The sequence below is a fragment of the Pinus tabuliformis genome, chromosome 9 (assembly GCF_031772625.1).
Source record: "Pinus tabuliformis cultivar Carrire ecotype Pingquan chromosome 9, CPIR1, whole genome shotgun sequence".
Taxonomy (NCBI): Eukaryota; Viridiplantae; Streptophyta; class Pinopsida; order Pinales; family Pinaceae; genus Pinus; species Pinus tabuliformis.
The window spans coordinates 771,537,974-771,682,152 of record NC_142307.1 but is presented as its reverse complement, the minus strand read 5'-3'; the positions used below and the strand labels follow the sequence as shown (position 1 = coordinate 771,682,152).

General features: G+C 37.4%; 1 pseudogene; it reads right to left on the bottom strand.

Annotated features, from left to right (window-relative positions):
• Nucleotides 1–43,324: 43,324 nt before the first annotated feature.
• Nucleotides 43,325–127,583, bottom strand: LOC149151000 (beta-fructofuranosidase, cell wall isozyme-like; annotated as a pseudogene).
• Nucleotides 127,584–144,179: the final 16,596 nt, after the last annotated feature.

The window sequence follows — 144,179 nt, the reverse complement described above, 5'->3', positions numbered from 1 at the left end:
CTCATCAACGAATGAGTTTCTCCCTACCGTCGTCTGTCCAATATATACTGTCATCGTCATCTTCTACTTAATTTCTTCATAAAGCGTCTCCATCAATCATGCAACGAAGTTGGGAAAATGAGAGTTCAAACTAATGGCATGACTGAGATTGAAGAGGGGATTGTAGGTCAAAGCCATGGAGAAAGTGCAGAAGAACAAGAATTTTATTTAAGGGAGAGCTCGTCATCATGTAAATACAAACAGCGCCTCATGTACATTCGCATGGTTCAACATTTGATCGAGAAATGCCTCATATTTCATATGGGTTTTCATGACTGTGTTCGCGCTTTCGCTAAACATGCTAAAATTCATCCTCTCGTGACTCTCATTGTTTGGAAAGGGTTGATTGTTAATTCTCTCAAGGCACTCGACGGTGTAGTTCCCCGCGGTGGTCCAGAACCGAGACAGAAGCCATGTTATCTATTTATTTTGGTTGCTGGACAATTTGTCAGTGGAAATGATATATTCATTATATGATAAGGAAGACAAGCAGGCGCTGAATTAGATGAGGCGGTGGGCACCTGTTGACACTACAGGGGAATTGGAGCTGCTGCATCCTTTATTCAAGAGTTTAGTAATTGAATTATTGAAGGGCGAGCGGTATTGTTTGTCTGTGATTTAAGTCACACTGTGCTACCTAAAAAATCAAGCAACTTCTCTTTCACGGCTTATACGAAATACATGGCAGTTGTTTCTTCAAGGCACACGGGCTTATAAAATGACTGATATAAATGAAAATGTCGTGAACGTTGTTAAGCACGCTGTTTCATTATTAATGTATGTATTAAAGACATGAAAGTGCTCTTATCAAATATGGTGGTTAATGCCAAGTGTCGAGTAGTTTTATATGCTACAAGGCCGCCATTATTAGTGGCACAAGAGCTGGTTTTAGGTTAACTGGTGTCTTTAAAAGGGTGAGTGCGCATTAAATAGAAATAAAAGAAGGATGGCGCAAATGGCTGAGTTCGAAATAGATGAATTTCCTTTGTCAAGGTGGATGCGATGTTGTCTTCTACAAACGCGGTAACGTGCCGGTTACATGCTCCAGCTGGCGACCAAGAAACTTCTCAAGCTCCACAGAAGTTTTGGAGTTTAAAGAATTACCAAAGCACAAGTTAAATTCAGAGGGAGATTGTAAATATTTCAAGAACCATCGCTCTCAGAAGATTTGCGCTACATTAGATTACATTTGTCACACTTTTGATAAGTATGCTATTAGTTCTGCACTCTGTAGCGGAAGTGTTAGGAGGGCAATGTGTATTTTGTGGATCAGGGTGCTCACATTGCATTAGATAATGGAATTGTGCGAGTCACCATATCAAAACCAGCGGGGATAATTACAGACATACGTTATGGAGGGCTTGACAATTTGCTCGAAATTCTCAACAAAGAAACGAACAGAGGATACTGGGATCTCAATTGGAACAGAGGATAAGTTTGATGTGCCAAGTGCGATATTTTTTAAAGTGGTCAAAGCTAACAAGGATAAGGTTGAAGTCTCTTTCCTCAGGCCATACAATCCTTCAAGCAGTTGGAAGATGGTGCCATTAAATATAGACAAAAGGTTTGTTTTGCTTCGAGAGAGCAGTGGGTTTTACACCTATGTGATATATGGGAGATAGGTTTACCAGATCGCACTGCTGCAGAATTTTTCATTCCAGATCCCAAGCCTTGCCACATCAACAAACTATTTCTCAATCATCCTGAAAGGTTCCGGCAATATGGCCTTTGGGAAAGATATTCTGAAATCTTCAAAGACAACGATTTGATATATGCAGTTGGTTCATCTATTGGAGGTTTATGTTATAGGGACTGTGATTCTGAATCTCAGTATAGAATAGGTGAAACTGAAGATTGGCAACATCAGCTATTCAAGTCTGTGAGAAGTTTAAAGGAAGACTGTGGTTTATTTAAATCACACAGCAGTTTCGTAGCGCGCTACGAAACTGCTGTAGGTGATGAGTTTAAAGTGCAGCGCAGCTAGTGTGATACTGTGAGCGGGAGTTAAGGAAGAGAAGCACCTGTCTATTAATATTACTTACAGCACATCTAAAACATGGCAGCATTCCATGCATGGGGTGATTAAAAGATTTGAGAACATGCTGCTATACTTTGGGAAAATGTGGGAGACAAAGACCGTGAAAACAGAGCATTCCTCTTGATCAATTAATAAGCATACACGTAACTAGAATCCAAAGCTAGTTCGTTCTATGTACTTTCCTTCAAAGATACTTCAACCTAAACAGCCAAAGGACATGTGTCAAAAGCCAGAAAAGCATCATGCGACAAGGAGCAAAGATTTAGGATTTTGATTAAATGAAAACCATTTGTGATTTCAGTTTAGCCATTATGTAATTAATAGATTAGTTATGCAATAGATAGGGATAATGAATAGCCACCTTCGAGGCTCCCCTCATGCTGGAGGAGGAAGCTCGAGGTGGGTGAGTTTGCTTGCCTATATAGGGATCAGATTAGAATGTAAAAAGGGTTGGATACTTAATAGAAAAACAGTGTTGTTTTGGGCCATTGTAAGACCTTTTTTGACAGTAATAGTAAAACAGAGTTATTCTCTTCTCAAGATTCTCGAAGGATTGTCATGATCAAATGTAGTGATGATGTGTGGTACTTTATGTTATTTTATGGTTTTGTTGTATGCAATCACTCAGAATTCATAAATATATGCTCTGACTTCCTGTGTATACAGCAAGCTATGTTTTGGTGAAATATGTTTGACATGTAATGCTAAGAGCCTTGATTTCTATGAGGTCACTGTGTTTTCCTTGTTTACTTGATATTATAGACTCCATAGCCCAATGAGAGCTAGTTTGATGTGTTTCCAACCAGTTATGCTTTCATAAGTAAATAAAGAGTTAGCCATCTAGTGTTTGAAGGATTTTGTCAAGAGTTGTGAGAGAGCCCTCTCTGATTAGGAAGGCTAATTCCTAATCTAAAGTATGGTCTGAAACAGTTACATGAGACCTTGCTTGGTTGCAGTCCCTAGTACTGGTTTTGTGATAACACATTATATTCACAACATATAAGGTAATGGAAATCACACACTGTGATAAATTAACTAAGCACATCAAGAATTCATAAATAACCAAGGAAATAGCTCCATAAGTCATGAGGACATTAGTAAACGTAGGGACATACGAGTCCCTCATAACCATGAGAACACATGTGTAAATAATTCATCATTAATAATTAGGAATATAACATTCCTCCATTAGCAGTACTAATGTAGCCATTTTCATAACATATACCAGAAATTAATCATCATTCAATGTGCAAGATATATATACAAGTAAATACACTTAACTGATTAAATTGAATGACTAGCAATTGAGGGAGGGACTTCAACTCTCCACCCAACTATAGGCCAGCTACATTACAATATTTTTTGCAGTTGACCACCCCCAAGCTATATTCAAATTATGAGGAGTTAAGTGCTTAAGGGAATTTCACAATGATAATAAGTCAACCAGACCAAAGAGGGAGTGCATAGTCTAGGTGGTTTATCAACCACCTAAAGCACCACATTGAATATTCTACCTCTCTAAATTAGATCACATGAATTCACCCCAGGTTCAGTGAAAATCTACTTAGTCTAGGAGTATGAACTCACTCTAAAGGTGGTTTAGTATCTAGATTTTCAAGGAAAGCTCTATAATAATATAGGTCTCATTGTACAGGTGGTTTATCAATTTCGTCTAGCAGTAAGCACCATGGTGTCTCCACCTACCAAGTGGTTAATCAACCTTCAAACAAGCACCCCAATGGCTTATCAGCCCATTTAGTAATATCTAAGTGGCTTATTAGCCCCAAGGTAATCACTTAGAGGTTTATTAACTGAGATAACAAGCACTAGTGAGTCACTTTCTCCATTGACTCTTCAATGGCCCATCACAAAACCCACTAACAACACTATCCATGCACCAGAAAAATACAAGGATTTTCATCCTATCTTCTCTTCTCTTCTCACTCCTCTATGAGCTCCCACATTTAGTATTTTCCGTGTTCTCTATTTGTCTACATGTCTCAAACAATCCCGCATCCTTGTGCTCAACATACTTCTTCTTCTTTTTCTCCTCCTCTTCCTCTATCTTATGTGTTGACTTCACCAACATGTTCCATGAAACAAAGGTAGTATGGGGTGCATCCTTTACTTAGGTGAGTGATACTGAACTTCCCTATCTGTTACACAAACCATTTAATTCAGTGAGGGAATAATTAGAATGAATAAATGAATTGAATTGATTTAATCACATCCCAAGAAACTTCTCCTTCTCTGTCTCTAAATCCATGTCCCCTCCTACAAATTAGTCATAATTTACAATTCCACATGATTTACATGAATTACAATTCATAGTGAAATTTACAAGAGGGATAGTAAAAAGGGTTGTTAAAAATTATCTATTCAGGGTTAAAATCTACAATAATAGGGCATGGTATAATAATTATAAATGAGGCCATACAAGCCTACCCTTAGTTCTATAATAAGTCTACAAATTAAAGATTGTTTTCTTAAGCTCAAGGGATGCATCCTAGGATCTAAAGCCTATTGAAAAGTAGCTATAATGTCTGAAATGTATGGATTATTTCATAATGTTGAGGTCCTCTTCATTGCAATTATTTTCAAACTAAGATTTAGGGGAATGTGAGGAATTGCTAACATACCCAAAATCACCATCAAATTTGTAAACTAGGAAGTCCCATGCACATGAATAAAATTTGCATATGAATTTATAGGCCATATTATTTATTGGACCTCCTTATGAGTTAGGCTAGTATGCATTAGTTTCCTTTAGGAGCATTCTGATATTAATGAGTTTTCCCTTTCAAATCCCTCAGCCTTACAACATTCTTAGTAACTCCATAAGTCATTAAAGGTTTTTCAAAAACACAGGTCATTGGATTAAGAAGAAAATTTCACTAATTCTTAAATTCTATCCCTCATCAATTATCACACATTCTAGGAAACTGATTTGCAATGGATATATGCCCATCCACCCTATAGGCTAGATACTTGGTGCCATCATCTTTTATGATAGCAAGGGGAAGCTTTTTTACATGTGCGAGTATACTTACATATGCATACCATCAATGAAAGTGCACTAGTAATAGTAGTGGACATATAAGAACTCTTTCTGATAGCAAATTAACCAATAATACAATGTTGAATACACACAGACACATAGACACATAAAAACATGGATTATCAACTTAGGTTAGATTCTTAGAAATTCACTCTAAGTTGACTCCAAAAGGAGATTCATACATGCCATTTTCTAGAATAACTGGAATCAACTAACCTAAGCTCAAAATGACTAAAAATGCATCATCCAAGAAAGATAATATTTTAATATGTTAACACATAGAGCAATGAAGGGGTTATGACTAGAATTTATAATTATTGACTCATTAAGAAGCCTTGAATCCTACCAAGTATATTTGTAAGAGATCAGAGCTCAAGCTGATCTAGGGATCAAATTCTAAGGGATTCATATGTTCATCATGTTATATTGTAGGCACAATCATAGGATCTAAGTGTCGAAAAATTACGATACTAGACAATTCCAAAACTAGAAAGAGGAGAGAATAAAACTATTGAGAAAGTAACTAATGCAACAATGAGACAATTCAAATTACTCATAACATATGATGATATGTTATTGTTGAATATACACACACACACACTCTCTCTCTCTCTAGTAAGCCAACTAATTCGAATTATGTTGGGGTTCCTTGTGCACGTACTCATTATAACTCAAAAGTACTTTCCCTTGTTCATTGGCAAGTCAAAATTAGACTAGGAGACACAAAATTAGGAAAATATCCTTAAATGGAGTGAAATATGAGTATGTGGAGTTAGAAATTAGTTGGAACTAATTAATAACTCTCGAATGCAAAATACTACCCAATTAAACTAAATTAAACTCCAAAATAGGACTAAAAGTCAACTAACATAAGGCCTATGTATGAGGTAGTATGAATTAATAGAGTGGAATTATCCATGTCATCCTCTCAATTGATTATATTTAGTGCCACGTGTCATCCTAGGTGGAATACCTTGCTAAAAATGGACTTTCCAAAAATAGAAATCCAAAAAAAAAATGTGCCAAATGATAGGGAATATCTAGTGGTGAATGAAAAATAGTGATGTGTTCCCCTAATAATGTTTGGAAGAGGGTATAATGATGGAAAAATTGTAGGTCCTAATGAGGTCCTCATGAGCTACTAAGTGCAATGTAACTCAACACCCTCCCCCCCTAAAGCCTAGCCATGAAGTATGTTAGGGAATGAATCCCATCAATTCTCGACCACGTTAATTACTTATGTATAACAAAAAATAATGAATTGGTCTCACCAATTTGAAAATATGCTAGGTACTCATGAAAATAATTATGCAACACACAATATGAGAAGAGTGAGCTAAAGAGGTAAAACCCAAAGGGAAGAACCCCCCCCTCCCAGAATATAATGCATCCTATGTCAACTATACATTTGATATGAAGAAAAATGGGTTTGTTGATCAATCCCATCATGAATAGGTCCTTAGACCTATCCAATACCATCATATGATAATCCGTTTTCTACTACTTTGGCCTTGTAATTGCTAATAATAGTGATAATAGATTGTAAAGTACCAAAAAATTGAAATATGGCAACAATTTTACCCACTAGTTGACTAATTAACTATAAAGTATGATGTTCCCTCGATAGAATGTTATCTAGATCCATAATGGGTTTTTGATTGAATTCTAAATTAGATCATAAAATATAATTAGAAGTATGATCCAAAGGGTATGCAGTATCATTTTGAAGATGAAAAGTGGTGTTGGAGAAGCTACTATAGTAAGTCTAGTGCAAGGTATCAAAGAAGAATGCTTTGATGCATCCATATGATTAGAGGAAATTGATTCCAAAATAAATTTATTAGATGATGAATAAATATAAATGAAATCATGATAGGGCCTCTATCACTTTCCACCAAGGAGAAACCTGATAAGGGTATAATCATCAACCAAGTTCCATGCTATTTTCAAGGTCAGGGCCCTCATCCCTTCCCTCCAAGCCGAGATAGCATAGCTAAAGGTTTCATAGCTCTACCATCAAGGGTGGCATGATTGCAAGGTATCCATTTTATTATTTCACCATTAAAATTATATTATATCAAATTAGTGTAACCAATCATGCAACTATAATTCATTATCCATAGAACCATGATAGGAAAACACCATAAATTCACTAGAAGTCACCAATCAAATTGCATCGAAAAAATATCATCATATAAGTAAAGACGCTTATCTATATAATTAAATTATTACAACTAAGGAAGGATGAAATTGTTTCATCCAGATGTAGCCTTAAAACCTTAATCTCTCTATAACAAGCCACTCCCTAGCCAGAAAATGGTACCACCATGGGAACTTAATTCTCTCAAGGAAAATTGTGGAAATGAAGGCTACTCTCCTTCTTAAGAAATAGTGTAGTAGGGATCCCTCTACCAAATGAGTGCATGGCTTCCATGAATTCACAATTTCCATCTCATATATATTGCAATATAGTGAGATATTTTCTTCACTATATACATATTCCCTCAATGTCTTCCCCTCTCAGTGAAGGCATGCTTTCCCAATTAACATCCAAATTGATGCCCTCTCTCACCAGGTTGGGATCAAGCTTCTCTACTTGATTCTAGTGTTCAAATTCATGTTCTACATACCCAAACTACTCAGCATTCCAACTCATGATTGGATCACTCTGTGCACACCAATTTATCTTGAAAACATCATGTGCACTCCTACTCTCTACACACGTGAATTCTATTTATTTTTTCTTTTTGTGACCATAGAATTTGGGGCTTAACCGGAAACTTGATGTGGGAGCCTACCCATAACTCTAATTTTCATTCCTAATTGTTTCATTCACCTATCCCTTACTCCATTATTATTAGAGGATTGCTCTTTAACTATTGAACCTTCCTCATTAACCAATTCTTGGAAAATGAAAAATATATGGAATAAAAGCCAAATTCATGCTTAGAAACATGGATTTGTAAGGATTACCATTGAATTAGGTATGACAATTGCATAGAACCCTCACCATTTATCACTTACATTATCATTGTTAGTGTACACACTCCATTCTTTCATTAACTATTCAAAAAAATGTTTTCATTAATAAAAAGATACATTTAAATAATTTAAACTTTTTTGTTTCAACTAAGAATTGAAAAATCCTCCACGTTATGATTCATAATAAGATCTAGGTGGGTATTTGTGGCCACCTTCCCGTTCCACTTGGATCCCCACAATTGTCTCTTTCAATTTTTCAGTTTCCTTAATTGTAGCAGACTTTACTATTTTTGGCAATTTTTCGGGTCTTGAACTTCTGGAGCCATTTTGAGGCCATAAATGACTTTTTTTGGGAAAAAAGGGAAAAATTTTCGATTTTATTTTCATTCCAAAGTTGTATTCCTTGGATAGATCTTTCTAACAAGGTATTGTGCATGTCAAACAAAGATCGTATGCCAAATTTACAACCTTGGGAATTTGATATACCAATTTACCCAAACGGGGCCCATAGTTTTGGTGCTTCATCTTCTAGGGTTAGGTTTTTGGATGTTTATGGTTTTCCATTGTTCCTTAATAATAAATAGGCCTTCGATCCTCATTGTAAAATAGTTCAGAGGCATGTAGTTGCCACATCTCCTCTCAGAGATAAGCTACCATCGCCCGAGCTAGTTTATTTCCATTCTATTTGTAAGCTTATTTCAATATTTGATATTAATGAAATGAATTGTTATTTCTACTACATATATGTATTTATGGTTATATATACAATTTATTGCATTCCTGTTTAAGTTTGGATCAGTGGTATCAGAGCGGTCTGATCTTTCTCGGTTTTTCTTTGCATGTCCCCAACAAAGTCAGGATATAAGAAGTTAGGGCTCAAATTGGTCGAACCTTTGCAAGACCAACCTTGCAAACCCCAATGGCCTCCCATGGTGGAAGAAAATAAAGATGAGGGGTAGGAGATCCTTTCAAAATATTTCTTGAAGAAGTCCTTGAGTGATAGAGGAATGCGATGATGGACAACTTTTCCCAGATCCTTCAGTGGCTACCCAAAGGTGACACATCTCCTTCTAGCAGCCACTCTGAAAGTGCCACACCCTTCAAGGTACAAGTTAACTTTGACATCCCTATATTTGAAGGTCAGATAGATGAAGACACCATAGATAAATGGTTAAATCTTCTATAAGGGTATTTTTCTATTCATGAATTTTCCAGCTGGGAAAATATTACATTTTCACTTCTCAAAGCGGCCCCCTACGTCAAGGACTGGTGGGAAACCTACTATGAGAAGAAGGATGAAAGTACACCCTCACTATTTTAAGCCGCACCCACTTTGAATTTGTTTTTAGGATGCCATCAAGGAGCAATACTACCCTGTCAGGAGCTATGAGGATAAATACATAAAGTGGACCACACTGTGGCAGGGAAGGGACCAAGACATGCCATAGTTTACCAATGTTTTTCATACCCTTCGTATGAAGTTAGGTATTAGTAATTCTAAGCAGAATTTGGTACTCAAGTACCAAAGTTGTCTACACAAGTACATCCAGGACGAGATGGAGTTTCTGGACATCTCCTCGCTCAACATGACATACCGATACGTTGTTAAGATTAAGTAGAAGTTTAAACATAAAAAGCAAGAATTTGGATATGTGAATCCAAAGCAAGGGAAAGGCACCCCCAAACCATAGATAAAAGGAAAAAGCCAAGGTAGGGCAACCCAATATAACTCACTGAAGTCGCAAGTAAAGAACAACGTCACGAAGGTAAATAAGGACACGAGAATGTGGTGTGAGTTCCATAAGATCTCCACTCACAACATTAGTGAGTGTCAGGTGAAGCAGTCACTGGTGGCTGAGATAAAGGATTCTGAATCAAACACGTGTTCTGACTCTGAGTAAGAACCCGACAAAGGGAATGAAAAAGGGAATTAGATCAGTGACGCAGAGCCCAGTGCCACCATGGTGACCACCAATATCCATAAGATTGAGCCTGAAGATCTAGAGGAAGAGGAACACCTCTTCCACTCACAGATGTGGGTGAAGGGTTATCCGTTGCAGTTCATTGTCGACAATGGGAGCCAAAAGAACCTCATCTCAGTAGAGTTCATGAAGCAGATGGGCTTACCAACTACAACACATTCGCAACCATACACCATCGGGTGGATTCACCAAGGACGAGATCTTCATGTCGGCCATCAGTGCCACCTTCCCTATAGCATCAAGCCATTCATAGATGAGGTACTGTGTGATGTTGCTCCTCTCGAAGCTTGTGATGTATTATTAGGAAAACCATATTTATGGATGCGACATGTTGTATATGAGTCGAGACCTCGCTGTATTATTATTTATTTGGGTAATAAGTAATACAAGATACCAGAGGTAGCCCTTCCTACCACCATCTCTTTGATCTCTGCTAAGAAATGCAGTAAGATCATCTCTCAGATTGGGAATTTTTTTTCTTTATGATTCACTCTCAAAGTAAGGGGAAGATTGTAGCCACATCCATGGCCCCTGGGAAGGATTCCTCCACGAAGCAGAAGTAAGTGGATACAATCGTGGAAGAATAAAGGGATATCTTTTCCTCACCCAAAAGGGTACCCTTGCACTGTCAATTCAAGCATTCAGTTGATATGACTCCTGGAGTACCTCTACCCAACGGGTCGATGTATTATTATTCCATTATGGAAAATGAAGAGATCAAGCAAAAAATCCAAGAGTTGCTGCAAAAAGGGCACATCCGACCAAGTTCCTCGCCTTGTGGGATCCCGATTGTACTTGTATAGAAGAAGGATTGGACCTAGAGGCTCTGCATTGATTATTGGGCACTAAACAAAATCACTGTCAAGAATAGCTATCCAATCCCATAGTTTGATGACCTCCTGGACCAACTCAAGGGGGCCAAGTATTTCAGCAAGATCGATATGAAGTCTGGCTATCACCAAGTTCCAATAGAGCCCACAAAAGTGTGGAAGACCACCTTCAAATCCAAGGAAGGCATTTTTGAATGGTTGGTTATGCCCTTTGGGTTGACAAATTCCCCTACTAATTTTAAGAGGCTAATGGATGACATATTGCAGCCCTTCACCAAATAATTTGTGGTTGTTTATCTAGATGACATCCCTATCTTCAGTAACAGTTGGAAAGAACACTTGCCACATATTCGACAGGTCCTTCAAATCCTTCGGCAGGACAAAATGTGTGCCAACTTGGCGAAATTCACCTTTGGCATGAGCCAAGTCCAATATCTAGGTTACATCATAGATGAGTGTGGCGTGCATATGGATCTGATTAAGATCCAAGTCATTCAAGATTGACCAACCTTGACTACTCTAATAGAGCTTTGCAACTCTTTGGGTCTTGCAAATTTTTATCAGAGGTTCATATTCTCCCATATCACTTGGCCTTTGAGTCAGATTACTAAGGGCAAGGCGAAAGAAAAGTTTTCTTGGTCCAAGTCCCAAAATAAGGCATTTGTTGAGTTGAAGCACTGCCTCTACTTTGCACTGGTATTCACACTGCTAGAACTACATCAACCATTTGAAATTGAGATAGATGCTTATGACTACGCTATTGGTGCAGTCCCCACCCAACACGGGAAACCAGTGGCCTATCATAGAAAGACACTTTCCAATACAATCCAAAAGTACCCCACCTATGATAAAGAAATGTATTCCATCGTGCAAGCTTGCCGACAATGGAAGCATTACATTCTGGGGAAGGAGATGGTTATCCACACCGATCACTAACCTCTTCAATTATACAAACACAAGGGAAGTTGCAGAACGATCGCCATCGGAAGTGGTCTACATATCTACACCAATACCACTTGAACACTAAATACAAAAAGGGCAACACCAATCATGTTGCACACTACCTCAACTGACCCCTAGTTGTAGCCCTGACTACTATTCTCAACTCTTGTGGCCACAATACCTCTGGATGTACACAACTATACAAAAATGATCTAGATTTTGCCTCCACATACCATACGCTAGTAGATGGAAAGAAAGTTCTTGATTTCCACCTCTAGGACACAGTATTATGCTACCTAGGCCTTCTTTATGTTCCTTCAAGTGAGCTTGTCAATCTGATTTAGGAGGCACACTACAATCAGGTCGCAGGACACTTTGGTGTAGAGAAAACTATGGTTGTACTACAAAAGTACTTTTATTGGCCAAAACTCCAACTGGATGTTAGGAAATATATCAGATCCCGCGCTGCTTGTGCCATCACCAAGCCAACCATCAAGAAGCAAGGCATGTACACTCCTCTACCTACTCCCATCCTCCTGTGGGAATCCATCTCCATAAACTATATGTCTGGCCTCCATTCTACCAAGCATGGTAATGATTGTGTATTTGTGGTTGTGGATAGATTTTCTAAGATGGCTATATTGGTGGCCTCCAAGAAGAGTATCACAGCAGAGGACAATGCCAAACTCTTCTTTGAACGATTGTGGCTAGATTTTGGGATCCCACAGACCATTATATTAGATCGGGATAGTAGGTTCCTGAGCGCATTTTGGTTAAGCCTTTGGACACTATTGGACACCAAGTCGATTGCCTTCCATCCCCAGGCTAATGGACAAATAAAGGTCATCAATAGGATGATAGTTCACATACTCCACATTTAAAACTCCAAGAATCCACGAACATGGGACGAGATTATTCCCTATGTGCAACATAGTTATAATAAAGCTCTCCATAGCTCGACTGGTCGCACTCCCTTTCAAGTGGGACTAAGATTTCAACCATTGTGTTCGATTGATGTTTCCATGCCTCATGCGACTACATAGCCATAATCCACACATGTATTGTTTGAGGCTAATAAATTGACCAAAATTTTTGAATGCATCCAACACATCCACTAGTAGGTTCAAGAAATCTTGGAGAAGTAAAATTCCAAGTACAAGCAATGACATGATCAACATCAGGTGCCACACAAGTTTCAGGTGGGTGACAAAGTTTGGTTGCATTTGTAGAAAGAATGACTTACCAGAGCCCATCGGAAGCTCAGACAACTTTGACATGGTCCTTATACCATTACCAAGACTGTGGGAGACAATGATTTTGATCTTATAATTCCCCCATTCCTTGGCCTGCACCTAGTGTTCAATGTGGACCACCTTCGACCATACTTCCCACCATTACTGGACACATCAGACATTGTAGAACAACTCACACCAATAGAGTTAAACCCAAACTGCATGGAACAAGCCACAACTGATTAGATATGGACACACAGATCAAGAACACTCACCAACAGAAGATCCAACCATATCGAGTTGTCAAAGTTGGCCAACTCTTGCACCAAGGCAAGTGGCTCACCAGGGACCAAGTTTAGCAGAAGTTTCCCCATCTCATGGAGGCACTCAACGCAATGGGCACCATTGCTTCCTAAGTGGGGAGGACTGATCTAGGTGGATGTTGGCAGCCGCCCGCCTGTTCCACTTTGACTCCCACCACTGTCTCTTTCATTTTTTCAGTTTCCTTAATTGTAGCACATTTTACTATTTTTTGTAGTTTTTCGGGTCTGGAACTTCCGAAGCCGTTTTGAGGCCCTAAACAATGTTTTTAGGAAAATCGAGGAAACCATGAGTCATTAACTTCCATTCAAAAGTTGTAGTCCTTGGATAGATCTTTCTAACAAGGTATTGTGCGCGTCAAACAAAGATTGTATGCCAAAATTACGACCCCAGGAAGTTGATATACCAATTTACCCAAACGGGGCACATAGTTTTGGCGCTTCATTTTCTAGGGTTAGGTTTTTGGATGTTTAGGGTTTTCTGTTGTTTCTCAATAATAAATAGGCCTTCGAACCTCATTGTAAAATAATTCATAGGCATGTAGCTTCCACATCACTTCTCAGAGATAAGATACCATCGCCCAAGCTAGTTTATTTCCATTCTGTTTGTGAGCTTATTTCAATATTTGATATTAGTGAAATGAAATGTTATTTCTATTACATCTCTATATTTATGGTTATATCTACAAGTTGTTGAGTTATTGTTTAAGTTCAGATCACAATATCACTTAGAGATATTTTTATTTACATACTAGGGAAAAACGAGGTGTTATGTTCCATTTCCACATAAAGGAACACTATCCTTTGTGTTACACCATTCAATATATTGTCTTTATGTAGTTAAAAATAAATGGATATGTCGCTCTCATGTCATCTTGTCATTTCCATGTGGCCTAATCTATTAAAAAATTCTTCCACTACACCTTGACTAGCATGATGATTTGAATTTAGAGTAGTGTTTCCTTCTTGTCTAGTATGCATTAAGGCTCTTGACAAAATTATCATTTGGGTTCCACATGATCATAGTCCAATCGAGGATATGACTAGAATCGTGCACATATTTCTTAGCTAATGATACATGTAATAAAATATGTCCTTTAACAACAATATTTAAGACAAGCATGCATACCACAGGTCCACTCTCTTTAGGGTCTTGAATAGTTCATAGTGATGAGGTACCAATTTAGCACAAGTTCCCATTCTTAGATATATCTTCTTGCGTTCAAGTCTGAGATACACATGATCTCACACTTTGAATTCCCTGCAAGTCATATTCCTATCCATGTAGTTGTTTTTGTTAATCTTGTTCCTTTCAACCTCTACTTGATATTAATCACCTACTATTCCATTTCTTTCAACATGTCTTTTCCAAGTGTGATCTGATCCTCTATATTATCATAACTAATTGGAATGTTGCACTTCTTGTCCTAAAGTAGCTTGAATGGACTCATATTCAATGCCTCCTTATAGTCATGATTAAAATTAAGCTCTACTAATGGTAGATAATCTTTCACCTTTGCAAGATTGTATTTATTTATTATCTTTATCTAAACATTTAAAAAAACTATATATATATATATATATATATATATATATATATTTTTTTTTTTTTCTATACATACAGCTCATGATTACCCCTCATTATAAATAAACACACTTAAATAAATCATCTATATAATTTTCTTATAAGTAAGAAAAAAAAATAGCATTTATAATTGTATATATTGACTTAATAAATAAAAATAATTGATTATATGAAAAACCACTGTAGAAATGTTTATATTGTTATTAGATATCACTTATGGTTGTTGGAAATAATACTGAGAGTGGGGGGGTGGGGGGTGAATCGGTATTAGCAAGTAAATAACTTTTCATTTCCATAATTAGATTCATATACACTACTTCAGTTAATGGAACTTGCGTGTACACGCAACTGTGTTTAAGGCAACTAGCGTATATCCAACAAACTTATAATTCAGTTAATTCATCATATGTTGATCTTTAATCAGTGCATCAGAACTTCATTAACCATATAAACAGTAACCAGGTGCAGTAAAAATAGAACAGACCATCACACATAAGAAACACACATGAACACCAAGATTTAAGGTGGAAACCCAATGCGGGACAAAAACCACCTGCTACTGTCTTCTTTTAATATAAGAAAAACCTGTTTACAATATTATACTGGCAGAGAGTCATACCAGTATGAAGTGTTATAGAAATTTTTGTGCCTAACAGCATGGAGCATGAAATGTCGATAATCTGAGGGATCCAAAGTCCCTAAACATGTTGTTCTTACCCTTAGAGGAACAAGGTCTGCAAACCACAGCACTGAGAATCAGTTCTCCACTCAAAAACACTCAAAAACAGGCTATTTCTGGATCATGTCAGCTGCTCCACTGAGCATCTGCGCTGAATGTCAACTACTCCTCCTTGTACCTGCGCTGAAGGTCAAAATCAATGAAGGCTACCTGCGCTGGGCGAGATTGGCCAAGTGGCACAGTCATTCTGCAAGGTGTCAACTGCCCAGGAAGCTTCCAAATTGACACTTGGGTCAAGGAATTCGCCTAGTGATGAGTAAGAGGGTCTTGATCTCCAAGTGGAAGCAAGATTCTCCAAGTGGACTCAAGAACTGAAGATTAACTAAAGTGGGAGAGGACACAAGTCAGCTTCAGGCCAGTCTCAAGATGACTCATCCTTTCTCCAAAAACCTATATATAGAGCTCTCTCATGAGGTCTAAGGAGGCTGGAATTTTGTGCAAGTAAGGAAGTGCTGTTGGTTTGTGATTAGAGCTATTGGGTGTTTGCTTAAAGGAGGTGAAGAGGAGATTTCTTTTAGCTGGGAGGTGTTGCTGGATTGGGCCCATTGTGGTTGTAACTCTCTCAGAACCTTACTTCTATTATAAATAAAGTATTTGAGGTTCTTCTATATGCATGCGTTTATGATGAATAGATGCTTGTATATTTGATTTATGCTAATCCTATAATCGATTATGGATGTATGCTTCTTGTAGTTTCCTTTTCTTGTGCTTTTACAGGATCTGTGTGTAGCTGGCCTGGTGAAAGGATAAGGAGCTAGGAGCAAGCGGCAAGGAGTGAAGACTGGATCGACTATTAGCGCAAGATAACGGTTAGTAGATCATCCTTTTCTTCCCTCTCTCATCTCATAAAGAAGAAACTTTGAATAGCTTTGCATTCAGTTGTTGCTGGAGTACTATCACCTTCAGAGTAGGGATAGAGGCATTCTGCATTAGATACTTTTCCCCCCAACAAAATGGCGACTCCGCTGGGGATGAGATCTTGGTAGTTTGTTGTTTTTCTTGCTATTCATTACATAAACAAGGAGAGTACCGAATCGAACTGTGTTTGAATCCATCAAACACAAAGTAGAGGGCAGCTACTCTGGCTCAGTTTCTGAGCAAGTTTATGGTTTGAAGAGCTGATCCATAAGGACTCTAATAAGCTCTTAGTGATAGCTTTTCATCCTCCTTTACATCCCTTAGTGTGTCCTTGACTGATAGCTTCTGATTTGGGCAAAAACTGTGAATTTTTGAGCAATCTGTGACCCGGAAACCAAGACGGACGAAAGTCTCGTTCTTCATTGCAGGCTGTACACTAGCAGTCTGCATTTCAGCGCAGTTCCCGAAGGGGCTACCTGCGCTGAAGGTCAAATAGGCAGTGTTACACCTGCTCTAGACCAGTCTTGGCTTGAGTTCCTATAGTTTCCTGCTGTGTCTTGATTTGTTTTCACTGTTGTTTTTGCTGTTTGCTGCCAGTCAGTAGGCCTATCTGAAACCATCTTCCTTTGTCATTATTCCACCTCAGTTGTATAAAGAAACTATATTTGTTCTTTTGTATTTCTTATGTCATTTACAGTTTCCCATAACAAAAGTGAACCAGTCTTGCATTGACCTCTTAGATCTAGACCCGTGATTAAGTGTCGTTCTGATCTCAAGAGTTAGCTTATTTGCTGTTCATAGCTGATTGAGTATTGTCGCTTTCGTTATATGGTTTGAATTTACATATTTCTAAGTGTCGAAACAAGTAAATCGTAAGGTGTCTTTCGATTTTGGACGAACTTGTTTGCTTTCGCTTGAAATTGAATTCGAAATTATACAACAACTTTCCTTCTGTATTTCATCAAACATTAAGGAAGTGAAAAGAAATACTTGCATTTTTGCATTGTGCATTAAGTTTGCGTGTTGATTTAGGGAAAAAGTGCATTAGCGAGTGCTCTTTGATCTGTGTGAAAAGGATACTATCTCTCTTTTCCCTCAGTAGTTAAGATTTTCATAAGTCGAAAAGATTGGAAAAGCTTGCTTCTCATCTTAGACTGCATTTAGGAATTTGTATCAATACATCTCGTGGTGAACCTTGAAAGGCAAACTTTAAAAAGATCAACTTAAAATATATTGAATGAACCTAACAACGCTTTGAAACATAACGCAAACATCTAGAGGTCTAAGCTAGAGACGTGTTCCGGCGTCGTTAAACATAGTGACTGTCGATCTCGACGAAGGTGGGTGATTCCTCCTGAGAGTCGGTGGCACTAATACGGACTTGTGCTCCCACGTACCGTCGCGTATATATTGGGAGACCCCTATAGGATCAAAGCCTTTATCCAATAGGAAACCGTGTCGGCCGCCCTACTGATCGCAATGCAGTGAACACAACATTCACGAAGATCAACCACCCGTACCGTAAAACGTATTCTGTGGTTTGCGAAAGGTTTGGCACACCCTCTGCCTAGATCTCCAGAGCAGTTTCTTTTGGCCTTTTTCAAACTCTATAACCGAAAAAGTCCAACCGAGCATTTGTCACTTCGGGCTCGTTAATACATCGAAGGAGACTAGAGTCATCTTTAGCTTTTTCTCGACTCTTAAAAAGTGAAAAAGCAAGTTGTGTCTAAAAGCGTCTAATAAAATTCATTCAATTCGGAAACACAAATTTCCCCTTTTAATATTTTAGTTGATCGAGTAATCCGCAATCGTGGAAGAAAGTCAATTGAAAATCTGTCGTTCGCGGAGGCTTGTGAGTCAACCGTCTTTGTCCCCGGAATCAAAAACAGTACGGGCAAAGCGAACTCGTTTAACCGGTTCAAAATCTCCTTTGAAAGTTAGAACAAGTGTTCCTACTACATCCGAGGTTCCGGTTACTCCTAACATTTCTGGAAACCCTGCCTCTATAGAAGAAGTTCAACAGCCACAGAAGGACAGTAATACTGATCCTAGTCTGGGGGCAAATACTTGTGTAACTGAACCAGTTCCATCTGTAACCGGTCCAGAAAGTTTTGTTCCCCAAACAACTGTCGCTGTCGAAACAACCACTTCTTCGGCACCAGAAATATTTTACGGACCTGACGGTCTGCCTCTTCCACCGGGTTTGATTGCGATAGAGGAAATTGCAGAGGATCCGCAAGCAAGTACTCCAACTCATTTTGGAGTCGGGGTCACTCTATTTCCTTCATCAGAAGTTAATCCACCACAAGTGGAAGTTCCTGTAGAATCGCTAGGCAATCTATTGGATAGACTTAAAATGTCTGAACAACTGTCATCATCTAGGACTGTGTCAAATGACACAGCGACAACAGAAGCCCCTGCCGTCACTCCGATGATGTTTGCCGGCATACCAGCTGTCCCAACTAGCTCTCAACAGCTAGAAGGAGTCCACCAAGGGACTATGTCGATAGTTTGGTCTGTTCCAGTTTGTTAATCCGGAGTAATACCCGGTAATTCTTATGTTGAAACTCGACAGATTGATCCTCATGGAGGTCAATTTGGGCCATCTAGTCCTCAAGGATTAAGAATCCCTCTGAGTTCCGGATCGCTACCATATGGGGGGCAGTATGCCCTGTCATTACCTCCTCCGGGAGGATATCCATATGGCAGTTCTCAACAGTATTCAGGTTATACTGGAATTGCGTCAAGTAGTTGGGTACCTATGCTACCTCAACAACCAAGGATTGTATATTCTATGCAACAGTGTGTACCTGTGACAAACATCCCAACCACCCCGGCTATTGTAACCGTGTCGCAAGTTCAAGCAATACCTGTTACATGTCAACCTCAGGTTGTAATGCAACAGTCGCTTGACCATGGGTCACAACCGCAATCGCCGACTGGTGGGACGACACAAGTACAAATGGGTACAATCACCCCACACCTTGGTCCAATGGTTAGCATGGCACAACAAAACGTGGCGTCACAACCATGGCTTGTACAATACCAACAACCGCAGTTCCAGCAAGTGTACCAAGGGGCTGAACAGCAGATCTTTGCGAATAGTGGACAGCCGTATATCCAAAACGGTCAAAACCAACCACTTTACAGTGGTCAAGTCCACCAACCGTATCAATCATACCAACATCAATTACATTATGCTGGTATGCAAAGACCCACTGCTCAGGCGATTCCATCATACCCTGGTTACGCTTCGCCTAACCTAAATCAACAGTTGCCATTCGTGGCAACTTTAGAGTTACCTGACTTACACCGTTTAACCAACGATCCGGTTGCTTATGCCCCTTGGTGGCCAGCGATTCCTCATAAACTTCTATCTGACATTCCTAAATTCAATGGAAATCCAGGTGAAGACCCGTCAAATCACGTGATGACTTTTCATCTGTGGTGTTCGTCGAACACCCTTAACGACGATTCGATAAGACTTCGCCTTTTCCAGAGGACATTGACAGGTCCAACGGCTAAATGGTATATTGAATTGCCAAGAGCCTCTTTCGACAACTTTAGTTCCCTAGCCACGACTTTCTTAACCCACTTTCAATTACCGATAAGGTATGAAACGGGGACAGAAATATTAACCAACTTCAAACAGACAACTGCTACCCATATATCTGATCATATACATGAGTGGCGTCGTCATCGTAGGATGGTAAAAACATATGTTCCCGATCAGCTATTAGCTGAATGGTTTATAAAGTCGTTACTTCTGGCTATTACGGAAGATGTGGCCAAGGGGGGAGTCGTAACAGAGGAGCAAGTGATTGCTCGTGCACAGTATTTGGACTTGGTGTATACTCAGTCCGGCACACTCTATGACAAAATACCAGACGCCCCTAGACCGGAATTTTCAATTCCTCCCCCTCCTAAATCAAATAGTGACTCTCATGCCGGTGATGGCGTGGTTGGCACCGCAAACACGAAATCGATAAAGGCTTCCGCAAAGAAAGCCCGTAAGAATTCGGATCAAAATGCAAAAGCAGAAATTCTTGCTTCGGAAGTAAATGCCGTATCGGAAGATAAAGGCAAAGAAACCAATCAACCAGGGAGCAAGAAGAAAAAGCAAAACAAAGGGAAGAAGAAGAAACAAGGTGAGTCATCCCCTGGAAAAAATTCTTCAAACCCTCCTGGAAAAGGGAAACCAAATTATCCATGTCTAATATGTGATGATGAGGATCATTACACAAAGAATTGCCCATTCAGAGCTGAGTTAAAGAGGTTCTTTAAAAGTTCCCAAACATCAGCTGTGTTAACTGATCCATTTCCCAACCCAGGTCAAAATCTGGTTGATAGTGGAAATGCTTCCTCGTCGCAAGTCCTTATGTTGTCGGTCTCGAAACAACAAAATGATGCTTTGATTTCGACAAGGAACAAAGATTATGGGAACCCTCAGGTGTCGAACGAAAAAGGTAAAGATCAACCAAGTAGTTTGACAACAACTTCGACAGAAGTTGTAACACCTACCATCCCTGAATTAACAATAAAACCGCCAAAGGGTGTAGTACACAAGTCGACATTTAATCCTCGCGCCAGAGCGGCGCAACATTATAATATAGTGGAAGATTTGGCCCAATTGCCATCCGCTATGTCGACTCTTGAAGTGCTACAAAATTGTCCAACCCAAAGGCAGGCATTGTTATCAGCAATTGGTGGGGTTGACCCTAAGGATTCAAATCTTGTGTCCTTTGATCACAAGGGATATGATCCTCAGTTGCCAGCTCAGCTAGCTTTCCTTATTCAAGTGAAAGCACTCAACAAAACTGTTCATAGAACAATAATTGATGAGGGAGCCTCGACATGTATTATGTCAATGAGTTGTTGGAAGACATTAGGATCTCCAACCTTGTCGCGATCTTCGACGAAATTAAAAGCTTTCGACGGAAGGACTTATACCCCTTACGGTATCCTAAATAACTTGAAAGTTGAACTTGGAGGAAAAACAGTAGAAATTGATGTTGAAGTCATTGATGGAAATCTTGATTATAACATCCTACTGGGAAGACCATGGATTTATGCCATGGCAGCTGTCGTGTCGACTTATTTTAGGAAGATCGCATTCCCGTTTGAAGGAGGGATTACGATCGTCGATCAACAGAATTTCCTCCCAAATGGTTCACAAGTTACAGGAAGCATTCCCATGATCCATGAAAGTAACCATTCAATACAAGATATCGGAGTAGGATTATTGAAAGACCCCATATTGATGGGAACTTTCACGCTACCACCTCCTGTTTATTCAGGAAATGTACCGTTTGTAGCAACCTGCAACATGATATCTTCCACGAAGGTCAAAATGGATCATTCAATGGTATTGTCCCCGAGCCCTTTGGAAATATTGTAGCAATCAATGTTTCAGGCATGGGAGGCGAGCCCAAATCAACGCTCGTCAAGCGTTTGGGTAGATAGGTCTAGAGAGTATGGAACCCCACTAGATCCTTGGTCGAAAGTACATGGGACTGACGAAGGAATCTTACAATCAATGATGATTGAGGGGGCACCATGGAATGATCACCACCATCGTTCCCTTCTTCCAGAATATGAAGAAGATACTCAAAGTGACCTTTATCACCCTTCAGTATTTGAATTCCTAACGAATACTGTAAATACGGTGGATTCCGAGAGAAACCTATCCAATATTGAAGAGACTATAGCCATAAATATCTCGACTAAAACAAATGTTGTAGAGAATATTTATGTCGGCAAAGGTTGTTCCCCTTCAGAACTGGAAATATATGACGCTCTTTTTCGCGAATTTAGAGATGTCTTTGCTTGGTCATATGATGAAATGCCAGGCATTGACTCAAGTATAGTTGAACATGAAATTAAAATGTATCCTGATGTCAAACCAGTAAGACAACGGCTTCGGCAAGTGCACCCGAAGAAAGCCGCTGCCATTAAGGCAGAAGTTGAAAAACTCCTCCATGCTGGATTCATCTACCCGGTTCCTCTAACCGATTGGGTATCGAATATTGTCCCTGTTATGAAAAAACAAGGGACGATTAGAGTGTGTGTCGATTATAGGGATGTAAACCAAGCTTGTCCGAAGGACAACTACCATACACCCTTCATCGACCAGATAATTGATGAATGCGCCGGATGTGAAATATTTTCATTTATGGATGGATTCTCCGGGTATAATCAAATAAATATCCGCCTACAGGACCAGTCGAAGACTGCATTTATTTGTCCGTGGGGCACATTCGCTTATCGAAAATTACCCTTTGGTTTAAAGAACGCAGGGGCGACGTTTCAGAGGGCAATGAATTATGCCTTCCATGACATCAAGAACATTGTTCAACTTTATCTCGACGATCTTCCGGCTCATTCGCGAAAGCGGACTGATCATCCGCAGCATTTAAGAGCGATATTTCTACGTTGCCGACACTACAAGATAAGACTCAATCCACACAAATGTGTGTTTTGCGTCGGTTCTGGTCGTTTACTTGGCTTTGTAGTCTCTAAAGATGGGATTCGTCTCGACCCCTGTAAGGTTCAGGCAATCATTAATTTGCCTCCACCTTCAAATTTGCTTCAGATTCAGAAACTCCAAGGGAAAGCAAACTTTCTGAGGAGGTTCATTCCAAATTACGCAGAACTTGCTAAAGGTTATACTCGTCTTTTGAAGAAGGATGTACCTTTTGTCTGGGACCAGGTGGCGCAAGCTTCCTTTGATGCTCTGAAAGAATGTCTAGTAAAAGCATCATTAATGTACGCCCCAGACTATCAAAGAGATTTTAACCTGTATCTGGCTGCAGCGGATATGACCATTGCGATGGTTTTAGTACAAGAAGTTGATGGAATTGAACATCCTATTTATTATTTAAGTAAAAACTTAAATGATACAGAACGTAAATATTCTTATGTTGAAAAGCTAGCGCTTGCAGCTGTTCAAGCGATTCAAAGGTTTCGACATTATGTCCTCTTTCGGAAAACTACCGTTTTGTCAGATTGCAACCCCATGACTTATATACTGTCGCGACAGTTGCTTGGGGGCAAATATTCAAAATGGATAGCGATCCTTCAAGAGTTTGATCTGGAATTTGTAAAATCCAAATCAAAGAAAGCTCTAGTTTTCGCAGAATTATTATGCGATCTCCCATCATTGTCCAACGATGAAACTCCGGAAGAGTCAATCGTGGACGAAAGTTTGTTTCTGATATCTGTAAGCGATGAATGGTATGGAGATATCATAGTTTATCTCCAAACCCAAAAGTTTAGGCCTAACACCTCTCGCTCCAAACAAAAACGTATACGATACCAAGCAAAAGACTACATGATCGTCGGTGATACACTTTACCGTCGGGGTGTCGATACAGTTCTGAGGAGGTGCCTTACCCATGAGGAGGCCGAAAAAGCCCTGAATGATTGTCATCCAGGCGCGTGTGGGGGGCATCAGTCTGGATATGCAACAGCACAAAGAATCTTACGAGCAGGATACTTCTGGCCAACCATGTTCAAAGATTGCATAATAGCAGTCAGAAGTTGCCATGCTTGTCAAATCTTTGATAGCAAAACCAGACGACCACCCGCACCCTTGCAGCCTATAGTTGCTGTTGGGCCCTTCGCCAAGTGGGGCATCGATTTCATGCAATGTAACCCCACCTCGACCGAGGGGCATGGGTATATAATAGTCGCTGTTGACTATTTTACCAAATGGGCCGAGGCGATGCCTACATTGGATAACACTGGTGAAACAGCTGCCCTTTTCTTTTTTAATCATGTAGTCGCCAGGTTCGGCGTACCACAGGCTATAGTTACAGATCATGGATCGCATTTCCGCAATCACATGATGGTTGAATTAGCTGCCAAGCTAGGGCTATCTCACGACAGCTCTACCCCATATTATCCGCAAGCCAACGGACAAGTTGAGGCAATCAACAAGGTCCTGAAGCGTATGTTGCAAAGGATGATCGGGGTTCATAAAAGAAGATGGCACCTAATCCTGTACTCAGCTTTGTGGGCTTACCGAACCTCGGTAAAGAACGCAACCGGGTTCACACCTTTTCAATTGGTGTATGGCCTGGAAGCAGTCTTGCCAATCCAGTGCGAAATTTCGTCGCTTAAACTCGCGATCGACCTCCTCCCCGGAACTTCAGAGGAAGAAGCTCGTTTCTTGGAATTAATCCAGTTGGATGAAACCCGTCGTGATGCCGCTTTGGCTAACGAGGCCCATAAGAAACGAGTCAAGGCTCAGTTCGACAAAAATGTCAAACCCCGTGTCTTCTCAGAAGGTGATTTGGTCTTGCTTTATGATCAAGAATCAGATAAACTGGGAGCAGGTAAATTCAAGTCCTTATGGATGGGCCCCTATATTGTTAAAAGGGTGTTAGCAAAAGGAGCCTACGAGTTAATGGATTACGATGGAATTCCACTGGCGCAGCCCCGCAACGGGTTGTATCTCAAACGTTACTATGCTTAAATAGTAACCTGTATGCTTTTGTTGTATTTTGTTTTCGCTAAAGTATTTGTTCTGGTCAAGTGATCCACCTTTTTCATTGATGGCAGATGTCGAACCTTATGGAAACATGTGTTGGATATGCCGACGGAGCGAGTCGTAGTTCGCGGAACCTGTCCTCCACAGCCTGGGCCATTTTTGATCCAAGCGGCGAGTTAGTAAGTTTCAGAGGTGTATGTATTGGGCAATCAACGAATAACATCGCTGAGTATAGCGCGTTGATAGAACTACTCTCTGATGCCATCACACGTGGCATACGCCGACTAATTGTCAGGCTAGACTCACAGCTCGTCATACTACAACTCAGTGGTATATATTCTGTTCGCAATCCAGGTATTTATCGCATGTTCCTAAGGGTTAAGATCTTGGAAAGGCGATTTGATTCAATTCAATATCAACATATTTCAAGAAATTTAAACACATTAACCGACTCATTAGCAAACTATGTGTTAGATAGACATTTGCAACATTTATAAAAAGGACACATCATCAAAGATTGTACATATGGATCACGTGAATCAACCAGAATAAAATCCGAAAATCAAAATATATAAGTTGTTTATATAAGTTCATACATAATGTTCTGTAACCAAGAAAAAATTGGTCATATGACCTAAAAGCTCAAAAAGATGCTAGGGGGCACCCTAGCCTAGTGGTGCTCATGATAGTACGTCACGGCCTGTGCAATCATGCGCAAGAGACGAGTCCATCGTCTAGGCACACCAATGGTGTGACGCTGCATCTGTAAAGGTAACTCGTCAATCTGTACATCTGGAAGGCCACGAGTAAGGCTCTCAACCTGCTCCTGCATAGCTGTAAGGGTCTCAGTGTCGTCAAGATCGCGGATAACAACTCTCCTAGCAGGCTCCCCTGCTGGGACAGCATCTGGCGATCTCGGACGAACTGTTGGATGAACAGGACCAATGTCTGCATGCACCCAAGAGTACAATTAAAAGTCTTGATAGAATAAAGCACAACAACGTTATGAACAAGAACAATAAACAGTAATGTGGTCAAAGAGTTTACCAATAGCACCCCATTGCTCGCCATCCGGTAAAACCAAATCCGGATCACCTCGGAAATCCATACCCACATATGGATACTCAGAAAACGCCATCTCTTGGTGCTCGAACCACCTAAAGAAGGCTTCAGTGAAAGTAATCTGAGGTTGACTTGCATGCCTAGACATGTGGTCAACCCACCTCTGCATGCGTGGCTCGGTCGGAGAAGGCAAGTCAAGTATGATGTACTGAGGCTGCATCAGTGGGATTTTCTCCAAGGCAAAGGCAGTCAGAATAGAACCAAATCCAAAGTTCTTCAGCTTCCCGTCCTTTATCTTGGTCAATTGACTTTTCATCTGAGCAAGTACTGCATCACACCAGTTGAATACTTTCGGTTGGAGACACTCCAAGGCGTGCTGCATATAGGACCTGTTGGCAACATGTAAAGCTGCGCTACCGGCCATCCTACCAATAGTGAACAGAATGGACCTGAGAGCCCGATCAGTAATCTCACAGATAACAATCTTGCCGTCTCTGCTCGGCTGAGAACCTTCCCTGCAATACTGGCGGACATAATCTCTGGTGGAATCAGTCCCCCGGGCCGTACCTGATAAGGAAACGAAGGCACCACGTCTTGACAACCCAGTCAAGAAATACATGTCCTCTATGGTCAAGGGGATGGTCTTCCCCCTAATCTGGAACACTTGGTTAACAGGATCCCAAGCATCGAGCATATACTGCAGTAATGAAATCTGTGCTCTCATACTAGAGATCCGGAAAAACTTCAGCAGGCCACAGTTCCGCAGCGCGTTCACTGTGACCGGGTCATGGAGGGCAATCATGTCCTCCTCTTCATGTTCTCGTTCTCGCCATGTAAGGGACATTTTGCTCAAGTCACCCTGCAAAACAAACAAAAGAGAGAATGAGCTCCTGTTTTGGTGAAAAACTGGCGAAAAATCATCAAAAAAAAACTCAGTCCTTTTGAGCCCAGCGCAGGCAGGAAGTCCCCCACTTGCGCTGAGGGTCAGGCTGCCTTAAGGCAGCTTGACCTTCAACGCAGGTTTCGAAAGGGAAACCTGCGCTGATCCTAGGGCGCCCTGGGAAAACCCCAGGGGCTCAAAAAGACTGGAAAAGGGCAAAAAACAGGAAAAGGAAACCATGAAAAGAAAGAGCTAGAGTTTAGCTCCTACCTGGTCCAGACGGCGCCGAAAATCATCCGCAGAATCTCCGGGAATCAGCTGGTGAAAATCAAGGGGGAAGAGGCACCTCCAGAGCTCCAACAAACCAAATGCAAATGAAATGGTAAATGAGAGGTAAAAACACCTTTTTATGGCTTTTTACATAGTACAAAGTAAAATATTAGGGTTATATTCTCATTTTCATGCAAATATTATCCATTTCTAACATAGTTTGTTGCAGCAATTGAAAATACAGTACTATATTTGAAAAGAGAAAAGCTAGTAATGGTAAAAAATAAAAAATTTGACCACAGTTCGAGCAGTTTTACCGCGGAATTTATGCTCGTTAAAAAATAGAAAAGCGTGAGCAAGGGTTCCACCAGAGTTCAAGCTCATTAAAAAATGAACCTATCCCGGTAAATAACCATTGTGATCGTAAATTTATTAGCCATAAAAGCCTTGGTCGTGTTTACACCTGCCACCTCCATTCCATTTGGCCGATCATTCACCCCCATATGATTGTTTACCCATTTTGAGGAACAGCTGCAAAGAGTGATTTCACTTAGCCATCCTTATGACACTGCCGTGATTGGAAAATTCCAACCTGTACCTGGAATCTGCTGCTATCCCTGTTTATCACTCGTTCCTCAAAAGACGAGTCTTCTTTGAGCTCTTTTCATCTGACTCGTAAAATGTGAAAAGTTTGCCGGGTTTTGGCCTTCCAGCTCGTTAAAAGGACCGGAAGAGCTATCCCTCCTCTAGATTTTAATCTTTTTGGACCTGAGGGATTATTGCACAAAAAGGTCGAGCGCTTGTTTTATTCGGCTCGTTAAAGTTATCGAAAATTCATCCCTTTTGTATTGTTTTATACTTTTTCGGACTTAAGGGATTAGATGACGAAAAAGGAATTTTGGAGTTAACTTTCTGTACCTTTTCAGACTCTCTAAAAATGAAAAGGACCGAGTTGTCTTTGTCGCTAGACTCGTTAAAATGATTAAATGGCGACAAACTTGTCTTTAGACGAGAACGAGTTTCCCTATCGCTAGGCTCGTTAAAACATAGTGATGGGCTTGCTCGAAGGGCAGGTTATAAAACAAGCATATGTTATCCTCCTCAAGCTTGACAAAAATAAAGAGGTACTGGTCAGAAATGACTGGGGAAAAATTGGGAGAACCTCGAAGCTTTGATGGTAGCAAGTCGCTCTTGAACATGACACTTTGTCCTCCGTACCACATCGGGTTGGGTTGTTTCATTCACCGGTCTCATCACCATGGTCCTCGCCAAACCATCCGTATTTGGGGTAATGCTACCGATCCATCACATTAGTGTCGTTTTATGTTCAAGAGATGTGTTCAGAAAGAGTCAACCGTGTCCCATCGACTGCCATACATTATCCTTCATCCACCCATGATCACCACCCTGAATCATATCTCACAGTTTGTTTTCACCTCCACTAAAGTCATTAGCTCCGTTCCGTGTCACTGATGTGGGATTCATTAAGGCCCTCCTTTGACAGATCGCTTCTTGTCGACTTCAGCTCATTATCCAAGAAGTTGATCTAGGAACACCCCCCCCAGTACTTTGAAGCTTGCATGCCTCAATGACAAGTTTCTCACTTCCGGCGACAGGTATACATCAATGACCTTCGACCAGAAGATTTTGCGTGGTGTTCGACGCCAAGTCCTTTATTCACACCACGTGAATTGTACTGTAGTACCTTGAGGGTCATTGTCATTATTGGTGATTCCTCTCGTGCTTGTTAACGGTTTACATTATTGACCGGTAATCAAGCGATGTCTTTCCATGTTCGACTTCAACGCAATTCTCACATGGATCGACTTGTACTTAGAGTGAAGATCGAACGAGATTGAAGACCCCGGATCTAGTTTCATCCATCCGGGCTGCGATATATATTCAGGATATAAAGACATTTGATATGTACATCATTGCAGCAGATGATCATCCTACTCAAATGATGATAATTTCAGCAGAGAATTATCAGTCTATCATCAGACGGTCGTCTGTTATATGTACCAAAATGAATTTATAAAGCTGAGCATGGGAATGCCCGCCTCAACTAGATCATGAAAGCAGAATGAAAAAATAATGTATTGTATTGTATTTTTATTGCAGGGCACCTCTCAGCCGATTGAATGAACTTCGGATCCTCCTAATAAAGCATTTCACCCGATAAACGACCTCATACTTTAGGGGACAACTGTTATAGACATTTTTGTGCCTAACAGCATGGAGCATGAAATGTCGATAATCTGAGGGATCCAAAGTCCCTAAACATGTTGTTCTTACCCTTAGAGGAACAAGGTCTGCAAACCACAGCACTGAGAATCAGTTCTCCACTCAAAAACACTCAAAAACAGGCTATTTCTGGATCATGTCAGCTGCTCCACTGAGCATCTGCGCTGAATGTCAACTGCTCCTCCTTGTACCTGCGCTGAAGGTCAAAATCAATGAAGGCTACCTGCGCTGGGCGAGATTGGCCAAGTGGCACAGTCATTCTGCAAGGTGTCAACTGCCCAGGAAGCTTCCAAACTGACACTTGGGTCAAGGAATTCGCCTAGTGATGAGTAAGAGGGTCTTGATCTCCAAGTGGAAGCAAGATTCTCCAAGTGGACTCAAGAACTGAAGATTAACTAAAGTGGGAGAGGACACAAGTCAGCTTCAGGCCAGTCTCAAGATGACTCATCCTTTCTCCAAAAACCTATATATAGAGCTCTCTCATGAGGTCTAAGGAGGCTGGAATTTTGTGCAAGTAAGGAAGTGTTGTTGGTTTGTGATTAGAGCTATTGGGTGTTTGCTTAAAGGAGGTGAAGAGGAGATTTCTTTTAGCTGGGAGGTGTTGCTGGATTGGGCCCATTGTGGTTGTAACTCTCTCAGAACCTTACTTCTATTATCAATAAAGTATTCGAGGTTCTTCTATATGCATGTGTTTATGATGAATAGATGCTTGTATATTTGATTTATGCTAATCCTATAATCGATTATGGATGTATGCTTCTTGTAGTTTCCTTTTCTTGTGCTTTTACAGGATCTGTGTGTAGCTGGCCCGGTGAAAGGATAAGGAGCTAGGAGCAAGCGGCAAGGAGTGAAGACTGGATCGACTATTAGCGCAAGATAACGGTTAGTAGATCATCCTTTTCTTCCCTCTCTCATCTCATAAAGAAGAAACTTTGAATAGCTTTGCATTCAGTTGTTGCTGGAGTACTATCACCTTCAGAGTAGGGATAGAGGCATTCTGCATTAGATACTTTTCCCCCCAACATGAAGGCACCCACCTGCAAAAGGCTACAACATTCTCTCATTCTCCAGCTTCTACTGGAAGGGAGCTACAACCCCCTGGCTCTTGTACTAGCCGATATATTTACTAGTACGTAGGCGCCGACCTACTGAAGGCTCCAACCTTCACTCGTTTTCCAGCTATTACTGGAAGGGAGCTCCAACCCCTTGGCTCTTGTACAGGCCAATATGTTTACCAGTACGTAGGCACTAGCCTATAGAAGGTTATGACCTTCTCTCTTCCTCGAGGGACCACGTTTCATAAATTTTCAGACTGGATACTCCTGGAACACAACACCATAATCTGAAGGCCACGTTTCATCCAATTTTCATACTGGACCCATCAACAACATTGAAGCTAAAAATAAATCACCACTGCAATACAACCATTGCATTAACCAATCATTAAATACTCAATCATCAATCTCTGAATCACCCACAACTGAATCATTGAAGGCCTGTCATCAAAACACAGTCACCAGAACAAAGAGCAGAACCCAAAACTCTGCAACAACCACTAGAACCAACTGCAAATTCAGATATCATATTTTATAATGTATATGCTACTTTGATGAGCTGAACCAGCGTGTACACGTGCTTTTACCAAAGAAAAACCACATACAGATCTGCAGATACTGACTTAAAAACTTCACAACTATTTCAGAATTCAGTCATACCCAGATCATAACATTTGCAGAGTAAAACACACGTCAGTATTCAGATATAGTCTATCCATGATCAAACCACATAATGATAATACATTTCAAGCCTTAAGATCCCGATTCATCATCCATCATCATCCACATAGGTGCATCCTTAGTTCAGATCAAGCAAAGCATCACAAACCCATAACCTGCATACTGGATTTCACACTTCATCAGATATTCGATACTTGCACACCCCGACCTAATGATTTTCTCCTCCTTATATAGTTTTAGGCCTTTCTCAATAGCATGGACCAAAAACACTTAGGACCAATACCTTGGACCAAATACCTAGGGTCAATACCTTGGACCAGATACCTTGGACCAATACCATGGATCAAAATACCATGGACCAAAAGCTTAGTTTTCCAACATGTACACGCTTTCCCTCTTGTGAAAGTGCGTGTGTACGTTATACACTCCTTTTGTTCTGTTAACCCACGTGTATACACTCCTTTGTCAAGGTGAACCTGCGTATACCTCTCTTTATTCATTCTTTGTATTCTGATCATTAATTCTTTACTACTGACCTGTTGCACTATGATCTGTCATCTGAGTGAGTTTCCATCAAGGACAACACTTGTATCATAATGCCAACAATCTCCCCCTTTGGACTTGATGGCAACAACCACACCAAGTCACTCTCCCACTTTGACATCAAGGGCAAAGGGCGGACCAAGATATTCTATCCCTTTGATATACATTATGCTGTCCATACTCCCCCTGAGTACATGCTGAATGCTAAGATGTACCAACTCGTCCATGCTCCCCCTGAGCACATGCAGAGTCTGCAAAAAAATATTTTTCAAAAGAATAACATGACTCTACAACTCAACTAAGTGAGTATGACCTTCCTATCACCAATGACTCATACATACATCAATCTCCCAACCAAGTGGGGATACACCATTTTTGACTCATCCACCCAACCAAGTGGGGATATACCAAATGTTTATACATGACTGAAATAGAAATTATTACATCATCCTTCCCATGCAAAGTGGGGTTACAAATTAGGTCTTTGCATGACCTTTACATCAAATGATATACATGACTTTTATAACAAAGACTAGCAATCTAAACAAGACCATGATAGTCATCAGCAACTATCATACACCATATATGATCTGCACCATAAGCATCTGTCAACAACATCTAGACCTATAACCTGCAATACCATTCTCTTGGCCAACCAACAATAATATGCCACTTAAGTGATCATCCATGAATCTGATCTGAATACCAACAATGTGACCCAAGTATCATAGCAAGATGTATCATTTAGCCACATAAGCATCATCACCAAAGACTTTTAACCATAATGCCAACAATGCATTATTCAAAGCATATGCTCCCCCTGAACCTGTTCCATTTGTTCACTGTCAGATCTGATCATGCATATATTGGCAAGAAGTATCAAGGCATCATCATTAATTAGATATACATCAAGTTAACTTGTGAGTATCAAAATCACTTCTAAATAACATCTTATGAGTACCAACACATTTCCACACATCATTAGCAGATTGTAACCATCATCAAATAGAACAAATAATTGACTGAACCATATAAGACCCTTTTTCCTAACTCTGTCCCACTACTTTTCCTAAAACCAACATATATGTGATTGTGTAGCTTCGAACTCGCGTATATATGTGACTTGTCTTCATGAAACTTGCGTATGAGATTTAGAACACTGAAGTTTCACACTTTCAACTCCCTCTAAGTCTGTCATGTCTGTATACTCTGCTATGCCACATCTTTCTGACTGTACTTCCTTTTTCTTCCATATCTTTGAGTGTGATGATGTTTTCTCCCTTTGGTATGGTGGCCGAATTTTTCTCATGCATTCCTTTCCTATATGTACAAACTTGTTAGAAGCATAACATCTCATATGTTTCATATTCCTTCTATGGCAGTCAATGGCTTTGTGACCAAACATATTGCAAGCAAAACAATATCCCTTAAAGTACCTGGAACGTGATGATATTTCTGTGTGATGGTCTTGAACCATTCTACTTCTGCATCTGGCTGCAACATGTCCAAAATTATGACATATTAAACATTCAACATTATTCAGCGGAGGAAATAATCGTCTATCACTTCCATAATTAGGATTAAAAGATTTTCTTTGAAGACTTTATTTCCTTGGTTGTTGATAGGGTTGACCTCTTATCTCCTTGTTGAGCATTTCAGGTTTTGCATTAGAGTTCCTTGCCTCACCCTGTGAGCTAGATTCACCTTCAACAGATTCATAAAAACCAAGACCAGTTTTGATAGCAAGAGATCTTTGACTACTAAGAATATCATCCAAAATCTTAGTACTATCTTGAAATCGTAATAGTTTATCTTTTTCTTCTAATTTACTTTTTAAGATATTTACCTCAACCTGATGTTGTTCTTCCTTTTCCAGATGTTGCTTCTTCAATATTTCTTTAGCATTTCTTCCTTCTTCCACTTGTTGCCTTAATTTTAGAATCTCATTTTCTTGTTCTTTATCTGCTTGAGGTAGTTCTTCATTCTGCTTATTTTTTAATGATATCACTTCATCCTGCAGCATTTGATGTACTTTGAAGGCACACTCCAACTGAGCTTTTAATCTGGTAACTTCTTCTTTGAGGGCACACTCCCTTTTGTTAAATAGATCTTGTTGATGTATGATTTTATCTGATTCTTCATTTGCTTGTTCATCTTGAGGTGATTTGGAATCTGAATCCTTGCTTCCATCTAATGGCCAATTTTCTCTCCTGCTATCACCGTTCCTTTGAGCTGTGTTCTTCTTATGAGGTGCTTTTTCTTTAGCTTCTTTCCTATTGTTTCTACGGATCTCCTTCAAGCGATCAAGCTTCTACCAAAGGACCTGCTTTGATACCAATTGTTGGAAATAATACTAAGAAGGGTGCAGGGGGTGAATCAATATTATCAAGTCAATAACTTTTCATTTCCATAATCAGATTCATATACACTACTTCAGTTAATGGAACTCGCGTGTACACACAACTGTGTTTAAGGCAACTAGCGTATATCCAGAAAACTTATGATTCAGTTAATTCATCATATGTTGATCTTTAATCGGTGCATCAGAACTTCATTAACCATATAAATAGTAACCAGGTGCAGTAAAAACATAATAGACCATCACACATAAGAAACACACATGAACACCAAGATTTAAGGTGGAAACCCAATGCGGGACAAAAACCACCTGCTACTGTCTTCTTTTAATATAAGAAAAACCTGTTTACAATCTTGTACTGGCGCAGAATCATACTAGTATGCAGGCACCCACTTGCAGAAGGCTACAACCTTCTCTCGTTCTCCAACGTCTACTGGAAGGGAGCTACAACCCCCTGGCTCTTATACTAGCCAATATATTTACTAGTACGTGGGTGCCGACCTACTGAAGGCTCCAAACTTCACTCGTTTTCCAGCTACTACTGGAAGGGAGCTCCAACCCCTTGGATCTTGTACTGACCGACATGTTTACCAGTATGTAGGCGCCGACCTACAGAAGGCTACAACCTTCTCTCTTCCTCTGGGGACCACATTTCATAAATTTTCAGACTGGATACTCCTGGAACACAACTCTACAATCTGAAGGCCACGTTTCATCCAATTTTCATACTGGACCCATCAACAACATTGAAGCTCAAAATCAATCGCCACTACAATACAACCATTGTATTAACCAATCATTAAATACTCAATCATCAATCTCTGAATCACCCACAACTGAATCACTGAAGGCCTGTCATCAAAACACAGTCACCAGAACACAGAGCAGAACCCAAAACTCTGCAACAACCACTAGAACCAACTGCAAATTCAGATATCATATTTCATAATGTATACGCTACTCTGATGAGCCGAACCAGCGTGTATACGCGCTTTTACCAAAGCGAACCCGCGTATAGATCTGAAAATACTAACTTAAAAACTTCACAACTATTTCAGAATTTAGTCATACCCAGATCATAACATTTGCAGAATAAAACATGCGTTAGTATTCAGATCTAGTCTATCCATGATCAAACCACATAATGATAATACATTCCAAGCCTTAAGATCCCGATCCATCATCCATCATCATCCACATAGGTGCATCCTTAGTTCAGATCAAGCAAAGCATCACAAACCCATAACCTGCATACTGGATCTCACACTTCATCAGATATTCATTACTTGCACACCCCAACCTAATGATTTTCTCCTCCTTATATAGTTTTAGGCCTTTCTCAATACCATGGACCAAAACCTCTTAGGACCAATACCTTCGACCAAATACCTAGGGTCAATACCTTAGACTAGATACCTTGGACCAAAACCATGGATCAAAATATCATGGACCAAATACCACAGACCAAAAACTTAGTTTTCCAACATGTACGCGCTTTCCCTCTTGTGAAAGTGCGTGTGTACGTTATACGCTCCTTTTGGTCTGTTAACCCGCGTGTATACGCTCCTTTGTCAAGGTGAACCTGCATATATGTCTCTTTATTCATTCTTTGTAGCCTGATCATTAATTCTTTACTATTGACTTGCTGCACTATGATTTGTCATCTGAGTGAGTTGCCATCAAGGACAACACCTATATCATAATGGCAACAATGGTATTAACATTTTTATTTTTGTTAAAGTATTTTTTGAAATTACATCAATAAATTACATTTTTATTAATTGATAAATATGTTGATTTCATTATTATGTAATATTCTAAAATAAGAAGATTAAGGGTTTTAAGAAAAAATGTATTACATAGACTAAATGTGGAGAATCATATCATTATTGCAAAATATAAGACTAGCATGACCACACTATATCATTATTGCACAATCACATTAAAATTGTGATTCATAAGCCATAATTTCAACATGGAAACACCAAATCTAAATAGAGAAACATCCACATCCACATCCAAATCTAAATAGAGTAACAAAACAATATTTTGCATGCAAATGTAGAGTTATTTTGTCTTGGAGTGAAAATAAAGGGGTTTGAATCCCAAGTCAATGGATTTTTATATACAAATAATGCATATATGTTGTAACAAATATGCATTATGCTTGACAACAAAACTCACAACCTTGATGGTCATGAACTCCTCCTCATACAGAAATGACACTCATAGTATATAGTCCCTAAATCAACCCTTTGAGGCTCAAGCACAATGAAACATGCTTGGAACTAAGATACATGAACTCTCTATGATTCTCCAACTCAAAGTCTGTTAACAAAATATCAAATCATCACATTGGAAAATGAACATTTTCAAGTTATATTACACACCATAAATGATAAAAATTGTCGAGGCATATTAAAATCAAGGACCCTAGGCCATGAAAGATTCTACTCAAGTTTGAGGGTCATAAATCAGGCTTCAAACCATGAAACATGAACATTGCATGGGATCTTCAGCCTCACTAGGATAAATATTATTGTGAGGAGATATTACACACCATATACAGGTTTGAGTGGGTTGACAAGAAAATACAAGACAAGCACAACCACTATGTCATTATTGTTCAATCACGTTAAAAATGTGACTCATAAGTCATAATTTCAACGTCAAAAAACCAAATCTAAAAAGTGAAATATCCACATCCACATCCAAATCTAAATGTAGTAACAAAACAAATTTTTGCATGCAAATGTAGAATTATTTTGTCTTCGAGTAAAAAGAAATGGGTTTGAATCCCAAGACAATGAATTTTTATATACAAATAATGCATATATGTTATAAAAAATATGCAATATGCTTGAAAACAAAACTCACAACCTTGATGGTCGTGAAATCCTCCTCATACACAAATGTCACTCATAGTATATAGTCCCTAAAACAACCCTTTGAGGCTCAAGCACAATGAAGCATGCTTGGAACTAGGATACATGAACTCTCTAGGATTCTCCAACTCAAAGGCCATCAATAAGATCTCAAATCACCACATGGGAAAATGAACATTGTCAAGTGGTATTACACACCATGGTTGATAAATATAGTCATAAAATGGCCGAGGAATATCAAAATCGAGGACCCTGCTCCTTGAATGATTCTACTCAAGTTTTAGGGTCATAAATGAGGCTTCAAGCCATGAAATATGAGCACTGTAGGGGATATTTGACCTCTCACTAGGAATACGATGATTATTAGGAGATATTACACACTATATACATGTCTAACTGGATTGATGACTATGAAAAAGGCCTCAAAAATCCAAATATGACATATGTAGAGAATATTTTACCTTCGAATGAAAATATATGCACACAATTATGAGGTTGCACACCATGGATAGGTATCAAGGTCTTCATACTGGTTTGGGGATGAGATCAAGGGAATGGAACCCTAAATGTTTCTTCATAGGCTCTATGGTCATGGAAGAGGCTTGTAACCATGAATATAACATATGTAGTGGATGTTTGGACTTCGATGACGACTATGAGTGTGGTTAGGAGGTATTATGCATCATGAATTGGCTTGAGAGGCTTCACTCGAGGGATAAAAACAATTGTTAACTTAGGATATAAATGAGTCCCCTCGTGTTAATCACACGTGAATAAGGGATCCGGTAGCCACTCATAATTATTCTAGGGGTTCATTCAAGTAATATGAGTTTCATCAGGAGGTATTATGCACCATAGACATGTATCAAGGCAATGATAATGGTTAATGAATGCAATTGAGGTCCTACAGATTGAATGATGCTTCATGGGATCATGATCAATGAATGAGGCCTCAAAACACCACATTCACTATAGGGGATATATTATCTCTAAATAGAATTACATGAGAACCAATAGGAGGTATTGCATACCATAGCCTTTTTTTATAGGAATTATTAATATGGGGGGATGAATCAAAGGCTTTGGGTCCTTAATGATTCTTCTTGGCTTGAAGGCCATGGAATATATCTCTAACCACCAAACATAACCTATGTAGCAAAACTTTGGTAAATAAAAATTTGAGTGTGGTTTGGAGGTATTACACAAAATATATTATCCTTAGATCCTTCACAATATTTGGTGGGTAAAACAATTGGCTTATGTCCCATATGAGTCCTTGCACATGAATAATTCATCCAAGAATTGATCATAATATTTGTAGGGGATATTTCATCTCTAGATGATATTATAACTATTTTTATAAGGTATTGCGTACCATCAACATGTATTAGGGCCTTAACAATGGTAAGGGGATGAAATCAAGGGTTTTGGCCCTAAGTGATACTTTTTGAGCTTCATGTTCATGAACAAGGCCATAAGCCACCACACACAACCATTGTAGGGGATCATTCTTCTCTAACTAGGAATACTATCATTGTTAGGAGGTATTATGCACCATGGACTTATCTCTTGGCCAAGTAATGAAAACAAGTGAGTAAGTACCTAAATAAGGTTTCTTAAACTTAAAAACCATGAGTGAGGCCTCAAAGTACCACACATGAAATTGTAGTAGATATTTAAACTCCAAATACAAATGCCTATGAAGCATTAGGAGGTATTATACACAATGTTGGGTATGTATCAATTCCTTCATAATGTCGGGGGATGAAAGTAGGGACATTGGAACCTAAATAATGATTCATAATCTCAATGGCTTTTGAAGATATCTTAGACCACTAAACATGACCTATGTAAACCTCGATGATAGAAAATATAAGAATATTTTTGATGATATATATGTTAAGATGTGATGCACCCTTTGAGGTGATATCATATATCATATTTTTACAAGCTCATTTTTCTGCAATGTTGGTTTATGGGATCTCATTGGATGAAATATGTCCAAAGTGAACTTGAATAAATTTTTGTGGGTAGTAACCACTAGTAAGTCTACACATTTACAATTTTACTCCTACATAAGTGTTGAGGAAAACATAAACAATGGTGAGAAGTAACTATTGGTAAGTATATTTATTTGTGTCTTACTTCGACCCATTTTTTATGAAAAGACTTTCTTAAATTATGATGGGAAGTAATGATGGTAAATATGTTGTTTACTTTCTTCAAATATTAAGAATAAAAAATCACTATAAAAATATATAAAAATAATACATGAATATTGCAACCATATCCATAAATTATGGCATAAAATATGTCAGGCAGTTATTCACATGGCATTATCTTGTGCAAAGGCTGCAATACGACCTCCAAGTTATGATCCAATCAAGTGTTTTAAAATTAGTTTTTTTTAAATAATATTGAAAATTGAATAATTATTTTTTAAAGTTAAAGTTCGACATTATAATTTTCATTGTTGAATGTAAATTAATAGTGGTCAACAAGAAAATTGATAGCTAAAGTCCTGCTAATAATAATAAATCAATTAAATTGGAAAACATAAAATTTAAATAAGAATAATTTAGCTACAAGTAACAATATATTGGTTGCATCTATCACTTGAGTAAGCTATTTGAATCTTCCATGTTGTAAATAGTATAAATCAATTTCTCATGCTTATAATGAGATATGAAGTAGCATGCCTCTGCCATTTTTTTAAGGGAAAATGATTACAACTTCATGTTTGTATTAATTGTTAAGTTTCTAATGTGGTAGACAACAACACCTACTCTGTAATCTTGAGATACACACACATCCTTTTTTTGTGTGTGGCTATTGTCAACTATCCACCTTATCTAACCTTTGACCCAATCAGAAATCATTCATGGTTGAATTTTTCTTGTTGTATGCTCTCCCATCATTGACATGCACCATTGTACTATAGTCCCAACATCTTGATGGAGACCAAGTGTTGCGAGTTTCATCTCTTCCCTATGTAGAGTTGATTTTATGCATGTAATGGTACCGTCACGCTCTTATATTCCATGTCTATTTTCAAAATAGTTCAATGTATGTGGAATCCTATATCTTATGTGCAATAAACATGAATATGGATTTTTGAACTAAGGCTAAACAATCATCTAACCAAATCCAATGTTGAAAAGGTGGTACTATCCCCAACGATCAAGTGATCATAGGAACATATAAAGTAATTGAACATAATGGATGTTGCAGGCACAATCATCACTTATGTATAAGTAACACCTTTTCATTATCACCTGCATCTCCTCACTACTACCTGGAATATGCGTATAAGTGATATGGACCACTATACCATCCTAGTCCAGCTTGTAATATTGGATTTGTATCTCATTTTATAATTGTAGGGTAGTTGTATCTCTACATATTTTGAATTGTTTGTATTTCCACTAAGTGATACCCACATGATGAACACAATGTTGCATCTTCTCGTGAATTCATATATGAAAACTTAGACCTATACTTGGTGGAATACAAAAATAGGTGCCATATGCATGTGTGTGTGTGTGGGGGTAGGTAAACACATGCACATATCCATTAAAATTGGTGGACAAAACAATTCATTTATGTCCTAGATGAGTCATTGCACATGAACAATGCATCCAAGGGCACCACTCATAATATTTGTAAGGGATATTTCATCTCTAGATGAGAATATAACTATTGTTATAAGGTATTTGTTGGGTGTGGAGCCTGATTATCTTCCTAATTCAGAGGTCTTATTTTAGTCGGGTGTATACGCTAGGAGGACTATACACCCCTCCATGCAAGGGGGACTTCCCCCCCCGATGGGGGTCCGAGTGTAAGTGGGGGTTTAGGGGTAGCACCCCTGAAGCTAAAAATAGATGAAAAATTTCCTTGTAAAATATTGTAATTTTGTAGTCAGTCTGGGCCGTTCATTAGGAAAATGATCTGATGGTAGAAGCTATGTTAATTTAGGGTTTTTCCCTAGAAGGAAACCCTTAGTTTATATGAGGGAATTGTATTGCGACTTTCTATTATTATTATGAGAGAGAGAGAGAGAGGAGGTTGTGTGAGAGCGAAGAGTAAATTATAGAGGATTTGCTATAAGTTGTATCTCTTCATTTTTTTGAATAATATAAAAGGAAGGTTTGGCTGTTTCTCCGTGGACGTAGCCAAAATTGGGTGAACCATGTATATCTGTGTCTATATTATTTTATGCGTTTTTGTATTTGTGTTTCCACAATATTTTGTGTTCCATTGCTCTGTAATATATAATTTTCTAACAATATTGTGTACCATGGACATGTATCAAGGCCAAAACAATGGTAATGGGATGAAATCAAGGGCCTTAGGCCCTAAGTGAAGCTTCTAGAACCTCATGCCCATGAACAAGGCCACAAGCCACCACACACAACATTGTAGAGGATCATTCTTCTCCAACTAGGATTATTATCAGTTTTAGGAGGTATTATGCACCATGAACTTATCTCTTGGCCAAGAAATGAAAACAATTTAATTAGTACCTAAATGAGGCTTATTCAGGTTAACAACCATGAGTGAGGCCTAAAAGCATCACACATGATATCTATAGGGTGTATTTGACCTCTAAATGAAATTGTATGAGAACCACTAGGAGGTATTTATACCCACCATGTTGGATATGTACCAATGCCTTCATAATTTAGGGTATGAAAATAAGGACTTTGGATGCTAAATAATTATTCTCAAACTCAATCACCTTGGAAGAGTTCTTAAACCACAACATATGCCTATGTAGGACAATTTTGGGCTTTATATGGGATTGTGATTATTACTGGGAGGGATTTCCCACCATAGACTAGTATTAGGGCCTTAACATTTAATGAGGGATGAAATAAAGGGTCTAAGGCCCTAAATAATGATTTTGATCCTCAAGAGTTGTGTACAAGGCCTAAAATCACAAAAATGACCATAGGTACATCACCTTGTTAGTGTATGCATTCCATCAAGATACCTTAGTTAGGAATTTCCCATAGTTGAATAATTTTTGGGCTTTGGCATTAGTTAAGGGATGAAGTTAATGTCCTATGGACTTAAAAAATGATCCTTCAGTTGCTAGTCCATATATGAGGCATAAAACTACAACACATGACTATTGAAAGGAATATTTAGCCTCCCATTAGAAGTATGAGTGTCATTAGGAGGTATTGTGCACCACATACATTTATGAAGACCATGACAATGGTAGAGGGATGAAATGAAGGGACTTAGGTCTTGAATAAGGCTTTGTGGCCTTGAAATCCATGGACAAGGCTTTGAACCACCAAAAATGACCAATCTGTGGCATCTTTAGGCTTCAACCAAAAATACCTAAGAACTATTGCGAGGTATTTCGCACCATAGATAGGTCACAATACCTTCATATTATTGTGGAGAATGAAGTAAATATCCATGGGTCCTCAAAGATACATCTCAATATTCATGGCCATTGAATAGTTCTCAAACCAACACAAATGATAAATTAGGGAAGATTCAAACTCTAACTAGAAATGTGATCATTGTTGGGAGCAACTCCTAACAAAAACTAATCTAAGGGCCATGACATTTATGAGAGGGTGAAATCAAGGGCATAAGGACTTGGCTAATGCCTTTTGGGCTTGAGGGCCATGGAAGAGTTCACAAATTACCACACAAAACCCTTATGCATTACCTAATTCATAATACTTAATGGGGAGAATGATTTCATTATTGCAAAATATAAGATTGGCACAACCACTACGTCATTATTACAAAACATAAGACTAACACAATCACTATGTCATTATTGCACAATCACATTAAAATTATGATCCATAAACTAGAATCGTACAATTGTGATCCATAAACCATAATTGTAATCAACATCGAAACAAAAAATCTCAATAGATAAACATCCACACCATGATTCACTTGGATGGAAATTTTCATATGCAACAAGCAGAAGATGTTATAATTCAACCTAATTTTTTTTTTCTCATATTCTAATTCTAATGTAACACAACTCAACTCAATAATATAAGGAAATTGTGATCACAATTTTTTTTTTTCTTATGTTCTAATTCTAATGCAACACAACTTAACTTAATAATATGAAGAAATTGTGATCACACGATCACATGCCAAACAATTACACTAGGGTAAATTTTAACATGGGAACACCAAGTTTTAATAGAGAACCATCGACATCATAAATCACTTGGATTCGTATACTTGGATGGTGGTTTTCATATGCTAGGTGAAGAGGTGACAAAGGACAAGGGCCGATTTGTTATAATTAAAGACGGAGATATGGGATTTCTCATTAATCGCCATCATCAGATAACTGCTCGATGTAGTGATTGTTATCCCTCCCTTTGAAAAACTCTCCATGATTGAGTGATCAACCTATGCACACATTCGTGAATACACATATATGAATACCTTTAATCCCTCAAGTCCAATTCGATTAATGTTAACTTTAATATTGATCCATTGGCTATGTTACTCACCAATACTCTAAGCGACATCGACCGTTGGTGGGGCTTCATGCTCACAAATCCTCCATAACTCGTCTTATCCACATCCTAAGTTGTAGTATGAACCTGATATCCCACCCACCCACCCACACACACACACACACACACACACACACATTCATTCAAATTCCATATAAAAATTCTCACTTAATTTTTCAGTAAATTTAATATTAAATATAGGCCTACTATACCTACTTTGATCCAGGCAGAAGGCCACCTTTTTCCATTCAATCTTCCCTTGAAAATCTTGAAGAAGACAGCGCTCCTCTCTTTGAGATCATCAGATGCCAACACCATCAACCCGAATCCCCTCGTATTGTTGTGACTGCACAAGCTTTGAGCTGTCATTCCCTCCAACTCCTCCACTGTTTCATAATCGCCTCCCAACTCAAACTCTACCTCCACGTCCACCTGCAATGCAATCACACATATGTATATGTTATTCATATCATTATTATAATCTTAATAATATATAATTTTCCTTATTTTTATTTGAACATATGATATTCATCTCATTCTTGTAATCTTAATAATATCTATTTTTCCTTAAAAAATTTACTCACGTTGCTTCTGAATTGAATCCCTCCACCTTCATTACCGATTCTCTTTCCAAAACAACGTGGTCCTTCCTTATATTATGCTCGCGCAAAGATTCAAGCTCTGACACTGGCCACTGAACGAGGCTTCTTCTAGTAATACAATCAACCTGCACAACCCTAGGAATTACCTACACATGAAATAAGGCCTAGTATTATCATAAAGAAAGTAGAATTAGAGAAAGTAAGAAGGATAATATGATTATATATATATATATATATATATATATATATATATATATATATATATATATATATATATATACATATGTATATATATGTATATATATACTACATATATATACATATATACATATATATATATACATATATACATATATATATATATATATACATATATATATATATATATATACATATGTATATATGTATCTATATATATATATATCTATCCATATATATATATATATCTATATATATATATATATATATATATATATATATATATATATATATATATATATATATATATATATATATAAGCCCATCCTTTGTTGAGATCATCCGCCAAGCTGTCGGATTCGTTGATCCAACCCCACAGAATCCTACGGGACTTGTTATCGTCAAAAAAGGTCTTGGACGCATAAAATTTACCGTAGTCATACCTAAGACCATTGGGGCCCTCGACAGATCCATTGTCGGGGACATATCTGTCCAACTAAGGCAAGTAATGGCCCACTGTATAGTAGTCCACTTTGGTATTGTCTAAACTGTTCTTGAGAACGTGCTTCACAGAGGGACCCGTGGTTGAGGTGTCAAGGCCATGGCTGCCATAGAGGGACACCGGGTAGAAGTCCGGGCACTCCCACATTCCAGTATGCCTGGCCGAGTGCAGCGGATGTTTGGCTTTCACCCATTTAACGAAATCTTTGCTTCTGTACAGCAATGCCATTCCCACTTTATTCTTATCCCTTTTGCTGCCCACCAGGACTCGCCATCTTTGGTCTGATCCCAACCATGCCATCGTTGGATCTCTAAAGGAACTGGCGTTGATGCCAATAGGCAGCATGATGGGATTCTGCGGGATCTTCTTCCACTCCCGCAACAAAGGATCCGATGGGTCCTTGGGAACAGCCATGGCTTGAACTTGTTCCGAGGCATTGTTGCATCCTGTGTATAAGATTACGGGAGGGCCCCCTTTGTGTAGGAAAGTGGCAGATCCAGACCAGGCTCCATTGGCATCATACCATTCATCAGGGTATATAGTTGCACCAGCCAAGTGTACCCAATTTACCAGATCTCTTGAAACTGCATGCCCCCACATGATGAGTCCCCACACAACCGACTTGGGATTATATTGGTAGAACAGATGATAGTAGCCCTTGTAGAACAATGGCGCTGCGATTCAAAATCATTACAGTGCAAGTTATTTAATTATCTGTCACATAAAATCCTTTTCTTGGCATATAGAGCAAAGTATAATATTTATATTAAGCCCGCTCTAATCCACACTTGCTTCCCAAAGAAAATGACACATTTTCATTAAATCCTAGGGAAAACAATAGGATGATCAGGTAAAACACAACTTTCATTTAGACCAAAACTAAAAATGACCCTTCAACATCATATTGAAATTCATTTCTAATACTAACCATTTGGATCTTGAAAGTAATTTCCACAAATCTAGTCACACATGCACAATCATACACATTAATGACAAGAAATCTCAAATTAAGGATTAAAATTTCTACAAATGGAAAAAATAAAAATGTACAAAATAAAATATACCATTATTCTAATGTTTAACAAACTGAAAATGATATGTTGTTATATAAGCTTCTAAGAGCACTAAGGAACTTGATTTGATACTCTGAGAGCCAATAAACTAGATTCATCCCACTCATGATAAGAATCTTGCAAAACATGAAGGAGTAAAACGAAAAAGAATGGGAAAAGTAGTGAACAACCCTATTCAATTTCCATGAATCACTTACTGGCTCAAGTAAAAATCTTATAATAATGGATGGTAAGTGAGCACAGGCTAGGATATATGTATAAATCTTATAGTAATGGATGGAAAATGGGTGTAGGCTAGGATATATGTATAAATTTTACAGTAATGGATTATAACTTGGCACACACACACACACACATAGCTGGGTTTCTCACCAAATCGAAGGTGAGAGTAACATAATAAGCATAGACGCGATCATGAAAGGATCCTTATCCATCAATACTAATCAAAAGCAATTCGAGCATTGAAACCCATAATAATTACAGAATACATCGAGAGGCAACATGTCTTTGGAAATAACATTGGGACAAGGAAACATTAGCTTTATCGGTATCGGTAGAGAGTAGTATGAATAACCAATAACTATGAGTGAAAATCCATGGTTTGGCTCTTCATAAGTGATTTTGGAACAAAGCCAACTTGAACAAGTGGACGGAAACATATCATTATGTATAATAAGATTATTTTAGAAGGAATAGTGTGATAAATTGTACAACCCTCAACTGCAAAAGGAATTAGAAGGGAATAGGTTGACACTTTGACTCTTTTTAATGATAATGATTGGGTTGATCATTATGCCAATTCCAATGTCAACCACCACCAATGACGATGTTTCTCTCTTGAATTCTGGAGTGGCTAAATTGAGTAGCATGCATGACAATCATCTTATATACGAATGACCTCTTTTGAGTAGTTGGCATGGCAGTCATTGTTAGGTACCTATAATACTAGTGTATCACCCCTATTATTATTGTTGTGCCCATGTAGTCCCCATAATGTTATTTTTTTGCCCTTATATTATTATTGTTATATAGGCCCTGATTATATTGTGACCCTTAGATTCCTATATATACAAAGGAGGTATTGTCATTTGTACCATCCAAAATTTTTTCATTTATGTAATGTAAAGTAGGTTTCCCCCTCGAAGAGGATAATTTTTAACTCGTTGATCTATCTTTTTGTGATCTAGTTGCATAACATTTGGTTTCAGGGCTTTGGATTCTAGGGTTTTGCTTCTTCAAACAGTTCATACTGGAATTTCTGCTATAACTTTTTTTCTACGAGGATTTAGAAGTTAAAATTTTGACAATGTGGAGCTTACATCTCGATGAAATTCTTGTACAAATTACAGGTCTTGGTTCGCTATAGTTTATGAGATATGATCCGAGGAAGTTAGGGTTTTTGCAGGTTTTAGAATTCAGTCTCAAATAGGTGACCTAGGGAAAATCGTCATAATTTTTTTTTCATGCATAGGATTTAAATTTTGTAAAAGTGTGTGAAATTTCACTGACTATAGTCTTGTGTGTATTAATTTCAGGGCTGAAGGTTGAAATAGTGACATGTGATATCTTGTAAAACTTCACTCTATGGAACCAATCCATAATCAGGTCATCGTGGGAGATTTGGAATAAATATTTCTTGAAGAATCCAATATTGGTCAGTCTTATGGGGTTGGAAAGAAGCCTCATAGGGTTACCACAAGAAGAAATTTTAGAAATTTGAGATCTGAAATTATAGAGTTACAACCATTTCAAGTTTGAGCTCCTAAAAGAAAAAATTTGTGTGTATTTCTTTTAAAATTTCATAACTTTGGGTTGAAAAATCAGTTTGAAGTGATTCCAAGGGCATATTGAAGCATATATATCAATATGGGTTCTAAAATTCCTCCCAAGAAAAATAATTCCACACCCATTAAGCCCTCACAAAAATATACTATGATGCATGGAGAGGAAGAATTGCAACATGATATATCAAAATTATGGGACCAAGTGCAACAAATTTCGCTCTCACAAAAAGCAACCAAATATTAACTAAAAGGGTGCATGGATGGTTTAAAAGAAGAAATAAAAGATTACATGGATGTTTTAAAAGGTGACATAGATGGTTTAAAAGGAAACATGAATGGTTTAAAATCATACATGGAAGGTTTGAAGGAAGGTTTAACAAAGTTGTTGCAAGGAAGGCTTCCCGATGGTGACAAGGTAATCCATGAAAATCGTGATGAGGAAAAAAGGAATATGAATTACAATTTTAGAGACTCCATTGTGGGGTTTAAGAACCACCACATTCCAAGTATAGATATGAGGAAGTTTGATGGCAAGGATCCGGTAACATGGATACTACAAATGGAGCAATATTTTGATCTATAGGATGTGCAACCCTCACAAAAGGTATGCATTGCATATTTATATTTAGAACCCAATCAGTTTGTATGGTATAGATGGCTTTGTTCTCGTAAACCACTTGTCACCTGGTCAATATTCACAGAAGAAATGATAGCACATTATGAAGATACAAAGAGAAACACCTTCTTTATCTAGTTTATAAATCTCAAACAAAAGGGTTCAATGGCAAAGCACATTGAAGAATTCCAAAAATTGAATATTAGGGTAACCGATATTCTAGAGGAGCATAGGATTGATGTCTTCATAGGGACTTTAAAAGATAACATCCAACATGAGGTTCGCCTTTGGGAACCTGATTCATTGGAGAAGGCATTCATGGTGGCAAAAAAAGTTGAAAGCAAAATTATGGCAACAAAGAAGTCTACCACTCACAACTATAAAGATGGAAGTGTTGTTGCTTCTAGTATTCCACAACATACAACGTTGACACAACAATAATTGGAGGAAAAAATAGCAAAAGGGATTTGTTATAGTTGTGATATAAAATACAATAAAGGTCATAAGCACGTCATAAGTGTGTCGAGAAGAAATTATTCTACATAGATTGTGAAGAGGAGGAAGAAGAGGTAAAAGAAACATAAAAAGAGCATATACACTAGGAACCAACCCTAGAGAAAGAAGAAATGAATCAGACCATATCTTGTAATGCATTGGCAGGAATTACCACTCCTCAATCTCTTAAGATAGAAGGATATGTCAAGAAGAAAAAGGTAATAGTGTTGACTGATTCAGGTAGTACCTATAATTTTATTCTTTGTAAGATAGCCAAGGAATTGAATTGCTTCCTATATCCAACACCAGAGTTTCAAGTGATGGCTGCAAATGGAGGAACTATAAATTTCTCTAGAAAGTGCCATAATATCAAACTAAACATGGAGGAATATGTATTGAATATTCCAATGATTTCCATTCCAATTGGTGGTGTTGATGTTGTAATAGGAGTCCAATGGTTACAATCTTTGGGAACGATAACTTTCAATTTTCAAGAATTTTTCTTGAATTGTTTTTGGGAAGGTGTTAGAGTCGGTCTGGTCATCCCTCCATTAGAGATCAAAACTCTTTTTGCATTTCATGTTTAGGTGTTCCCATATCGCTCGATCAGTTGCATTTCGTTAGGAGCATGCCATAAATCTGATGGAAGGGCTTTTCTCATTCACCCCCCTCATGTTTTGCACTGCTGGCTCAGGTTTGTCCATCAAAATCAATTTTTAAGAGTCATTTGCAGTCCTGTTGCAATTTTTAGGTCTTAACAGTCATTTTAGTCATTAGGTCTAGGGTCAGTCAATTTGGTCTTCGACAAAGTCTAATAAAGCCAACAGGCCAAAGGGAGGTCCTTGATAAGTTGTTATCTCAAGAGATTCTTATCGTCATATGGATGGATTATGACTTCTCTTCAAAACTCTGTTTTGAAGATAAGTCGACATTTCGTTTTTTGTAATAATTTTTCAAAATTTTCAGTTCTTGAATTCTCCAGGCGCAGCCCTGGTCTCCTTTGCCAAACATAAACGCCTATATCCCTGCAAAAAATCAACCAATTTCATCATTTTGAGTCCAGAAAATCAATGAGAAAGCCAAAAGACAAAGTTTCATTAAATGACAAAGTGCCATAGTCAAAAACATTATGAAGGAAGAAGTAAAACTTTAAACCATCTCTTGTCAAGATATTTCAAAACTATTTATCCCTTTGCAACAAGTGTCTTTCATAATCCAAGGGAGAAATTGTGTTTCGAAAGTGCAAGAGAAAAATAGTGAGTGGAAGAGGCCGATTGTGTGACTTGGAGGTGGCACGGCGCATATAGCAGGTGGCGCGATGCACATAGAGCGCGCGGCGCACTAGGATTTTTCACCCAGTGTAATTTATAACGAGCGCGACACATATAAAGAGCGTGGCGCACTGGGTCTTGAGCATGGCGCATATAGCCTTAAGCCCAGAACTTGCTTGGAATTTCACCAATTCGCCCATACCTTGCATGAATTCGCCAGGTAGGCCCTCATTCTTGCTGTTGCTTTGAATTTGGTGATAAGTGTGAGTGGTTTATGGGTGGTAGCATTTGAAACAAAATCTAAATCCTCCCTTTAAAATACATTCAAAGAAAATTTGCTGTGGGGTCTTGACTTATTGATTGGTCGCCAAGGACTATCCCCTTCCCCATTTCCCTTTTGTTTCCTCATTTCCTACCCCCCCCCCCCCATCAAGCTCATCAATCCAACATTGCACTCAAATCCCAAAACTCCTAAACCCTACCCTATAAAATCCCCAAACCCTCCTACATGTTCCTAAACAAAATTCCCCCCCATAACCCCTATCCCCATCATATTATTCCCCTTCCTAACACTCCCTTTTTGCATTGTTCCCCTTGGTGGCAGATCTCACAAAAACACCTAGTTTCATACCATCATCAAAGGGCAGTACAAGCACAGTACACATGAAAAATTTTGGGCACAACAGAAGTTTTTTCTCCCTGTGTGCCGCGCCACTGGTGCGACGCTTAGGATTGGGAGCTCCAAATCACAAATGGTTTGCATTATTGGATTCAGCATGAAAAATCATGCCTGCTGATGCATGGACAATAATTTTGGGTAAGTTTTGAGTCCCCAAGAGGTCAAAAACACCCTAAAAATGACCTCTCCGCCCCTAATTTCACACACAGGAAGTAGTCTTGGGAGATTGAGGTTTTGGAGGGGCAAATGGGCACCAAATTCAGAAATTCCACTTAGGTTGGAAACTAGACAGGCAGGGCTTTCCAACAAGTACACTTGGGCTCAATTTGGACTTCAACAAGTGCCTCAAAATCAGCACCAAAGTAGCGTGGCGCATATAGAAATTAGCACGGCGCACAGAGGTTTTTTGCCCAATTTTTCATCTTCCAGCTCAGAAATTCGGCCAGTTTGACTAGTTTTGCTTTGTGATGTAATTTTTGACTTATCTTGATGTAATTGAGTGAACATGATGTAATTTTGACACTTAGTTACTTGTTCTAGAAGATTCATTCACCAAAGAGTGAAAATTCAATGAATGAATCAGTTTCCTACCTTATAGAGGCAAGTTGTTTTGACTACCTAGATTTTAGTGCTTTGTTTAGAATTGGTTGAAACAGCTCCTAGAGGGATGAGCTCGACCCCTAGAGTCAAGGGAAGAGGTTGGATTGCCTATATTATGTAATTTCTAAGTCATTTTCAGGGTTGGACTCTTGGGAAAAGTTTGGCACTCTATTGTGCATTGTATCTCTGCATTTTTGGCAACGGAAAGACCAGGGTTTTGCAGCACTGTTTGGGATCCATGTGGCTTTATGTTTTGATGGTGTGCTTCTCTGAGTAATTGTAAGTTTATCTAGTGTCATGTGTATCATTTTCATGCTTCTTCTTCTGAATTTGAACAAATCAGTGATTAAGGTAGAATCCATAACTACTATGCTCTGGCTTTGGATTTGCTTAAATTTTCATGTTTTCTTCAGTTTAAGGAGAATCCTTGACTCTCTCTTTCTCTCCTTAGCTCCTCACTTGTTAGATATACCCATATCACATTCTTTAAAGCATCAAAGTGATTACCTTCCTTGACCCAATCAGACCTCTGCAGAAACTGTGCCTCATCCCCGAGCCCAAATTTGCCTTTCCCATTTTTTCAACAAAAACCCTCAAAAACCAAATCAAATCCCTGCACTTAATACCTAGCCTAAGATTAGTTGCAAATTATTCATCTCGAGCCTCATTGATTACCTTTTGCCGAGATTGACCTGGAGAGAGCCCTCTCCTGTCCTCGTAGGGCTAGCTACAAGGCTGAGCGTGGTTTGATGTGGACCTAGAACCTTGTCTTTTCAACCTGAGACAAATCTAGGCCCTAACATAGTGGCGACTCCACTGGGGATCAAAATGGTTTGCTTGTTGATGTCATTTGTTTTATAGCTATAGACGGAGCCTGAATTTATGCCATGTAGTCTTCGAAATGCTTTTGCTTTGCATTAGCGGAAGTAGATAAACGCTGCTTAAGTCAATCTCTAGTCTAGCTTGTAAACGTGACATCTAACTTGTTAGTTACGCCGGTACATTTATCAAGTTCAGATCTGATTGTTGATGGTGGACAACGATCAGACACTGGAAAGGCTAAAATCATTCACCTGGCGATTCCAAATCAGTTTCAAGATCAGATACAAGGACTCCATTGGAGGATGAACCTGACCAGCAAAAACATGAAAGGACAATATGGACAGACCAGGTGTTCAAGTTGGAATTTCATCCAAGGCATTTTGTTCTTTGTTATAAATTATTTCTTCTCTTTTCTCGAGAATTTCAAGAAGGCTTTGCAAAGTATATTGTATCTGAGAAGAGATCCTCGACCTGCAGTTGATTCTTTCCCTTTGAAGATGGTAAATACCAAAGATTTGCATGCCTTTGAGCTTGATCAAGACCCTTCTTCTGAATCTTGTGTTGACCCTCTTCAGAGTGATGAACCTAAAGAAAACAAAACTGATCTTGTAGCTCTTGTATATACTCCTACACCTTTTATAGTCCCGGATAGGTATAAACCTCTTGTTTTACCTTCTGTTCTTCATGCTTTTGCCAAAAACATTGGTCTATACTTGCTGAGGTTTGATCGTGAAAGTAAGAATGTCAACGCTGAGCAACATGTGTAGAATGTTGAGTATTTTCTAGACCTTTTTGAGGTTGATGAAGAAGATGTCAGTATTAGGCTTTTTGCTCTTTCTTTGCAAGGAAAAGTCAAGAGTTGGTTCAAAACCCTACCTGATGCGGGCATCTCAAATTTCCAGCAGTTCGTCAAGGTTTTTCTCGACAGGTGGATGATTGGACATAACCTTTTCTTGATTATAGAAGAGTATAACCAGCTGAAAAGATTGCCAGGGGAGACAGTACAACAATTTTCAGCCAGATTTAATCAAATTTATTATTCAATGCCGGTTGATATAAGACCTCCTCCTAGATCTGCTCTCTTGCACTATCTGGGTGCCTTTGATCCAGAAATGGAGTTTCATCTGAGAGAAAGGAATGTCGCAACACTTGAAGAGATGCAAAACAGTGCAGTAAATGTAGAGGCTCACTTGTTGATCTGAAAGGCAAGGTTGAAGGAAGAAGAGATGAAAAACATAGATCCAGAGGAATCAACATCTTTAGAGGTGAAGATTGACATTTGGTAAGTGCAGTGTAAAAGATGATGGACAAGATCAACACAAGGAATGAGAATAGTGTTCAAGTCCATCGCTTGTTGATTGAAGAAGAACAAATGGCCACTCCAAAACATTTTGTTTCTTATCCTATTTGTCATAGATCTGATAATGATTGTTTTGTAGATCATCTTGGAGAAGAGAGAACTATTGATATGACATGTATGCTTGATGATGTGTTTTATGTTGGAAATAATACTGAGAGGGGGGGGGGTGAATCAGTATTATCAGATCAATAAAACTTTTTCAATGCTCAAAAACATATACGCTACTTCAGTTAAGTGAACCCGCGTGTACACGCTGCTGTGTCTAAAGCAACTAGCGTATATCCAGAAATCTTATGATTCAGTTAGCTTATCTTCAGTAAATGCATCAGAACATTATTAACCATATTAACAGTAAACAGGTGCAGTATAACAGAACAGATCATCACACAAAAGCCACACACATGAACACAAAGATATAAGGTGGAAACCCAATGTGGGTGAAAACCACCTGCTGCAAGTCATCTCAATCTTCTTCTTAATAAGAAAATTCTTTTACAATATTTGTACTGGTGCAGTCTTATACCAGTACGGGAGCTACAACCCCCTTTGCTTTTGTACTAGCCGATCCATTTACTAGTACATAGGCTGCTACCTGCTACAATGCTCCAAAGATCTCCCTTAGCTTTTGTACTAGCTTAGATACTAGTACGTAGGTGCTTGCCTACAATCTTCTCTCCTCCAGGTACCACGTTTCATCAATTTTCAGACTGGATACACTGAAGCACAACACATAATCTGAAAGGCCACATTTCATCCAATTTTCATACTGGACCCATAACTATCATTGAAGCTCAAAACAATCATTAAACCCTGAATCACTGAAACCCTGTTAACAACAGTCACCAGAACACAGAGCAGACACAGAACTCTGTAATAACCATCAGATCCATCTGCAACTTCAAAAATCAAGCTTTACAATGTATACGCTACTTTGATGAATCAAAACCGCGTGTATACGCGCTTTTGCCAAAGACAACCCGCGTACAGATCTAAAAATAATTTCTCATAACTTGCAGCTGTACCAGACATCAATCATACTCATAACACTTACAGAACAATACATGCGTCAGTATGTAGATCTAGAATAAGCATCATAAAGATAGTTCATTTCAAACCATTTGATCCCGATCTCTCCTTAGATCTTGCTCTCCATCAACCGATGAGATCTCTCCTTAGCTCAGATCAAGCAATGCATCATCAACCCATAACCTGCATACTGGATCTAATGCTTCATCAGATATTCAAGACATTTCAGATGCACTTGCCTAATGATTTCCTTCTCCTTATATAGCCTTAGGCCTTGCTCAATACCAAGAGCCAAAACCATAGTAACACAATACCATCAACTTCAAAACTAGGGATCGACACGCCCGTCGAGACACAATGGTCCGAAACCATAGGCACAACTTCCAAGGACTAACCGCCATGGACCAAAGGTACTTTTCCACATACACGCGCTTTTGCTGAAGCCAACCTGCGTGTACACGCGACTTGGGATTAACGAACCTGCGTGTATGAACTTTCTCTTCTTCTTATAGTCTGATCATCAATTCCTTGCTGCTGACCTTCTGTACTATGATTTGTCATCAGTGAGGTTTGCCATCAAGGACAACACTCATCTCATAATGCCAACAATCTCCCCCTTTGGACTTGATGGCAAAGCTAATTTGTCACACTTAGAACTATCATCTGATTCCTTTGAGCTGTCCTCCATCAGTCACATCTGATATCTCTTCTGAAGATTCATCCAGTTATACATAAGTGAGATATTCTTCTATGAGAGGGTTGCCATGATATCTCTTCTGAAGATTCACCCAGTTATACATAAGTGAGATATTCTTCTATGAGAGGGTTGCCATCAAGTTCAACACATGCATCATAATGCCAACAATCTCCCCCTTTGGACTTGATGGCAACAACACCAAATCACTCTCCCCCTTTGACATCAAGGGCAAAGGGTGGACCAAGATATTCTCTTCCTTTGCTGAATCATTCCACTGTCCATACTCCCCCTGAGTACCTGCTGAAATCTCTGAATAGTCTCCCCCTTTGTATATGCCAAGGTGTACCAATCTATCCATGCTCCCTCTGAGTACATGCTGAATCTCTGTTCTTGCTGAAGTGTGCTGATCATGCTCTCCCTGACTGTAAGCAAGTTCTACAAAAGATGTTCTTCAAGAAGAACATGACTCTATACATCATAAAAGACCTTCCTATCACTTAGGACTCATACATACATCCATCTCTCAACTAAGTGAGGATAAACAAGAAAATGACTCATCCACCCAACCAAGTGGGGATACATCAAAAATTTACATATGACAACCAAACACATTGCATCAATCATCCCAGGCATAGTGGGGAAACCAAAATAGGCCGTTACATGACCTTGACACCATGAAAGAGATATCACAAAAGAGATATATGACATAGAGACGTAAGAACTAGACCAAGACTTATGAAAGTCACTAGCAGCATCTGATAATCACCATTCAGATCAAAAACCAAGAGATCCTTCTGTTCTCCTTTCGCCTTTGTTCCATCTGAAACCAACAACAAAAGTGAACCAGAACCAAAAACTTTAAGATAATGCCAACAATGCATCATTGGAAGATTATCTGCTCCCCCTGAACCTGTGCCAGATGATCTCTGTCAGACCCATATCAGACTTTCTGCAACCAACATCTGTCCCTGCTGATTTTCTTCAAAACTCCATATACGCGTCTGTATACACATAAACAAGCGTATATACGCGGATATCCCTTACGCAACACGCGTATACCATATACGCGACTATCCTCTTGTAAAATGGCGTATGCACGCGAATATCCTTTAAACAGCACGCATACACAAATTTCCATATCAACAACCTGTAAATGTCCTGCAGCAAGGTATGTCTGAACATAGATGTCAACTCCTCCTTTTAAACATCATCATGAAATCATTCACATTACATGTGAAACCACCATAGCCATTACATCAACGTCAAGATCTACAAGATCCAAGTATCATTTCTTGGGAACATATGCATCAATCATCATATGTAAGTATCAACCTATCATCATATAGATAAGAACTCATCACCATGTCTCCAATAAAGCAACTTTGAGTAGTCATCCATGTGTCAGCACTATGTATCTTGAGCTCAAGCTCATTTGACAAAACTTCTTGATATCATCAACAGCAACAATCCTTATCCACATGAGTGCCTGCATCATAACTGTATGATCTTTATGCATATGACAACAGCAGTATATAAGTGACTCATCATCAAGTGAGGAAGATGTGTATTCAAGCTTTGTACTTCTCCTTGTTCTTATGAAGATCACCATGTAAGCACCATACATGCATCATCAAAGAATCAACCATAAATCTGATCTGAACATCTTCTATGTATCTTCAAGAATCATATGAGAGTTTATCATAGACAACTCACAACCACATCATAGCAAGATATATCATTTAGCCATATAAGAATCATCACCAAGGATTATTAACCATAATGCCAACAATGAATTACTAAAGGCATATGCTCCCCCTCAACCAGTGCCATCTGTTAGATCTGATCATGCATATATCAGCAATAAGCATCAAAAACATCATCATCCTCAAGTTAGGATCAAAAACACTTCTAGACATCATACAAGTAACAAAACATTTCCACACATCCTCAGCAGACTGTAACCAATAGAGAAAATAATAGACTGAATCATATCAGATCCTTTTTCTGATCCTGTCCCCACTGCTTTTCCTCAGACTGACATATACGCGACTTTGCAGTGTCTAACTCGCGTATATACGCGACTTCCCTTTAAGGAACTTGCGTATGAGATTCAGGACACTGATGTTTTACACTTTCAGCTCCCCCTGAGTCTGATATGTCTGTGCTGTGCTGTGTCTCAATACATTGTGCCGACTGTACTTCCTTCTTCCTCCATATCTTCAAGTGTGATGAGGTTTTCTTCTTTTGGTGTGATGTCCATCCTTTGTTCCTGCATTCCTTTGCTATATGTCCAAGCTTGTTACATGCATAACATCTAACATGTTTCATGTTCCTCCTGTAGCAATCAGCAGCTTTGTGACCAAACATATTGCAAGAAAAGCAATATCCATTAAAGTACCTTGAATGTGATGATCTTTCTACATGATGGTCTTGAACCCTTCTTCTTCCATATCTAGCTGCAATATGTCCAAGATTATGACATACATAACATTCAACATTATTCATAGGAGGAGTAAAAGATCTTCTTTGAGGAGTCTCTTTCCTTGATTGTTGATGGGATTGACCTTTCATCTCCTTGTTGATCATTTTAGATTTCTCTTTAGAGTTCCTTGCCTCACCTTGTGAACTAGATTCACCTTCAACAGATTCATGAAAACCAAGACCAGTCTTGATAGCAGGAGACCTTTGACTACTAAGAATATCATCTAAGACTTTAGAACTATCTTGAAATCGTAAAAGCTTATCCTTTTCTTCTAGTTTACCTTTCAAGATATTTACCTCAACCTGAAGCTGTTCTTCCTTTTCAAGAGATTGCTTTTTCAAATCTTCTTCATCTTTCCTTCCTTCTTCCATTTGTTCCCTTAGTTTGAGAATCTCCTTTTCTTGTTCTTCATTCAGATCCTGCTGCATTTGACGAACTCGGAAGGCACATTCTAGTTGAGATTTTAAGCTGGTGGCTTCATTTTCTTGTTTTGCAATAGCTTGGAGTAGATCTGTATTCTGCTTCTTTGATTCTTCAAGATCTCCTTTTAGTGAGAGGATTGTAGCTTCAAGATTTTCATAGTAGCTGGATCTATCTTTGAGTTTCTTGATGGTTGTGCTTCTTTCGTTGACTTCTTTTCTTAATGATGTCACTTCATGCTGCAATTTTTGACATTGGTCTTCCTTGTCCTTGAGTAGCTTTCTTACCTTGTTTCCTTCTTCTAGTTGGGCCTTTAGTTTGGTAACTTCTTCTTTGAAAGCACATTCCCTTTTGTTCAATAGATCTTGTTGATCTTTAACTTTGTCTGTAAGCCTTCTAAATACTGCCTCTATTTGATACTTTTCTTGCTCACCCATAAAAGCATGTTCAGTAGTTTCACTATCACTTCCATCACTTTCACAAGGAAATATAGCAGGAACATCAGAGGATAACACATTCATACCTGATAATGATTCTGAATCTGATTCTGAATCTGAAGAACTTCTTATACCTAATCCCCAATCGACTCTCCCACTGTCATAGTCCTTCTGAGATGTCTTCTTCTTCTTATGAGCTTTCTTCTTAAGCTTCTTTCCCATTGTTCCACGGATCTCCTTCAAGCGATCAAGCTTCTACCAAAGGACCGGCTCTGATACCAATTGTTGGAAATAATACTGAGAGGGGGGGGTGAATCAGTATTATCAGATCAATAAAACTTTTTCAATGCTCAAAAACATATACGCTACTTCAGTTAAGTGAACTCGCGTGTACACGCTGCTGTGTCTAAAGCAACTAGCGTATATCCAGAAATCTTATGATTCAGTTAGCTTATCTTCAGTAAATGCATCAGAACATTATTAACCATATTAACAGTAAACAGGTGCAGTATAACAGAACAGATCATCACACAAAAGCCACACACATGAACACAAAGATATAAGGTGGAAACCCAATGTGGGTGAAAACCACCTGCTGCAAGTCATCTCAATCTTCTTCTTAATAAGAAAATTCTTTTACAATATTTGTACTGGTGCAGTCTTATACCAGTACGGGAGCTACAACCCCCTTTGCTTTTGTACTAGCCGATCCATTTACTAGTACACAGGCTGCTACCTGCTACAATGCTCCAAAGATCTCCCTTAGCTTTTGTACTAGCTTAGATACTAGTACGTAGGTGCTTGCCTACAATCTTCTCTCCTCCAGGTACCACGTTTCATCAATTTTCAGACTGGATACACTGAAGCACAACACATAATCTGAAAGGCCACATTTCATCCAATTTTCATACTGGACCCATAACTATCATTGAAGCTCAAAACAATCATTAAACCCTGAATCACTGAAACCATGTTAACAACAGTCACCAGAACACAGAGCAGACACAGAACTCTGTAATAACCATCAGATCCATCTGCAACTTCAAAAATCAAGCTTTACAATGTATACGCTACTTTGATGAATCAAAACCGCGTGTATACGCGCTTTTGCCAAAGACAACCCGCGTACAGATCTAAAAATAATTTCTCATAACTTGCAGCTGTACCAGACATCAATCATACTCATAACACTTACAGAACAATACATGCGTCAGTATGTAGATATAGAATAAGCATCATAAAGATAGTTCATTTCAAACCATTTGATCTCGATCTCTCCTTAGATCTTGCTCTCCATCAACCGATGAGATCTCTCCTTAGCTCAGATCAAGCAATGCATCATCAACCCATAACCTGCATACTGGATCTAATGCTTCATCAGATATTCAAGACATTTCAGATGCACTTGCCTAATGATTTCCTTCTCCTTATATAGCCTTAGGCCTTGCTCAATACCAAGAGCCAAAACCATAGTAACACAATACCATCAACTTCAAAACTAGGGATCGACACGCCCGTCGAGACACAATGGTCCGAAACCATAGGCACAACTTCCAAGGACTAACCGCCATGGACCAAAGGTACTTTTCCACATACACGCGCTTTTGCTGAAGCCAACCTGCGTGTACACGCGACTTGGGATTAACGAACCTGCGTGTATGAACTTTCTCTTCTTCTTATAGTCTGATCATCAATTCCTTGCTGCTGACCTTCTGTACTATGATTTGTCATCAGTGAGGTTTGCCATCAAGGACAACACTTATCTCATAATGCCAACAATCTCCCCCTTTGGACTTGATGGCAAAGCTAATTTGTCACACTTAGAACTATCATCTGATTCCTTTGAGCTGTCCTCCATCAGTCACATCTGATATCTCTTCTGAAGATTCATCCAGTTATACATAAGTGAGATATTCTTCTATGAGAGGGTTGCCATGATATCTCTTCTGAAGATTCACCCAGTTATACATAAGTGAGATATTCTTCTATGAGAGGGTTGCCATCAAGTTCAACACATGCATCATAATGCCAACATTTTATATTGATGATTTTCCTCAGTTTGATCAGTATGATGATGATTATGTTCTCCAAAAAGAAGCTAATCTTGCAGACAAATCAACAGCTAGTTTGTGGGAGGAGGAAGTTCACTTACAACAGCTCGAATACAATGTTCAGCCGATGCATATCAGCTATGACAATGACGAGGAAAGTGCAGAAAATTTTGAAGTAAGTGAAGGATCTTTGCCTTTTTGTTTTGCTTCGTTTCAGTTCATCAGAGACAACATTCATGCAATCAGAAATCAGCTGTCAAAAAGTCCTGATTTGGACCATCTTGAGGGCAATGAAAACCTTGTTCAAGACTTCTCATATTCAGCTTTGCAGTCCCCGAAAACCATTGCTTGTCAAGTTGCAAATAAAGAATTGGAAGCTAGAACATATGCTCAGATGATGCAAGATGATTCCATACCATTTTGTTTCGAATAATTTCAGTTTTTGAAGGGAAAATTGCATAGTACATCTTCGGTAAAGAATGAGCAACATGTAGGCAATCATGTAACCACATTGGAACCAATAGAAAATGGGTTGCAGCAGACTTTTCAAGTTTTACATGATCCACTAGCTGATATTTTGGATGAGGTTTGTAGTCAAAGTCCTTCTCCATTGACTACATGTGAGCCTGAAACGTGTACTGATATAAACTTGACCCGGCAGCTAGTTTCTTTGTCATTTTCAGCAGGAGTCTCGTTACAAAGCTCATATCAAAGTTTTCATTCATGGTATGAAGAGAAGAGAAGTAATCCATTGGATGAGCTAAGTCCCAGTGTGCATGAATTTCAAGATCCTTATGCAGTGTTTTTGGAGGCGGATAGAGAATCCATAGCATTCAACGGATCTGTTTCCAAGTTGTCATGGGAGTTGCCTTTCAGTAGTTCTCTCTTGTTGTTCATAAGCGAGCACTTGTGAAGAATTCAAACAGTAGACAGAATACTTACTTGGTTACATTGGTTGTTTCATTTCACTTGATCAGGTGATGAATGAAACTGTTAGAGTAGGGTTTGATGAATAAGCTCCATTTTGAGCATATTTTCCAGTTTGTCGGTTGTGTTTAAGTATCGAGTCAGTTTTTAGTTGAGTGAGAGTTAGTTTGTGTTGGCTTGAGATAGATTTCAGTCAAATAAATGAGTCAAAGTCTTGTGTCGTTTGCCGAAATAATGGATTCCATTGCCCAATGGATGAAGGCACTGTCTGCTCTCCCAAAGATCTGCCATTCTTGGCACCTCCAAGGAGCTACCATCCCCATAGGAGCCAATGCCAGAGTCGGTCTGGTCATCCCTCCGTCAGAGATCAAAACTCTTTTTTCATTTCATGTTTAGGTGTTCCCATCCCGCTCGATCAGTTGCATTTCGTTAGGAGCATGCCATAAATCTGACGGAAGGGCTTTTGTCATTCATCCCCCTCATGTTTTGCACTGCTGGCTTAGGTCTGTCCATCAAAATCGAATTTTAAGAGTCATTTGCAGTCCTGTTGCAGTTTTTAGGTCTTAACAGTCATTTTAGTCATTAGGTCTAGGGTCAGTCAATTTGGTCTTCAACAAAGTCTAATAAAGCCAGCAGGCGAGAGGGAGGTCCTTGATAAGTTGTTATCTCAAGAGATTCTTATCATCATATGGATGGATTATGACTTCTCTTCAAAACTCTGTTTTGAAGATAAGTTGACATTTTGTTTTTTGTAATAATTTTTCAAAATTTCCAGTTCTTGATTCTCCAGGCACAGCCTTGGTCTCCTTTTCCAAACATCAACGCCTATATCCCTACAAAAAATCAACCAATTTCATCATTTTGAGTCTAGAAAATCAATGAGAAAGCCAAAAGATATAGTTTCATTAAATGTCAAAGTGCCATAGTAAAAAACATTATGAAGGAAGAAGTAAAACTTTAAACCATCTCTTGTCAAGATATTTCAAAACTATTTATCCCTTTGCAATAAGTGTCTTTCATAATCCAAGTGAGAAATTGTGTTTCGAAAGTGCAAGAGTAAAACAGTGAGTGGAAGAGGCTGATTGTGTGACTTGGAGGCGGCGCGGCGTATATAGCAGGTGGTGCGATGCACATGGAGCGTGTGGTGCACTGGGAGTTTTCACCCAATGTAATTTATAATGGGCGCGACGCATATAAAGAGTGCGGCGCACTGGGTTTTGAGTGCGGTGCATATAGCCTCAAGCCCGAAACTTGCTTGGAATTTCACCAATTCGCCCATACCTTGCATGAATTCACTAGGTAGGCCCTCATTCTTGTTGTTGCTTTGAATTTGGTGATAAGTGTGAGTGGTTTATGGGTGGTAGCATTTGAAACAAAATCTAAATCCTCCCTTTAAAATACATTCAAAGGAAATTTGCTGTGGGGTCTTGACTTATTGATTGGTCGCCAAGGACTCTCCCCTTTCCCCATTTCCCTTTTGTTTCCTCATTTCCTACCCCCCCCCATCAAGCTCATCAATCCAACATTGCACTCAAATCCCAAAACTCCTAAACCCTACCCTATAAAATCCCCAAACCCTCCTACATGTTCCTAAACAAAATTCCCCCCCATAACCCCTAACCCCATCATATTATTCCCCTTCCTAAAACTCCCTTTTTGCATTGTTCCCCTTGGTGGCAGATCTCACAACAACACCTAGTTTCATACCATCATCAAAGGGCAGTCCAAGCACAGTACACATGACAAATTTTGGGAGCTCCAAATCACAAATGGTTTGCATTATTGGATTCAGCATGAAAAATCATGCCTGTTGATGCATGGACAAGAAGTTTGGGTAAGTTTTGGGTCCCTAGGAGGTCAAAAACACCCTAAAAATGACCTCTCTACCCCTAATTTCACACATAGGAAGCGGTCTTGGGAGATTGAGGTTTTGGAGGGGCAAATGGGCACCAAATTCAGAAATTCCACTTGGGTTGGAAAGTAGACAGGCAGGGCTTTCCAACAAGTACACTTGGGCTCAATTTTGACTTCAGAAAGTGCCTCAAAATCAGCACCAAAGTAGCGCGGCGCATATAGAAATTGGTACGGCGCACAGAGGTTTTTTGCCCAATTTTTCATCTTCCAACTCAAAAATTCGGCCAGTTTGACTAGTTTTGCTTTGTGATGTAATTTTTGACTTATCTTGATGTAATTGAGTGAACATGATGTAATTTTGACACTTAGTTACTTGTTCTATAATATTCATTCACCAAAGAGTGAAAATTTAATGAATGAGTCAGTTTCCTACCTTATAGAGGCAAGTTGTTTTGACTGCCTAGATTTTAGCGCTTTGTTTAGAATTGGTTGAAACAACTCCTAGAAGGATGAACTCAACCCCTAGAGGCAAGGGAAGAGGTTGGCTTGCCTATATTATGTAATTTCTAAGTCATTTTCAGGGTTGGACTCTTGGGAAAAGTTTGGCACTCTATTGTGCATTGTATCTCTGCATTTTTGGCAAAGGAAAGACCAGGGTTTTGTAGCACTGTTTGGGATCCATGAGGCTTTATGTTTTTATGGTGTGCTTCTCTGATTAATTGTAAGTTTATCTAGTGTCATGTGTATCATTTTCATGCTTCTTCTCCTGAATTTGAACAAATCAGTGATTAAGGTAGAATCCATAACTACTATGCTCTGCCTTTGAATTTGTTTAAATTTTCATGTTTTCTTCAGTTTAAGGAGAATCCTTGACTCTCTCTTGCTCTCCTTAGCTCCTCACCTGTCAGATCTACCCATCTCACCTGCTTTAAAGCATCAAAGTGATTTCCTTCCTTGCCCCAATCAGACCTCTGCAGAAATTGTGCCTCATCCCCGAGCCCAAATTTGCCTTTCCCATTTTTCAACAAAAACCCTCAAAAACCAAATCAAATCCCTACATTTAATACCTAGCCTAAGATCAGTTGCAAATTTAGTCATCTCGAGCCTCATCGATTACCTTTTGCCGAGATTGACCCGGAGAGAGCCCTCTCTTGTCCTCGTAGGGCTAGCTACGAGGCTGAGTGTGGTTTGATGCGGACCTAGAACCTTGTCTTTTCAGCCTGAGACAAATCTAGGCCCTAACATAAGGAAAGGAAGTTGAATTAAGGGGTATCGCAAGGAAACTAGGAAATATAATCAAATCTAATGGCATGAAAAATCTTATGAAGAAAGAACAACGAGGTGTAATTTCACAATTATGCTCACTAGAGGTTCAAACATCGAAATCATCTATTTCTCCAGATCTCCAAAAAGTCTTGTATAATCATTCCAAGGTGTTTGAGACTCCCAAAGGCCTCCCACCTATTCATTATCATGATCATGCTATTCACTTGATTCCAAGAAGTGTTCCTCCAAACATCAGGCTTTACAGATATCCTTACGCCCAAAAGAGTGAAATTGAACATATTGTTGCAGAAATGCTAGAGGCTAGTATAATTCAACCTAGTCAAAGTTGTTTCTATGCTCCAGTATTATTGTTGCACAAGAAGGATGGATCATGGCGTATGTGTCCAGATTATAAGGATCTCAACAAGCTCACTATTAAAGATAAATTTCCCATTCCTGTCATTGGTGAATTGTTGGATGAATTACATGGAGAAATTTACTTCACCAGGTTGGATCTTTGTTCAAGATATCATAAAATTAGAATGAAGACTAAAGACATTATGAAAACAACATTCAGAACTCATGAAGGTCATTATGAATTTTTGGTCATGCCTTTTGGCCTTACTAATGCACCTTCCACATTTCAAGGTTTGATGATATACTAATCTACAACAAGTCTTGGAAGGATCATGTTCAACATGTTGACAGGGTGCTCAAACTATTGGAGGAGAAACAATTATATGCAAAAACCACCAAATATTTCTTTGGAGTACAAGAGGTGGAATATTTGGGTCATATTGTCTCTCATGAGGGTGTTAAGGTAGACCCTAACAAAATTAAATCCATTAAGGAATGGAAAATCCCCACAACCATAAATCATCTTCAAGGATTTCTCGGGTTGACGGGGTATTATTGCAAGTTTGTTAGGAATTATGGGAGAATAATGGAACCTCTAACATCATTACTGAAGAAAGATGCATTTTCCTGGACTCTAAAAGAAACAAAGACCTTTGAACATCTTTAAGAGGCAATGTTCCAAGCACCGGTCTTAGCTACACCAAACTTCACAATTTTTTTTATTATGGAATGTAATGCTTTAGGAAATGGAATTGATGTTGTTTTAATGCAAGAAGGAAGACCCATTACTTTGAAAGACGTCTAATCAAAGGAAGGTATAAAACCTATTTATGAGAAAGAAATGTTGGAAATAATACATGCACTAAAGCAATGGCAACCTTACCTAATGGAAGGAAACTAGAAGGTAAGAAAATATCATGATAATCTTAAATAATTTTTGGAACAAAGATTATCTTCAAAAGAGCAACAAAAATGGGTGACAAAGATGTTGGGTTATGACTTTGAAATAATCTACAAAAAAGGGAAGAAAAATGTTGTTGCAGATGCACTCTCAAGAAAGGATGAGGATGTGGAATCATTGCTTTGTGCCATTTCCTTATCCAAACTAAGTGGATAACCATAGTAAGGGATGAATGGAAGAATGATGAAGATGTGTGGTCACTCATTCAAAAGTTGCAGCAAGATCCCAGTACATATGATACATTTAGCTGGAAAAATGATTCATTATGGTACACAGATTGTTTATATCTTTGTAAGAATTCCCAACTCAAACAAAATATTCTTTTGGAATTGCACACTTCTCCCTTAGGAGGGCACTCAGGATTTTAAAAAACTTACCATAGGGTTAAGAAGGATTTTTTTGGGATGACCTTAAATATAATATTCAGAAGTTTGTGGTAGAATGTTTGGTTTTCCAACAAAATAAAGTTGAGACAATTAAGACCCCGGGTCTATTACAACCTTTATCCATTCCAAGTCAGCGTTGTGAGGAGGTATCAATGGATTTTATCATAGGTTTACCCAAGTCTGAAGGAATGAGTGTCATCATGGTGGTAGTTGATAGACTTACCAAGTATGCACACTTTTGTGAATTATGTCATCTTTTTAAATCCAGTATAGTTTCTACCGCATTTATGGAAACAATTCAAAATCTACATGGAAGCCCAAAGATTATTGTAAGCGACAGAGATCCCATTTTCATTGAAAAATTTTGGACATAATTATTTTCTTGTCTTGGTACTCAATTAGCTCATAGCTCATCTTATCATCCTTAATATGATGGGAAAACTGATATAGTTAACAAATGTTTGGAAGGATATCTTCGTTGCTTTGTATCTAATAAACTAACTCAATGTGTCAAGTGGTTACATCTAGATGAATGGTGGTATAACACTTCCTTCCATAGTTAAGCAAAAATGACACCATTTCTGGTAATTTATGGATATCATCCACCATCCACCACATCATCTTTAAGAGAAAATTCTAAGGTTCAAGCGATGGAAGATCACATCAAGCATCAACAATAAGTTATCCAACTCCTAAAGGATAGCCTCACTCTGGCGTATAATCGAATGAAATAACAAGAAGATCAACATCGTAGTGAAAGAAGTTTTGATATAGGTGTCTGGGTATTTTTACAGCTACAACCATACAGACAAATTGCTCTCAAGTAAGCTAAGAAGGATAATAAATTATTACCCAAGTACTATGGTCCTTACAATGTGTTGCAAAAGATTGGTACTATGGAATACAAATTGGAGCTGCCTACATCTCCCCGAGTACACCTAGTTTTCCATGTTTCATGCTTAAAGAATGTTATAGGTGACAAGATTCCAATTCAAACGGTGTTGCCAGAACTTGACGAAGAAGGAAAAAACATATTTGAGCTTGAAGCAATCATCGAAGCAAGAACTCGACAACTACGGAATCAATCAATTTTAGAGTATCTCATTAAGTGGAAGAACTTACCCACTAAATATTCCACATGGGAGGATGATAATTTTATATAGAAGCATCCAGAACTACTCAAGCATTGAGGATACCAGTTCTTTGAAGGAGAGGGGCCTGTTAGGTCCCTATAATACTAGTGTATCCCCCTTATTGTTATTGTTGTGCCCTTATATTATTATTATTATTATGTAGGCTCTGATTATATTGTGACCCCTTAGACTTTTATATATACAAAGGAGGTCTTGTCATCTGTATCATCCAATAATTGTTCATTTATGTATTGTAAAGGAGGTTCCCCCCTTGAAGAGGATAATTTTTAAGTCATTGATCTATCTTTTTGTGAGCTGGTTGCATAACAATAATTTCATATTTGAATGACCTCAATTTGTGTGAAGCCAAAATCTATATTCTCATTCAAACTGTAAAGGTGAGTAATATTCGAGAAACACACATAAGTTACAGGGAAAATAACCCATCATGTTACAAGGAAAGTAAGTCATCATTTTATTATTGAAACAAATATCAATAAATATCATAAGTTATGAGGAAAATAACCATAGCCCAACTGTTACTACTTTTTATTATAATTTGTGAATATCACAAAAATTATAAGTTTCAAGGAAAAAGGTTCAGTCTAATTAACTAATAGATTGTGATTTCTTGTTTTTCTAAAATGGGTTTTTGAAAATATAAATGGATTAAGGAAAATTCTTGAAACATTCTAACAAATCAAACTTATGATTCTCATAAGTCTTTGTTAAAATTGACTGCAAAAACAACATCTCCTTTATTAGCTAGACTATCCATTATTTTCTAATTCCCATCATAATTTATGAGGGAAATGCTATATTTTTTTATTAATTTCATTTGGGCATAATGTGAAACATTTGATATCCAAATAAAAAAAATCACACTCAAGAATAGATACCCCTTGCCCAGGATAGATGATCTATTGGATCAATTGCATTAAGCAAAGTACTTCACTAAGTTGGACTTAGAGTCTGGATATCACCAGGTTCGAGTCAAAGAAGAAGATATATGGAATACCACCTTCAAAAATAAGAAAGGTTTTTATGAGTGGTTAGTCATGCCATTTGGCCTATGTAATGCACCAACTATGTTCATGAGATTAATGAATGATGTACTACACCCTTTTATAGATTCATTTGTTATTTTCTATTTGGATGAAAATATGGTATATACACATCATTCTTACAATAGAGAAGTCCACACTTCTACATGAAAGTCCCCAATTGAAACTTGTTTTGGGTATTTTCCACCTTCACCTTTGGACATTACATATGGACAACAAGGAAGAATGAGGGAATATCTTACATGATATGCCTTGAGGGATAAATTTTTTATAGAGAGATCAGGTACATCCATATACAGGTACAAGAGATGACAAACTTCACAAAGAAATATAAGTCCAGACATGATCAACATAGAACAGAGAAATCATTTAAGGTCAGAGACAAAGTATGGCTACAATTCAAAAAGGAGAGGCTGCTAGGGATTGGTAAGAAAATCAAGGCTCTAAGGTATGCTCCCTTTGAGATATTGGAAAAGGTTTTTTGTAATTCCTATCAACTTAGCTTACCACCATATATGCACATTTAATTAGTTGTGAATATAGAGATTTTGAAACTTTATGAGCCTTCCATGCTAGATCAGGAAGAGGAATAAGTCCTATCTTTTGTGGAGGATTTGATGCCATATGCTCATGCATAGTTGATAGAAGATACAATTTTGTAGAAGAGTTCCAGAACTACAAGACAAGGGCAACATGAACTTTGGCAGATTGGGTTGAAAGGACAACTTCTAGGAAAAACTAAATGGTACACCAGAGAGAAGGTAGAGGAAAAATTTCATCACCTCATTCTATAAAATATTTTGAGGACCAAAAGCCTCCAAAAATGGGGAGGTGTGATCTCTATTGGATCATTATATTTATTTTCATCCATCTTGATGCTTACAGAGTGGAAAAGTGGAGGGATCAACTCATGGGACCATTTTTACCGACGAGACACAATTTTGAAAAACATAGTATGAAACCTTCCAGGAGCGTTTTGAGACATCAAATGATGTTTTTTGGGGGTAAAAATTTGATTCTTTATTTTTTCACCTTTTCATGTTATTCGATGCACAAATACCTTTCCAACGATGCAAGAATTGTGTCAATAAAATTCTGTATGTGAAATTTATGCCACTCAGACGATGACCTTCCTATTTTCACCACCATAATTTGAGAGCTTGCCATGTTAGCCCCCATTATTCATGAAAAGGGGGATAACCACATTATTTTTATGTATAATACTCTAGAAGAGTCTAAATTGTAAGTTTATTTAATATTTGAGGTAGTCAAACCTAACCACTAGGAGGCTATCAAACTATGTTATAAGTGGGCCACTAGGCAGAAAATGGGTTCCATTCTTTCAAGTGCAATTTTTCTATAGCTGAGAAAAAATAACCAAGAGGGAGATGAGGCAGAGAACACATGGAGTATTTGTGCATTGTAGTAGCCCATGGGCCATAGGATATACTTGTTTGTACTCATAGCTTTATTTCCATTCAGAGAAAGAGAGCAAAGCGACCTCACCTTCCAGCTGGGTTTTTCTCCCGAAAGGGTTTCCCAGAGCATATCTTGTGTCAAATGTGTGTGAGAGATTTTATTTGTTCATTCTCATTTTTCTACATAATTTTCATTCGCATGCACGCACTATTGATAGTGAAATCTACAAAATCTAGAAATCTAAGAACACTATAATAGTGTATAATTTCAGATTTTAAATATAATTTCATTAGATCTATTTTGACGAACTATCTAGTAGAATATCCATGATATTGTACATATCATACTTTCATATTTTTTTTCTTATTTCTCATAAAATTTATAAGACTCATCTCCTTGACCCCTAGAAGTTATAGAGTCAGTAGTATTCGTTGATTCGCTCCTAGCTCTCATCTTATGAGTTTTTTTTAATGTTCCTATCGGATTTGTCTTCTTCCACTTTCCTCAATAGATAACCATTAATTTCTTCCAGTTATTCTTTAGCTTTGGACAAACTTTTTTGGTTTTTTTATATGTCTTCTAAGTCCGCCTTCAAGTTAAACACTACATGCAATAACTCAAATTCTTGATTTTCCGCATTACTAGTTCCTCCACCCATCATTCCTAATTCAGAATCTGGATCTTCTCTGCCTCTAGGTGATCCCATTGAATTTTTCTGCCATACTTCAAACATAGTCCTTTTGAAAATTCTAAACATGACATAATTAAAAATAACTATTTTAGTTTTTCGAGGACCCATAAAAGGCCCAATGCTATAACCTACATCTTTGATACCACTTGTAATATACCTCAACTACAGTCAATTTTTTCTAATACGTATATGTAAGTTGGATTACATCTATGTGAACGTCCATACATGTTATAAGTTCAAACTTGTGAGTTTCGAAATTACACACAAGGAATACAATTTTTCCTGAATTGACTTATCCTTAATAAATTGTTGCTTATGATAGTTTTGAACCAATATTACTTTATGGTCCATAAATATGTAACTCTCACTTTCATAATTTTACTCTAATATTTGTTCTTTGGCTATATCTTATACTTTTGGAATGTTTACATTAGTAACACACTATTCATTTGTACTTTTCTTTATGTCACCTAATCATAACCTTTATTGACTCTATTGTCCTCCTAATTGGTAATCATCTATCACGAATTCATGTTTATTATACAACCAAATACATGTAATTGTAATTAGGACAACCCTTCCTTCAAATATATATATATATATATATATATATATATATATATATATATATATATATATATATATATATCTATATATATATATATTATATATATATATATATATATATATATATATATATATATATATATATATATATATATATATTTTCTTTATGATATACAACGAATGTCACATGATTGAGTTATACAAGATCTAGTCTTTTCCCTTTCCAACAACATCTTATGGAGGATGGGCTAAAATACCTGGGCTTCCGGCTTAAACCTCACAATTATCATATTACAGATTGGATCTGGCTCATCACAAAAGTGGATAAAAGACTAAAAAATTGGAACCATCGCTTCCTTTCAAGAGCAGGCTGGTTAGTGCTTAAAAAAACCTGTTTTGGAAGCCACACCCGTGTATTGGATGACTTTGGCATGGATCCTTAGAGGGATGCTCGCATCCAATAGATCTGTTATCATTTCCTTTGGAATGGATACAAAGAAGGCAAGCCCTATGCATGGGTGGGATGGAAACAAATCACCCTACCAAAAAAATGGGGTGGGTGGGGATTAAAAGACCTCCATGCCTTTGCACAAGCACTTGCAGCTAAAATGGGATGGTCCTTACTCACTACTCAGAATCTCTGGACCAAGGTTATTTATCATAAATACATCTGGCCTCAGCACCTCATGGACTAGATCCGTAACCCAACCTGGCCTCGAATTGGGATATCAATTGTTTGGAAATCCATTCTCCATACCATGCCCAACATCCGAGAGGGACTTTCCTGGAAAATCAAGGAAGGAAACATGGCTCGCATAGGTCTGGATCCATGGTATGGTGGGGGAAATATGCATCGCTTACCTCCTGATCTTATACTATTCTTAAATCAGAGGCAAATTAAAACGATTAGACAGATCGCAGACAGAGGTAGCAGCTCCATTTTTGAACAAGTCTGGTACATGACTCGGCACTTGGGCATACCGGAACCCTGGCATCATATCTGGGTGGGATATATACATGCTCTAAATGAAACACATGTCCGCATAACAGAAGGAACTGATGAATTAATCTGGTCCCCAACAGAGAATGGGAAATACTCTCCAAAAACAGGATATCAACACCTGATATGGGATCGTCAATCACCAACTCTCCTTGAATGGTGGTCAAAAATCTAGAAATTGAAAGCCCCCCATGAGCCAGACTTCTCATGTGGAATGTGCTGCGCAACAAGACACCAACGGGTGAAAACCTCATGCGCAGATCGCATTTTGGGCCGCACAGATGTGTCCTCTGTACACAGGCAACAGAGACAAATGAGCACCTCTTCTTAACCTGCCCCCTCACTGCACAACTTTGGCAACAAATTATTCACCTCCTCCAAAAACAGGGCAGCTGGCATGGTCTGTCGATCACTGAGGCGTGGACAAATTGGAATAGAATACACACAGACAACAAGTCCCAATGCATACCCCTCCTTGTATGCTGGAAGATCTGGTTGGCTAGAAACATAATCATCTTCCAAGGTTCTTTGACATGTTGGCCTCTCATCACTGCAAAGGTTATCGCTGCTTACCAAGAAATACCTGAAGAGACACAACCCTCTACAGCTCGCCTGCACGCCCTTGGAATTATTGATCGAAATACCCCATGGGCATACTTCGATGGAGCAGCCCAATCTCATGGATGTGGGGGAGGATCACTTCTATACCTGTCTGACCAACACTATTACAAAATAAAAATGGGTTTGGGGGAGGGTACAAACAATTATGTGGAACTGATTACCCTCAGGCATTTACTGCATTTTGCACTTGCACACTCATGCAATAACATTCAAATTTTTGGGGACTCACAAATCATCATAAACTGGTTCAACTGCAAAAATACATGTCATGCACATTCCCTCAGAAATATTCTGGATGAGATCATGGTTTATAAGGCACAATTTAACACTATAATCTGCCAACACATTTACAGGGAATATAACGAGGCTGCTGACAAGCTATCCAAGGAGGCCATGACACAACCGAGAGGACTGTGGATGATAACAGAACAGCATGGAGCAGAACAATATCATTTTTACCATCGGCCTTATATTGACAGTTTTTATCCCGGAGGGACTAGGCACAAAATTTTTTATGAACATAATGGCTCAGTTTTTTGTTATATATGTATATATTTATGATGAAAACCTATCCTGTTTATGAAACTCTGAATCACCCTGCGTGGTGAATATGTACAACTCTCTTATGTTTATGGCTTCGACACATAATATTTTTTGTCCAACTATGAATTGGTTTCGATCAGAAGTTATGCATATGCCTATGGCATCTACTAAAACTAATGAAAGATTACAATTTTTCCCCTATGGCATCTATTATATGTAATTTTTCAAAACTAATGAAAGATTACGATTTTTCCCTGGGAAAAAAATTGGTTTCAATCAGAAGTTATGCATATGCCTATGGCATCTACTAAAACTAATGAAAGATTACAATTTTTCCCCTATGACATCTATTATATGTAATTTTTCAAAACTAATGAAAGATTACGATTTTTCCCTGGGAAAAAAAAAAGATCTAACATAACTTAACATTTATGCATTTCATATTATTTATGATATCATTATAATTATTATATATCTCTAATGATATAATGCTTTTATATATATATATATATACCTTGCTCTAATTCGTATGATGTACTTTGTTTATAAGGCTCTAACGTTGTGTTTCTTAATAGAAATGTGGTATAATGTTTGAATGCTCGACCATTGGTTCAAGATAGTTTATAAATACATTACCTATGTGTTTCTCTAGAACCTTCCGTGCATCTATGTGTTAGTTCTCAATATTTCCATGAAGTTTTATTCCACCTACCAAATCAATGGTTAATGTGAGACTTTGTCAAATCGACGACATCCATTAATCATAGGGTTTTTCTCCTGAATCCCATGGATTATTTCGACGGATCGATACACATTTATCGTCTAAAGCGTTCTATAGTATACATGTTTGATTTTGACACCTCCACATAGGCCTTTCCATCCTACAAGATCAACGGTGATTATGAGTTTGTATCAGATCAACGGTGGTACTAATTTTAGGGTTTAGCGGTGTAACAATGACTAATAGCTCCTCCTCTCTTTGCATTGTTTCATTATTCATTTTGTTTGGTCATCGCTTGAGTTCTGCAACTCTGTAATTTAGCTTCGTTTTAGGATTTTTCACTTCTTATTAGCATTCTATGACATGTGAGTACCTCCCTTGACTTTGTTCTATTACACTTTCTATTGCTTCAAAATCTTTATTACCATGACATACTATACTTAGTTGCTTGGATATTATTTATGGTAAATTTTATCTCCTATAACATTTATTCTTAGTTAAAAAAGAGTATACTCATTTTACACACTAACATCATCAAAATACAACGATTGTGTTGCTACAAGAGTTTAAAGTTAAATTTTTTTATAATCCCCAGGGTTCCTTTTTGCAGGTAATCCCTCTGATAATCACGAGTTTGAGAAATTCTTTGGTTTTACTGCTAATGATCAATTGTTGGTCTTTCACTGGTCAAGGAAAAGAACTAAAGGATTTGCACCTCCACGTACTGGTAAGTTTTTGAAACCCTCTTGCTTAAGAATTTATTTTTCAATGATTTGATAACTTTGAACTCTTTATTGTGTTTCAAGGATTCTTATTTCCAGCAGTTCTAGCACTACATACCACTTACATACATATGAACGCTCTTATTTTTTATTTGATTATTGGGTCTACTCAATTTTTCATTTGGCCGATGTTAACTCATATATTTATCCTGTTGATAAGCCTCTTGGAAACAAAGGCTCTTTCGACAAGAATTTATTACTGAGAATATTCAACTATAGTTACATCTTCGTTTTATTTGCTAGGTCATTTGTTCAACACTTCTTACAGATCTTTGCTTAGAATTAAAAATTCTGTTAATACACTTTTTTCTCTGAGTTCCTACTTTTTTATTAAACCTTACTTAGGGTTAATCACTGGGTTATTTGGTCTTACATTTAAAACCTTACTTAGGGTTAATAACTGGGTTATTTGGTCTTACATTTAAGCCATATATCAAATGGTTTTCTACATCAATACACACACACAATAGTAGTGTAAATTCTGGTTTGTCTTTTACATATTCATCTATATAAATATGTTTGTATTGTACATATTCATCTATATAAATATGTTTATTGTGTATAAATTCTGGTTTGTCTTTTACATATTCATCTATATAAATACAAACATATAAATATGTTTGTATTGTACATATTCATCTATATAAATATGTTTGTATTGTACATATTGCTAATGAATGGAATATATAAATATTCCTATACTTATTTTGTGTACAATGATTTGCTTTTAGGTTTTTAATTGATTTACTGGTAGAACTGTATCGAGTTCTTACTCTCCAATGTTTCTTTGTTATTTATAGTTTATTTGTATGTTTGCGGAGGCCTTTGAAACTGGACATGCATCCATATTTTTTCAATATTTTGGTTTTTATTATTATGCAAGCTAGGTTTAAATATCTATTTTCTCTTTTGTCAAATCATATCCTATTTTTTTTCTTACTATGATATTAATTCACTAGTTTGTTCTTTGTGCAGTACAATAGAAATATTTACTGGTCCATATTTCATTAAGGGTAATTATAATTATCATTTCTCCTTTATACTTTTATCCTCTTTCAAAGGTTTGCTATAATGATATTATAATTACATATTTCTTGTGTGATAGGTAACCCTTTCGACACTCTAAAGGATGTGTCCCTTTTTCTTAGAAGTTTCTAATTCAGGTTCACCTGTATAGTTCACTAATTACTCAACTACGTTCCTTACCAGGGTGGAGATTCCAACCCCTTGGTCTTCACATTCCACCTAGAGTGATTGCAATGTCTGTAGACGAGTCCTCTCTTTATGATTTAAACTTTTCTTCCTAAATTGGAAGTATCTACTTATGACTATAAGCCATTTTTGTAATTATAAACATGTGTATAGTGATGACACCATTTGTGTCTAGATTTTTTTATTTCAACCTATAAATATTATTCCTTTTTTGAGGTCATTGTGTTGACCTTAGTAGGCATTTAGCGGTTCTCCTCTATATTATCATGTACACATTTATATGAATAAAATTCATTTTGTTTAATTCATTATCATGTATCCATTTATGATTCTCGTAAAGAATCTCTTGAGAAATTGTTATCAACTCAACTACAAATTATTTTTATATTTAATTATGTACCTTTATATTCAAAGGAAAATTAATAGTTTTTCTATGAATTATTTATTGCAAACTAACATTACCTGGAAGAAAACATTCCTTCAAATTGCACAATATTATGTTTATTGTTTTTCCCTGTATATTTAATAAAATCCTTTCTATATGTAACATATATAAATGTTTCCATTTCCGCTATAAGCGTTTATATTTTTACATTCATGTTATTTCAAATAAAAATAAACACATGTACTCTGTTTATATACATATATAGATAAACTTAGTATCTCCAAAATTGATGTTTCTCGTGTGTGTATATATGTGTGTGTGTGTTTATTTTACTTTCTCGTATACCTGTAACTGATATTATACAACTTACTATTTTTACAAAACAACAAATTTATCCTTTGTTTTTTCCTATTATTAATATAAAACAACAAATATTATCTCCATTTTATTTGTTCTTCACTAAATATCATCGATAATTTATAACAAATAATTATTTTCTTTTCACAGTTTAGAATTTGCAAATAAAAACATAACTAGTTTTTTTTTTTCCTTCTCACTATTTAGAATCTATAATGAAACATATCTAACTCTTTTCCTTTCATATTTTTTTTAAAGAATGAATAACATAACGAGTTCTTTTCCAAACAAATAAACATAGTAGGTAAGAACACCGACTTGAAAATCACGAGTATGGAAATTAGAAGTTGAGCGCTTGGCTCCTCCCAATGTTGATACTGCAACCAGCCACTATCCCCCCAAGCATAACAAGTCTACAATTCCTTTTTGTCTTTTCACACTTGTTTCTCTTCAATATCCCTTCTCTTTTTAGAATGAGACAAAAAAAACAGACACAAGATTTTTTATCAACTACCCATCTACCACTCTTTTGGTGGTTAATAACTACCTCCACCTCACCAACAGGTGGTAGGTAGTTGCTAGCTCACTAATAAGATTATGTTTACCACTTCCAAAGACAACCTCATTTCTTTTAGGGATACAATTAATTGAGAAATTTCATCATTCCTTACTAAATATAATCATCCATATTAGATGCCTAGGACTTATTGATGGGTAATAAATTTTCAATAATAGTTTTGCAGCCTCATCTTTTTTAGCCACATGTACTCAAAAAATATTTTTCTAGATTTATTTATTTAAAAAAATAAAAACATCTTAGTTACAAATTTATAATAAGTTATTATCAACAATAAACTATTGATAATTAAATCCTTCAAATGACTTTTAGATTTAAATTTTTTAAAAAATAACATACAAATGCACAATTAATTAAATAAAAACATCAAGCAAGAGGATATAAAATTTAGGGAGTTTTTCTGGCTCGATACTTTTCCCCTTCTAGAAATTGTGAAAAACATATAAGAGCTACTCTTTTGTTACCTATGCCATTAAAGAGGTGTTCCTTTCTTGATTAAATATGTAGTTTGGGAAGATAATGGCCACAATTAATACCCGTTGAATGGTGGCTTTATGAGGAATGCAATAAATGTCCTTAAAATATTTGCACCCTTCTTCTAATATATCTTTGAAGGAGGTTACTAAGGATCCATCTAGCTTTTTGATCTCACAAATAGTAATAAAGGATTTCCATTGGTTTGTAATCTTGTGAAAGTACTTGATGTTGTCATCTCCTGCTTGAAGATAGATGGCTATGCTCTTCATGCTCCATTCTTTTTCTTTGTCTAAGAGAAATTTCTTTCACTTATCATCCAGGCCTTTTATCTTTTCCTTTTGGACATCACGGTGGTCTCCAAGATCCTTTTCTCATAGAAGAGTGTTAATTGAGCCTCTATGTTAGCCAGAGATTTAGTTTCAACTTCCTTTTTTTCCCATGCCCAATTATCAATTAATGCTTTTGACCTTTTTAAATTTTGGTGGATTTGTATGGGAGAGGATTTAAGGATAGAGGAGGAGAGGGGAATCTAGTTGGATTTTAGGGTTTCAAGAAGTGAAGGGTGTTCAAACCAAGATAGATTCTATTTGAAGGGCCTAGGTGGCTTGGATGAGAAAAGGTCTAAACTAAAGATCATAGGATTATGGTTACAGTGCCCCTCAACTAGAGATCTTTGATCAAATATGATGCTAGAATTAAGGAGTGCCTATAAAATAAGAGAATGATGTAGTCTTTTGGAAATCTAATCAAGTCTTGTCCTATTATTGACTAAGTCAGTAGTAGCTTGGTAGGAAGAATATCACATAAGCCCAACTCCTCTATCAAATCTATGGTGAAATTTGTGAGGGGACCAATCTTGATAGGGGGTCCCTATATATTAGTGGTTCCCAATGAGAAATTCAAGTTCCCAACCAAAATTACCCTTTCTAAGTCCAAAAGGGGGATCCTATGAATATTTGACCAGAAAACTTGATGTTCTACAAAGGGGCCATATACATGAATGCAAAGGAAGGTCTTGTCCATATCCTTAAAGAAAATATCAATAACGAGTCTTGATTTAAAGGACCAAGCCAAGGTTAATTGAACCTATAACACACCCCCTTACGGTTCAAACTCTAGGAAGGTGGTGACTAGGTTGACCCAACTCTCATTGTGCATTTATGAGAATGGGGTCTAGAAATTTTTATTTTTATTTTCCTTTGTTTTGTCTCACAATCTAGTGGTTTTATTGCTAGATCTTAAACTAGATTACTTAGATCCAAGGTTTTGTTAGTTGCTTAAATTTTAATTGCTTGTACCTTATATAATAAGCATAGGTTCAAGGGTATACTCATTCAAGTTATAATCTCAACGGTTTGCATGCTTATTGGCCAGAGTTCATATCTAACCCTAAGCTAATTTCAAAACTCAAAGTGCCTCACATCATATCTAAGATTAATTTCTAAAGTTTGATATTTCTCTAGACTTCATACACAATGATTATACACAAAGAACTATTGTCACATTACTTTTCCTCTATAATTTGCATCTCCCTAATGTACTAAGATTGTGGGACAACATTGAGGTTGGTCCATGGTTGAAGTGCTATGATAAGGTAATCATGATTTCACACCTCCATGAATGCTTGACATATATTGCGTAATGCTAGTGTGTAAACTTTGTAACAATTTCCTTAGCCTAACAAAATCCCCATCAAATGATGGTTTCACCATTTGGATTTCTAGAGTAAAAGGAATCTATTGTTCATGATGTGTGATTAAGGACTCTAACGTGAATGTTTTATTTTTTGTTCTAGACATGCTAATTAAATGTTGGAATCATTTCTTGAATAACTACAATTTGTTTCCTTTCCCACTTCTCTATTTGATCCTATTTTAAATGAATACTATGTGGGTGAAGTGTTACAACCACTAATAAGTTAATAACAATACTGTCATTTTTCTCTATTTGATTGCTAAATAAATGACACATTAATTCTTTAATTCCTGGTTTGTTGTTGAACCATGATGGTTTGAACGTTGTGTAATGGAAAGCTACAACAATGAAATCCTCCAATTCATCTTGTTGGGCCTTGGGAATTCACCCATAATGTTGGCCATGCTTTGAATGCCTACACCAACCATATGTTCTATTACTTGAAACACTAGATTTATTTGGTTATGTTATCACAAAATCAGTACTAAGGGCTGCTACCTAGCAAGATCTCATGTAACTATTTCAACCAGACTTTAGACTAAGGATTAGCCTCCTTAGTCAGAGAGGGCTCTCTCACAGACTTTTGATAAGAATCAATTACAAAAACAGATGGCTAACTCTTCACACATTTCATGAAAATAAAGCTGGTTGGAAAAACAAAACAACACTTCTTCCATTGGGCTCATGGAGTCATACACTTCTGCAGTAAACTATTAATCACTCAATCATAGAAGCCAAGGCATATAATGTTTAACACTCAAAACATTTCTCAAAAAGAACCACAACTCATAAATATACACAGGAAGTCTGAGCACTAGGTGAATTCAGAGTGATTGCACATTTAGTGAGCTGTAAAATATATAAAGGATAATGACAAAACTTCACACATTCTGAGCATTTGAACACATGATGAATCTTGGGAAGAAAAAGTAATCTTTATATTACTGTCAAAGTCTTTTACATGAGCTGATAAAAACTCTGTTTTTTCATAAATCTCCAACCCTACTTACATCAGAGTTTTCACTATATATAGGAAAACCAAAACTAAAACTATCTTGAGTCTCCTCAACAAGCATGAGGGGAGAGCTCGATGATCTACCATTAATTAACCTTATCTATTTCTAAACAAACTTATTAAATACATAAGGTATTGTGCTGTAAATGCAGAGAATCCTAATTACATTGAAAGCCCAACTCTATCTTCTCGTGTGCATGATTCTCCTTGGATCCTTGACAGCTGTACAATTTCTGTTGTGGCTGAGATATATTGAGGAACATTCACTGAATGAGCTGGCCTTCGGGTGCTAGCTGTAAAGATGGCTTATTAACTAGTAAACATGAACACTCTATTTTCATGGTCCCTGTCTTCCATTCTTCTTCACCATTTAAAAAACCACGCTCCAAGCTCTTAATCCTTCAATAATAATGCATAACACCATCCGCCTCATGATCTGGATGCCTTATGGACTGAACAGGTGTGCTAACCAACAATCTCGGTAACCCTACCAGAACCCTAATAATTCGGACATAAAGTGCCTTTAAGAACACTTTAGCAAAAAACAAAATATTTCACTTTTTCTTCAAAACTCACACCTGTCACTATTTGAGCTGCTATGATATCCATGTATAATCTCCCTCCTGTCCTCGAGGCATTCCTTTCAAAATTCGCTGACCCCATCATCAAATTTCATTGTTTTCTTATAAAACAGCGTTCTACAGTAGTTTTGTAGCGCGCTACGAAACTACTGTTTTTGTCAAAACAAAACATATTTATTTTGCAGCGCTTTCTGCTTAAACTCATGATTCCTTCAGACATTTTATACAGGTGCTAGGGACCTAAATAACTTCAAAATGATAGAATTTGAACCAAAATTTATCAAAACTTTTGAAAAGTACCTTTCCTCTTAAGTCAGTGAGCTAGTTTACCTAGCTTCTTCTTCAAACTGCTAACCTCTTCCTTCAAAGCCTTATTTTCTGATCTCAGACACATGTTCAGCTTTCTCACGTGTTTTGCTTGTTTAAGTGCTGGTATCATCCATGAAAATACATCAGACCCTGAGCCAGCTTGCTTCAGTAGACTTGTGCTGCCTTTTAATACAGCCCTTCTATAACTAGCATATCTCATTGCACGTTCTCTAGAAAAACTCTTTGTCTGAGGCACCTCTTCCTGGGTCTTTCCTGCCTGGTTCTTGATAGCTATGACATTCCCTTTTCTCCATTTTACTTTGCAAACTTTCGAACAGAAAACTAACAGCGGCTTCAATTCAGAATGCAACTTCAAACTTTGGAATGCAGGCTCGCTTGCAATCAGCTCCTTTAAATGAAAACTCGGGCTCCCTTTCGCTTCAATAATTTTGTCATACAAACAAGTCAGTTCCCGCACTAATAACAACTATTATGATACAACCATACATCATAAAATCACTTCGAATGATATTTATGTGCGTGATTTTGAACCTCATAGCGGAATGATGACCATAATGACCTGGAGAGGACATCAACTGACAACATATGGACGGACCTAATGACTCATCCCCCCAGACTTGACATTTCAAGAAAATGCGCTGCAGAAACCCCGAATCCCCGATTCCGTAGCGCAAACAGCTATAAATGGACATAATTCGCTACGAAATGGCTGATAAATCACACGCTACGAAAAGGCGGAAACATCATTACGCTGCCAAATTGGCCAATCAGACTGCGCTGCGAAACTGCGCAAAGGACCAATGACGCAAACAAGACATGACATGCCTTAAAGAATTATGATGGAGGGTGACTAACGGTTTTTTGCAATGATTCACATCAATACCTTTTTAAAACATGATCCCTAAGTAACACACAGAAGACCATAACCATTCATCACACATGACAATGAATTTTTTTTTTGTTTGGGACAACATTATGTACATAGACTGTAATACATGGACTGTAGTACATGGACTGAAATTCTAGGTGATAACAGGTTAGATGACTAATTGGTACATGTCATTTCAATGATATCATGCTCGTATATTCCCTAGAATGCTAAAATTACAACTCTAGTATATTATTGTGGTAGTGTTGGTGTTGGGATAAAGGTTGAAATCAACCTACTAGAAATGTTAGAGGAAATAACAAATTTTATTTCCATAGAGGATCCCTATTGACTATAAAAAAAACCTACTTTACTGGAAGCATTAGGGACATGTTGAGGTAAAAAATTGGCCTCAAAACAAAAATGTGCAACAAAATGAACTTTATAATAACCAATAGGATTCGATATGATGATGTTAACCATAAGGGATTATTCACCATTTTTTGAGCAAAAAGGTTAAAAAAAACACATTTTCAATTCGTATTTTCAACTTATCTCCCTACGATTTTACTAAAATTTCGAGCGGGAGAACTCATTGGATGTGGAATTTATTTTTTCATCCAAGGAGTAACAATGTTACATGCTTTTGATGGACCCTATTGTTATAACATCATTTAGTACTTCTGTAAACTTGATTCTCTTTTATGGCCCCAAGTAGTCCTTTTTCCCATACAGACATGATCTTATATTAAAAAACAATATTTCAAAATCCATACACGACTCTTCCCACACTAAATCATGTATATATGTGGGTCCTATAACACAGCACCAACTTATACCTTTTAAGATATGAAAAAATAAAATAAAATACTATTTTTCAGGTGGGGTTTATGGGTTTTAATGAGAGCCCACCTACAGGAGCCCGTGGCCATCTGAATTAACCAATTTCAGGTGGAATATGTACACCCCTTAGGTAGGCCTAATTTATACAAGAGGAGGACTATCGATATTATACCCATTTTTCTCCCAAATCAAGAGTTTTGTTCCCGTGCTTCCTGCACTCCCAGTCTCTAGGAAACCCTAGTATTCTTTGCAGATATGCTTATCATCCTTATAGAATCTTCTTGTGCTTGTTAGAGAGGTTATCTACGTGGCTCGGGATGGACGGATCTAGAGGAAGGCTTCATCGGTGCCTTTGGCCTGGATCATGTTGTACCTTTCTTGTACCTATCATTGTTAATCAATAAAGAAACTCATGTCTTGTTCCTGATATGTTATTGTCTCATGAATAATAGTTTATATGCTTATATATGATGATCTAAAATATATTTTATGTATGTAAATTGAATTAAATATTATGTATATGCTTATGTGAATTGACTTGAAGGTCTGCTCAATTTGGAGGAAGCAGAGGGTTTGGACCCTACGGGAACATCATCAAATGTAGGACCTCCGAGTATGTTTCCAAATCCATGTTTGGTAATTCATATGTTTGACATGCTTGTATGACTACTCTTTGTTGATTATCTTGTTCTACTATGTTGAGGTTTTCAACCCTTTTCTTGGGGAATTTTTCTTACCAATATAATTGATGAATCCTGTAACACCCTCCTCACACATCTACCCAAGTAACCATCTAACCAGGGTAAGCATGCAACAATAGGATACTATGATTGGATTCAACCTCCTATGTGACCTTAAGGAAGTGGAATCGATGGAACACATCAACCAACCTGTCCACATCAACAATATAACCCTTAGGAGACATGTTAGCCACTCATAAATCTTGTCCCTAGGTCTCACTGATGTTCTGGAAATCTTAGGCCTCAGTTTCTCTCATGCTATAGGAAAGAGAGCATCCAAAAGCCCAAAGTTGCTCTCACAGGATTTCCTGTTAGCGTCTAGAGACCCAATTTACCAGCGTTATGTCAACGAACTCGGGATTTGAGCCACCTTTTCAGGCCCAGAGCCCAGGTCACTGCCCATAATGGAATAGCTTAAGATTAGTAAAATAATAGGGAAACATTGATGCAAAAGAAATAAGTTCAACAAGACCTTCATCAGACCCCTACTAGCCATGACAGGTAGGTAATCTACAGGTGTAACCAAGAGAATTAAACATAGGGATCTTGTACTTATCTGAGAATCGCTAAGAACCATTTTTCCATCAATTCATTTGTTGCATTACCATCTATTAGGCCATAGATACATTATCCTTTCATTTACAAGTAAGAACATGTTGAGAGCCATACATAGCTATTGTCATAAAACACACATGTAACCAACATAATAACAACATAAATACTCATGAAAGTACAACCATATAGACCACATATAATCCATCAAAATTCTCATAGAAATACAAGGAGAAATAAACTTTCATTAATGATGTAAAAACCAAACCTAGGATGGGACTTCCAAATTCCACCCAACCATAAAATGGCTGAGCCAAATCTCTCTTCAACCATTCACCCCCGTTCCATATTCCAAGCATGAATATGGGACTCAAACCAAAAGAACCAACTAGGGCATACCGAGGCTAAACCACCTCACCCTCATCAACAGAAACCAGGATTTACCATAATCCATCCCGGATCACTAGGCCAACACAATGAACACATCATAACAGGCTTTACTGTGATCTCCACCTGATCACTAGGCTAAAAAAGCATGGATGCCACCAGATTTCTCCACCTACACCGTGAGGAATTTTCCTGTCTCCTAGTCTCTCAGACTTTACCACAATCCAAACCCAGATCACTAGGCCCTAAACCAAGTTCCACTCTCTAGGATTTATCGCATATCCCAAACCTGGGATTACTAAGACCAACAGAGAGAAAACCACCTCTTGGCTTTACTGTATATCTTGTCATTCACCGGTAAGGATTCCTAGGCCCACTGAGGCAACACAATCCTGGATTTACCGCAACCCACAGTCTTGCTCAGGGGTCACTAGGCCAGTGGCTTTACCATGATCCAAAGTCTGGTTTAGATACCACTGGGCCATGTTATCTATCATTCGGAGATCCATCCCACTCAGCTTCGAATCCATCCGGAAATCCAGCTCAACCAAAACATGAGAACCCCATCACACCATGGCTATCCAAAAATGGAAAGGCTAGGTTGAAAACATTGTTACACTTGACAAATACCATGCCACAACAACAAAATAACCACATGAAATACCATGCATGCCAAATATAGCAAGGAAAATACGCATGCAAATCGATACCTACAGAGAACCATGTTGTACCTGCTTGATTCTGCTCTTCCTTGCTTGCTCCTTCCTTTTTATTTCCTTCTTTGCGTTTCTTGATCCCATGCATAACCATAGAAAAAGATTGAGCCAAGAACTTACATTGAATAAGAGCTTGCCAACGGATCATCAGAAGCCTTTTTATCAATGAGGCCTCTATTTTCTTCAATTTCCATTATTTTCCTTCATTTTCTTCCTCACATGAAACCTATGGCCTTTCACCTTCCTTTTCTCCCAATTTCCATTATTTTCATAAATAAATGTGCAAAAAATGCCATTTTACCTTTCTAAATCCTTAGCCATTGCCTTTTCCAATTTCCTTAGCCACAAACAACCAAATGAACGCCCCCCTAGGATGTCCTATCCAACATTCAGCTTAGAATAAATGTCCCATCATCCGTGGCCTTATATATATATATATATATATATATATATATATATATATATATATATATATATATATATATATATATATATATATATATATATATATATATATATATATATATATATATCTATATATATATATATACATGGAATTTTCACCAGGGTTGTTACAAATCCACTAGGGATGTATCATCAAGTATTTCCTAGAAGGGTTGTTGTTCTTTGATCTAGGTTTGGTTTGTTGTTTCTTGACTTTTTCCAGCCTTCTTGACTCTTAAGCAATCTGGTCATTCAACTTGATCTCTAGGATCTGGGCTGTATTTTTTTTCCTTAGTTTTCCATTTATATGCGGTTTTTATTGTAGACAATTGCACATATACGCAATTTATTCCAAAGAAACCTGCGTATACACTTGTTTCTTCAGACACAGTCACGTATACATGCGGTTCTGTAGTTAAAAAATCACGTATACATGCGGTTCTGTGGTTAAATAGTCGCGTATAAATCTGAATTTTTTTTTCATTTCTAGATTTTGTTGGGGGTTTGACCAATTTTGTTTTTGATTTCATGATATTAATGAAGCCTAGAATTATCTTGATGTCTGTTGTTGTTGGTGTCCTTCATCTTGTTTGTGAAAAGCCTATGTCAACCTAGGGTTTGTAGTTTTTGAAGTTTTTTGTGTTTGAAGTTGGGTTCCAAATATTCTTTATGAAGTCTTTGGTTGTTCTGTGCTTTTGGAATAGGTCTAGTTGTTTTTAAACTTGTTTATAACCCAATCTTTGAATTGCTTCTTTTTCAACCTTGAAGTTGGCTTATTTTTGCTTTTCCTTGCTTGTTTGTGAAAGGTGTTTGTAATTCTTGGATGAATGAGAGATTCCAGTTCTCTGAAGTCTTTCTTATTTCCAGAATATTTTGTATCTTTCTGATCAAATTATTTAAAGTGATTAAGTCTCTTATTCGCTCTAGTCTTTTATCCTTGAGATCATTGGTGACTAGTGGGATTTGGGTCTTTTTCATGCTGTTGGTCTTGAAATAGATGCTTGTTTTCCCTTTCTGAACTTTTTGGTCTTTTTCAATCTTTAAAAAGAAAAAAAAAATATTTGCTTTGTATTTCCTTTCTTTTGTTTTTGGCTTTTTAGTTTTTTGGCAAATGTGCGAGTTCTTGTTTTAAGGCTAAGAATCTTTTTCTTTGAGGAGTGTTTTTCTTTGGAGATTGTCTTCTCTTTGCTTGTTGAATTGGATTTTACTTTTGGGATCACATTCGTTTTCTTTTGAGCCTTTCTTTGAATTTTTCATTTGCATTCTAGTGTGCATTAGGGTAGATGCATTTTAGACATCATTTAGTCTTTTTTGTTAGGTGTTGAATGTGTGAGTGCTTAAAAGAAAAAGAAAAAGGGTTTTTTTTCCTTTTTTAGCTTTCTTGTAGAACCCGTGTAGAAATCTCTTTCATTGAAGAAAAATAAATGTTGCATTTTCATGTAGCCTAGGTTTTCTATTGATTTCTTTTGCATCAGAAAATCATTTGTTGCACTTTCGCTTCCCTTGTCTTAAATAACAACCAACCAAAATAAGCGCTTAAAATTAAAATGAACTAGACTTTTTATTTTTTGTCATAACAACATCAACTAGTCTAAGGAATTTAGGGCCTTGGAATAGGTGTTTGAAGAGTAAAATATCCAAAGCCACTTAAACTGAAAGTATAGAAGTTTATTAAAGAGTGGAAATTCAATATCATTAAGTTGTCTGGGAAAGCTCCTTTAACATAGGAGTTAAGCATGAGGACATGTGAAGATAAGGAAAGAGAGTTACCCCCTCTCCTACTTGTTTTATTTCACACCCACGAATATTCCGCCCGATTTTTGACCACGAACTGGTGACCTTAGTTACCTTTCCTAGGGACCACACAGGTGACTGTGGGGGGGGGGGACTGCATGTGGTACTTGAGGAATACGCTGTATCACTTTCATAGTACTTCTGGAGGGTGCCCTTGCGAAGCCTAGGTACTTGCACCAACAAAGGCTATTGTCTAGAGGTCAGTGTAACTGCTTCTGATATCTTCACTGGTAGGCTTGGGCCTGCATCATCCTAAGCTACCTTCGAGAGATCCTTATCTTTGCTTTCTTGTATTTTGGTGTCTGGTCCTAATCACCTGGAGTGAAAATATCTAGAATTTGTTTACTTGGTTGTATATTTAGGATCTTTTTAGTGAGTGATATGTGCTCCTAGCTTTCCATAGGTGATTTGTGTAGGTTTTAACCCCGTACTGAAGTTATCTTCATACACATTATAAAAAAATAAAATAAACAATGGCGAGAGAATAAAGCATAAAACACATATACACAAAGATTTTCCCTTGGTTCCCAAAGCCGGGACTACCAGATTGATTTTTCATTATTTTCCTTTCAATGTTACACTACATATATATACATGCCAAAGCATCCATAAACCCCAATCCATTAACCCTATATTATAACATAACCATAGTTCCCTTGACCGAATCTAAAAAATACCATGGACCAAAAACCATCGTGCCCAAAACCATGTGCGAAATCCATGCACAAAACCATAGGTAGGTCCACCCACTTAATATAGGTTCCAATTTTTTTTCCCAGGGCGCTGCCCCAGACCCCATGTAGGGGGTTACCACCCCCCTGTGACCCCCCACCCGTAGGTGTAGTCGTGGGAAGAATGTAACACAACCCAAAATTCTCCCACTTGTTGTTTTCTTTCCACAGGGGGCCACACGAGAGCTTAGTCATTAATCCAACCTTGCAACGCCCATTTCTTCTCTACACTAAGAGAACTTCTCAATGCTCACAGACTTTGTCAATGCATCTGCAATATTCTTCAAAATGTCCACCTTTACCAGCAACACCTTTTTGTCCAAAGCCATATCCATCACAAAGTGATATTGAACATCAACGTGCTTTGTCTTTAAATCATAAGCATGGTTCTTTGCCAAGAAAATTGCACTTTGGTTGTCACAGTCTATCCTTATAGCTTGTTGTACTAACCCCATATTTGAACACAATCGCTGCAACCAAACAATTTGCTTGCTTACATGAGTGGCTACCATGTATTATGCCTCTCTAGTTGAAAGTGCGACTACAAACTGTCTCTTACTCATCCAACTGGCTGCACCTCCAAATAGATTAAACGCATACCCACTTGTAGATCTTCTCTAATCTAGATCTCCAACCCATTCTGCATCGACAAAGCCACAGATGTCCAAAATTCTATCCAAGCCTAGTCTTCCTTGGTAGCAAAAATCATAATCACTAGTGCCACGCAAATACCTGAAAACCCGCTTCACTGCTGTCCAATTCTCCTTCCATGGTTTTGACATAAACCTACTCAATACTCCCACTGCATGTGCAATGTCTAGTCTAGTACAAACCATTGCATACATCAAGCTACTGACTGCACTTGCATATGGAACACGGGGCATGTCATCTTACTCTTCTTGTGTCTTGGGACATTTTTCAGTAGATAACTTTACACCTACAAGAATAGGAACCTTCACCGGTTTACTATATTTCATATTAAACCTCTGCAGTATTTTCTCGACATACTTCCTATGGTTTAACTAGAGCTTCCTCTTTGCCCAATCTCATTTAATTTCCATGCCAAAAATATGGTTTGTAGCACCAATATCTTTCATGTCGAATTTGGAGGACAATTGGGTCTTCAAATCCTGGATAGTTTCTTTGTCATTTCCAACCAACAACATATCATCCACATGCAAGACCAGATAAATAACATGGTCACCAATTAATTTAAAATACACACAGTGATATGCTTTTCTTCTGGTGAAGCCAAGTCCCTGTATAAATGTATCAAATCTCTGATACCACATCCTTGGTGACTTTTTAACCCATACAAAGAATTTTATTAACTTACATACAAGTTCTTTCTTACCTTTCACCATAAAGCCTTCAGGTTGCTTCATGTAGATCTCTTCTTCCAGATCCCTGTGAATAAATGTTGTCTGCACATCCATCTGTTCTACCTTAAAATCAAAAGCATCAACAATAGATAAAATTAATGTAATAGAAACTACCTTGGTAACAGGAGAAAAAATATCACCAAAATCAATTCCCGGTACCTGGGAATAACCTTTTCCTACCAACTAAGCTTTGTATTTCTCCAATTTTCCTTTTGCAGTCATCTTCTTATTGAACATCCATTTGCTGCCAATGGGTTTCCTTTCAGCCGACAACTCCACTAGATCCCAAGCCTCATTTTTGTGCAAAGATGCCATTTCATCAACCATGGCCTCTTTCTAGAGTTTTCCATCCTTTGAATCTACTGCTTCCCTCATAGTTCTGTCATCAGTAATAGAAAAAAGAAAAATTTGAAAAGAAAGCAGATAGACTATACCTTTCGGCTTCCTTTCTTGAACTGATCTTCTCACAACTGAAGTTTGTGGCTCTTCATCTTCTGATTCCTCTATTGCTGTAAAGTATGATTCTTCCTCCTTTAGCTCAAACTCTATCTTCTCAGGTTCCTTTGGTAGGACTTCATGTTTAATAACATCTTTAACCTCTCTAAACACCACATCTCGACTGTACAAAACCTTCCTTATTTCTGGGTTCCAAAGCTTATAACCTTTTAAACCATCCTTATACCCAATAATGATGCACTTTTCAGATTTAATATCCAACTTTGTTCTTTTATCCTTTGGAACGTGTGCATATGCATCACATCCAAATACCCTCAGATGTGAAAGAGAAGGTTTCTTACCAGTCCATACCTCTTGTGGAGTCTTATCCTCCAACATTGATGAAGGTGATCTGTTGACCAGGTAACATGTAGTCTCCATCACCTCTGGCCAGAATTCTTGTCCTAACCCGACAAACTGAGCATGATTCTTGCCCTTTCCATCAACGTCTTGTTCATTCTTTCTGCAACTCCATATTTCTCAAGTGTGTATGGAGTAGTCTTGTACTGTGCTATACCATACTTCCTACAAAACTCTTCAAATTCCTTCTTGCAAAACTCTCCACCGTTATCTGTCCTCAACACCTTTATCTTCTTCTTTGTCTAATTTTCCACCAAAGCCTTAAATTCTTTGAACCTTTCAAACAATTCAGATTTCTTCCTGAGGAAATATATCCATGTATTCCTTGAGAAGTCATCTATAAATGATACATAATACACAGACTTACCCAGTGATGGAACCGACACAGGTCCAAACACATCACTATGCACAAGCTCTAATATCCATTTCACCCTCTTACAACCAGAGGGGAAGCTCACCCGATTATGCTTCTCATATACACAATTTTCATAGAAATAAAAATATAGAGAGAAATTAGACATACCTTCTACCTTACCATTATGATGAAGTATTTGAAGGCCCTTCTCTCCAATATGTCCAAGCCTTTGATGTCATAGCATGGTCTTTTCTCTAGAGACCACTAGATTTTCCGCTCCACTTTTAAGAACCACATAATTGTTTCACCCATCAATAGCAGTGCTACCTTGAAGCTTGTATAGAGTTCCAATCCGAAATCCCCGCATCAATACCAGTGTTCCCCGAACCATCTTGCAAGTGTCTTTCTCGAACATTATTTTTACACCTGCATCATCCAACTTGCTTACAGAAATCATATTTCTGGCCAATGCAAGAATATGCAGGACACCTGGAAGTGTTCTAATCCTTCCACCTTGCAAGTTCAACTTGAATTTTCCACTACCAACTATTCTAGCCTTCCTGTCATCCCCTAAGAAGACATCACCACCATCATATTTCTCATACTCGTAGAACCACTCTCTATGGGGAGTGAAGTGAAAGGATGCACCTGAGTCAATCAACCATGCCTCATGATCTACATGTGTACTTGAAGAAGAAGCCAAGTACACATCCCCACCTTCATATGAGGTGTTGTTTGCCTCTATAGAAGGAGAATCATCAGATCCCTTTCCTTTCTCAGGAGCTTTACATTTACAGTCCCTTTTGTAGTGCCCTTCCTTTCTGCATTTCTAGCACACCTTTACAGATTTTCCTGGAGATTTAGATCTCCCTCTAGATTTAGATCTCCCATTCGAGGACTTATTTTGTTTTGTGTTCTAGGACCGTACTCATACAAACAAGGAAACACCATTCCATCCCTCCATATTTTTCTGTCTCATCTCCTCTGGCAGCAAGGATGAGACTATTCCATCAAACTGCAAGACAGTTGCATTGCTACCTATTGCAACAACCAGACTATCCCATGAATCTGGTAGAGAACACAACAAACTGATGCACTTATCTTCATCTAAAATTTTAATATCAATAGATAATAACTGTCTTATCACAGTATTAAATGCATTCATATGCTCTGTCACTGAGTCTCCATCTTTCATCCTCAGGTTATACAACTTTTTCTGTAGGAGCAGTTTATTCACCAAAGACTTAGATTGGTACAAAGTCCCAAACTTGTCCCACAAAGCCTTTGCCGTAGATTCCCCTGATACATTCAACAATACTGAATTTGAGACACATAATAGTATTGTGCTATTTTCCTTCTGATCCAACTTCACCCAGTATTCAACTGACATTGTTATTGGTTTAGTACCCAGATCTACCGCGATCCACTGATATTTATCCACCAGGAGATCCTCCATCTTGAGTTTCTACAACCCAAAACTTTGACCATTAAATTTCTCGATCTCTATCCTTCCACTGCTTGCTATCTTATTTCACCAAAAGAATCGATCCCGCAGATCTCCCACTGAATAGGGTCTACCATAGGCCCGAGAAAAAACCCCTCAGTAGAAAAGGTGTCCCCTTGAAGCCAAAACAACTCCGATGCCAAATGTAGGCTTTAACCCCATACAAAAATTATCTCCATATGAATTCTAAAAGTAGAAAATAAACGATTGTGAGAGAATAAAACATAAAACATATATACACAGAAATTTTCCCCTGGATCCCAAAGCCAAGACTACCAGATTGCTTTTTAATTATTTTCATTTCAATGTTACAATACATATATACATGCCAAAACATCCATAAACCCCAATCCATTAACCCTGGATTAGAACATAACCGTAGTTCCCTTGATCGGATCTAAAAATACCATGGACCAAAAACCATCATGCCTAAAACTATGTGTGAAATCCATGCACAAAACCATAGGTAGGTTCGCCCACCCAATATAGGGTCCAATTTTGTTTTCTCGGGGCACTACCCCAGACCCTGTGCAGGGGGGTTTAGCCACCCCCCCATGACTAAATAAAGTAAGAGCACTAGCATGCTGGCCATATTTCTTCTAAGCAATCCATCATCTTAGTGAGAGGAGAAGAGTCCACCATTGGAGAGTCTTCATACTTCTTTCATAGAGAGGAGAATCTTGCAAAGAGATTGAGAAAAATAACCTCCTTGCTGAGGATTTTTTAGTACCATAGCTCAAATAATTATATTCAAGTATTTAAGATTCATCTATTACATTCAACCTCTACTACTAATAGTCAATAAAGGGAGATTCTTCCATTATTTTGTTGAATTGTTTGCTCCATTGAGCATTGTTTGTATATTTATCTCTTTGTTTTAGTTTATGTTTGTGTATGCATTTTTTCACTATTTGCAATGCTTTGTTTATCTAATTATATTCACTAATAACACTAACTCTGTCTGTGATCCTTTGTAGGGAATAACCAACTACTAAGGAAGTGTTTTTTGGTACACCATTGCCACAAAAACACTACCACAGGAATGATGACCATATTGTTGTATTTTATTTAATCTAAAGGTTGTGTTTGCAGGATCTTCTATCTGCATAGTCGACCTACAAGGCATTCAATACCTCTCTAGAATTTTTATAAGACCCTGTGAGACTAAGGTGGGAAAAACAACTTGTTAATTTATAATTTTCTATCGGCTGCACGACTTATTCTCTAAAATACGCACACTCCGCGACTTTTCCTCTGATAGACAGGCTGATGTGTCTGCACATTATGAAACCCACACGGTTTTCCAGAAAAGAAAAAAAAGCACCTTGTAATTTCACATTTTTCAGGTGATTGGTAGCCTTTAGTGAATTTCCTTCACCTCTGCAAATTTTTTACAGTCAGTTTAGATTTCTTAGTTTCTTTACTAATCACAATTAGTAGAGTAATTATATTATCTTTGATTTTTGTTCACAATCTTCACATAGCTTAATTAGTAAAGGAGTAAGTGGCCCATCATCCACAAATCTTGTTACTAACCAAAGCATTCATTTCTTTCATTTTATGGGACTAGGATCAAGTGTTACTATAGAAAGTAAGTAATCTTTTCTTCCCTTACGTCTCTTAGATGAACTTGGGCTTGCATATGAAAAATTTCTTACAGCATTTGCATTTCCATCTCCTTGTTGTGAAATTCACATAGTGTAATAGAAAAAGAGTAAGCGGCCCATTATCCACATATCACTTCTTTTTCATGCAAGGAACAATTGAAATCTAGTATAAGTAGGGGAATATTGGAACGGATCATCGAATATCCACATATTCTCACACTTTACATGCTCACTTCATCACTTGCACACAATTACACACCACACACTAAGCTTCTATAAAATTCGTATTAGAATGCATCAAGTTTTCGGAGCTTTTCATACTTCGTTTATTTTAGCATACATATAAAACCCTAAATAAAAGTAAGGCCCTTAAAAGCAACCATAACTTGAACCAACTAAATTCCCCACAGGGGCCACCAAATTTTTTTTTTTAGTTCAGATTAGGAACATTGGCGGTAGGCATCCCATAAGCCACCATGGTCATGTTACATCTTTGAAACATAGTTGTTGACATTTTAGGGAGCTTAAAATCCTTCAATCATCCCATGGAAAAGAATACCCGAGCATGGTAGAGACCTGATTCAGAGGGGGTTCGGCTTAGGTCCAGTGCATGCGGTACTCTTTGGGGCTACTCAACCCATCTAGTGCTCGGTACTGGTAACTGAATACCAAGAAGCTAAAGACTTGAATGCTCACGTGGGATGAAGGTACTTTAATGGCCAAAATCTAGGGCATCCTTTCCCTATAGTTGATTCTTCGATTGTTGGAAGGTGTCGCTAGTTCTTTCAGGATGTTTCCCCAGAACCCATCAGAAAATATCTCCACAAGGCCTAGTTACTTTGAGAGTGGTAAGGATGAATAGGTCTTCTTAGGATCTTTTTTCACACGAAAAAACAAACAAAAACCATTTTTTGTTTGATTGATCACATATGCTAAAGTTAAAGGGAAAATAATCTTTTTATTTTTCAGTTTGTTTTATGTATGTGATTGATTTTCTTTGAAGAATCATCTCCTTACCTCACCATACAAAAAGTAGCGCACACTCTAATCGACACCATAGGGGACCACACAACTCCCTATTGATCTAGATGTTTCTTAAACCCCCCCATTATCGAGAGGTGTCCCAGGACTCTTGCCATTTAGGCATAGAGGACGTCATGCAAACACCATTTTAGGATCTTCCTTTATTGGTGCTAATTTTCTTGGGACCTCTCTTCATCAAAGCACAGTACCCTTCACGATCCCACAAATGTCCCCACATGCTACCCCTTTGGGAAGCCCATATACCACTCCTTTGGATAGTCCACAAGACACCCATCGAGGTAGTTCTCCTGAAATTTCCCCACAGAGGACCCGTTTACATATAACTATCCATAATAATTTCATAATGGCAGGATAACTCGCAGATCCTATCCTTAGATTCATTAAACCTACCAGATTTAAGTAAGCTAACCAATGACCCGATCACTCATAGCTAGAATTGGCCAGCTATGCCCACCAAGCTCCCTTCAGACATTCCAAAATTCGAAGGGAAATAGGGAGAAGACCTAGGAAACCATGTCATGAATTTTCACCTGTGGTGTTCATATAATAATATCACAGACGATATTATTCAATTATGACTATTTCAACACTCCCTTATTGGGCCTGCAGCAAAATGGTACATTGACCAGCCTTTTGCGTCACATGGAAACTTAAACTCACTAGCTACAACTTCATCACATTTTCCAGCTCTCAGTTCATCATGATTTGGGCCTGGAACTCCTCACCCACTTCAAAAAAATAACTTCTACCCACATATCAGATCATATACATGAATGGTGGAAACATCGTAGCTTGTGTAAAGCACAATTTGAAGACAAAGTCCTCCTCAACTTGTTTTTGAGATCCCTCACATTAAAAATTTCAAAAGACGTGGAAAATTCATCCCTGCATAACGAGGAAGAAGGAATTATCAAAGATCAACAATTAGAGATTATATACACCCAGTCTGGATACATCTATCATGTTCTTCCAGATGCTCTACGCCTGTAGACTTATAAAGGCACACCAGGAATATCCAATGTTGTTGATGGATTGATTGGGTCCATAACCCAAAACCAACTTAGCAACACCTACCAATACCCTAGATACTCGTTCAATGGCCAAGCATTTGATGCTATGAAAAATGCACCACCATTGCAACATACAGGATACTACCTCAGTCAACCCACATTGATGCAGAATACGGTCAGTAGGGTTAACCGATATAAGCTGCCTCATGGAGGCTCATATATTCCCCCATAGGGAAACCAATACTCCTCTAGGAATACAGACGTAATGTCCTCTTCCCAGAATCCATATACCAATCAGGGACAAGGAAACCAATATTATCCTTTCCCCGCACAACAACAGAATAACCCACCAACACAAAATAACACAAGGGTTAATCTAGTGCAACCTTCTCTTGCTCAACAACAAAAATCGGAGGAGAAGTTGAACCCAACTAACCCACCTAATGTTGCTAAGAAAAAACCAAAGAGAAAACCAAAGGGAGAACTCGAATAGGGGGGAAACAACCACCAATAACCCCCATGGGCACTGGTAAGGGGCAACCCTAACTGGAATCAAAACCAGGGATTGACCAACAACAACCCACATAAGAAAAACAAGAAAAAAAGTATATGGAATAATCATTCTTGTGTTATCTATGGGGAATACAATCATTATACCCATCATTGTCCTCAACTCCTTGAGTTAAAAAGGATACAGGACAATAGGGGGCAAGGAGGTCAACAAAATGTAGTAATGCAAGACCCTTTCCCCCATCAGGGAGTGGTTAACACTCAACAACAATCATCCCACCCACATCCTTCTGGAGGGAACCCCCATAACAATTCTAATCATGAAATTTTCATGACAGGAGAAGATATCCTCCTGCAAACGTGAAATAGAAGTTATGAAGCTCCCCTAAAGCCTAACCCTTCCACCTCAACCACGACAATACCTATAGGGTCATTGACCATTCCTCGACTTCCTATAGAACCTATGCCAAAGATGGTCAAATGACCTTTACGGTGATAAGAACATAACTCAAAAGCTTCTCATAACTACAATATAGTCGACAACTTAGCGCGATCACCATCATCTATGTCAACATTAGAGGTCCTGTAAACATGCCCAACCCAATGGAAAGCCTTACTTTCCACTCTAGGTGCAATTGACCCAGCTGATTCTTGCCTAATGGTCTTTGACTTGGATAAAGCTACCATCAATCGTTGCTTTCCAAATTCTAGTCTCAGTCCAAAACATCACCATCCATCGTTGCATTGTCGACGAAGGGGAATCCACATGTATAATGTCCAAATATGTTTGGAAAATGTTGGGATACCTTGAACTCAAGCTTTTTGACATCACACTTAGAGCATGTGACGGGCGCCCTTCAACTCCCGTAGGCCTATATCCTAGCATGCCAGTATAGATGGCTGGAAAAACCTTACTAATAGATATCAAAGTATTAGACACCTAGTTGGATTACAATATCCTGCTAGGCCGAAGTTACATGTACGAGATGTTAGTAGTCTCCTTGTCTGTGTTTAGGGTAATGATGTTTCCCCATGATGGAAAAATCATTACAATAGATCAACTCACATATTATGAGAAGAAGACATTACCTACATCTAACGGTTTGCTACCTTTAGCCTCATATTCTCACGAATGGATCACCACTTACATTGAACTCAACCCTGACCAATTTAAGCCATCAACACTCCTAGGGACATTCCCAAGAGACCCTCTTGTGATAGAGGAATTCCCCCAACCACAGGAGCACTAATGTGCATGATGACCTCATCAAACACCCCCCAAGCTCAAGAACCAGTTTTGGATACTAACAATACTGTTTTTACCGATATGAGTTTCCTACCATATTCCATCACTCAAACAACCTTCTTATTTCCCCCACATGGTTTTGTATCACACCAAGTCATCGCAATGCTCTTGTTTCCCCATATGTATCTCGCGATACTGGCCTGGTATTTGGTCGCTCAGGCCACGTCAGCAAGCCCAAGAATCGCTGTAATGGGCATAAGTCCTATTCCTCCTTAGGATATCATGACACCACAAGAAGCGTCTACACCATAAGTAGTGCCTGCACCAACACCAGCCGGTGTTAGAACAAGGGATAAGAAAAAAGGCAACAAGGTGGAAGCTTCAAACACTCCCTCCTTTAGGGTCCCTTAACCTTGTTCTTTGTGTGAAACAATTGGGCACCCCACCAATAGGTGCCCTGAGTTAAACGAGCTCAAATCTCTTTTGCATGCCCTAAAAGTGCCAATGAACCATCCTCCCCTACCATAGAAAAGAGAAAATCCATGCATCATAAGGCATTGCACACCAACCACACATGCGCCATATGTGTGGAATACGAGCATTACACTCATCATTTCCTCGAAATCCCTCGATATCGAGATGCGTTAGGTGCACTCACCCAAACCAATACCCCATTACTCCCAGCAGAGGATGGATCTAAAAACATTTTTACATCATAAGGGAAGAAGCTTCTTGCTCCTATCCCTTGTCTGGTCCATCAACCTCCCGCTATGATCGGAGGCAACCCGAACCAATGACACCCCTACCAGTGCCCACTTTCACTTTATGCGATGAACCAGATCATTTGATCAACCAATGTCCTGAATTAAGGGCATTTAACCAATTATATCCGGTTACCCACGTTGCTTAAAGAACCAGACCTAGGCACAAACATCACACTTTCTAGATTTGTTCAGGAAATCATCATGTGCGACACTGTCCCCACCTTTCTTGATTCCGTTCTTTGTTAGGATTCATGCAGCGATTTATCGTTGATAATTCTGATTTAGTCGAATCAGATACCGAACCATCATATCATACCCCACCATCAGGGAATGAAGCATCTAGGTCCATTTTATGTGTGTTTGAGGAGAAACGACCGCTAGTAGTGCAACAAGGCCCCATCATTACATCTCCCCCCACCATCATCAATCTAGATTGGGCAAAAAATGATCTAAGGTTGTTTGGAAAAAAAGATCACCCCTCACATGTGCCCTATGTGATAAACCCAACCATTTGGTAAATCAATGCCGCAAATTGAGTAAGTTTAATGACATCTTTCACTTAGTGGTCCAAATTCCACAAATCCATCTCTCCAATCAAGATAAAATCACACGCTGTTATTGTCACATCTTCTCTTAATCACATCATATGGGGAATTTTCAGTACCTTCCATGTTTTTTCGCTATGAGAGCAACACTAAGACAAAATCACATTAGGAAATGCCAATAGTAAGATCCAGAGATGACTACCACCCTAGGACGTCTGATCTCATGACATAAACCAAGTGTCAACGTCTCATACTATGAGAAATACTGCCACCCACACTATCTATTCGGTTAGTTCTAGTCCAGTGTGCAGTATTTGTACCAATACCTCTCATAGCACCGAGACATGTCATATGTTACAAACATTTTGGCAGCCTAGGATTCAACATAAAACTCATATTAAGGAAGTTATTTTTCCCCTTGTACACCAACAAGAATGCAAGAAATTCCTCCCACGCGACATCAACCCACCATAATTGAAATTCTACCACCACCTAATGTTGACAACACACAACACCATATACGATTCATTTCCTCATCCGTAGGAACCATGATTTGTGTTGTCTTCTCATCATTTTTTGGTGTCAAGATCGCAAAATCCACCTCACCAGTGGTAACACCATCGATGGTGCAGACCCATCCCATCTGCACTTTGTCAACCTCGCTTGGTTCTACGACATCAACCAACAAATCATATTCTTGCTTGTCGACTAGCACAACCAGGTCTGAACCCCAACCTCAAGACCTGGCGCAACCCAAGTCAACACTAGATAATATTTTTCACTCAAATGAAGATATTCTAGAAGCCATGAAAGAACATGAATGTCCTTGGGACGCCATGCACCATCGTTCATTTTTTCTACTTGAAAAAACATTTGTACCCACTAGCGCACCAACCCACAATATCTGTGCCATCGAGTCAAAATATTTCCTCCCACCAGGAAAGGTTGATTGGTTCAAAAATCCCATCCCAACACCCAATGCATTTGAGGAAGGGAACATGTCAAATATTTCACCTACCATCAAGGTAAATATTTCAAACAAACCTGGAAAAGTCGAAGAGATCTCCTTGGGGGCAGCATGCTCTCCAAAAGAAATAACCACATACACATCCTTGTTCCAAGAATACAGGGATATTTTTGCGTGGGATTTCTCTGAGATACGAGGCATCAATCCCCCCCATTGTGGAACATCATATTGACATGTGCCCTGAAATCCTGTCAGGAAGAAACAACAACAATTACAAACAATGTTATCGATGAAACGAGAACTATTATATCAAAATGAGAACTCTAACCAAAAAACCCCCAAAAACATCAAAAAACAACCTAAAAATGAAAAGTGTTGATGCTGGAATAACCTTTTTTTTTGGGGTAAATTTTCAACATTTTTAAAAAATGGAAGTAAAATCCATTTTTTGTGTGCAAAAAATACCATTAAAATGAAAAGTGTTGATGTTGGAATAAAGTCCTTTTTTATTTTATTTTTATTTTTCTTATAGGGTAAATTGTCAACATTTTTTAATAATGTTGTTAAAGATAAAATTTCATGACTCTGAAAAACCTTAAAATTCCTACTATAGGCATGACATTAAAGATAAAATATCACGTCTCCTTAAAATTCCAACGATTTTTAGGCATGATATTAAAGATAAAATATCATGTCCTTGAAAAGCCTTAAAATTCCAAGGATGACATTAAAGATAAAATATCACCTGTGTGAAAAACCTTAAAATTCCAACAATTTCTAGCCATGGTGTTAATATTATTTTAAAAAATATTACCATTTAATTTATATTAATTTGTTTTAAGTTTATCATATTAACAATTTATTAAATATAATGTCTTTTTCTATATAATGTATTGAAGTCACTAGATATGAAACATTTCAGTGATGATGAAAGAACAACTTTACAAAAAAAATGAATTTATATGTGATTTTAAAATTTTTGATACTTTCTGCATTAAAACATTTTTTTTGGAAATTTGTGTAACTATTTTATTTTTTAATTATTTTAAGATTTTGAAATTTGCAAATTGTTTTTTAAAATTATATTTCATTATTGAAAAATATATATATATTATAGTTTTATAATAATAATAATAATAATAAGGGCTACATAGTAGCTAGTACCTGCTTCATAGCTTAAATATAGCTTAATTAAACTAAAAAATAATAAAGACAAAGATTCCATCACAAAAATAAAACATCTAATAAAATATTGTATTATTTAATACCATCACCAAAAAATAAGAAATATGATTAACTAATATTGTTATTATAACATATAGACACTTTAATATATACGTGTGTGTGTGTTTTACTTTTTATTAATATATATAATATTTATAATTAAATTTATTAAAATATGTTTTTAATGTAATAATAAGTCATCTTAAATTGGAAATATGGAGAAAAACTATAGTTTATGAAAATGGAAATAATAGGAAAAGAGAAAAAAAATAAAATCAAAATGTTAAATAAAAAAGGAATAAAATGAAAAACAAAAATTAGTAACTAATAGAAATGGAAGTTACCAAACGATCCATAATAAGACCTCAACCAATCACCTTACAAATAAATAAATTTAAATAATAATAAAAAATAACAAAATTTGAACTACTAATGTTCAATTATGGATAAACAACAAAAAAATTTGGTAAAAAACAAACTAATAGGCAGTCAAAGCATAATTGAATGCTTAATACTATGCTTGTTGCAGGTATAATAATTTAATATTAAAATTATATTTCTTTTGAATTTAATAAATCAAAACTAATAAACATATTAAAAATTATGCAAAAAAAAGTAGTTTCCAGAATTCTATCTACAAGTACACTACCAAAAAAATTGTTCTCCTAGACTTATTACTTCTACATATTTTTTATTTTGACATATATATCTGTTCAAATATATTGAGAATATGAAAACATTGAAAAAATAAAAACTAGAACAAAAAAAACACAATTCAAAAAAAAAAAATAATAAGCAAAGAAAAATATATATCAAAACATAAAAAAAATGACCCAAAAAATACAATATAAAAAATATATATAAAAAAAAGAGAAAAAAACAAACATAAAAAATGTAAAAAAAAAAAAACAAAATTGAGATTAAAAAAAGAAAAAAATTTAATAAAAAAGAAACATAAAAAATAAATAAACAATATTGATGAGATAAATTTAACAAAAAAAAGCAAACAAACAAAAATATTAAAATAAAATAAACATTGAAAAAAACACAATAAAAATCATTAAAATAAAAAACTTTAAAGGAAATAAATAAGGAAAAAAACATCAAAAAAAACTTATAAAAACACATCACATAAAAAGCAAATATAAAAAGAAAAAAAGCCTCATAAAAATGTAAAAAAAACCAAATTAACTTTATATATATTACAAGTTAATTTGGTTCCACCTATGCCTTGATTGTTGTTTTTTCCTTCTAATTGTTTTCAAGGATTGAAACAACTGCCGAGTTATTTGGATTCTCTACTTGTTTGTTCTGTACTTCCTCATTTTCTTCTCCCTCCTCTTGAGAGCCTTGTTGTTTTTTTGTCTCCACATGTCGCTAGGTTTCATCCATTTCTTCATCCTCATCATCTGATGATGGAGGGTCTCACAATTGCCATCCTTTTTTCTTTTGCAGTCTCTTCTTTGTTTTTTTCTTTGCTTGTTTGCATGTGTTTTGCAAGTGCCCTGTTTGATGGCAAACCTTGCATCTAAAGGCAGTGTTTTCAAAATCTAACCACTGTATCCATTTGAAGTCTTTATGTGTCAGGTGAATACAATCCGGAAGGCCTTTGCTTAAATCCATCTCCACGCAAATACGAGAAAAAGTGAAGATCCCTTTGTCCATTCTTTCTCGATCCATCTTTAGGAACCTTCCCAAAGAGTTTCCAATGCCTTCTAGGACCTGATGGTGCCAAAAAGGGAGCGGAAGGTTATGTAGCCTTACCCACACTGACATTTTTGTAACCACCATTGATTTTGCATAAAAACCAAGAAACCATGGGGATATGAAGAGGCCTGCCCTTCCCCAGAACCATGGTCCATCATTTATAACATAATTATGATCTTTTTGGGTATCAAATTGAACCACAAAAAAACCTTTTTTACACACATAAATATTGCAATCTCTGGTCCAGTTGAGGTAAATCAGCTCACTTAGATCTTCATATTTGGGCCAAAAACCATTAAATCAACAAATGATAGATTTTGCTTGTAAATTATTGAAAATACCACTTACTTTTGGTAATTCTATAAACAGATCTGGGGCCTTTTCCATCTTTTCTACAATGAATGGGCCTGCGATTGTCAGATTTGGGTTTTAACTTTTGTTTGTCTAGTGTGGCATCTTTCCCTCTTAATGCATCTTTGAAAGAAGCCTGACCCTTGTCTGTTGTTGATGATGTAGCTAGTGTGTTTACTCTTGGGGCACCTCCTTGTAGTCTTAAATTTTGAATAATGGTAGAGTTATTTTGAATACCATAGCCTTTCAAGTGGATCTCTTCTTGCAACACTTTCCCAAAAAAATTAGATTTTTAATGAAGCAGAAATCTATGAAATTTTGGGCCTTTTGCTTCAGATTTGTCACTCTATCCGTGCCCGAGACACATAACATTATCGATTTCCCAGAAATGGTTTTGATAAAAACTTGATACAAGTCCTCTGGATCTAGGATCGACCCTATATTGTCGCCTTTGGAATTTTGTCCTCTATTTATCTCCATGCTGGTTTTCTCTGTGCTTGATGGTTGGGTCCAAAACCCCAAATTGCATAAAACGTTCCTCTTCTCAGCCTTTGCTCATTCCCTCAAACCGTGCCCATCACTATTGGATACGGATTTGTTCTTTACATGCATCATATAACCATTGCTTATCCTTGGAATCACCATGGCAGAGTCATAGACCATCCCAAAGGAGGAAGAGACATTGTTTACGACCCATCTCTCATCCCATAAGCAGATCTGGGTGTTTGGGCATGAGTAGATAATGCATGCAGTCTCTATTCTCGCTGACACCAATATTGGGGAGCCCACATCGAACACCCAGGTGGGTCGTAGACCTTCATAGAGGATCCTTGCCTCAACTAACGACTATGTCCATGGCGAAATTAGTCCTGATGAGGCCTTATCACATCCAACTGCAGATCTCTTTGGAATAGAGCAGGTTTGCTGTAGGAAACTGTCAGAAGTAAGACCACGACAGACACCACATGAGCAGAGGAGCACTGAACCCTTTCTCCGTGAGTACTCGAGATAATAGAACGAGATCCCAAGCCAAATTGCAACGTTGTACCTTTCACAATGATTCCCCTGAACCTTAATTCTCTCCATCGTTTCTTTTCATTTTTTTTTGAAATGTATATTTTTTATTTTATTTTAATTATTTTTAATTTTTAATTTTAATTATTTTAATTTCTTTTTAAACTCTTTTTTTTTTTTTAATTTTTAATTTTGAATTTTGAATTTTTGTTATTTATTTATTTATTTTTATTTTTAATTATTTATTATTATTATTATTATTTTTAATTATGCATTTTTTTTTATTTTGAACTTTAAAAAAGAATTGTTTTTAATATTTTTTTTTCCTTAAATTATGTGTTTTTTTGAAAAATTTTCCTTTTATTTATTTATTTTTATTTTTTTCTTTAAATTTTTGTTTTTTGTTTTTTGTTTTTTTGGTTTGGGTCATGTTTGTTTATTTTTTATTTTTATGTTTTATTACCAACATGAAAATCACCAACGTTTAAAAAAATTTATCCACACTTAATACATTAAAAATTTAAACTGTAAAAACAAACCCTCTAAACAAAAGGGGTTGATGTTGCATCAACACTTTTCAAAATTAGCATGAAAATCACTAACATTTAAAACAAATGTTCATACTTGATACATAAAAAAATTTAAAGTGTAAAAAATAAGCCCTCTAAAAAAAATGGGTTGATGCTACATCAACACTTTTCAAAATCAACATGAAAATCAATAACATTTAAAAAAATGTTACATAAGAAAATTTAAAGTGCCAAAAATATGCTAAAAAAAGGTTATTCTGAATAACCACTTTTCAAAATCATGGGTTTTTTTTGCTACCTCAAAAAAACAGGTAACCGGTAATTTTATCGTTTGATGGTAACTATGTTTACATCCTTCTAAGGTTGAAGCAATCAAACAGGAAATCGATATACTCCACAAAGATGGGTTCATCTATCCTATCACTTACACGTCTTTGGTTTCTAACCCTGTACTAGTCATGAAAAAGCAAGGCATCATCCGTGTTTGTACTGATTTCAGAGATCTGAACAAAGCTTGTCCCAAAGACAATTACCTGACGCAATTCATCGACCAAGTCATCGACGCTTGTGCCAATCACGAGGCCCTATCCTTCATGGATGGGTTCTCTGGGTATAACCAAATCCAGATTCGCCATATAGATTAATACAAAACAACATTTACAACCCCTTGGGGTACATTCACATACCAAGTTATGCCTTTTGTTCTTAAAAATGTTGGCGCCACATTCTAATGAGTCATGAAATATATCTTCCACAATTTAGCTCATCTTATCCTCGCATATCTAGATGATCTTATAGTACGATCCAAGAAGTGTGCTAACCATCAAGAGGATCTCCACGTGGTCTTTCAGAGATGTCAACAATATAACCTACGCTTGAACCCTCTCAAGTGTGTATTTTGTGTCAATGTCGGAAGACTATTGGGTTTCATAGTTTCCCAACAAGGTATTAGAGTTGACCCTCTCAAAGTCCAAGCCATTAAGGAGGTACCACCTCCAAAAACATTAAAATAGTTACAAAGCTTGCAGGGTAAGGCCAATTTCTTATGACGTTTTTTCCTCGATTACACTACTTGCGCGCAAGGTTTCTTGCACCTCCTTCGTCAGGATATTCCCTTCCATTGGGATGATCAAGCTAAAAAATCATTTGAAGCTTTAAAAGATGCATTATCTCAAGCTCCTTTGATTAGCCCACCCGACCACAACAAAGATTATACCCTATACCTATCAGCGTCAGATGTAGCCATCGTTGGGGTGTTAGTCAAGAAAGGACTAGATAACAAGGAGCAAGTAATTTATTACGTCAGCAAGAAGTTATCCGAACCTGCATTGAAGTATGAACCAGAAGAAAAAATTGCCTTAGCTCTCATACATTTTGTATAGAAGATTCAACATTATATCATCCTTCAGACCACTACCGTAATAGTAGCTATTAACCCCATGAGGTATCTTCTCACTTGCCGTATGATGAACCACAAATATGCTCGATGGATTGTTATTCTATAATAATTTGATCTACAATTTAATTATCCTAAGAGCAAAAAGGAACTCATCCTCATTGAGTTCATCATAGATCTCCCAACAGAGACCCAAGGCTCTCTCGTTAATGATGCTCTTCCCAATGAACATCTATTTTTAGTATCAACGGACGACCCCTGGTACGGTGACATCCTCCTCTTTTTACAAACTCAAAATTTCAAACCCCAGCTTACCCATGATGATCGGAGGCACATATGCCACCATGGCCCCCGTTACCTCCTTCTGGGGGATGTCCTCACCCACCAACAAGCCGAGAAAGCCTTAAATGATTTCCATAGCAAGGATTACAGTGACCACCTCGCGGGGATGTCCACCGCCCAAAAAATCCTCTGTGCCGGTTATTTCTGACCGACTCTCTTCCACGATTGCATACAAGCAGTGAAAATATGTGACCAATGGCAACGATACGCTCATAAGGCACGAGCAACACCCACTCCCATACATCCAGTCATTGTGGCCATCCCCTTCTGCAAGTGGGGCATTGACTTCATGACCCGTAACACCCCATTATCTGGAAACCACAAGTACATTGTGGTTGTTGTTGACTACTTCACCAAATGGGCAGAAGTAATGCCCACATATAATAACACTGCAGAAATCGTGACATGATTTAGTGTTGCCAAGGAGTTGGTTTCAGACCATGGTAAACATTTCGAGAACGAAATATTTCAAGAGCTATTGCAACACCTTTTTTTCTTTCACGAGTTTGCTTCACCATACTACCCTTAGTCCAATGGTTAGGTATAAGTTGTCAACAAGGTACTCAAAACCATGTTGCACCGCATGGTGAACAATCACAAAACCAATTGACACCATATGGTGTTAAGAAAAGTCTTTTGGTAGAAATCACATAAGAGAAATGTTTTTGGCCTTCGCGTTTCGAACCAACAAGTGTGGTTCATCATAAGGACCAGATGAAGAGGCAAACCATGGAAAAGGCTTAAATTGAGAGCAATGTAGAGACCATAATTTCAAGTAACGGCTATATTTGAACAATAATATTAAAATTATGATATTAATTTATTAATATATTAAAAACAAATATTATTAAGTAACGACTATATTATTTTCCATAAACTAGCTGTTTAATATAGTCATTACTTAATAATATTTGTTTTTATATATTAATAATTTAATATCATAATTTTAATATTATTGTTAAAATATAGCCATTACTTGAAATTGTGGTCTCTACTTTGCTCTTTATTTAAGCCTTTTCCATGGTCTGCCTCTTCATCTGGTCCTTATGATGAACCACACTTATTGGTTCGAAACATGTCGGCCAAAAAAAAAATAATCTCTTATGTGATTTCTACCGAAAGACTTTTCTTAATTCATTATGGATCACAAAAGCCTTAATCCAGAAACCATATGGTGTTCTCAGCCCTGTGGGCATACTACATAGCAATCAAGGCATCTACAGGGTTCACACCCTTCCAATTAGTATATGGGGTTGAAGTTGTACTTCCCATTGATTGTGAGATCCCTACCTTACACTCTGACATTGAGCTTCTTAGTGACACAAAACCTTTGGAACAAAGGTTGGTACAATTGGATCTTGTTGATGAAATTCGATGAGAATCCCTCCAGAATAACAAATCACACAAAATGAGGGTCAAAGCCTCATTCGATCGCAACATCACCCCTCAGAGTTTTACCAAAGGGGAGTTAGTCCTCCACTACGATGTTTCCCAAGAAGTGGTAGGACCCAGGAAGTTCAAAACGCTATGGAAGGGTCCATACATTATAAAACATTTCCTCCTCAAGGGTGCATACATCTTGTCAGAACTCGATGGGACTTGCCTAAAATATCTTATCAATGGTCTCTACCTCAAAAAGTTTCACCCATAAAGTGCTTGAGTAAAACCCTAGAATGTATATGTATGCACCATGACTTATTTTCTATATGATGATCACCTCATCGTGTACCCATTCTAAAATCACTCTCTCATCATGTGCCACAGATGGATCATCTACTATCCTATCATCATGGATTTTCTGATGGTGCCTCTCGATGGTCGTAAAACCTCACTGTTGCAGCCTGGGCCATATACTCTCCTGACCAGACACCTTGTCTCTCTAACAAACTTTGTATTAGGTCAGCTACCAACAATAAAGCTGAATATGAATCCATCATAGGTCTCTTGGCCAATGCCTACCACTTAGGTATACGTCACTTGCATGTATTCCTTGATTCCCAGCTGAACAAGACCTTTCAGGTTCGTGATTCACGTCTTTTTTGGAAGTATCTCTATTCACAAATGTTAGCTCGACATTTTGATCTTATCACATTCACATTTACACATATACCAAGGGATCAAAATCATACAACTGATTGTATATTTAATCAAATCCTGGACTGGCATACATCACATATATATAACCATCAAGATACATAAACCATGAGCATAATATCCATCTCAAACAAATGTAGAAATACATCAAAAGTATAGACGCATAAGACACATCATAAGAGTCGCCAAAATATATCATCTTGTATATACATATAAAAAATATATGAGTACAAAAAATGGTTGTACATCCACTGGCTCATGGCCAGGAAAAATAAGTCCCAAAAATAGGGGAGCATCCTCATAATAGTTGCTTTCCCTGGTACCTAGATCCTATCATCTAGGGTCAAGGCCCTCCTCTCCCCTCCTGAGGACCAATCTTTGCATCAGGAGCCAAAACCAGACCGGATGTGGCCACTGCCATTGTGCTGTGCCGAAGGATTGGTCTGAGTGCCTAATCATGAACCATCACTGTCTCTACTACCACCTCCCCGAATCCTGCCCAACCATCCTCGAGCATCCCCCTCATCAAAATTGTAATTTGGTCCCAATCATATTCATAATCTCAGAGTTTCATTTCCATAACTGCTAGCTGAGCCTCTGCTACATCAACATGCTCTTGATGTCTCCCCGCCTCCCCAACTAGAGATGATCTCCTCCCCTCACCAGAGGGTCCACCAATCTCGAGTTGTTGGTGCTGCGCTGACCACTCAGGATCCTCCTCTTGGACATCACGACCACAATGTCACTGTGGAATAATTGGATCACTAAGCACCCTCATGCATTGTGGATTATTTCCTACCAAATAGGCAACCGGTCGCCCATGAAACCCTACATTTGCAAAAACAAAGAAATGATATCAACATCATATAAACAAAAGTGTGTCATAAAAGATATATGTCAACAAACTGAAAAGTAGAAATAAAACATGTCACATAACTACTAGCCCCCATGCATCACTGGGAGGAAGACCCATATCTGGGTCACCCATAAAGTCCACTCCATGATACAACAACTCCAAAATCATTTGAGGGTTGGATAGAAACCAACCCTCCACCTACGTGTTCCAAGGAATTGCTATGGCTTGGCAATTTTTTGATTCACAAGTATTTCTAAAATGGCTCATTTTCGCCACTCTTGTCCTCTGATGTTAATTTGAGGTGCATGCAATTTGAAAGTTCATTACTTGGCATTTTAGGTTGAATAAATTCATGAGGTTTAAACATATGCAAATTTTGAGAAATGCATGGGATAACTTGAAGATTCATGAGGTAAACTTACAGTCAATATTCTTCCAAGTATGCATTAACAGGTTCATCTTCATCTGTTGTTAATTTTCTCTTTTTCATAGTTTACTTCTTATTTTTATTTTGTTTCTTTTGCAGGTCTTCATTGACTTGATTTTGGAGACTTGAGATAAGAAAGAAGCCAACCCTTTATAATCTGCAACATGTTCAGGGAAGTATTTGTTGTTTCATCAGAATTTGGGTATTCTTTAGTTTTGCTTCTATTCATTAAAACCTTGATACACCTTTTGTATTTAATTAATGCATTATTGGAAGATTCGTATCAGATCCTTATAATATCATAACTTTCCTCATAAGAAAGTTACGATAAAATCATTCTCCGATCAAATATTCCCGATAGTTAATATAATTATTAAAGGGGCTTTTGTTAAAAAGCAAAGTTGAGTTGGGTGCTTCCTTTTAAATTAAATACTTTAAGAGCCACCGGCCCCACAACTTCTACTTGGCATATCAGCCTTCACAAATATCATAACTTATAAAGTGTGTCGCGCTCAAAACTTCCGATATCTCAATAATCCCGATGTCTCCTACTTCTGATATCCAATATTCTCGTCTTCATCCTATATCGGGACTTTCATATCAGATGCTTTCTCTTTAAATCCCTGATATACTATCGTCGATATAAAATTTCCGATATCACTTCCTACCTCCGCTTATTATTCATTATTTCTTTAATATGATTTATCAGAAGTTTCATATATCGTAACTTTCAAAGTATAGCTAAGTGATTTTTTCTGATATATTTCCTTCGATACGTTGATGTGCACAGACCAATGTGAATTCACGTTTTTATGTTTAGCAATATGAGTCAATAATCATATTCCACCTCTCATCGATGTAGCTAAAATGAAATAATTACAATTTTTATTGTTCAGATTTGCTACAAACGGAGGAAAATTTGCACAAAAATCTTGCAACAAATGATCTTATCCATGATTTTATCTATGCCTATTCTGAATCTTACAATATCAAAGCTGAGTTGAACCATTGCACCACACTCGTTTATATGGTTTTCGTTTTAGTCATATTACTTTCTTTCAAAGGGACTCAGAGCCTCTAATTGGTGAATTTTGGAATCTCGATCCTCTACTTTTCATTTTTCCGAGATCTTTCCTTAGAATTTTGGAATTTCTGGCTTATTGGACTCTTGGGTTTGTATTATATCGGAAGATTTTTTTTTTTTTTTTTTGAGATTTACCTCTCTGAGATACAAATTTCCTTTTCCTCCACTATCACGTCCATTACACTTAGCAAAGGAAATGGCCCCTATTTCACTGTCTTCACTGGAATCTTGTGGTTTCAAAGTCTTATAAGTTGATTTGAGATTCAGAAAGGTTTTCGAGATCTTTGACACCTGATTTATTCTCATATTTATTAAATCTTGGACTCCTTTCCTCAGAAGATTATTTTACAGGTAAATGTAAGTGTTGTTGCAATCATTTTTACGAAACTTCAAGTTATCTCATTATCAGAATGAAAGTAATTGGAAATAATTTATAAACTCTTACAAAACTTTTACCTCCTATACATGATTGTTTGATGTACTATAAAGGAAACGTTCCCACATTATACATTTAAAAAATATTCAATATTGGGCATGATCAATATCATAAGTTTTGTTTGTAAAAGTTACAAAAAAAAATTGTTTCAAGATCTTGCTTCCCTTTAATATTCTAAATATCACGGGTTCTTATATTGGAGGTGAAATTTAACTAAACTTCTAAAAACAAATGTCGCCAGAAACTTTATGAAGAACATTCTTAGTTTATCATAGTTTTTCCCATTAAGAATTTTTGGAAAACTTGATTTCTCACCTTTCACTTTGGTTCTCTTGGAAACTCGTAACTTTAGAATATCGAGTTAAGTATCTTCGTAGGTCTCTGATCAATTCATTTTGATATTTTACTATGCTCACATGAAGTCTTGTTTTATTATCTTTGTATATATGATACTTTCATGTTATCATGGTGGTCGAGAGCTTGGATGTATTTTAATCGTAATTTCGTCAAATCCAAGTATTCATTCATCAGGGTGAATTTGTGACTTTAGGGATATACATTCTTCATAGTTTGTGCACATGTGCCTCTTTTACTCCTCTCGAAAATCTGCGTGGATAACGAGAAATTTCATCACGTGTGGTTTGTTTACATTTTTTCCCTTGGATCATTATTGGATGCACATTTTATTATCTCAATCATATTTTAGTGATCATCTTCATTTGTGTTTCAAGGCACTCATGAGAAACCACTGTGGTAATGTAGCATTTGATAAGGAATTTGGAATTGGTAAAGGTAATGGACCATAGTTAATTCATGTTTGAATTCTATTTTATTTGAATTTTTTATATGTCGCTTCATACTTATCATATAAAGATTCAAGTCCTATTCATATACATAATTGCTACATTATTTGGGATTTTGAATCGATTTCAATATTTTGGGGCTGATATAAATTCAGAATGAAAAAAAAAAAACTAAGAGAACAATCATCGCTGCAATTCATAAATAAGCATATCTTCATTCTCTTTTTTGATGGATTTGGTTTACTTTAGATTCCTTGAACATGAAACATTGTTTTCTTTTAGTTTACTGTTTGCCTTAATTCAAATTTAATAAATGATGACTTTGGGTCAATAATATTTCAAAAAATTCAACTTCTTCATACTTTTAATTCTAATTAAAAGAATAGGTTATTTTTAATGGAGAAAATGATATCTCCCAAGTAACATTAAATGAAATTATCTAATGGTAAGTTTCATATGTCCACTTTCATTCATTCTTATTTATTTACTTTTGGTTTCAGTTTTGTTTTTAGTTTTTTGTTGATATAAAACTATGTTTTTGGAGCTCTTCACAAACTTTTCACGCCTCTACCAGATCAGATTTGGAGATCATTCTCCTTTCTCTGGTTTGCCTTCAATTTTTTGGAGAAGTAGTAATGATCCACATCGAATCAGCTAAACTGGGGAGTTTCATAACATTTATTCTATTTCTTAAGAATTTCTCTAATTAGAAAATGGTTGAGATGCTTTTATGCAGGTTTTTATTTGAAACAAGAAAATTTGCAGCAGACAAAGACTTCTCATTTAGCTTATTATCTATCTTCATTGCTATTCACCCTTTAATTTCAGAAGCTTAATCGCTTATAACTCCTTAGGATAAAATTTACTAGATTCTCAACAAAAAATAAGCGTTCACATGATTATATTCTTTTGCTTCTTTTGTTGAGACATTTGTATACGTAGTCTTGTTGGGGTTTATCGTTTAAATTTGAGATTTTTTCTTTTAGCTTTCACTTTCTTCATTTTACATTTTTAGAGTTTGATGATTTCTTTTTCTACTTCTGTTTGGAGTTCTTTTCCTTTTGCTTTCAGTTTTGGTTTGATTGTGGTGACTTTGCCATAATTTATATGGAAGGTCTTTTCCTCACCCAACAATGGTTGGCATACATGGAAATTTTTTACTCTGTTTATTTCAGTGAATTTCATTTATCATCAAAGGTATATCTTTATGGAACCATAAAACCCTCTTTCTTTAAATATTTTTCATGGAGGAACACACATATTTTATAAGTGATATAGTTCACCTTTTCAAGGAAAGAACTGATCTGAGTTCAACTCAATGAATCCTTCCCACCCATCCACTTTATAAAAAACCTCGGATTTATAGTCGCGGGAAAATAATTTGGAGCCAACATTATAAAAATATTATATCCATTAACATAAGTCTCTATTACCATCCCGCCTCTTTCACTCAAGTACATCATATACTAAAAGCTTGCAAATGCGCTTATCAAAAGGGTGATTAAAAGAGGAAGCATGGTAAATACAAGTAAACTCGTCGTGGCTATGAACGCTCACTGGTAGCGGGGCTAGGATTGTATGGCATAAATTGCAACTTTGCTAGGGTACTGTTCAGGCTCATTGGCAGCGAAGCAATTTCACAGACCATTCATAAAAATGTATATATGCTTTATCAAAAAACTCCTATCTGTACCTTCTTCTATTTCTCACATGAGGTAATTTAAATTTTTTTTTTTTTCCAAAAATTGGATTCATGATTTTTACTCAAGTCTTCTTTTGAGTACTTATCTTTTTAAATTCATATTGATTAATCTATCTATGTTTGACACATGGAAATATTTTATTGTTTGATGATTCAATGGACTCCATTATTTTTAACCTCTGGGTAAATTAAAGTACATTATCTTTAACTAAAGATAACTAGTTCTTCCTAGTGTGTCGCCAGTGTTGTAATGAAAACTCAACACCCCCATTTTTGACTTATTTATTTTAAATAATGGGGACCCTTTCCATAAATTTTTGCTAAATCACCTTTTTAATATTTTCTTTTGGTTAAGTGTCCTACAATTTTTCCATTTTTCCATTTTCATCGGATTTCTATTTTGATTGCTTCATTGAGTTCACTTTTCGCTAGCTTTCCATCGGTAGTTGTTTCATCTCATTTGGTTACACAATTTACAAATGGTGCTCATCCAAAGTTCGATAATTTTTACCGCTTAGGTTAAAAAATGTACAAAATATATATTATTTTAATTTTTGTAAATAAATTAGTAATTCATTGTAAATATTAATTCTTATTTAATTTTTACTATTTTTTTATTTTTCACTAACAATCCTACAAAATCGCCCAACCAAATTGTAGAACAATTAAAATTATATGTTTTTGGGATCTTGGTAATTGATTCAAATTTCTAATTTTAAAAGAAATTACGAGACCCGAAATATCGAAATTAAAGTGGTTGTAGTTCATTTTTTAGGATTTTTAATTACCAAAGTGGTTGTAGTTTATAATGGAGGAGTTCCACTCCAAGTGGGCCCCACTTGGCCTCATCTTCTCCATTTCTTTACAAAAGTCCTCATAAAATTTTCCCGATATTTCAAATGAGTCCCGATATTTCAAATTTTCCCGATATAATTTTTTTGTGATATCCCGATATTGGATATCAGATATTGGGTTTTTGGTTTGTGCGCACTTAAGAAACTTACGATATTAATTAAGTTCCAATATCCAATAATAAATTATGTCGTGGCTATTTTTTTTTAACATAGGTTCTCATCTCCATGTACCTCTCATCTGTCCTCCTCCATTTATTTCAATCCAACATGGATCTTACAGCGATATAATGTTTGGTTTGGGATTTGTTATATGAAGATTTGTATATTATATTTAATATATTAAAATTAAAATTTTAATATAATTTAATTATAATTATAATATATTATAATCCTGCTCTTTTTACGAACTCAAAAATTCAAACCCAAGCTTATCCATGACGATTGGAGGCACATATGCCACCATGCCCCCCGTTACCTCCTTCTGGGGGATGTCCTCTATCGACGAGGTATCAACACCATCCTACGTCGATGCCTCAACCACCAACAAACTGAGAAAGCCTTAAATGATTGCCATAGAAGGGCTTGTGGTGACCACCCCTCGGGGATGGTCACTGCTCAAAAAATCCTCCGTGCCGGTTATTTCTATCCCACTCTTTTCCACGATTGCATACAAGCAGTCAAAAGATGTGACCAATGCCAATGATACACTCATAAGGCACGAGAAACACCCGCTCCCCTACATCCAGTCATTGTGGCCGACCCCTTCTACAAGGGGGGCATCGACTTCACGACCTATAACCCCATATTATTTGGAAACCACAGGTACATTGTGGTTGTCGTTGGCTACTTCACCAAATGGGTAGAAGTAATGCCCATATATAACAACATCACAGAAATCGTGACACAATTTTTCTTTAACCATGTCATAACACGATTCAGTGTTCCAAAGGAGTTGGTTTTAGACCATGGTAAACATTTCGAGAACGAAATATTTCAAGATCTATTGCAACACCCTTTTTTCTTTCACAAGTTTGCTTCACCCTTAGCCCAATGGTTAGGTAGACGCTGTCAACAAGGATCTCAAAACCATGTTGTAGTGCATGGTGAACAATCACAAAACCAATTGACACCATATGGTGTTAAGAAAAGTCTTTAGGTAGAAATCACTTAAGAGAAATGTTTTTGGCTAACATGTTTCAAACCAACGAGTGTGGTTCATCATCAGGTCCAGATAAATAGGCAGACCATGGAAAAAGCTTAAATAGAGAGTAATGTAGAGACCATAATTTCAAGAAACGACTATATTTGAACAATAATATTAAAATTATGATAATAATTTATTAATATATTAAAAACAAATATAATAATATTTGTTTTTAATATATTAATAAATTAATATCATAATTTTATTATTGTTAAAATATATCCATTACTTGAAATTATGGTCTCTACATTGCTCTCTATTTAAGCCTTTGCCATGGTCTGCCTCTTCATTTGGTCCTTATGATGAACCACACTTGTTGATTCGAAACGCGTCGGCAAAAAAAAAATAAAAAAAATTCTTATGTGATTTCTATCGAAAGACTTTTCTTAATTCATGATGGATCACATAAGCCTGAATTCATAAACCATATGGTGTTCTCAACCTTGTGGGCATACCGCATAGCAGTCAAAGCATCTACAAGGTTCACACCCTTCCAACTAGTATATGGGGTCGAAGTTGTACTTCCCATTGATTGTGAGATCCCTACCTTACACTTTGACAACGAGCTTCTAGGTGACACGAAACCTTTGAAGCAAAGGTTGGTACAACTGGAGCTTGTCAATGAAAGTCGACGAGAATCCCTCCAGAATAACAAAGCACATAAAAAGAGGGTCAAAACCTCATTCGATCACAACATCACCCCTCAGACATTTACCGAAGGGGAGTTAGTGCTCCGCTGCGATGTTTCCCAAGAAGTGGTAGGACCTGGGAAGTTCAAAACACTATGGAAGGGCCCATACATTATAAAACATTTACTCCTCAAAGGTGCATACATCTTGTCAGAACTCGATGGGACTTGCCTAAAAAATCTTATCAATGGTCTCTACCTCAAAAAGTTTCAACCATAAAGTGCTGGAGTAAAACCCTAGAGTGTACATGTATGCACCATGACTTATTTCTGTATGATGATCACCTCATTGTGTACCCATTCTAAAATCACTCTCTCATCATCAGCCATAGATGGATCATACGCTAGCCTATCATCATGGATTTTTTGATGGTGCCTCTTGATGGTCGCAAAACCTCACTGTTGCAGCCTTGGTCATATACTCTCCTGACCAGACACCTTGTCTCTCTGACAAACTTTGTAGTAGGTTAGCCACCAAAAATCAAGCTAAATATGACTCCTTCACAGGTCTCTTGGCTGATGCCTACCACTTAGGTATCTGTCACTTGCATGTATTCCTTGATTCCCAACTAGTTGTATCACAGTTGAACAAGACCTTTCAGGTTCATGATTCACACATTTTTTGGAAGTATCTGCATGCACAAATGTTAGCTCGACATTTTGATCATATCACATTTACACATATACCAAGGGATCAAAATCATACAACTGATCATATAGCTAATCAAATCCTAGACTGACATACATCACATATATATAACCATCAAGATACATAAACCATGAGCATAATATCCATCTCAAACAAATGTAGAAATGCATCAAAAGTATAGACGTATAAGACACATCATAAGAGTTGCCAAAATATATCATCTTGTATATACATATCAAAAATATATGAGTACAAAAAATGATTGTACATCCACTAGCTCATGGCCACGAAAAATAAGTCCCAAAAATAGGGGAGCATCCTCATAATAGGTGCTTTCCCTGGTACCTACATCCTATCATCTAGGGTCGATGATCCGGATTTAAACAAGAACGCAACAAATTACAGAGATAACCATAAATAAGGAGATACAATATAAATATACTTCATTTCATTAATGTAAAGATACTGAAATATGCTGACAAACGGAAATGGAAATAAACTAGCTCGGGCGATGGTAGCTTATCTCTGAGGAGAGATGTGGTGGATACATGCCTCTGAATTGTGATACAATGAGGCTTTGAGGCCTATTTATTATTGAGAAACAATGGAAAACCCTAAACATCCAAAAACCTAACCCTAGGAGATGAAACGCCAAACTGTGGGCCCTATTTAGGTAAATTGACACATCAACTTCCCGGGGTCGTAACTTTGGCATATGATCTTTGTTTGACGCACACAATACCTCATTAGAAAGATCTATCCGAGGAATACAATTTTTGAGTGAGCAACATGATGCATGCCACATGTTTCTCCCGTTTTCGCAAAAAAAAACATCGTTTAGGGCCTCAAAACGGCTTCGGAAGTCCAGGACCGAAAAACTGCCAAAAATAGTAAATTGTGCTACAATTAAGGAAACTGAAAAACTGAAAGAGACAATTGTGGGGGTCCAAGTGGGATAAGCGGGTAGCTGCCAACATCCACCTGGATCAGTCGAGGCCCTCCTCTCCCCTCCTTAGGACCGATCTCTGCATCAGGGGCCAAAATTGGACCAGATGTGGCCATCACCATCTTGATGTGCCGAAGGATTGGTCTAAGCACCTGATCATGAATCATCACCATCTCTACTACCACCTCCCCCAATCTCGCCCAGCCATCCTCAAGCATCCCCCTCATCAAAGTTGTAATTTGGTCCCAGGCATATTCATAATCTCAGAGCCGCATCGCCATAACTGCTAGTTGAGCCTCTACTACATTAGCATGCTCTTGATGTCTCTCTACCTCCCCAACTACAGATTATATCCTCCCCTCACTAGAGGGTCCACCAATATCGAGTTGTCGATGATGCGCTGACCAGTCAAGCTCCTCCTCCTGGACGTCATGACCATGTCATCGCTGTGGAAAAATCAGATCACTAAGCATCCTCATGTGTCGTGGATTATTTCCTACCAAATAGGCAAGCGGTCGCCCCTGCGCCCCTACATCTCCAGCAACAAAGACATGATATCAACATCATATAAACCAAAAAGTATCATAAAAGATACATGTCAACAAACTGAAAAGAAAAAATAAAACATGTCACATAACTGCTATCCCCCATGCATCACTGGGAGGAAGATCCATATCTGGGTCACTCGTAAAGTCCACTCCACGATACGGGAACTCCAAAATCATCTGAGGGTTGGACAGAAACCAACCCTCCAGCCCGGTGTTCCAAGGAATTGCTATGGCTTGGCAATATTTTGATTCACAAGTATTTCTAAAAAGGCTCATTTTCGCCACTCTTATCCTCCGATGTAAATTTGAGGTGGATGCAATTTGAAAGTTCATTACTTAGCATTTTAGGTTGAATAGGTAGATGAGGTTTAATCATATACAAAATTTGAGAAATGCATGGAGAACTTGAAGATTCATGATGTAAACTTATAGTCAATATTCTTCTAGGTATGCATTAATAGGTTCATCTTCATCTGTTGTTAGTTTTCTCTTTTTCATAATTTACTTCTTATTTGAATTTTGTTTATTTTGCAGGTCTTCATTGACTTGATTATGGATACTTGAGATAAGAAATAAGTCAACCCTTTCTAATCTGCAACATGTTCAGGGAAGTATTTGTTGTTTCATCAGAATTTGGGTATTCTTTAGTTTTTCTTCTATTCATTAAGACCTTGATACACCTTTTTGTATTTAATTAATGAATTATTGGAAGATTCATATCATATCCTTATAATATCATAACTTTCATCATAATAAGGTTACGATAAAATAATTCTCCTATCAAATATTCCCGATAGTTAATATAATTATTAAAGGGGCTTTTGTTAAAAGATAAAGTTGGTGTTACACAGTAATTTGTCACTGTCCTCATCTCAGTCCCTCTGATGTGTCATGTGTCAGATAAACATGTTCATATCTTCCCACCCATGTAAGAAGATTAAGCAAATGCTCTCTAATGTTGAATATTGACCCTTTTTGACTAAGTTCTTGCATCGTCGCTAGTAAACCCTTAAAATACATGACGGTTCTTGGCCATGCACTATATCATTGCTACGTCGTCGCTAGTTCCCAGTTCATGACCCGTGATGATCTAGATTTGGTGAATTAGTTCAAACAGTCAGCCTTCTGGTTGTTTCTAGAGCTGGTTGTTGGGTCAGCTTGGGTCGCTTTTCCACCTCTGGGATGGTGGTTTCCATCTTTTGTGCTACCTTCCTTGAGGATAAGATCCCTCTCCCTCATTTCATGGAGGCTCCTCCTCTTATAAAATCACTCACCATTGTTATGATTTGCGAGTTCCTTAGTTGCTAGCTCTTTTGGTGGCACAGTGCTGCTGCTATTTTTGAGTTTGATAGATAGTTGGTGTGAGTGTGACAAGTGTGGGATTTATTTATAGTTTGCAAGAAGGTGTGGAGTGCCCTCAATCTTGTGTAAAGCTTGTGAATGAGAGAGAGAGAGATATATTGCTATTTGGGAGACCCATCTTTGAGAGTGAATGCTTGGAGAAACACACTGGTTGGACCCTCTGAGAAGGCTTGCGACGTCAAGACCCGGTTGTAAGCTTACTCTTGTTTCATTATTAATACAATCAATGATGATTTCGTATGTCATGTATGTAATTTACTCGATAGCTCATGACTTCTTGACTTTGTGAGTATATAGGTCGTTGTTATTTTCTGGTTACGCGCTTTGTCGTTGTCTTGTGTTGTTTCAGGTCAATTACTCTCTCAGGAGAAGGAAACAGAAGCTGGCACAGCGCAACAGAACTTCATCAACCACCAGTTTGAGGTAGGCCTCCAACGATGAATATTTAAGGGAATCAATTGTTGTTTTGTCCTCGTTGTGACTAGACCCACTCTAGGGCTAGAGGGGTTGCCTCTGTCCGTAGAGGGAACACTTTCCTGCATCACAAGTTGACTGTTAAGCTATTTTACGTGATGATACTAAAAAACAATGATAAAATTGTGATGCAGGAAAGTGTTCCCTCTACGGACAGAGGAAACCCCTCTAGTCCTAGAGTGGGTCTAGTCACAGCAAGGAAAAAACAACAATTGATTCCATTAAACAGTCATCATTGGAGGCCTACCTCAAACCGGTGGTTGATGAAGTTCTGTTGTGCTACTCCAGCTTCCGTTTCCTTCTCCTGAGAGAGTAATTGACCTGAAACAACACAAGACATCGACAAAGCACATAACCGGAAAACAACACCGATCTATTTACTCACAAAGTCAAGAAGTCATGAGATATCAAGTAAATTACATACAAGACATAGGAAACCATCATTGATTGTATTAATAATGAAACAAGAGTAAGCTTACAACCAGGTCTTGATGTCGCAAGCCTTCTCAGAGGGTCCAACCAGTGTGTTTCTCCAAGCATTCACTCTCAAAGATGGGTCTCCCAAATAGCAATATCTCTCTCTCTCTCACACATTCACAAGCTTTACACAAGATTAAGGGCACTCCACACCTTCTTGCAAACTATAAATCAATCCCACACTTGTCACACTCACACCAATTATCTATCAAACTCAAAAATAGTAGCATCACTATGCAATCAAAAGAACTAGGAACTAAGGGACTAGCAGATCATAACAATGGTGAGTGATTTTATAGGAGGAGGAGCCTCCATGAAATGAGGGAGAGGGAGCTTATCCTCAAGGAAGGTAGCATAAGAGACGGAACCACCATCCCAGAGGCAAAAAGGCGACCCAAACTAACCCAACAACCAACTCTAGAAACATCCAAAAGGGCGACTGTTTGAACTAATTTGCCAAATCTGGATCGTTGTGGGTCATGAACTGGGGACTCGTGACAACGTCGCAACAATACAGTGCATGACAGAGAACCATCATGGATTTTAAGGGTTTACTAGTGACGATGCAGGAACATAGTTTAAAAGGGTCAATCTTCAGCATCAGAGAGCATTTTCTTAATCTTCTTACATGTGTGGGAAGATATGAACATGTTTATTTGACACATGACACAACAGGGGGATTGAGATGAGGACAGTGGAAAATTATTGTGTAACAGATGCCCCCTAAAGCATGAAGCCTGAGAGAGTAGGAGGGGTGAAATGCTTTACAAAATTGTCTGAATTGGAACACCACCTAGATAAACCTACAGGCGCAAGAACAACTGATATCTCTGATAATGAAATACATGTAGTCTAGGTGTTATAGATCTAACCCAGAAATATTATAGATCTGATATGAAAATATAAGACAATGCAAATAAACCTAGAAATAATATGAAATGATTTTTTATTGATATCAAACCCTTAAGGTAGGGCAACACCATACATTCACTCCTTAAGGAAGGAGAACACTCCACAAGCCATATGCCTGTTCATACAATATTCCTTGACTACCTTCCTTGACTTGGAGTCTCTAACCTCTATATAGGCCTCATACATACAATACCATGGGTCATTACCATGGTTCCCTCATACCATCAATTAATACCATGGGCCCATTACATTATTACTAACTACTTGTGGTCCCTTACATGATATGGGTTAACCACCTTATTTATTACTATGGCCCATCCCATTATTACATTATTACCTTGGGTACCTCCCTTTGTACCCCATATTACCTCCCCTAGGTATATAACATTCCACCCCCCTTAGCATGTTTCGTCCCCGAAACATGGGAAGAACATAAATAATAAGATCTACTCAAAAGAGTAGTCCATTGATACCATGAACGTGCATCTAGCCATCCAAGAGAAAGGTGAACCCTCGATCTCGTTGGTGCCTCGCTCGCTTGAGATGGAAGTTGACTGTGGCAGCTCTTCTGTGTTGATGTGTAGTAGGTGGATCATCGCTCCTCGCTATCCGTCATACGGGGGTTGTTGTCCTTGTGGCTAATTGGTTGCCATCTTGATGGTTGTCTTGCGGGGTGATGTGGGTGATGATATGTTGAAGTTTTAACCCACGATGGATTTTTCTTTAATTCACCCCGTTGTGGTGCCTATTGTGGTGTCTTCTTTTCCAATATGACTTCAACCACTGAGCTCTCATCTGATGTACCTGTAACCTTTTCTGCTTCAGCCTCTGTTTGTGTTTGATTGTCGATCATCAAAGGCTCATCATCTGATATGTCAGTCCCTGGAACATCTTCTGCTTCCACCTCCATGTACTCTACCTGTTTATTGATGGAAATATCCTGTAATGTAATTTTCTTCTTTTTATACCAGAGCTTCAGGAATTTCTTCTGCACATTAATATTGATAGTACCCACAGATTCCATCCAAGGATATCCCAAAACAACATCCATATTATCCATCTCTGAAGTATAAAAATCACCATGCAACACATACTTATCCATAGAAATCTTCAAATCCTTGTACACTTGAACATTCTCATCATCAACCTGTGTATTTTCAATGTGTTTTGTCGGAACATGCAATTTTGCTGCCAAATTAACATTGATGAAATTATGCTTGCAACGAGGATTTATAGAAACCATGATTTTCTCTTTCTGAATCAATCCATGAACCTGTAGTAAGGAGACACCCGTATCAATTAACCCCTTATGTGTCTCATTCTCCTTTTTTCTAGCCCGAGACCATTTGTCCAAAAAGACTTTTTCAAATTCTGCATCTGAGAGTTTGGTCAAATGCTTGTGGTCAAGTGATAACCACCATTTTTCAGCCTCATCTCTCATATTAAGCTTCATTAGAATCTTCCAGTGTGTCCCATGTATGTACTTGTATCTCTGTATGAATTCTTCAATAGTAGGACCATCATCTTTCCCTGTAAAATATAGCATCTCCATGAAGAGGGTTTGAGAAAAATTCACTTACTTGGCGAAAATTTGAAATTGTCACAGTTTCGTCAATATTGCTCAGAATCCCTATTATGACCTGTTTTCAAAAATGAAACAATCATTTGGCATCTGCCCATGTGATAGAAATCCTGATCTATGCACTAGAACTTTAGATCTGCACTGCAACTCTCCCGCCGTTACCAAAATTTCTGCAAAAAGCGCTGATTTTAAATCAACGATATCTCCCTCATCCGGACTCCGATTCGACCAATTTTTTTTGAAATCGGTTATGTTTTCACATAGAATCCAGATCTACAATTAGATTTTGCAGATCTTGGACCAAAACATACAGATTTGATCTGCAAACTCGTCGCCCCCGAAATCCTGCAAAAAATTAAAAAAATTCTCCACTTTTGTGCCCAAGAAAGTGCTCTGATACCACTTGTTATAGATCTAACCCAGAAATATTATAGATCTGATATGAAAATATAAGACAATGCAAATAAACCCAGAAATAATATGAAATGATTCTTTATTGATATCAAACCCTTAAGGTAGGGCAACACCATACATTCACTCCTTAAGGAAGGAGAACACTCCACAAGCCATATGCATGTTCATACAATATTCCTTGACTACCTTCCTTGACTTGGAGTCTCTAGCCTCTATATAGGCCTCATACATACAATACCATGGGTCATTACCATGGTTCCCTCATACCATCAACTAATACCATGGGCCCCTTACATTATTATTAACTACTTGTGGTCCCTTACATGATATGGGTTAACCACCTTATTTATTACTATGGCCCATCCCATTATTACATTATTACCTTGGGTACCTCCCTTTGTACCCCATATTACCCCCCTAGGTATATAACACTAGGCATGGGCACAACCATCCAAAAGACATATGAACTAGGTCTGTGGTATGGACGCATCCATCCAGCTAGTAAGACCATGATAATGATAAAGGTATGGTCGCACCAATCCATGAAGACTCAGGTATGGGCACAACCATCCATCAATGAGTCATGTAATCACGAACCAACCTACATAGCCCGAAAATGTGTAACCTTAGTTCGGGGTCTTGAAACCCAACCAATCATAGTACAAATTATAACATGCGAATAGAGGTTTTGAAGTCGAGCATGATAGAAAGTCGCTTGATCATCGGTCAATGAGGAAAACCCTTAACAAGTGCGAGAGAAACCACCAATAATGCCAATGGCTCTCAAGGTATTGTCCAGTACAATCCACGAAGTGTGAAGAATGAACTAAAGTTGAACACTTGTAGAATCACCTAATCGACGACCAATGGTGAAAGTCGATTGTCAGGTGTGAATAACTTGCCATTGAGGCATGCAAGCTCCAAGGTACCGAAGGGGATCTCTAGATCAGTCTCCTGGATAATGAGTTGATGTCGACAAGAGACGATCCGTTGTAGGAGGGCCATAATGTTTCCCCCATCAACAACACGAGATAAGGAACAAGTGGTAGATGGAAAAATAGAGTATCAGAAGAGGAGGTAAGCATGTGAATTGCAGAAGGATTATACTCTTGAACATGTTGGCGACACGACTCTGGAGGGTGGTAACATTCAGGTACCAAGGGATCAGAGGCTTGATGGAGACAATGCAGATCAGATGGAATAAGGCTAAATGGCTACCCAAAATCCCGGAAGGCCAAATGACGATGTATGGATATCCCAACCCGACAAGAAGCAAAAGTGTCGATGTTCAAGAGTGACTAGCTACCGCAGGTAACCAATGACAACTTCCAAATTTTCCCCCACCATTGTTGGTGAATACCCCAATTATTTTTGAAAACAAGCTTGAAGGGGATATCATATGCTTGTAATATAAGTTCGACCTTCGGTCGAATCCAGCTTAGTAATAGTTTAACGAGCCCTAGGGAGGAGGAGCTCGAGTCTCATCATGGTGACGAGTCCAATGTCGTCAGGGTTTAACAAGTCCGACATAGGCAAAACTTGGAGTCTTTTTCATGTTTAGAGAGTTTGAAAAAGACACGAAAAAGAAAACTCCAGGGGGGTCCTTTTTCATAGATTTGTGTCTCTCGAGCCTGAAAAAGTATAAAACAATACCCGAGAGAACCACTTAACTGTGAAGTCAAGGATTAATTTTCGTGATTAGTGACCCCAATCCGAAAAAGTAGAAAAGTGATCGAAACCACGTCGTTTCGTAACCAATAATGAACACAAAATGACAAAAGTTCGACAATCTTTTCATGTTTATATGGTCGGAAAAGGGCTTAAAGCAGACTGTCTCTTATTTTGTTTAACGAATCAAAAGGAATAACTCGGCTATATTTTCATATTTTAAGTCGGAAAAGAGTGTTAAAGAAGACTTTATGGATCAAGTACGTCATAACCTCGCCCCCTGTAGCTCTACACAAAAACATGTCAAATGTAAAACCCATTCGACATAAATGATTAATATCTGTGGAAATATAGTTAAAAAATCAAAAACCCTTATTAAACCATGCAATAAGAAGGAGAAAACCCACATTTTAAAGTACAATTATTTAATTTTTCAAAAAAAATTACTATAAAAAGGGTGGGGGGTAATTCATTTGTTTTTTACCATTTGCACTGTTCATTTTACCTTTGAGCGTTTGAAGCACCAACTTGAGAAAACTTCTCAAGTTGATTCCGGCCTCATCCGCCCACGGTTCGTCCTGAAATCTTCACCAAGTAAGTACATTTCTCCATGCACTGCATTTTAGTAGTTTTTTAATGTAATTTAGTGCTAGGTAGGTGGTAGTCAGTAGATTTTTCAAATCCGAATCCGCCTCTCGGTCATCGCGGAAAAGCCACTCAGGTCCGCGACGACCGAGTGTGATAACACATAGCACCTCCGGGATCGTCGCGAGAAATTGATGTACTCTCACGACGATCGTGCGAAAAATGAATTGTGGACTTCGTGTTATTGTTGTTGTTTTAAAAACAGTTGCGATGGCGACGTCAAATTGAATTTTTTCGTAAATTATGAATTTAAATTTATAAAAGGAGCTCTAATCCATTTTTATTATCATGCAGGGAAACATGGCATTCGTTTGGCAGGAATGAACTCACGATATCAACGATGAGGAAGCATTCAATGATGCTGGGTGCCGAAATGCTCTACAGGCTTGCGGGCTACTGAAGTTCTTTCTCACTTCACACCTTCGGGCTCAACCAGATTTGCTAGAATTGCTAATTCGTTCTTGGAACCCAACAGATGGAAAATACATTATCAGTGGCAGAGACATTGAGTTCGATGCTACAAACATATATTTCCTGACTGGATTATCCCGTCACGGTGAGAGGCCAATTCTAGAGGGCCAACGGGTCGTGGGTGAATCATTAGATATGCTAATAGCACGAGTGTGCTCACGGGCACGCAAATCAAAAAGAGGGAAGGTGGCAATTCCCACAGTGGAAGAATTGATTCTTTGTGCAGTTCTATTCATGGTGACGAGGGTAGAGGGCTCCCAAGCCCAACACGAAGCAACAAAGACCCAACTCTAGTTGGCTCTTGACTGCCTCAATCTGACCATGTTCAACTGGGCAGAAGCAGTGAGGACCAACATGAAAAGACAACTTACCAACTATCGTCATGAGGAGGCGAAGCATTTTGGCTACGGGTCTATCTTGATCCCGCTCATGCTAGAGCGGGTGCCAATATTACAGTTGCAGGATATGGACTTGGACAGGCCCAGACCGCGGGAGACCAGGATCACACGATGGGCGCATGTTATGCCACGAGGGGGTGGCGGACGACTAGTGTCATGGGGGACACTATTCTGTGAGTGGCTGGATTGCCAGAAGATCTTCGTCAAGGACTGGCCATATGCTGGTATGGACTTCTGTGGAGACCCCAACATGCAGTTGCCTGCTGGCGAGCAATGGGATGATGGCGGTAAAACACTTGATCACATTATTTTGTATCTTTTCTTTTATGATATTTTAATTTTAATTTTAATTTTATGCATATGTCTTAATATTTTATGGTACTTGCGGACGTGGGACTAGAGAGGCTTGTGGGGCTAGCTCCAGAGGCACGGAGGGATCCACAGGGCATCAACGAGCTGGCCTTGGCTCCCTTGGTTGGTAGTTCAGTGGAGATGGTGGCCCAAAATCTTAATGGCTTGACGGAGGGGATTCCTGATTACAGAGGGATCGAGGAGGTGCCTATGGAGTACCAGATACATACAGTAGGGGTGATACCCAGGGTACACCTACTTTTGAGGCGAGTCGCACGAGCGGTGGTGTGCTACAGGGAGCATAACCCACCGCAATAGATGCTTAGGTTTTATTTCTTGCTGATTTTTTTAGAGACATGTGTCTCGGATGTATAGAGAACACAAACTCTATTTGGACATATACACTTATTTTTTGAGCGCCTCGGTGCGCCACACGATATATATATATATATATATATGTATATATATATATATATATGTATATATATATATATATATATATGTATATATATATATATATATATATATATATATATGTATATATATGTATATATATATATATATATGTATATATATATATATATGTATATATATATATATATATGTATATATATATATATATATCTATATATATATATATATATATATATATGGTTCATTATTGTGTTTTGGATGCTTCTATATGCTGTTTTGATTACATGTTGCGCAAATGTCTGTCTAATACATGGTTTGTCAATGCATCAGTTAACATGTTTAATCTTCTTGGAATGTGTTGATATGTGATAAAATCAAAATCTCTTTCTAACAATTTAACACGTAAATACAACCTTAAAATCCGATGATCTCTGACGGAATAATGCCCATTAAGATGGTGGACAACAAGCTGAGAATCCAGATTCACAACCAATGTATGAATACCAAGGTTGATAGCCTCGGTCAGTGACTCAATAACACCACTATATTCAGCGACATTGTTTGTGGTGCAACCTAGACAAACACCTTGAAGGTCTACTAACTCATCGTGAGGATCATAGATCACCCATGCCGCAGAAAAAAGATTCCGAGTAGTACAGCAGGCACCATCAGTGAAACCAACGTAGGGTGTATCAGACATCTGCACACGAAGCAAAAAGACACAATAAGTGGCAATTACGCCTAAACACCAAGCCAGACATGAAAACATGCACACAACACATCTGCTGAAAACACACGTATGTACAAATCAAAAAATGCATGGGGTTCTTGCATAATATTTTTTTAGATAAAGCCCATTTCGGGGCTTATCTAGAGGATTCCCTTCATAATCAAGCAGCTCATAGGCCCCTCTTTGAAAAACTCGTTTTACAATATACGGCCCATGCCACATAGGCTCGAATTTTCCTACCCCTAGCTTATCATTTGCTTGATCATAAAGTAGGACTAAATCTCCTTCAACGAAAGAACGGGGATGGAGTCACCAACTTGTGATGTAGGAAAGTGTTCCCTCTATGGATAGAGGAAATCCCTCTAGCCCTAGAGTGGGTCTAGTCACAACAAGGATAAAACAACAATTAATTCCCTTAAATAGTCATCATTGGAGGCCTACCTCAAACCGGTGGTTGATGAAGTTTTGTTGCGTTGCTCCAGCTTCGATTTCCTTCTCCTGAGAGAGAAATTGACCTGAAACAGCACAAGGCAATGACAAAGCACATAACCAGGAAACAACAATGAACTATTTACTCACAAAGTCAAGAAGTCATGAGCTATCAAGTAAATTACATACAAGACATAGTAAATCATCATTGATTGTATTAATAATGAAACAAGAGTAAGCGTACAACCAAGTCTTGACGTCGCAAGCCTTCTCAGAGGGTCTAACCAGTGTGTTTCTCCAAGCATTCACTCTCAAAGATGGGTCTCCCAAATAGCAATCTCTCTCTCTCTCTCTCTCTCTCTCTCATTCACAATCTTTACACAAGATTAAGGGCACTCCACACCTTCTTGCAAACTATAAAGCAATCCCAGACTTTTCACACTCACACCAACTATCTATCAAACTCAAAAACAACAGCAGCACTGTGCAATCAAAAGAACTAGCAACTAAGGAACTAGCAGATCATAACAATGGTGAGTGATTTTATAGGAGGAGGAGCCTCCATAAAATGAGGGAGAGGGAGCTTATCCTCAAGGAAGATAGCACAAGAGACGGAACCACCATCCCACAGGCAGAAAGGCGACCCAAACTGACCCAACAACCAGCTCTAGAAGGATCTAGAAGGCCGATTGTTTGAACTAATTCGCCAAATCTGGATCGTTGCGAGTCATGAACTAGGGACTAGCGATGACGTCGCAACGATACAGTGCATGACAGAGAACCGTCGCGGATTTTAAGGGTTTACTAGTGATGATGTAGGAACTTAGTAAAAAAGGGTCAATCTTCAGCATCAGAGAGCATTTGCTTAATCTTCTTACATGGGTGGGAAGATATGAACATGTTTATTTGACACATGACATAGCAGAGGGACTGAGATGAGGACAGTGACAAATTACTGTGTAACAGTTGGGTTGGGCACTTCCTTTTAAATTAAATACTTTAAGAGCCATCAGCCCCACAACTGTTGCTTGGTATATCAGCCTTTGCAAGTATCGTAACTTGTAAAGTGTGTCGCGCTCAAAACTTCCGATATCTCAATACTCCCGATGTCTCCTACTTACGATATCTGTTATTCCCGTCTTCATCATATATCGGGACTTTCATATTAGATGCTTGCTCTTTAAATCCATGATATACTATCGTCGATATAAAATTTCTGATATCACTTCCCGCCTCTGCTTATTTTCCGCTATTTCTTTAAATATGATTTATCAGAAGTTTCATATATCGTAACTTTCTAAAGTATAGCTAAGTGATTTTTCCAATATATTTCCTTCGATACATTGATGTGTGCAGACCAATGTGAATTCACATTTTTATATTTAGCAATATGAGTCAATAATCATATTCCACCTCTCATCGATGTCGCTAAAATGAAATCTTTACACTCTTTATTGTTTAGATTTGCTACAAACGGAGGAAAATTTGCAGAAAAATCTTGCAACAAATGATCATATCCATGATTTTATCTATGCCTATTCTAAATCTTACAATTTCAAAGTTGAGTTGAACCATTGCACCAAACTCATTCATATGGTTTTCCTTTTAGTCATATTACTTTATTCCGAAGGGATTGGAAGCCTCTAATTGGTGAATTTTGGAATCTCGATCCTCTGCTTATCATTTTTCCAAGATCTTTCCTCAGAATTTTGGAATTTCTGGCTTATTGGACTCTTGGGTTTGTATTATATTGGAAGAATTTAAAACAAATTCTCAAATTTACTTCTGTGAGATCCACATTTCTTTTCCTCCACTATCACGTCCATTACACTTAACAAAGGAAATGGCCCCTATTTCATTGTCTTCACTGGAATCTTGTGGTCTCAAAGTCTTATAAGTTGATTTGAGCTTCAAAAAGGTTTTCAAGATCTTTGACACTCGATTTATTCTCATATTTATTAAATCTTGGACTCCTTTCCTCAGAAGCTTATTTTACAGGTAAATGTAAGTGCTTTTGCAATCATTTTTATGAAAATTCAAGTTATCTCATTATCAGAATGAAAGTCATCAGAACTACTTTATAAACTCTTACAAAACTTTTACCTCCGATACATGAATGTTTGATGTACTATAAAGGCAATGTTCCCACATTATACATTTAAAAAACATTCGTTATGAGGCATGATGAATATCATAAGTTTTGTTTGTAAAAGTTACAAAAATAAATTGTTCCAAGATCTTGCGTCCTTTTAATATTCTAAGTATCAGGAATTCTTATATCGAAGGTGAAATTTAATTAAACTTCTGAAAACAAATGGTGTCAGAAACTTTATGAAGCAAAGTCTTAGTTTATCGTAGTTTTTCCCATTAAGTATTTTTGGAAAACTTGAGCTCTCACCTTTCACTTTGATTCTCTCGGAAACTCGTAACTTTAGAATATCGAGTTAAGTATCTTCGTAGGTCTCTGATCAATTCATTTTGATATTTTACTATGCTCACATGAAGTATTGTTTGATTATCTTGTATATATGCTACTTTCATGTTATCATGGTGGTCGAGAGCTTGGATGTATTTTAATCGTAATTTCGTCAAATCCAAGTATTCGTTCATGGGGTGATGTTGTGACTTTAGGGATATACATTCTTCATAGTTTGTGCACATTTGCCTCTTTTACTCTTCTCGACAATCTTCTTGGATAATGAGAAATTTCATCACCTGTGGTTCGTTTACGTTTTTGCCTTTGGCTCATTATTGGATGCACATTTTATTATCTCAATCATATTTTAGTGAGCATCTTCATTTGTTTTTCAAGGCACTCATGAGCAACCACTATGGTAATGCAACAAATGATAAGGAATTTGGAATTGGTAAAGGTAATGGACCATAGTTAATTCATGTTTGAATTCTCTTTTATTTGAATTTTTGATATATTGCTTCATACTTATCATATAAAGATTCGAGTCCTCTTCATATACATAATTACTACATTATTTGCGATTTTGAATCGATTTCAATATTTTGGGGATGATATAAATTCAGAATGAAAAAAAAAATAGAACACTCATCGCTACAATTCATAAATAAGCATATATTCATTCTATTTTTTGATGGATTTGTTTTACTTTAGATTCCTTGAACATGAAACATTGTTTTCTTCTAGTTTACTTCTTGCCTTAGTTCAAATTTAATAAATGATGATTTTGGGTCAATAATATTTCAGAAAATTCAAATTCTTCATACTTTTAATTCTAATTAAATGAAGAGGTTGTTTTTATTGGAGAAAATGATATCTCCCAAACAACATTAAATGAAATTTTCCAATGGTAAGTTTCATATGCCCACTTTCATTCATTCCTATTTCTTTAATTTTGGTTTCAGTTTTGTTTTTAGTTTTTTGATGATATAAAACTATGTTTTTGGAGCTCTTCATAAAATTTTCACGCCTCTACCAAATTAGATTTGGAGCTCATTCTCCTTCATCTGGTTTGCCTTTAAGTTTCTGGGAGAAGCAGTAATCATTCTCATTGAATCAGCTAAACCGGGGAGTTTCATAACATTTAATCTTTTTCATAAGCATTTCTCTTATTAGAAAATGGTTGAGATGCTTTTATGCAGGTTTTTCTTTGAAACAAGAAAATTTGCAGCAGACAAAGACTTCTCATTTAGCTTATTATCTGTCTTTGTTGTTATTCACCTTTTAATTTTAGAATCCTAATCGCTTATAGCTCATGAGGATAAAATTTACTAGATTGTCAACAAAAGATAAGAGTTCACATGATTATATTCTTTTGCTTCTTTTTTTGAGACATTTGTATAAGAAATCTTGTTGGGGTTTATCTTTTAGATTTGAGAATTTTTCTTTCAGCTTTCGCTTTCTTCATTTTTACATTTTTAGAGTTTGTTTATTTCTTTTTCTACTTCAAATTGGAGTTATTTCCCTTTTTCTTTCTATTTTGGTTTGATTGTGGTGACTCCGCCATAATTTATATGGAAGGTCTTTTCCTCACCCAACAATGGTTGGCATACATGGAAAATATTTACTTTGTCTATTTCAGTGAATTTTGTAGGTTTTAACCCCGTACAGAAATTACCTGCATACAAATTATAAAACACAGAAAATAAACAATGCGAGAGCATAACACATAAAACACATATACACAACGATTTTCCCCTAGATCCCAAATTCGGGTTTACCAGCTTGATATTTCATTATGTTCCTTTCAATGTTACAATACATATTTATACATGCTGAAGCATCCAATACCATGGACCGAAAACCATCGCTTCCAAAACCATGGACAAAAAACCATCACATCCAAAACCATGTGCGAAAAATCATGCACAAAACCATAAGTAGGTCTGCCCAACCTAATATAGGGTCCAAAAACAAAATTTTCTGGGGCACTGCCCTAGACCCCATAGAGTGGGGTTACCTGCACCCATCAAACCCCTTGTGACACCCCCCCCCACTACGCAATCGGCGCAACGCAGGGGGGCTCCACCCCCCTTCTAAACCCCTAGTTAACTACGTGAGCTAGTCATGGAAAGAATATAACACAACCCAATATTCTCCCACTTGTTGTTTTCCTTCCAAAGGGGGCCACAAGAGAGCTTAATCATTTATCCAGCTTTGTAACGCCCATTGTTTCTCTACACCAAGAGAACTTCTCAGAGCTCACATATTTTGTCAATGCATATGCAATATTCTTCAAAGTGTCAGCCTTTACTAGCAACACCTTTTTGTCTTCTATCATATCCCTCACAAAGTGATACTAAACATCAATGTGATTTTTCTTTGAATGATATGCGGGGTTCTTTGCCAAGAAAATTGCACTTTGGCTATCACAGTGTATCCTTATAGCTCCCTGTACTAACCCCATACTTGAACACAATCTCTGCAACCAAACTGCTTCCTTGCTTGCATGACTGGTTGCCATGTATTATGCCTCTGTAGTTAATAGTGACACTACAGATTGTTTCTTACTCATCCAACTGACTGCACCTCCAAATAGGTTAAACACATACCCACTTGTAGATCTTCTTTGATCCAGATCTCCGACCTAGTCTGCATCAACAAAGCCACGAATATCCAACACTCTATCCAATGCTAGTCTTCCTTCGTAGCACAAACCATAATCACTAGTGCCATGAAAATACTTGAAAACCCGCTTCACTGTTGTCCAATGCTCCTTCCCCGGTTTTGACATAAACCTGCTCAATACTCCCACTGCATGTGCAATTTCTGGTCTAGTACAGACCATTGCATACATTAGGCTACCGACTGCACTTGCATATGGAACACGGGACATGTCCTCTTCCTCTTCTTGTGTCTTGGGACACTATTCAGTAGATAACCTCACACCTACAGGAATAGGAACATTCACTGGTTTACTATCATGCATATTAAACCTCTCTAGTATTGTCTCGACATACTTCCTTTGGTTTAACCAGAGCTTCCTCTTTTCCTGGTCTCTTTTAATTTCCATGCCCAAAATATAGTTTGTAGCACCAAGATCTTTCATGTCGAATTTGGAGGACAATTGTGTCTTCAAATCCTGGATAATTTCTTTGTCATTTCCAACCAGCAACATATCATACACATACAAGACTAGATAATTAACACGGCCACCAATTAATTTAAAATACACACAGTGATCTACTTTTCTTTTGGTGAAGCCAAGTCCCCCTATAAATGTATCAAATTTCTGATACCACATCCTTGGTGACTGTTTTAACCCATACAAAGACTTCTTTAACTTGCATACTAGTTCTTTCATACCCTTCACCGCAAAACCTTCAGGTTGCTTCATGCAGATCTCCTCTTCCAGATCCCTATGAAGAAATGTTTTCTTGACATCCATCTCTTCTACCTCAAAATCAAAAGTAGCAGCAACTGATAAAAGTAATCTAATAGAAGTTACCTTGGCAATAGGAGAAAATATATCACCAAAATCAATTCCCGGCACCTGGGAATAACCTTTTGCTATCAACCGAGCTTTGTATTTCTCCACCTTTCCTTCTGCATTTGTCTTCTTCTTGAACACCCATTTGCTACCAACGGGTTTCCTTCCAGTCGGCAAGTCCACCAGATCCCAAGCCTCATTTTTGTGCAAAGATGCCATTTCATCAACCATGGCCTCTTTCTAGAGTTTTCCATCCTCTGAATCTACTTCTTCCTTCATAGTTCTGGGATCATCATCAGTAATAGTTAAAGCAAAATTGGAACAGAAAGTAGATGGACTATACCTTTCTGGCTGCCTTCTTTCTCGAACTGATCTTCTCACACCCGGAGATTGTGGCTCTTCATCTTCTGATTCCTCCTTTGCTGTAGAGTCTGATTCTTCCTCCTTTAGCTCAAACTCTATCTTCTCAGGTTCCTTTTGTTGGACTTCATGTTTAATAACATATTTCACCTCTCTGAACACCACATCTCGGTTGTACACAACTTTCCTTGTTACTGGGTTCCAAAGCTTATAACCCTTTAAACCATCCTTATACCTAATAAGATGCACTTTTCAGATTTATTATCCAACTTGGTTCTTTTCTCCTTTGGAACATGTACATATGCATCACATCCAAATACCCTCAGATGTGAAAGAGAGGGTTTCTTACCAGTCCATACCTCTTGTGGATTCTTATCCTCCAATGCTGATGAAGGTGATCTATTGACCAGGTAACATGCTGTCTCCACCGCCTCTGCCCAGAATTCTTGTCCTAACTCGGCATCACTGAGCATGATTCTTGCCCTTTCCATCAATGTCTTGTTCATTCTTTCTGCAACTCCATTTTGCTCAGGTGTGTATGGAGTAGTCCTCTATCATGCTATACCACACTTCTTACAGAATTCCTCAAATTCCTTACTGCAAAACTCTCCACCGTTATCTGTCCTCAACACCTTTATCCTCTTCTCTGTTTGTTTTTCCACTAGAGACTTAAATTCTTTAAACCTCCCAAAGACTTCAGATTTCTTCTTAAGGAAATATATCCATGTATTCCTTGATAAGTCATCTATAAATGATACATAGTACACAGACTTACCCAGTGATGGAATCTTCACAGGTCCAAACACATCATTGTGCACAAGATCTAATATCTGTTTTTCCCTCTTACCACCAGAGGGGAAACTCACCCAACTCTGCTTCCCATATACAAAATTTTCACAGAAATCAAAATCCAGAGATCTATTACTCATACTTCTACCAAACCTTTACCATGAAGTATTCAAAGGCCCTTCTCTCCAATATGTCCAAGCCTTTGATGCCATAGCATGGTCTTCTCTCCAGAGACCACTAGATTTTTTGCTCCACTTTCAGGAACCACAGAACTGTTGCACCCATCAACAATAGTGCTACCTTGTAGCTTGTACAGAGTTCCAATCCGAACTCCCCACATCAATACCAGTGCTCCCCGAACCATCTTGCAGGTATCCTTCTCGAACAATGTTTTTACACCTGCATCATCCAGCTTGCTTATAGAAATCATATTTCTGGCCAATGCAGGAATATGCAGAACACTCGGAAGTGTTCTATCCTGTCCACCTTGCAACTTCAACTTTACTTTTCCATGACCAATGATTCTAGCCTTCCTATCATCTCCTAAGAAGACATCACCACCACCGTATTTCTCATACTCGCAGAACCACTCTCTATGGGGAGTGAAGTGAAAGGATGCACTTGAGTCAATCAACCATGCCTCATGATCTACATGTGTACTTGAAGAAGCTAAGTACACATCCCCACCTTCATCTGAGGTGGTTTTCGCCTCTGCAGAAGGAGCATCATCAGATCCCTTTCCTTTGTCAGGAGCTTTAGATTTACAGTCCCTTTTGTAGTGCCCTTCCTTTCTGCATTTCCAGCACACCACCTTTACAGGTTTTCCTGGAGATTTAGATCTACCTCTAGATTTAGATCTCCCACTCGATGACTTATTTTTGTTTCTGTTCTAGGACAGTCCTCGTACAGACAAGGCATCACTATTATGGCTCTCCATATTTTTTTGTCTCATCTCCTCTGTCAGTAAGGATGAGACTATTTCATCAAACTGCAAGGCAGTTGCATTGCTACCTATTGCAATAACCAGACTATCCCACGAATCTGGTAGAGAACGCAACAAGCTGATGCACTTATCTTTATCTGAAATTTTAATATCAACAGATAATAACTTACTTACCACAGTATTAAATGTGTTCAGATGTTCTGTCGCTGAGTCTCCATCTTTCATCATCAGGTTATACAATTTTTTCTGTTGGAACAGTTTATTCATGAGAGAATTAGATTGGTACAAAGTATCTAACTTGTCCCACAAAGCCTTCGTTGTAGCTTCCCCTGATTCATTTAGCAATATTGAATCCGAGACACATAATCATATTGTTCTCTTAGCCTTCCGATCCAACTTCTTCCATTCTTCATTAGACACTCCCGTTGGTTTAGTACCTGGATCTACCACAATCCACTGTTCTTTATCCACCAATAGATTCTCCATCTTGAGTTTCCATAACTCAAAACTTTGACCATTAAATTTCTCGACCTCTATCTTTCCACTGCTCACCATCTTCTTTGATCACCAAAATCGATTCCGCAGATCTCCCACTAAACAGGGTCTACTACAGGCCCGAGCAAAACCCCTCAGCAAAAAAGGCATCCCCTTGAAGCCAAAACAAATTTGATACCAAATGTAGGTTTTAACCCCGTACAGAAATTACCTGCATATGAATTCTAAAAAATAGAAAATAAACAATGCAAGAGGATAACACATAAAACACATATACACAGAGATTTACCCCTGGATCCCAAAACCAAGACTACCAGCTTGATATTTCATTATGTTTCTTTCAATGTTACAATACATATTTATACATGTTGAACCATCCAATACCATGGACCGAAAACCATCGCGTCCAAAACCATGTGCGAAAAATCATGCACAAAACTATAGGTAGGTCCACCCAACCTAATATAGGGTCCAACACAACCCAACACATTTCATTTATCATCAAAGGTATATCTTTATGGAACCATAAAACCCTCTTGCTTTAAATATTTCTCTTGGAGGAACACACATCTTTAAGTGATATAGTTCACCTTTTCAAGGAAAGAACTGACCTGAGTTCAACTCAATGAATCCCTCTCATCCATCCACTTTATAAAATACCTTGGATTGATAGTTGCAGGAAAAGAATTTGGAGTCAACATTATAAAAGTATTATATCCATTGACATAAGTCTCTATTACCATCCCACCTCTTTCATTCAAGTACATCGTAAACTAAAAGCTCGCAAATGCGCTTATCAAAAGGGTGATTAAAAGAGGAAGCATGGGAAATACAAGTAAACCCATCGAGGCTATGGACGCTCACTGGGCTAGGATTGTATGGCATAAAATACAACTTCGCCAGGGTACTTTTCAGGCTCGCTGACAGTGAAGCGATTTCACCGACCATTCATAAAAATGTATATATGCTTTGTCAAAAACTCCTATATGTACCTTCTTCTATTTCTTACACGACGTAATTTTAAAATATTTTTTTCCCAAAAATTGGATTCATGATTTTTACTCAAGTCTGCTTTTGAGTACTTATCTTTTCAAACTCATATTGATTAATCTATTTATGTGGGACACATGGAAATATTTTATTGTTTGATGATTCAATGGACTCCATTATTTTTAACCTTTGGGTAAATTAAAGTACATTATCTTTAACCAAAGATAACTGGTTCTTCCCAATGTGTCGCCAATGTTGTAGTGAAAAGTCAACACCCCCATTTTTGACTTATTTATTTTAAATAATGGGGAACTTTCCATAAATTTTGGCTAAATCAATTTTTTAATATTTTATTTTAGTTAAGTGTCCTGCAATTTTTCCATTTTTCCATTTTCGTCATATTTATATTTTGATTGCTTCGTTGAGTTCACTTTTTGTTAGCTTTCCATCGATAGTTGTTTAGTCTCATTTGGTTACACAATTTTCAAATGGTGCTCATTCGAAGTTCGATAAGTTTTACCGCCTAGGTTAAAAAATGTACAAAATGTATATTATTTTAATTTTTGTAAATAAATTAGTAATTTATTGTAAATATTAATTTTTATTATTTTTTGATTTTTCACTAACGATCTTACAAAATAGCCATCCAAATTGTAGAACGATTAAAATTATACGTTTTCAGATCTCGGTAATTGATTCCAATTTCTAATTTTATAAGAAATTACAAGACCCGAAATATCAAAATTACAAAGTGGTTGTAATTCATTTTGTAGGATTTTTAATTGCCAAAGTGGTTGTAGTTTATAATGGAGGAGTTCCACTCCAAGTGAGCCCCACTTCACCTCACCTCCTCCATTCCATTACAAAAGCCTTGACAAAATTTTCTCAATATAATTTTTTTTTCCTTTCGATATTATGATATTCCGATATCGGATATCGATTTTTTGATTTGTGCGCACTTAAGAAACTTACGATATTACTTAAGTTCTAATATCTAATAATAAATTATGCCGTGGCTATTTGTTTTTAACAAAAGGTCTCATCCCCAGATACCTCTCGACTATCCTCCTCCATTTATTTCGATCCACCATGAATCTTACAACGACGTAATTTTTGATTTGGGATTTGTTATATGAAGTTTTGTATATTATATTTAATATATTAAAATTAAAATTTTAATATAATTTAATTAGAATTTTAATATATTATAACCTTAGTTAATTTTAAATCCATTTTAACTTTTAATTAAATTTTGCTAGTTTGTAATTAATTTAATTTAATTTTGTAACTATAGTTATATTAATATTAATTAGGAAATAATTGTTAATTTAATTTAGGATTAGGTTTTTAATTAAAATTCCTAATTTTAGCCGAGGCAACAATTTTTCCAGAATCTTGACAATTTTAACACTTCTATTTTGGAAGCTCATAAGTCTAGTTTTACTTAGCTAAATGAGGTCCATGACGACTTGTTGGATAGTTAAAATCATGGATAATATTTCTGAAGTATTTGCATGACCATATCAGTCATTTAATGAGTCTAAAATTTAGCATAAAATCAAGCTCCAAACTTGTAAACAAAATTAATTTTCCGAGTTAATTTTCTGCATTTTTATTTTCTCATAGCCTCTGTTGAGTGCAAATTCATTCGACTATTTTGTCTTTGACCAATAGGATCATTACAAGGATTAATGAAATTCTCAGATTTCCTTTTATTATTTATTTAATTAAGTTTTTATTGGAAGATGTTTTATTTTCCAGATTTGGTATTTTTTTTTTATTTTTTTTTTTAATTTGTATTTTAATTGAATTATGATTGATGTTGGTAGGAGAATAGTTGTAGAGATGGGGTAGAAAAGATTTCAATCAATGGAATTGATCCACCAAGAGGGAAAATGAATTTGGACCAATGAAAATTGTTGGAACATATTTATTCTTCAACAACTCTCTTATTTGGAATTCATTTTTGTAATTATAAATAGTAGTTTGTAGAATGGAGAAGATACTTCTCTTCTTTGCAATTATGGAATTCTTAAAAGCATTATTGTAATAGGAGTTTCATGCTGCAAGTACAAAGGATAAATTTCATATCTAAGAAATAGGGGGGTTTATATTTTGTAAATATGAACTATGTATGGGGAGAAGATCTTGCACGATTGTGGCTCTCGTTTTAACAACAGAGTTAATGAGTTGTAGAGGACTGTTGAAGATCAGAGCTAGAGAAACAAGTTCAATAAATTGGTATTTAAAATACTATTTTTTTAATATTGGTTTCATTTTATAATTAAAGAAACGTGTCATTTTCATTCATATTGTGCACTATTATCAATGTGAGTAATTTGCCTCAATAATATGTTGTTATTTATCTCTCCTCTTGTGTGCTGAACTCTGATTTATGAGTAACTATTTATTCGAAATCAGTATTTTAATTCTGATTTAACAAACATTAATATTCTGTGAACTATTTCCTTATATTATTGTTAAATCATTCGAGCTACTGATTTAATAATCATCATCATTTTGTGAACTACTTCCTAAATATTGTTGAATAATTATTCCTGTTAATAGATCTCTGAACATGATGTGTTTTGGTATTCATAATATCAATTAATTGAACTACTTCGTTAGCTTGATATTCATTATAAGCCAGACATATTTAAATCCAAATCATTTAAATACTTTGCTCTCAGTTGGTTTAGATCTACATCTTCCTAATCAAGATAGGCTTAGGATATTTTTCCTTTTGTTTGCATTCTAGGATTAATTCGCATTTAGATTTAATTCTACATTTCTAGAAGTCCTCTTATCAAAGAGGCAAACTTTAGTTGTGGCTTGGCTGAGCCTTGAATCAACTTAAGGATCACTTTCTTGCCTGATCAACAAGAAGAGTCGATCTGATGTCTCTTCTCTATTAGTAGGTGAAAGTCATACTTTAAGACACTAGAGATAGAGAGAAGGTAACTTTACCTAGTTTAACTATTTGGAACCACCAGTCCAAATGGAAAAGGAGCTTCTTTAAGTTCTCAACCGAGTGGTATCCCTTATAATGTTGAGGTAGAGAATTTTGATCCTTCAACACGTCATTAGAGCAACGTCACCATGGATTCAAGCCCATTATCCCAACTGACGGTGCGACTGTTAGGCCCTTTTCCACGACGTCTCCACATGAACCCTTCGGGAACATGCAGAGACTACATGAATTTCATCCAGTTGCCTGCGCGGTCTAGGTTTATTGTCCCTAAAAAGGCTGTACAGGGCACCCCTGTATGACCTACCTAACCTAGTCTACAAAATTGACAAAGTGAGGGTTCAGTATTCTAACATGACTGTTACTGCACGCTACCCTGATACCATTAGGGAAATTTTGAGGTTTAAAATGGGCCCCCTAAGGATATTATAAAATAATAGTGGAAATAATAAAATAAGGTTAGATTACATAATCAAATTTTAGAGGGAAATAATAAAATAAGGTTAGATTACATAATCAAATTTTAGAGGGAAAAAAGAAAAAACTACTTTTTCAACTCGTAGTTTCAACTTATCTCCCTATGGGTTTCCTCAAATTTTGAGCGGGAACACTTGTTGGATGCAAAATTGGTTCTTCATACAAGGAGTACTCATGCTGCATACTATCAATTGACCCTGCTACATGAAATATGAGAAATACATGAAAAATGTGATTGCAATAACACATTTTCATGTATTTCTCATTTTTTGTGTAGTAGGGTCCATCAAAATTATGTAACATGGGTACTCCTTGGATGAGGAATTAAATTTTCATCTAACGAGTACTCCCACTCGAAATTTGAGTAAAACCTTAGGGAGATAAGTTGAAAATACAAGTTGAAGAAATAGTTTTATTTTTTTATTATTTTTTAATCTTTTTACTTTTTTACACCAAAAATTGTGAATCATCCCCCATGGTTGATATCATCATCTTGAATCTTATTGGTTCTTATAAAGTGCATTTTGGCTGTACATTTTTCTTAGGAGGCCCATTTTAGACCTCAAAAGTTCTCTAATGACCCGCTTATCGTAACAACAAAAAAGATCTCCTGGATCAGCTCTGGACTCCCAAAATAGAAAGTGCAAATTAGGTGCCATTAGGCCCACATTGCCTTATGTATCGCCCTTTTCAACATCTTCTCGAGCTCAGTACAAGATCCCAAGACCTTTGTTTTCAAAACCATCAAAGACATAAGGATTAAAACAACATCATCACTATCATGGAACCCTCCGTTCCATTCCAACCCAAACTCATTTTTTGGACTCGCCACACGCTCAGACTACCATTCCAGGTGCACCTTCTCTTCTTTTTTAGTTCATCTAGATCAATCGCTTTCATATTGTTTATATGATAAAAAAAAGGTTTTCACTTGGGATATTAGCTCTCAAATTGCAGGCACATCAACAAACTTCCTACGAAGATTAATGCCCTGGTGACCAATAACAATAGCAGGTATCAGTCATCACTCATCATGATAGGCTTCCCACAAATCTTTGCATATCCTGACATCATTTCTCTTGAATGCACCATAAGGTCCATCATCTCAACCACGTTTACCATCGCCTCCCCTTACATATGGTAAATGTCCACGTTGGTCGATAGAGCCTCCCCACTCATGGATCACCTCATGATATAGACCCCCACATACTATTGGGATCCATGACCATAATACCCAGGCCCGGGAACCACTTCAGATTGCATGCCTTGAAGATCAACCTCATTCTTCTTTACTCATTTCTCACCAACCCCATTCCTGGGCCACCCCTTACATGTTACGGAAGATCATCGCGGATGCACTACTGTGTTCTTCATTTGGCCTTTCATTCATCCACATTACATAGACCATATGCATCACTTCATCTGCCTCACCAACCCAACACAGAGACCAACCAATGGGGCCCCCACCCTCAGAAAAAGCACCACACCTCCATACAGGTCACCATTCTCATGGGGCACCCATCTCTATGTCTGTACATCCAAATCACCTTCATATTATTTTGGAAAGTGTACAAATATTTTTTTT